The 144,179-nt window shown below is 41.3% G+C and overlaps 2 protein-coding genes across 3 annotated transcripts in view; one reads left to right on the forward strand and one right to left on the reverse strand.

The window, feature by feature from the left end:
- The first annotated feature begins 11,481 nt into the window (after positions 1 to 11,481).
- C7 (complement C7) lies at positions 11,482 to 112,615 on the forward strand. Its single transcript, XM_075588656.1, has 18 exons — positions 11,482 to 11,593; positions 29,422 to 29,483; positions 41,212 to 41,287; positions 41,441 to 41,582; positions 44,537 to 44,678; positions 60,990 to 61,128; positions 65,349 to 65,483; positions 65,995 to 66,238; positions 69,848 to 69,961; positions 71,052 to 71,218; positions 81,125 to 81,353; positions 84,844 to 85,024; positions 88,548 to 88,635; positions 89,115 to 89,247; positions 89,611 to 89,802; positions 106,735 to 106,831; positions 109,682 to 109,866; positions 111,620 to 112,615. Exons 1-18 carry the CDS (start codon positions 11,588 to 11,590, stop codon positions 111,796 to 111,798), a joined length of 2,511 nt encoding a protein of 836 aa, XP_075444771.1. The 5' UTR covers positions 11,482 to 11,587; the 3' UTR covers positions 111,799 to 112,615.
- A 28,912-nt stretch (positions 112,616 to 141,527) lies between these two features.
- C6 (complement C6) overlaps positions 141,528 to 144,179 on the reverse strand; it is a 97,783-nt gene continuing 95,131 nt past the window's right edge. For both annotated transcript variants that reach the window (XM_075588671.1, XM_075588663.1), the window contains exon 18: positions 141,528 to 142,104. In XM_075588671.1, coding sequence (XP_075444786.1) covers positions 141,929 to 142,104 — 176 coding nt within the window. In that variant the 3' untranslated portion in view covers positions 141,528 to 141,928. The remainder of the gene's footprint in view (positions 142,105 to 144,179) is intronic.

Below are 144,179 nucleotides of genomic sequence, written 5' to 3' on the forward strand. Positions count from 1 at the left end.
CAACCCTTTGAGGCTTTGTTTACGGTAACACTTTTGAAAATCCCTTCTCGAATTTGATATGTAAATCTGATTTGCATAGCACTGTGAAATTGAGAGTTAAAAAAAACATTATCTGATTCATGTTGTTGATGCAGTAAATTACCACTTTTTGTCATTCTTTCTTTTTCTTTGGTGTAGGTGGGGGGGGGGGTTGTCAATGATTATGATTATCATGAATGTAAAAAATATTTATTTTATTTTATCAGGAACTAAAAAAACAAATATAAAAATAATCATGAATAATACAAAATTGTGACGCGTGTGCTCTCCAGACAAGCGCAGGGAAAGGGAATGGACCGTTAGTGAGGTGGGGAGCCCGCAGGGGAGACGAAGGGAGTGAGTTGCCGCGCAGCTGTGGATCAGCGCACGTAGTCACGTAACCGCGCCACGCGCAGGAGAATGCGCGATGCGTCCGGAGGTGCGGTGCCTGGCTCAGAGACACGAGTGATCCAGCTGCATGTACGCGCATACTCTGACAGCAGAGCGGGAGTGCGCGCGTTCTCAGGCACCAACGCGGGGGTTGTGGGAAGCCACAAGTGAGAAGCAGGGGATGTAGAATCCAAAGCACAAGGTCACTATAGTGGAGTGCATCCTGGAGGACGTCCAGCCTCCTTAAGGACAGAGTGCCAGTAGATCACAATAGTGGAGAGCATCCTGGAGGACGTCCAGCCTCCTTAAAAGCATAATGCCAATAACTGAAGAGTGCAGCAAAACTAAACATAACATAAGGGTTCTTAGTCTAATCCATTGGCCAATGAATTAGAAGCCTGCTACCACGTCAAGGTGAACCCTACTAAGCAGGTACCTACACTACCCGACGGTAAACTAACCTCAGTAGTAATTGAGTGACTGTCCCAGTCTTCCGGAATCCAAAGGAGATGAGTAAAGATCCCAAGGAGATCCAGGCAGGAACAGCATACAATGGTAGGACTTGCAGGAACCCAGACAGGTAGCCACTGAGTGCTAATTAAAGGAAGCAGCAACTGTAAGCAATGAGAAAGTCAGAGAGAGGCTTACTTCCTGTCAGGAGGAGGAGGGCAGGATTTGCCAGGAAGCAAGATGGCGTTGTTTGCTTCGGAATCCTTAAAGACACAGGATCTTGACTCGCAGCTAGAGGGCGGCGATCAGAAGTAAACAGGTAAGGAAGGAACATGCCGCAAGGGGCGTGTTCCGCACATCGTTACAAAAATGCAGTCTTTATTCAGTTCTTCTGTCAGATGGAAATTGAGGGCCGGTGGATAATCATGAATAATGCACATTGATAATAATATTAATTAATAATATATAATATATAATAATATATATATATAGTGATATCATTTTTTCCATCTTTATCTTCTTCCTCATTCTGTGTACAGTGCAGTAGTTAATTGAGAGAGGAGAGGTTTTGTGTACATCATGACTGCAGTTTAGATACTGTACACTTAACTGATCAAACAGTTCACAAACTTTACACGATACCCCCGTTCTCCCCCAGTCCATCCTTTTTTCTGAAAAGACAAGAAAACAAAAAATTAGGGCAGTTATATGAATACTGTATTATGGCATTGTGTGCTGTATAGCTACTCCATATTGGACTACAGTATGCAGTTAGTACTGTCAAACTAGTCTATACTGGAACTACTGTATACTGTGGCTACTGTTAAATACTTTGTAACCAGATGGCTGGTGCTGCTCTCTCTGGAAAGAAAAAAATTGAGCAGTTAGGTGCATACTGTATTATGGCATTGTGTACTGTATAGCTACTCCATATTGGACTACAGTATGCAGTTAGTACTGTCAAACTAGTCTATACTGGAACTACTGTATACTGTGACTACTAGGAAAGAAAAAATCTGTGCCATACTTACCTGTATCATACTGTACTTACAATACTACAGTACAGTACTATACCATACTACCTTCCTGATGCTTTCCCATTACGCGCGATCACAATGGGCAACACAGTCGCAATATGGTCAATATATTGATTGCATCGTTCCACGGTGAGTATATCGTTCCAAAAACTCAGAATGCCTTGCGCCAACTCATCCTTTTTGGAGGGTTTCACGACTTTTTGGATATGGTCCTTCAGCTGATGCCAGACCATTTCGATAGGATTGAAGTCTGGCGATCTGTCATTGGAGGGGGAAAAAAAGGACAATTAGTTTAAGAGATACAGTACACAGTAAAAACAGTGGGAAAAAATGAGACACGGTTACTGCACTTACTTCGCTGGCGTCTTCACCCAGTTGATACCACGCTCAAGGATATGCCCTGTTGACGCGGTGTGCTTCGGATCGTTGTCCTGGTAGAAACGGTGATCATCCGGGCACTCACGTGTGATGTATTCCACAATCTCAGGCACAATTTTCTCTTGGAAGAAAGCTTTATTCATGATTCCTATAACAAGAAAAGAAAAGTGCTCAAAAAACTGCACACTAGTACAGTGCATAAGGCAAAAGCTTGTGACATACATTTTACTGTACCTTCAAAGATGACTATGCATCCTGGTCCACGCCTAGAGATGGCACCCCACACATGCATCTTCACTGGGTGTTTTGGACGCGGCTTCATAGATATGCGACTTTTTTTGTGGAATGCAAAGGTGGCAAATCTATCCAGCGATACAGTAGACTCATCAGTGAAGATGCAATCCTGGAAAGTTTCTCCACTGTCGATCCATGCCTGGGCCTGGACCACTCTCTTGATTTTGTTAACGTCCCTTATCATAGGGTACGCTCTGTAATGACAAGGAATAAATAATTTTAGAGGTACAGTACAGTTTCTTAAACAACACTTTTACCTCCTGTACTGTCCAGTACTAACCTCACACGTCCATATTTCCATCCAATTCTGCGTCTCATCTTTTTTATGCTGGTCTCGGATACAGTGAGATTGTGATTTTGCTGCAGAGTATATTTGACCCTTAATGCAATCTTCTCATCACTCTCATCATTCTCTTCACTTATTTTGTCGACCAGAAGAGTTGTCTCCCTACAATGTACAGAAAAACAACAATCCGGTAAGTTACAGTGCAGTAGGCCACAAGCACAGCACATCATTTGCAGTACAAATAGTATACAATGAGATAGATCTACACAATATATAGTTCTATTAATATGCAGCAATATACTGTACACAATACAGTAGATATACTGTAGTTATATAAATATACAAAATAACTATAAAATTAGATAGATATACACAATATATAGTTCTATTAATATGCAGCAATATAAACAATTTATATACTGTAGTTATATAAATATACCGAAATAACTATAAAATTAGATAGATCTACACAATATATAGTTCTATTAATATGCAGCAATATACACAATAGATATACTGTAGTTATATAAATATACCAAAATAACTATAAAATTAGATAGATCTACACAATATATACAAACCAAAAAATAGTACCAGCACTCTCTGTCTCACAGCTACAGATATAAGCGAATACCAGTGTAGGGAATATGAATAATTTAATGACACTAATAATAAACTGAAAATATAGCAACAATAGCCAATACGCCAATGCAAGAATAAATATCACCATAGAGGAAATCAAAAATAAAGTGGGTAGAGGGGAAAGAAGGAGAAGGGGAAAAAAACACAAAAGAAAAGTAAAAAATCACAAAAATGGAAAAAGGAAAGCAAACTAGGGTGGCGACGTTTCGAGGGGTGACCTCTTCATCTGGCCCATTCCCCCTGGTCCCAAAGGGTCCCAGAGGTACTTCCCTAAGCCTTCCCTCCCCACTGTCAAATAATCCCACACTCAGCAAGGCACCAGGAAGAGGGTTTGCTTATACTTGTTCACTGATTGACATCTGATATCTGCATATGTTCTGTGTCTTTTACAATATTCTTGTATCTACATTCATTGTTTGATATTTGATATCTGCTTATGTGATTTGCCCTCTTTAGACTTTAGATTTATATCATTAGCTGAGTGTGGGATTATTTGACAGTGTGGAGGGAAGGCTTAGGGAAGTACCTCTGGGACCCTTTGGGACCAGGGGGAATGGGCCAGATGAAGAGGTCACCCCTCGAAACGTTGCCCCCCTAGTTTGCTTTCCTTTTTCCATTTTTGTGATTTTTTGCTTTTCTTTTGTGTTTTTTTCCCCTTCTCCTTCTTTCCCCTCTACCCCCTTTATTTTTGATTTCCTCTATGGTGATATTTATTCTTGCATTGGCGTATTGGCTATTGTTGCTATATTTTCAGTTTATTATTAGTGTCATTAAATTATTCATATTCCCTACACTGGTATTCGCTTATATCTGTAGCTGTGAGACAGAGAGTGCTGGTACTATTTTTTGGTTTGTTAGTACTTCTGAAGGGAATTAGGGTCCCTTCCTGTTCCATGCACCCTGCAACCTTACTGAGTCAGTGTGTCAGAGTGCTGTCTATCACCCCCCCCTTTCTACACAATATATAGTTCTATTAATATGCAGCAATATAAACAATATATATACTGTAGTTATATAAATATACCGAAATAACTATAAAATTAGATAGATCTACACAATATATAGTGCTATTAATATGCAGCAATATAAACAATATATATACTGTAGTTATATAAATATACCGAAATAACTATAAAATTAGATAGATCTACACAATATATAGTTCTATTAATATGCAGCAATATACACAATAGATATACTATAGTTATATAAATATACCGAAATAACTATAAAATTAGATAGATCTACACAATATATAGTTCTATTAATATGCAGCAATATAAACAATATATATACTGTAGTTATATACCGAAATAACTATAAAATTAGATAGATCTACGCAATATATAGTTCTATTAATATGCAGCAATATACACAATAGATATACTGTAGTTATATAAATATACCGAAATAACTATAAAATTAGATAGATCTACACAATATATAGTTCTATTAATATGCAGCAATATACACAATAGATATACTGTAGTTATATAAATATACCGAAATAATTATAAAATTAGATAGATCTACACAATATATAGTTCTATTAATATGCAGCAATATTAACAATATATATACTGTAGTTATATAAATATACCGAAATAACTATAAAATTAGATAGATCTACACAATATATAGTTCTATTAATATGCAGCAATATACGCAACAGATATACTGTAGTTATATAAATATACTGAAATAACTATAAAATTAGACAGATCAACACAATATATAGTTCTATTAATATGCAGCAATATAAACAATATATATACTGTAGTTATATAAATATACCGAAATAACTATAAAATTAGATAGATCTACACAATATATAGTTCTATTAATATGCAGCAATATACACAATAGATATACTGTAGTTATATAAATATACCAAAATAACTATAAAATTAGATAGATCTACACAATATATACAAACCAAAAAATAGTACCAGCACTCTCTGTCTCACAGCTACAGATATAAGCGAATACCAGTGTAGGGAATATGAATAATTTAATGACACTAATAATAAACTGAAAATATAGCAACAATAGCCAATACGCCAATGCAAGAATAAATATCACCATAGAGGAAATCAAAAATAAAGTGGGTAGAGGGGAAAGAAGGAGAAGGGGAAAAAAACACAAAAGAAAAGTAAAAAATCACAAAAATGGAAAAAGGAAAGCAAACTAGGGTGGCGACGTTTCGAGGGGTGACCTCTTCATCTGGCCCATTCCCCCTGGTCCCAAAGGGTCCCAGAGGTACTTCCCTAAGCCTTCCCTCCCCACTGTCAAATAATCCCACACTCAGCAAGGCACCAGGAAGAGGGTTTGCTTATACTTGTTCACTGATTGACATCTGATATCTGCATATGTTCTGTGTCTTTTACAATATTCTTGTATCTACATTCATTGTTTGATATTTGATATCTGCTTATGTGATTTGCCCTCTTTAGACTTTAGATTTATATCATTAGCTGAGTGTGAGATTATTTGACAGTGTGGAGGGAAGGCTTAGGGAAGTACCTCTGGGACCCTTTGGGACCAGGGGGAATGGGCCAGATGAAGAGGTCACCCCTCGAAACGTCGCCCCCCTAGTTTGCTTTCCTTTTTCCATTTTTGTGATTTTTTGCTTTTCTTTTGTGTTTTTTTCCCCTTCTCCTTCTTTCCTCTCTACCCCCTTTATTTTTGATTTCCTCTATGGTGATATTTATTCTTGCATTGGCGTATTGGCTATTGTTGCTATATTTTCAGTTTATTATTAGTGTCATTAAATTATTCATATTCCCTACACTGGTATTCGCTTATATCTGTAGCTGTGAGACAGAGAGTGCTGGTACTATTTTTTGGTTTGTTAGTACTTCTGAAGGGAATTAGGGTCCCTTCCTGTTCCATGCACCCTGCAACCTTGCTGAGTCAGTGTGTCAGAGTGCTGTCTATCACCCCCCCCTTTCTACACAATATATAGTTCTATTAATATGCAGCAATATAAACAATATATATACTGTAGTTATATAAATATACCGAAATAACTATAAAATTAGATAGATCTACACAATATATAGTGCTATTAATATGCAGCAATATAAACAATATATATACTGTAGTTATATAAATATACCAAAATAACTATAAAATTAGATAGATCTACACAATATATAGTTCTATTAATATGCAGCAATATTAACAATATATATACTGTAGTGATATAAATATACCGAAATAACTATAAAATTAGATAGATCTACACAATATATAGCTCTATTAATATGCAGCAATATACACAATAGGTATACTGTAGTTATATAAATATACCGAAATAACTATAAAATTAGATAGATCTACACAATATATAGTTCTATTAATATGCAGCAATATAAACAATAATAGATATACTGTATTATATAGTTATATAAATATACTTACGCGTTAGTTACCGTTGGTGTCCTCGTGCGTTGTCTGTTTTTTCCGTGTGCATGATAGCACACGGTGGTTGATGGCACAACAAGGCCAGAAGCAGCTAACCAGCGTTGGATATCTGCAATTCGTTGTCTGCTCGTTTACATCTCCTTAATTCTCATGCTGAGATCCTTTGAAATCTTTTTAACAGGCATTGCTGCGAGTAGAAAGAAATACAAACACAAGAATGTATATTCGATGTTTAGTCAATGTGTATTCAATGTGCAGTGAATCCACAAAATGGATGGTGTATTTATACATTAATGACTCACATTAGAGTACGCCCACTTTCAACACGTGTACCTCGTCGCCATGCATAAAAGGTTACACACTTTGCATAGCCCACCACTCGATGATCTTTATCTGAACTTGCCCTTGTCCAGATACTGCATTATGCCATCTGATCCATGGATCAACCCCGATTCTACGGACGCAAGAAGCCACTCGCCTCTGTTGTACCTATCACACAGAAAAAGCGAAAGGCGGCAGCCGTTTCCAAGCCAAGGCCAAAGCAACAGGCTAAGGCTAATAAAGAAAATCTTCTGCTGACCCCAATGGGTAAGGGTTTTAATACACGTAAGCCTTATTATGTCAAGAAGAAATACGGTGATGTACACTCAACGCAAAACAAATGGCAGCAACCCATCGAACCCGCAGGCCACTTCCTCGTTTATGCTTTGACGACTATGCCGCCGCTCTTGCGGAAATCTACAGCCCATCTTCTCCACTACTCGTCCACGACGCTGCCACCGCTCTCCCGGAAACCCACAGGCCATCTTCGCCATTGCTCTTCGACGCCGCTGCCGCTGGTGCCCCTGAAATCCACGGGTCACTTTCTCCATTACGCTTAGACGACTCTGCCGCTTCTCGCACGGAAATCCACAGGCCACCTCCTCCATCCTTCTTTGATGATGCTGCCGCTTCTCTCCATGGAACCCCCATCTCATCCTCCGTAGCACCCATCCACCCAGATGTCCACAGCACGTCATGCACAAGAACCAGCTCGTTAGACCGCATGCTGAATGGGTTAAGTGTGGATATCCCCGGGAACTCTACTGTGCTGGTAAAGATAGATCTGCTTCTGGAGACCATGCTAAATATGGATCAACGGATGCAGAAGATGGATCAACGGATGGAGAAGATGGATTGACGGATGGAGAAGATAGAGACTGACATAGCGGGGATACATAATTTGCTTGGTGTTCATGCCCCTGTATCCCCGACGCCAGAGCAGGAGGGTGGCATAGATGTAATGAATGGGACCTTTGACCGCTTTCCAACACCAAGCGCACCCCCTCCACCAGAAGAATTTGTGTACATGTATGCCGTTGAGGAGGAGGATAACATGACAACTCCGTCAAGACCACGCCAGGAGACAACACAGCGACCAAGACAGGAGGAAAGCTTCCTCCCAGACAACCTACCCTCGCCCGCCGCCACAAGCACACCCACTCACAGAAGAACACCCGCTCCCAGAACCCAACCTACATACGCTTGCATTGATGTGGTGCCCGACATCATCCTGCGCGAGCTGCAACCGGCACTAAGGGAGAAGTATAGGGTGATGAGTGCTGGTTTACCCCAGAAGTATGCCATGTTAATTTTTAAGCACCACGTGTCCTACTTGGTGTACTGCAGGTGGGTCTACAAAGTGAACTACGAAGGAAATCGCGAAAAAAGTGCGCTTCCTGAAAATTTAAGAAGGACTATTGTGGAGGAATTGCGGCGCTATTTTTCAATAACAGATCCTTTAATGAAAATCGTTCGAGACTCCATTAATGGCATTTTGTGCCATACAAGGCATCGGCCCTGGAAGGACAATCTGGTGGGGATCGCATTTGCGTGACTGTTCAACTGTTGTTTATTTTTTGTAAATGTTTTTGTAAATTTTTTGACTTTCTGTACTTTAATAAAGGAGATGTTGCGTGTTTAAACTTGTAGAAATAAAGAAATGTTTTTACCTCCTGTACACAGGACCTGCACAATTCCAGTCCCCGAGGGCCGCAAACAGGCCCGGTTTTCAAGGTTATCCTGAAAACTGGGCCTGTTTGCGGCCCTTGAGAACTGGAGTTGTGCAGGCCTGACTGACTGTTCTGTACACCATCCTACTGTAAATGTTTTGATTTTCTGTGCTTTAATAAAGGAGATGTTGCGTTTTTTAAATGTTATGAATAAAGAATTTTTTTAATAACACCATACTGTTGTGCTGACTGTAAACCATACTAACATAATACATGTAGAATAAATGCATACTTTTTATTTTTTCGGGTTTATTATACAGTATATATAAAAAAAAGTATTGTATACGGTCTGAAAACATCAGCATACTGTTTCAGGTATTCTATCCTAATCAATAACAACGGCCACTAAACTGTAGACTCCGGTACGTGTTTTTTTTTACTCAGATTCAGCAATGTGCAGGCATTTTAACACAAACCGATATTATCCATCGAAATCCCTCCATTTGCCGTTTTCCGCATGAGATGACAAAGTTTTCTTTTCTGAGGAATAAAAAAAAAGTAAAAGTTTTACCGTAATGGTTAGTCAGTAAGTCCCCTAAAGAAGTTCCCACAGTCAGTCCCACCAATAATTTTCTCGTGGGCGTCTCCTGTTCACATGTGCATACGCCTACCGTCGATGTGATGACACGCATATGCGTTTCAAGAAGGTTCCAATGCGCATGCGCCTAGCTTTTCACCAATTGTGCTGTATCTACTGTAGAAGCCGCTCAGCCAATGATATTGCTTACAGGAGAATCGCTTGACTTTTGAATCGCATTGATTTTGATATTTTCAAAATAAAAAAAACAGAATAAAATACGGCAACATTACTCACCATAGACTTTCCCAATCACGCCGAGCCACTGCCAGTCCCGTATTCTTGATCATGCACGTCGTTGACAGGTGACAGCGGGACTACTGCACCTGTCGTCAGCTGATGAGGCTGGAAATCGCTTAGGTACATGCAAGCTTGCTCGAAACTGTAGGCGAAATCCGGCTCAGGCGGCAGGTATCCGGGCGGGGACAGACAGCAAGGGTTGCCGGTCACCAGGTTTTCACTGACAGTCGGACCGTTATTGGAAGCTGTCGCTGTCGCATTGCTTGTCAGCGACTGACGTTTCTTAGTTTGTTTTAACACGACATTTCGCCTTTTGCCGTCTCCATGATCATAGATACGGGAAAAACCCGGTGATACACACCAATACCCTCCAATAAAATCAGGATCATTACGAAAAAAACATGGATCGCTACATAACTTTTTCCTTATTGCACGCTTCCACACAATTGAGCATCTGGCGAAAAATTTGTAAAAGTCATAGTTTTCGATAAAATACTGATAAATTTAAACAACTGTTGCCATCTTATCATCTGTTGCATTAATCGCGGCCCATATTAAATAAGCGTACGTTCTGTCAGGTTTTTGGAACACGGACTGCAGTTGTGCACTCATCTTGGAACTCTCAGAACAATAGAACACAAGACATTGCGCATTTAGGGGCTCATGCAGAGAGCATAGATAAGGAAATAGCGCCATCTTCTGGTGAAAAAAACTAGCCAGAAATCCTTAAACTCGGGAGAAAATGGCGCGATTTTTAGAAGTGCTCTGAAAATTTTCAGAGCTGTGAAACTCGCCAAACTCGTGGCGAGAACCTGAAACTCGCCATGCTAATATAGCGTTGTATTCCAGAAGCTCCGAATCGCTGGAACACGCCAATATGTGCATTAGTATGGCGAGTTTCAAATAGCCAGGAAAAGTTGGCAATTTGCAGTTTTTTGCCGAAATGAGTTAACGACGTTCCCTGCATAACACCTTCACTAACGGCAAATCTGTGGCTATTTTACAGCCATTTTAAACTTTTTTAACGTTCCTCTCTGCGTAAGCCCCTTAGTTTTAATATGAAAAGCCTAAATTGATACATTATTGTAACTTCTTCCTTCAGTCCCAAGGCCAATTTACAATGGACCACTGTGGTATTTTTTTTAAACACTTGCAAATCGACACATTACTGAAGCGCATGCGCATTACAATTCATGAATATCTGCCATCTGGCGGATACGCGAAGAATTGCAACCAATTAAATCCGAACCATTATCAATAAACACATCAACCGCGCATCAACCGCGGGTATGAATGCGGTATAAATGCGGTCAGAATGCGGCATGAACGTGGTGAAGTGCGGTGAAGTGCGTGGCATTCGGAAAAAAATCCCGGAAAAATTCGGAGATGTTGGAGAATAAAAGGGGGCGCGGCTGTATATCAGCTAGAGCTCTCTACAGCAAACTCTTGTGTGCAAGGTTTGGTGTGCCTAGATATGGCTGTAACCATAGTTCTTGGGGGTTACATTATGCTGCTGTTATTCTCCCATTGCTAGATTAATTTCTCCTCTGTTAGCCAAAGAGTTAGAAGGGGTTAAAAAACAGAAGCCAAAGTGTCTGAGAGAAGAAAACAGAGAGAAGGAGTGGGGGGTGGGGGGAGGGGGGGTAATTTCAACAAACAGGATGAAGAACTCAAGAAAAAGACTCCTGCTGATTGGAGTGAAATAGGACACTTGGATGCTGCCATAAATCATAACCTCTTCTGGAAAGTGGCTCATTTGGTTACTGAAACTCAACTAGAAATAGCCGCTTCTTCAAACATGAGGGTAAGAAAATATACCAATTGTGTTCTCAAATTATATGTAATTGTCAAAACATTGCTACATTTGCAGAAATAGTAGCAGATGTAGTTAAAAAAAATGACAGCACTTTCTGTTTCTTGAAAAAGTTTAATATCCATTTTCGAGAAATATTGCTGTAAATTTGTTTTGTGAGAGCTCTCTAATCACCACTGCGCGTTTCTAAAAGCATGATCACTGCAATGCCATTTTGGCCACATTACTTGTGCAAGTTAAGTACTGTGTGAGCTCTTCAGTTATTCTTGACAAATGCAATGTAAAAAGCATAATGTGTTTTTTTTTATTTTACTTTACGTGGTTAGATTTCTATTCTAATTTTTCATTGAGCCATTAAGAGCATCTTTCATAATGCACATGTAAAAATAGTTACATGGCATGGCTGACCTTTATTGCAAGTCTGTACTACACGGAAAACTGAAATTGCAGCTTTCTATGTTTAAATGTACCTGTGCCATTGCATGTTTACCCTTAATCTTGTACAGCTATTTCTGTGGCATATAAACTGTAATTGCATTTTTTCACATGACATGACTAGCTATGAATATTTTATTTCTTTTTAAGGGATATTGTGTTGTATTGTATGTATTTATTTTTATAGCGCTCTTAATGTACATAGCGCTTCACAGCAGTAATTCATGTGACAATCGTATAAATAACAAATAATACAAATAACAGATCATGGGAATAATTGCTTCAGACATAACAGTAACATTTAGGAAACGGAGTCCCTGCTCCGAAGTGCTGGTAGGTCGGAAGAACGTATTATCTACAGTATACACACGAATCAAAAATTACTTCCATTGAGTATATTACAGGTAATAAAAAAAATCTGTCCAAACGCTTTTTGAACACTCATCTGCATACTGTCAGAATATAATTCAAGATTTCCAATTACTTTTTTCGCTGGGCTCCTGCGGTCTTCCATGTTGTTTATTGCCTGGAGGAGTGCGGCTTCTGCTAGAAGCAGCAAGGTTAAAGCTAGCAAAGGACAAGTTTAACACTCTGGGCATGAGTCCACTCCACAAACATGTAATTTAGTGTGTGAAAAGAAATGTAGAATAAAAACAGGCGAAATGTACAGATTCATGTAAATATTATTATTATTTACCTTTATATTGCACCAACCATTTATGTAGTGCCCTTATGTATTGTAAACTAATGTAATGGGTTATTTATTTGCCGCTTTATACAGGGACTTAGTTCCCCCAGATATTGCTACAGATTGTTACGTGGCTTACTAGGAAGCAAAATCTGAATTTAAGTAACCATTGTTTTTAGCCATTGGATTACTTACAAAAATAATCTGTGATTGTTTACTATCTAGTACCATGAGATGATGTTATTTGTTGGCAGCAGAATACAGCCTTCTCTGTCTATAGAAAGGTAGACACTGTAATGAGTATCTTTCATCCATCTCAGTTTGCTATCTGTATTTCCCTTCGCCATGTAGTAAGGCTGCAGAAAGGGGTTCCTTGCAAATTCTTAAAATGACTTTCCCCAGGGAGCCCTAAGGGGCTTATTCTTTATCAGCTGAAGCAACTGACTTCAATGGAAAATTTTGGCGGAAAATACTGTAGCACGGTCGGCTGCTATGGTTGATATAGAATAAGCCCCTAAATCAGTGGGTTTCAACCGGGTTTCCACGAGCACCCCTCAGGGGTTCCACGGCCATCAGGGGGGGGGGGGGGAGAGCTGGGACAATGTCTGACGGTGAGTTGCGGCGGCACCTCCACATTACAGTGACAGGTGGCTCCCGAGCTAAGAAGAGACTATTCTTCCTCGCTCTGCCTGTTCTGGTCAGCGCCGTCTGACAAGAGGGGAGAGAGGATTGGGCAGGCGGGCGCGTGCTCTCGCAATGGGGGAGACACACACGTCTCCTGCAAATGCCCCTTTTGTAACACTGTGAGTGTGTGTATGTAAGTGGGAGAGTGTGTGTGTGTGTAAGTGTGTGTGTGTGTGTGTGTAAGTGGGAGAGTTTGTGTATGTGTAAGTGTGTGTGTGTGTGTGTGTGTGTGTAAGTGGGAAAAAGAGAGTGAGAGAGTGTGTATGTGTAAGTGGGAGAGAGAGTTTGTGTATGTGTGTGTGTTAGTGGGAGAGTGTATGTGTAAGTGGGAGAGTGTGGGTGTGTGTAAGTGGGAGTCTGTGTTTAAGTGGGAGAGAGTGTGTACAGTATGTGTAAGTGAGAGTGTGTGTGTATGTGTGTGTGTAAGTGGGAGAGTGTGTGTAAGTGGAAGAGAGAGCGTGTGTGTGTAAGTGGGAGTGTGTGTATAAGTGGGAGAGTGTGTGAGTGTGTGTGTGTGTGTGTCTGTGTAAGTGTGTATGTAAGTGGAAGAGAGAGTGTGTAAGTGGGAGTGTGTGTGTAAGTGGGAGTGTGTGTGTGTAAGTGGGAGTGTGTGTGGGAGAATGTGTGGGTGTGTTTGTAAATGGGAGAGTGTGTGTGTAAGTAGGAGAGTGTGAGGGGAAAAGAGATGGAGCGATGGGGTGGGGACCGAGAGACGGAGCGGGAGGGTTGGGGTTCCCCAGAATTTCAAAATCGAATTCTGGGGTTCCCCAACCAAAAAAAAGGTTGAAAACCATTGCCCTAAATTAAACAAAAAAGGCTTCAGAGGGCTATGGTATATACAGTATGAAGCCTGAATTTACAGCAAAATGTAAGCTAAGAGACACATTTGGGACATTCAGGTCTTAACATCGACGGAACAAGCTATTTTGTTCCTCTTCTTGTACTAGTTTGCAATTTTGGGAGTGGCTGTATGGACATAGAAAAAGTTAGTTAGGCGCTGCTGGCTTACATATTCTAACAGATACAATGCTGCCACCAGGAAAATCCCATCCCTTTCATTTTTACCCAGGGAAAGGAATCTCTGCCACATTGAGTTGGTTTAAATGTCCAAACGAAATAGATCAGATACTGTCGTTGTTATAAACATGGTTAATAAGTGTGTTACACTTAATGCTACTTTTTTCAGGAAATTGACCCCAAAATTCTTGAAGTGAGATGCCATTTCTAGAAATGTCACATTTAATACATTACTTTCTCTTAGTTCTGCATGAGAGGTGTTTCATTGCCCCGCACTTCCCTTATTCTTTCCTCCGCACTCCTCTCTTCGTGGTTTTTGCTGCTTCAGTAGCTATTCCCACATACTCTTCTGCTTTTTCATGGGAGGTGAAAAACTTGATGCATGATTCGGTAAAGATCTGCAGGGTAGCAGGGTATGTTAGGGCAAATGTTCTTTTTTTGGTTATGCAGCGCTGTGCATACTGGGCTGAAATCTCTTCTTTTTTGGTATATTATGACTGAGAAGTCTTGGAATATTAATATTTTATTCCCTTCATACTGTAGCTGTTCGGTTTCTTTGAAAGCCTCGATGATATTGTTTTTTATCATTAAAATCCAGGAAGTGGGCTATGATGGGTCATGGCTTAGAATTCTGTTCTCTGAGTTGCCCTATTCTGTGGGCTCTCTTCACTTCGCCTTTTCTTATTATTCCCAGTTTTTCCGGCAGCCATCTTTGAGAAAAGTTTAGCAGTTTGTTTTGTTTAAGGGACTCTAGGACCACTATCATTCGAATGTTATTTCTCCTGGAGCGGTTCTCTAGGTCATCCATTTTCTCTTCTAAAGCTTTGTTTTTTTTTGCAAGTCTGATATTTTTTCCTGCATTGAGCTCAGAGCATCTTCCACTGCATTTACTCTCATTTTCTGTTTCTTCAACTCTGTATGCATGTGACGTGAGTTCCCCCCCGAGCTCATTAATAGCTTGTTGTATTTTCTCATAGTTTAGGTTTTGCTTGGGCATTACTTCTTTAGCCATTGCTTTTGCTATTATATTGTAGCCATGCATAACAATGTCTACAGTCATCTCTCCTGCTGGCAGCAAAACCTGAAAAGTTACAGGAATGCCAGCAGTAATTATGGAGGTTTGCCCTCACACCCTGGTGAGGTGCCCTATGCATGATGGGAGTGGGTACATGCTCTGAGTCCCTAGTTAGTGACATCAGAGATGTGCCTGCTTCCTGAGGTATATAAGGCACTACACTGCCTAAAGTTAGTGCGCGGTTGCTGCGGGTTGATGTTACAAGGTGAAGGTGAAGCAGCAAGTTCAAAGGTGCCCACTAGTGCAGTAACTAGTGGCACCATTCAATATCCAGCCAGAGAAGACCAACTGTGTCCAGGGACCTGGCACAGGGGTGATCTCCCTGCGAGGGAGAGGGGATCCCACTCCATTGGGAGGGCGTACCTTTCAAAAGGGAGCGCGGAGCAATGTGCGGCTGAAGAAATGACTGTGAGGGGCAGCTGGCCCTTATCACCACGCACAATAAAGATGGCTTGTTCAACGAGAACCCCATGGTGTGAGTCTGCAATTCCTCTACAGGGGCCCTCACCACCAAGAAGGAGTTCCTCATCAGGACCATCTGCCTGCGGATGCATAGATCCTGATGAGGTGGAGGCGCTGCACATGATATAGGTAGGACTCGCCCACACTACCTCAGCTGCCTGTCTGGCTTGACATCCCCTAATAGCTTGTCCGGGATGGGAAGGGAGCGAAGATAGCAGGGATACACCATGAAAAATAAAAAATAAATGCATACAATAGTGTAATAAGTTCTTTTCAATCTGGATAAAACATGTATGTCTTGGCTCTATAGCAATGCCTACTTACAGCAGGTCAAAAGGTAAAAAGCATTGATCTACACAGCAGGTAGAAAGGTGTCAGGATCTTCAGGAACAACAGCCCAGGTTTACAGCATAAGAAATCAGCACCTCAGCTCAGACGTCAGTAGATGTGAGTGGATCAGAGACATGCAAAAGAAAGGCAGACCATAGTGTCGATCGTGCATAAAATTTATATAAACAAACAACAAATTTTAGGAATTGTACTCACATTGTGTACATAATCATAGTTCACATAAGGCTTTACTTGAGGCAAATGGAGTGCTGGTTCAGTGTGGAGCAGCTCACCGGGGATCTTCTCCTTAGACTCACAACAGACCGGGTGGGAGATGGCGTCTGACGTCACATCCGCTGTTGGGGTGACGGCATCCGGTCTTGGAGGCAAACGGTGGGGGAACTCAGCAACTCTGAAGCCTTCAGTAGAAAGAGCAGCTGCAGCAATGAAAGTGGCTCTACGCGTTTCGTCGTACTAGACAACTTCCTCAGGAGCAATGAATAATTCTCAAATGAGTTGTGGGTTTATATATACTAAACAATTGAACAAATAAGCAATTAACCAATTTAATATAACAATTATATAATTGAAAATTTAAAAGATACACTGGTTCTCCAATAAATAGGTACATAACTCAGTGTTCAAAAACGGCGCAGTGTTAATACAAATAGGCATTTAAAACAACATCTAAGTAAATGAAATATCTAAGTAAATAAAATTCAGGATCTAATCATGATGATATTCTAGGTATTTATAGGGAGCCATAACTAATTGGTTCTTATGTACTCACAGAGCAAAAACGAGGGAGAGAGAGGGGAGAAGAATATAAGAGTGAATTAGTAACATATTAGTAACATATTAAGATTGATTAAAATATACACTTATATGTATCAAAAGTAATAAAAAGTAATAAAAATATAAATATACATAAAATATATATAAATATAAAAAAACCTTTGTTCATTTAGTAAGTGACCCAATATTGATAATAAAAGGCACCTGACATATAGCTAATGTCAGTGGGAGAGGTCGCAGAAAGGATATACAGAGATAAGGGGCCCGAGCAGACCGTGCATTAGATAAGAAATGGGATAATCTCAAATTCTGCATTAAGCCCATTTGGCATTAATGTTTTTAATTTGTGTATCCAATACATCTCACGTCTGCTCAGATCTACATCTCTGCTGCGTCCCCTCCAGTGTTGTCGCACATGCTCAATGGCAGTGAATTTTAGTCCTTTAGTATTGGAATTGTGGTACTTAGCAAAATGTTTGGACACACTATGCGTTAGTATGCTTCTCCTAATATTGCTGAGGTGTTCTACAATACGTGTTCTGATGGCTCTTTTAGTTTTTCCCACGTATTGTAGTCCACAGGGGCATTCTAATAGGTATATGACATAGTCACTATAACAATTCATATATTGCTTTATTTTAAAGTGTTCTTTGGTTACATTACACATAAAGTTCTTTTTGTCTGTCTGTTTATGTTCACATGCCTTGCACATTGTGCAACCAAAGAAGCCCTCCAGATTCTGAAGCCATCCTTTATTTGTTGTTTCTATCTTTTTTAGGGCACTTGGAGCGACAATACTCTTCAGATTTTGTGCTTTTTTAAAAATTATTCTTGGGTTCTCTGGGAGTGTGCTATTTAAAATTGGGTCACTCTTTAAAACATGCCAATGTTTTCGAATAATTTTACCAATATTGCTGGCATCTTTATTGTAAGTTGTCAGAAAAGCTGTGTCAAATACATTGTTTTTTACTAATGGTGTTGTTTCTTCTTTAGGTTCTAATAAATCTTTTCTATCCAGGTTTTTCGCTTTATTGAACGCAGTGTCTAAAATTTCTTTCTTATAGTTCTTTTGTTTAAAGCGTGACTCCAAAGTTTTGCATTGTTCTTCAAATACAGTTTCTTCCGTGCAATTCCTACGCATTCTTCTAAATTGGCTATAGGGGACATTATCCATCCACTGGTGATGATGGCAACTTGAACGCAAAATATAATTGTTGCTGTCTACATTTTTAAAAAACGATTTGGTTTTAAGAAGACCCTCTTCAATATATATCACCAGATCTAAATAATTGATCGAAGACTTACTTGAAGTCGAGGTGAATTGTAAATTCATGGTATTGTTATTCAGACCTGCTATATAGTCGTCTAGGTCTGTTTGGTCACCCTGCCAAATTAATATAATATCGTCAATGTAGCGCCGCCATAGGACAACACCCTCCCCCAGCATGCCATTGGGCCAGATGTTTTGGTCCTCCCAAAAACCCATGAATAGGTTTGCATAGCTGGGGGCAAATTTCGTTCCCATGGCGGTGCCACATTTCTGTAAATAAAAGGTGTCTTCAAACAGAAAAAAGTTTTTTTCCAAAATAAAAGCTATAGTTTCCAGAATAAAGTCTGTCTGAGATATATGCAATTCTGGATCTTTTTCTAGGAAGTATTTTACAGCTTCACAGCCCAAAGAGTGTCTAATGGATGTGTATAACGAAGACACATCTATAGTGGCTAGGATGTAGTCCTCTTTCCAAACTATTTTGTCTAATATCTGTAATATTTCTGTTGTGTCTTTTAAATAAGATTTAAGATGTTTGACATAATCTTGCAAAAATGAGTCTATGTAGGCAGATAGATTTGAGGTGAGGGAGTTTATTCCGGAGATGATTGGTCTTCCCGGGGGATTTATAAGACTCTTGTGAATTTTAGGAAGTAAATAAAAGATGGGAATCTGTGATGTTTCATTAAATAAAAATTTGAACTCCGGGTCTGATAGAATCCCTGAGTCTTTCCCCTTATCTAACAGTAATTTCAATTCAGTAGTGAATGTTTTTAATGGATTTCTCTTCAGAATTTCATAAGTTAGAGGGTCTCCCAACAGACGATGAGCTTCTTTCAGATAATCTTCCCTATTCATAATAACAACTCCCCCACCTTTATCAGCTTGTTTTATAATAATATCTGGGTTTTCTGTTATCTCATCTAGTGCTATTTTTTCTTCTTTTGTTATATTACTCCTAATTTTGGATTTGGTGTTTTTTGTCAAATTTTCAAAATCTTTAGTAATTAGGTTATAGAAGACTTCTAAATAATTCCCCTTATAATAAGTTGGATAAAATGTAGACTTATTTCTTAGGTTGGAGTGCTTAAATTTTTCTGGTTCTTTAATAACTGGCGGATTTAAATTTGATTGTCTTGAGACAGCATCTTTACTTAAAAAGAACCTTTTCACAGTTAGCTTTCTGAGGTATTTGTTGGCGTCTAAAAAGAGCTCAAAATTATTTGGCCCTGTGGTCGGCGCAAAGGATAATCCTTTTGAAATTAAATTTTTTTTTTTTTTTTTTTTTTGTGGTACAGAAAGTGTAATTGAACTTAAGTTAAAAATGCTACTATTTTCTTTAGAGTTACTACATTTCACTCTTTCTTTTTTCTTTCTTCTCCCCCGTTTGCCTCTTTGTTTATTTCCCCTTTGGGCTGAGAGAGTCTGTCTTCGATCTCCTGAAGTGGGGCAAAGGAGTTTGGTATTTCCCAAACTTTGAGAGGATCTTCTAATTCTAAAAAATCACTTGATCCTGCTGCTTCAATGGGGGAACGTGATCTACTAGTTTGGTGCTTTCTTCTAGATTGACTTCTATCTCTCTCTTTTCTCCTTTCCTCTCTTTCTCTTCTTAGTTCTCTTTCTCTTTTTAATTCTTTTTCTTTGAGATATTCTCTATCCCTTGTCTCTCTATCTCTTAGTTCTCTCTCTTTAAGTTCACTCTTAATATCTTTTGATCTTTGATGTTCTCTTTCTCTTTGAGTTTCTCTCTCTCTATATGATTTCTCTCTTTGTTCTTTTTCTCTTAGTATTTCTCTCTCTCTATTTCTCTCCCTCTCTCTCAAACGTTCTCTCTCTCTATCTCTCTCCCTCTCTATTCTCTGTTCCCTCTCTCTCTCATGGGCTCTGTTTCTCTGATATTCCTGTTCTCTGTAATAATCCTTATCATTAGAACTTTTTGTATCTGCATTAGATGCATATGGTCTAAGTGAAGTATTTGATATAGGATATGTATTATCAGGTCTAGAGTCTCTATTTCCTTTCCATTGTGGATTAGGTCTATGATGAATATTAGTATTGGTATTATCCCTTTTATTAGCAGTATTGGTAGAATAAAGTTTATTTTGATCAGAAACTCTAAAATAATGGTCTCTTTTATAATTGTCTGGTAGGTAATTCCCTTTCTTTTTTTTCCATTCTCTTTGTTCTCCTTTCTGGTAATCTATTTCATCTCTTGTAAATTTAGTAGATTTATTAGTATAAAGATCATTTTCTAATTTGTCTATTTTCTTCTTCAGCTCACGATCTTTTATCTTAAATTCTGCCGTGTCTTCTAAGTGTGCTAATTTTTCTTCTATGATAGTGACTTCTTGATCAATTATTTTTAGCTTTTTCTTATGTTGATTGATTAAGGATTCCATTAGCTCAAACGAGCATTTGTCTATAATGGCATACCAGTTTTTGACAAACTCTTCATCATCTAAATTAGAAGATGGATTTTTTGAAATTCTCAAGCCTCTAGGAATCCTATTGCAGTCAACATACTTATTAAGAAAACTTAAATCAAGCCATCTTCTGGTATCTTTAATTAACAGTTTATCCAGTTTGTAGAATTCTTCTTCTAACAAGCTATGAGTGATAGGTGATTGTGTAGTGGTGTTATCATTAAAATTAAAAATTAAGTGAAAAGGTTCTTTTTAAGTAAAGATGCTGTCTCAAGACAATCAAATTTAAATCCGCCAGTTATTAAAGAACCAGAAAAAAAAAAAAAAAATTTAAGCACTCCAACCTAAGAAATAAGTCTACATTTTATCCAACTTATTATAAGGGGAATTATTTAGAAGTCTTCTATAACCTAATTACTAAAGATTTTGAAAATTTGACAAAAAACACCAAATCCAAAATTAGGAGTAATATAACAAAAGAAGAAAAAATAGCACTAGATGAGATAACAGAAAACCCAGATATTATTATAAAACAAGCTGATAAAGGTGGGGGAGTTGTTATTATGAATAGGGAAGATTATCTGAAAGAAGCTCATCGTCTGTTGGGAGACCCTCTAACTTATGAAATTCTGAAGAGAAATCCATTAAAAACATTCACTACTGAATTGAAATTACTGTTAGATAAGGGGAAAGACTCAGGGATTCTATCAGACCCGGAGTTCAAATTTTTATTTAATGAAACATCACAGATTCCCATCTTTTATTTACTTCCTAAAATTCACAAGAGTCTTATAAATCCCCCGGGAAGACCAATCATCTCCGGAATAAACTCCCTCACCTCAAATCTATCTGCCTACATAGACTCATTTTTGCAAGATTATGTCAAACATCTTAAATCTTATTTAAAAGACACAACAGAAATATTACAGATATTAGACAAAATAGTTTGGAAAGAGGACTACATCCTAGCCACTATAGATGTGTCTTCGTTATACACATCCATTAGACACTCTTTGGGCTGTGAAGCTGTAAAATACTTCCTAGAAAAAGATCCAGAATTGCATATATCTCAGACAGACTTTATTCTGGAAACTATAGCTTTTATTTTGGAAAAAAACTTTTTTCTGTTTGAAGACACCTTTTATTTACAGAAATGTGGCACCGCCATGGGAACGAAATTTGCCCCCAGCTATGCAAACCTATTCATGGGTTTTTGGGAGGACCAAAACATCTGGCCCAATGGCATGCTGGGGGAGGGTGTTGTCCTATGGCGGCGCTACATTGACGATATTATATTAATTTGGCAGGGTGACCAAACAGACCTAGACGACTATATAGCAGGTCTGAATAACAATACCATGAATTTACAATTCACCTCGACTTCAAGTAAGTCTTCGATCAATTATTTAGATCTGGTGATATATATTGAAGAGGGTCTTCTTAAAACCAAATCGTTTTTTAAAAATGTAGACAGCAACAATTATATTTTGCGTTCAAGTTGCCATCATCACCAGTGGATGGATAATGTCCCCTATAGCCAATTTAGAAGAATGCGTAGGAATTGCACGGAAGAAACTGTATTTGAAGAACAATGCAAAACTTTGGAGTCACGCTTTAAACAAAAGAACTATAAGAAAGAAATTTTAGACACTGCGTTCAATAAAGCGAAAAACCTGGATAGAAAAGATTTATTAGAACCTAAAGAAGAAACAACACCATTAGTAAAAAACAATGTATTTGACACAGCTTTTCTGACAACTTACAATAAAGATGCCAGCAATATTGGTAAAATTATTCGAAAACATTGGCATGTTTTAAAGAGTGACCCAATTTTAAATAGCACACTCCCAGAGAACCCAAGAATAATTTTTAAAAAAGCACAAAATCTGAAGAGTATTGTCGCTCCAAGTGCCCTAAAAAAGATAGAAACAACAAATAAAGGATGGCTTCAGAATCTGGAGGGCTTCTTTGGTTGCACAATGTGCAAGGCATGTGAACATAAACAGACAGACAAAAAGAACTTTATGTGTAATGTAACCAAAGAACACTTTAAAATAAAGCAATATATGAATTGTTATAGTGACTATGTCATATACCTATTAGAATGCCCCTGTGGACTACAATACGTGGGAAAAACTAAAAGAGCCATCAGAACACGTATTGTAGAACACCTCAGCAATATTAGGAGAAGCATACTAACGCATAGTGTGTCCAAACATTTTGCTAAGTACCACAATTCCAATACTAAAGGACTAAAATTCACTGCCATTGAGCATGTGCGACAACACTGGAGGGGTCGCAGCAGAGATGTAGATCTGAGCAGACGTGAGATGTATTGGATACACAAATTAAAAACATTAATGCCAAATGGGCTTAATGCAGAATTTGAGATTATCCCATTTCTTATCTAATGCACGGTCTGCTCGGGCCCCTTATCTCTGTATATCCTTTCTGCGACCTCTCCCACTGACATTAGCTATATGTCAGGTGCCTTTTATTATCAATATTGGGTCACTTACTAAATGAACAAAGGTTTTTTTATATTTATATATATTTTATGTATATTTATATTTTTATTACTTTTTATTACTTTTGATACATATAAGTGTATATTTTAATCAATCTTAATATGTTACTAATATGTTACTAATTCACTCTTATATTCTTCTCCCCTCTCTCTCCCTCGTTTTTGCTCTGTGAGTACATAAGAACCAATTAGTTATGGCTCCCTATAAATACCTAGAATATCATCATGATTAGATCCTGAATTTTATTTACTTAGATATTTCATTTACTTAGATGTTGTTTTAAATGCCTATTTGTATTAACACTGCGCCGTTTTTGAACACTGAGTTATGTACCTATTTATTGGAGAACCAGTGTATCTTTTAAATTTTCAATTATATAATTGTTATATTAAATTGGTTAATTGCTTATTTGTTCAATTGTTTAGTATATATAAACCCACAACTCATTTGAGAATTATTCATTGCTCCTGAGGAAGTTGTCTAGTACGACGAAACGCGTAGAGCCACTTTCATTGCTGCAGCTGCTCTTTCTACTGAAGGCTTCAGAGTTGCTGAGTTCCCCCACCGTTTGCCTCCAAGACCGGATGCCGTCACCCCAACAGCGGATGTGACGTCAGACGCCATCTCCCACCCGGTCTGTTGTGAGTCTAAGGAGAAGATCCCCGGTGAGCTGCTCCACACTGAACCAGCACTCCATTTGCCTCAAGTAAAGCCTTATGTGAACTATGATTATGTACACAATGTGAGTACAATTCCTAAAATTTGTTGTTTGTTTATATAAATTTTATGCACGATCGACACTATGGTCTGCCTTTCTTTTGCATGTCTCTGATCCACTCACATCTACTGACGTCTGAGCTGAGGTGCTGATTTCTTATGCTGTAAACCTGGGCTGTTGTTCCTGAAGATCCTGACACCTTTCTACCTGCTGTGTAGATCAATGCTTTTTACCTTTTGACCTGCTGTAAGTAGGCATTGCTATAGAGCCAAGACATACATGTTTTATCCAGATTGAAAAGAACTTATTACACTATTGTATGCATTTATTTTTTATTTTTCATGGTGTATCCCTGCTATCTTCGCTCCCTTCCCATCCCGGACAAGCTACTATTGAAAGGAATCTGTACACATTCCTGGAAGGTTGAGAATTTGATCAGTGATCACCTTCACACATTTTATTTTGAATTTTAATTTTGTGCACTATTTTATCACAGATTGGGTGTGGTTAGCGCCGGTAACAAATCACTTTAAGTTCACTTAGTTGACATCCCCTAATACCATCATGCGGGAGACTCAGGAGTCCTGTTGCCTACAAGTGCACCACCAGACACGAACATGTAATGAGGGCTGGATAGACCACAGGGGCCAATGTGAGATTGGGTGGGTCAGACCAGCGGGAACACCCGTTACAATATCATAATCCAAGCTTTGTTGTGTGCATGGAGGGTTGCTATCTTCAGAGGATTCTTCCCTCAGATTTGATTCTTCTCCCTCATGGCCAACGGCCATTTTGTGAGGATCCTTTCTCTTATCTGTTTTCTCTAATCTCTTGACTTTTTGTTGGCATTGCTCTGTTTTTAACAAGATATTTCTCCATGGACTGGAGGTCGGAAGTCTCCCTCTGAGGTGGTTGTCTTTTTAGGTAATTTTTTTCCCATTTTTTTTTGCTGATATTTCGAATTTCCCTTGGGAGCCAGCAGGAGCTTCACTTCAGTGTGTCTTACTCCTTTAGTGCCATACTGGAAGTCCGCACTCCCCTCTTCTAAAAGAATCGATACACAGTTTAAAAAAAATTATTGCATTTACAATAATGGCGTTTAAAAGTTAATTGAAATGTTATGACTTTTACACAATAATTTAAATGTTTTTTTTCATTTTATCATTTTATTTGTGCCTTCCTAAAATTTTACATACAATGCTATACAGATGCTTTCCCCACGGTTTGTGAAGATCAAGTTATATGTTTGCAAACGTTGCAAATATATATGCCAAGATCCCTCAGCCAGTCACAAACATAGAACAGTCAATGTGAAAGGAACATTTTGCGGCACATCAAGGAATGTGGTATATATGATTCAATGCAGCAAATGTGACCAAGGACGATACATTGGTGAAACCAGTCAAAAACGTCAAACCAGAACGAACCTTCACAGACCCAAAATAACATACCATGAAGAAGGAAGATATTGCACTCTAGTGGGACACAACTTCTCACAGCCGGATCACTCCATAAACTACTTAAAAAATCCTTAATAGAAAGTTTAAAAGTACTCAAGAACGGAAAACATTTGAACTCAATAATACACTTTGACAATAAAACAAGAGGGCTTAATGCTGATATGGGGTTTTTAACCCACTACCGTAAGTTTTTGCAATGTTTCTCCCTGCCTCTCTGTGAATTTTACAATTAACCCCCTCCCCCCCTGCATCCCCAATCCCCTGCACACTGCTGATTAATGTATGGTCCTGTGTCTCAAATCAAATCAAATCAGCTTTATTGGCATGACGAAAGAACATTTCAGTATTGCCAAAGTGTGAATAATAGGGTGTGGGGTACAATGATTACACAGTACCTGAATAATAGAGGTAGGGTATAATGATTACACAGTACATGAATTATAAGGGGTAGGTTATAATGATTGCCCGGTACATGGGTAACAGTTACACACAGGGATTTGGGGATTAGTGGTCAGGTGCTGATATAGTGTGCAGCCAGTTCTGCTGTGGTTTCATCTTCTCCCAGGAGGATAACTATTTTTTGGTTCTCTTCTATATTATTAAAGTTCTGGATAAGAGCTGTGAGTTTATCCAGGTGGGCGCTCCTCACTTCAGAGTATTTTGTCTCCCTGTCCCTTTCATCCATTTATTGCTCTGTGTCTCTTTAATCCTTCTCTGCATCATCTGCCTTAGATGGCTATCTTGTTTTCCTTTTTTTACATCTGTGTTAAGCTCATGGAATCTTTGTAAATCAGTATTGCTGACCTGAGGAAGAGAGGAGAACTCTCGAAAGCTTGTCCTATAATATCTATTGTTAGTCCAAATAAAAAAGGTACCACCTAATATTGAAGTACTAATTTACTCTGAAGATGAAAGGATATTGACTGTTAGAGGTGTGCAAACTTTTCACTTATGTTCAGGAACATGGAGAAATTTACCCTTATTGTCGAACTTCGAAAAATTGAACTTTTTGAAAATGTTGCTAAGTAAAAATTTTTACAACCGGAAATATAGGTTTTGCTGGAGAGAAAGATAGAGTATAATACAAGGAGACATATCTGTGTAGACACCTAAGATACCTGGGTGACCTGCTAATTTGAATATACTTTGCATGCTCAAATTAACATATTTTGCAGGTATAGAGGTCTATTCTAGTAGCTTCGATAAAATTGCTGCCATCTGGAACGGTTTGACATTTGTGTTATCACGGTATTTAAAAAAAATCTGAAACCATTTCCACAAGTCTCAAACCGTGAGGTAGGAAATGCCAATACCACTCGGGATAGCAGCGATGGTATCTCAGCCTCTTTCTCAGTTCTCCCCCGTGCGATCTTGCCGCAGTCTGTAAGAGCTGCATAGAGAGAGCCGCATTTCCCGTCACAACTCTTACAGGTGATAGCACTATTGTTATGACTATTCGTGACGTGGGAGATTTAAAACATTGTAGGGGCATACCGGCACCCTATACTGGGGCCTGTATCTCCTGAAGCAGGGGGTTCTGGACCTGAAGTATGCCTACGGAGTGGGTAGCGGGAGGGGTTAACCCTTTCATTACCTTAGCGTTAGTAAGGTAATGAAACCCTCCCGTAAGGCCTAAATACCCACCATGGGCCAAATGCCACCTTCCCCCAACCCTGCTACCCACAATAAACCGGGTACTGGTATATAACCCCTTCATTGCCGTAGCGGTTAGCTGCTACGGTAATGAAGCTGCCTGTAAATGTATTTTTATTGCATTGGATTGAAGCAGGGGGTCTCCTAAGCTGGTATTAATACGTATCAGCTCTGGAGACTCCCGGCTTCAACCCAATGCAGGAAAAATACATCTTTTTTTCAAGTCCTACCTTAAATCCCATCCTGCCACCCTTTGGGTGGCGAGATGAAATTGGCAAGTAGCTCGCTGGGGTGAAAGCCTTGATGATGTCATCGGAGTGACTAGAATAGGGTGATTGTATCAGAAATGCTAGTTGGAGCTGATTTTCAGCTTCCGCTCGGTGTGTTTGTGCAGGAGCACTAGCGTTTGGGGAGATACACTTCCCGTACGAGTTTGGCAGGTTATCGGAGCTTTCTGAATAGCTACCTTGCCAAATCATATGGGAACTGCTCAAAAAGCTTGATGAGTTGGTTATCAAAGCTACTAGAGTGTTATGGGAGTTATATGTTGATGGGTACTCTACAAAATTTGTCTAGCTCTTTTAAGTTTGCACCTCTCTATTTATTATAATTTCAATGCCCTTTTTCTTTGAGTCAAATGCAAGATATACTGTAAAAAAATACAAAACATCCAATTCATTGATATATTTACAAAATGCCTATTAAAATGCTGTACTTCGGTGTAAATTTGCAAAACTCTACCAGATTGTGTTCAATTGTGATAGTGAGTGACATCTAATTTAGGAAATAATTTAGCAGAGCCGACCCAAGTGTTCATAGTGTTCAGATTGACAGCACACGTCAACTACATTTCCTCAACCTGAAAATGCTGACCAAGTGTAAGTGATCTCATGTTAAAAGCACGTGTTTTGTATTCTTTGAAGAAAAAAAGCAATTTAAAAGCAATTAAACTGCCTGGGTATAAATATGGCCTTAGACAAACAATGTGCATGAAAAAATGTATGTATTAAAATCAAAAGATTACATAGTTTCCTCATTTTACAGGCTATATTCAGCGGCTTAATAACCAGGAGTGTATGTCTTTGGTGATCACTGCTTTGTGAAGGTGAAAAAAACGGCGCTAGCTCTATTAGTGTTTCACTAAAAAACTATACAGTGAATGTTGTTAACAAAATCAATTGATTATAGCAGGTATTCAAAACGTGCTCAAATAACGTGCAAATAGTGATATTTAAAAGGTTCAAACCCCCTGCTCAAACCCAGCTGGTAGGGACTGGTTTCGCTAGTCCCGCAAATCGTCACTCCTGTTGTATTCCAGGGGGAGCATGGAGGAAAATAGAACAGAAAAAAACAATCTAAGTGTAAACAGTATTTAAAGTGCAAAATTCAATATCTTGTCTTGGCTCGTATGTTGTGCCTACTTACTGTACAAGATGACTATTGGAGACCGCTTCATTAAGTGGAGAACAACATCCATAGCAGAGACCATTGTGTGTCTAAAACGCTTGAAAACAACTTACATCTTGTAAGTAGGCACAACATACGAGCCAAGACAAGATATTGAATTTTGCACTTTAAATACTGTTTACACTTAGATTGTTTTTTTCTGTTCTATTTTCCTCCATGCTCCCCCTGGAATACAACAGGTTTGGTGATCACTTACATAAGTAAAGGTAGTTACTTTTGTAAGTGATCACCAAAGAGCTACATTCCTGGTTATTAAGCCAATCTGAACACTTGGGTCGGCTCTGCTAAATTATTTGTTAAATTAGATGTCACTCACTATCAAAATTGAACACAATCTGGTAGAGTTTTGTCAATCTTTAGCCAAACAGTATCATTCTGCTTTTTGTGACATACTTCTGATTAATCTATTTGTCAAAAATGGTCATGTGACACATTTTTGAATTTGCTTGAGATAAATGTGCTTAAGAAAGAATGAAACCCTCCCAGATGTGAAGATATGACCGGATTTGATTATCTGAACCTATATTTTGCAGACAATGTAGGATAACAAAAAATGTTTTAGAAATGAGCAAGTATAGATGAGGGGCTTTAATATTTATTTATTTATTTATCAAATGTTTTACCAGGAAGTAATACATTGAGAGTTACCTCTCGTTTTCATGTATGTCCTGGACACAGTTATGATGACTTGGTTACAAGTACGTAGTTACATTAAGTGAGCAGGGCTATACATTATATACAAGACGTTGCATGCACAGTAATAAGCAGGATGTGTTCTGGAGAGTGAAATGCAAATGTCATTTTTTCATTCTAGGTGCTGATGGTAATCGTACTCCTGCTGTTAGAGATTTCACAAATTGTTCCTGTCTTTTCAAGGTAAGTGCTGTGCTGTGTAGAATCATGCACAGTTTTGTGCAAGAATGTAATTTCACAGGCTGGATCCTATGGAAGCAGAGTTGTATGATTGCTAACAACCAGGGCTACCAACAGGGATCTTGGGGCCAATGACAAATGAAAGAAATAGGGTCCCCCTGTTAACCTCCTTCCTCCATTAACCCTCCGGCATGCTGGGGAGACACTGGAAGGGGGAGGGGGAGAAGATTTGGGCCTGGATGTGGGGTGAAGGGGGAGAAGAAAGGTAATGGGGAGAGGAAGGTATTGAGGGGAGAAGGATTTATAGGGGGAGGAAAAGGAGCTATGGGGTGAGAAGGAGCTATGGGGGAGAAGGAGCTATGGGAGAGAAGGAGCTATGGGAGAGAAGGAGCTATGGGAGAGAAGGAGCTATGGGAGAGAAGGAGCTATAGGGGAGAAGGAGCTATGGGGGAGAAGAATCTATGGGGGAGAAAGAGTTATGGGGGAGAAGGAGCTATGGGGGAGAAAGAGTTATGGGGGGAGAAGGAGCTATGGGAGAGAAGGAGCTATGGGAGAGAAGGAGCTATGGGGTGAGAAGGAGCTATGGGGGAGAAGGAGCTATGGGGGAGAAGGAGCTATGGGGGAGAAGGAGCTATGGGGGAGAAGGAGCTATGGGGGAGAAGGAGCTATGGGAGAGAAGGAGTTATGGGAGAGAAGGAGCTATGGGAGAGAAGGAGCTATGGGAGAGAAGGAGCTATAGGGGAGAAGGAGCTATGGTGGAGAAGAAGCTATGGGGGAGAAAGAGTTATGGGGGAGAAGGAGCTATGGGGGAGAAAGAGTTATGGGGGGAGAAGGAGCTATGTGAGGAGCGAGAAGGAGCTATGGAAGTAATGGATGGATAGTATGGGTATGCATCTGGGAGGAGGGAGTAGGCATCAGCCAGGGGGGGGGGGGGTATGGGCCAATGGGAGGGGCGAAGAGTATATAGTAAAATACTTATCTGTTTGTCTTCTCATAAGTGAGGGTCACTTAGTTAAAGTCTTTATCCAAAGCATTATAAGCCTACAGCCGCACCATGGCATGACCACTTTGCTGGTCCTAACACTATCTATCAGTATTCTCCTTTTCCTCTGTAATGGAGGGAGACATGTCGCAATAGACCAGTATTTTACAGGTGCACGAAGTTACCCTGGAGTTTCTTACCTTCACTGCAGAACAGATTAATTTTGTCACATTTTTATCCCACCAAAATCTGGCTGATTTTAAAATGATTCAAAATGTTAAATATGTAACCAAGCTCAAACCAACCAGTCCAGAAAGAAGACATATATGTTACTAAATGGGGTTTCTGAATCTGCACTCCATTTACACAGGGTTTGCTGTACAAGCTTTACCTGGGTAAAACAGCAAGTAAAAACACCCGGGTATTATTTATTTTCAAAATACATACAGTAGGTTGTTAAAAAGTAAAACAGTTAGTTTGTTCCTTTTGGGTGTCATTGTCCAGATGATTGTACAGTATGAGAGGCACCGTCTGAAGCGTGATGAAGCCGGCTGTAGAGGTTGACCACCAATGGCCTCCAGACCCACTGGCATCCTCTTGCTGGTAAGTTGAATATTGTTCCGTCCAGCAAAGTTTTGATCGATGAAATTGCCTGCTGAACCGGAGTCCACGAATGCCAGTACTTGAGTATGAAACCCCTCTACAGACAGCGTCACTGGCAGCAGGATCCTGGTGGGAAGAACGTCCTTGATGATGGGGGAGAGAGGCAATGTTCCCAACGAGACTCTCCGGGATCTCATTGGGATTTGGCATTTCCCGGCTTGTGGGGACACTGGAGCACTAAGTGACCGGAATTGCCACAGTACATACAGAGACCTGCACTGCGCCGGCATTGTTTCTCGGCAGAGGACAGCTTATTCCCTCCCAATTGCATTGGTTCCGGTACGTCCAAAGATGGGGGTGTTGGAGACACGAACGATGGAGCGAGAGACCTTGAAACCCGTTGACGGTAACGAGAACGTTCTGTCCTCCGCTCCTGCAGACGCTGGTCCTGCAGACCTTCCACCCGAATGCACAGGGTGATCAAATCCTCTAGGTTAGTAGGACGTTCCCGTGCCGCAAGCTCATCCTTTAGGGATTCTGACAGGCCCTGCCAAAACGCTGAAGATAGTGCTTCATTGTTCCATCCCGTCTCAGCAGCAAGGGTGCGGAACTCCACCGCGTACCGGGCGACGGAACGATCTGCCTGGGTTATGTGGTGGAGAGAGGAAGCTGCCGTTAATTGCTGCGCAGGTGTGTCGAAGACCCTTCGGAACTCATGGGCGAAGAGGTCGATGTCCTGTGTGATGGGCGCTTGTTGTTCCCAAATGGGAGAGGCCCAGGCCAGCGCCTCGTCGGAGAGAAGAGCCACGATATAGCCGACCTTAGAAATGGAAGAAACAAAACGAGAGGGTGAGAGTTGGAATTGGATGAAACATTGATTAAGGAAACCCCTACATCCTTGGGGATCTTCAGCATAGCGGTTAGGGGCAGGAATACGGGGTTCCATAGCAGACGGAGGAGATGCAAAGACTGTTGCGGAGGCTGTAGAGGCCATGGGTGAAGGTCCTAGACTGGAAGCTCGGGCTTGAACGATAAGGGAATGAAGGCTCTGCTGAAGCAAATCCATCCGCCTATCATTTTGTTCCAAATAAGTCTCTAGCCTGGTGAAGAGATTCGTGTGAGAATTTAAAGTACGCTCCACCTCAGCGGGGTCCATGTTTGTTGGGCTGAGCATAATGTCAGGACGAGCTCACCACAAACGAGGCGGGACCGCGGTGCTGAGGTGGGATAGGATATAACGCCACCCACAGCCACGAGGGCACGTCTTGAGAGTAGAATGGTCTGGGAGTCTGAGTCGGGGCAGGAGAGGTACGGATGGTGGAGGGTGCTGTTAGCCAAGTCCGGGGTTAGAGAGAGAGACGTAATCGTTACCGTTTGCTGGGTTCGGGGTGCCAGAGGTGCGGAGAGTCATATTGCCGTAAGCCAAGTTCGGGATGCCAGAGGAGCGGAGAGTCGTATAGGAAGCCGGTTCGGTACATGAGGAAGACTGTAAAACAAGACAGGACAGGACAGGACTAGGGAGGCAGAGAGTGAGGAGAACAACTGGTTCTATGCTCAGCCGACGAGCCAGTGACACTGCAGGGTATGTATAGGTGAGAGGATCCAATGGCAGCGTAGCCAGGTGGGGGTGTGTGGATGGGCCAGGCTGTGACAGGGATAGGTCCAGAAGAGCTCCTGGAGGAGGAGCTATAGAGCCCAGTAGTAAGGCTGCATTTGATTGCGGCATTGGAAAAGGGCAATGTGCCTTTAAGAGGCTGGTGCGCCTCCGTGTGGCCGCGCCTCCGTGTGGCTGCGTCTGCGGGCGCGTGACCGGGCACGCGCCCAGACCCGATAGCAGAAGAGGGGAACTGACGTGCACGCGCGCGTGCAGAGGAGACGGGGATCGGCGTCCTGGAGGAGGGATCCGTGTGAGGCGCGGGAGGCCCTAGCAGAGCTGCGGGTAAGTGAGGAGCACGCCGAGAGCGGCGTGACTCCCTGTTCATTACAAAATCTACATGGCAGATTGTTAAAAATCCGCACTCCGATTAAATCCGAGGACGGAGAGACAAAAATAGCAGATTTGTAACTATCTGAGGTCGGATTTTTAACAATCCGCCATGTAGATAGAAAAAACCCCTGAAAAAGGCAGACTGCCCATAATTCAGCCAAATCCGCGGACCAAAGGAACCGATCGATCCGTGTCGGATCACAGATTCAATGTGAACTCCGCGTACGGATTTTAACAAACCCACCTGGATTGTATCCAAATGGCGGATTTGGATGACTCTGTTCGGAATTTTTATTGAGGAAAATTTAAACTAAAAGCATGTGATCAGCGCTCAAACCTATAAAACTATACCTGAATATTAGCTAAAATAACCAAGTGCTTACAAAAATAAAATAAATATTTAAGGTGTCCCATATAAGAAAAAACCTAATGTGAATTCTTCACAGCCTGTTGTGGCAGGTTGGGGAATGGCTGCCTTGGGAATATAACAACCCTATCCACAAGGGCTGTATGACATATACAGAGAGATAACAAATGACACAAATATAACACAGACAATAATTCCCTGGCGCACTATCAGATAATAAACCTGACGAATCGGAGTAGTCCCATGAATCAAAAGATGGTATAAAGAAGATCCACAGTCCACAATGTCCCGTTCTTTTACACAGAATGCTGGTCTGAAAATACAAATAAAACAACCATTGCGCAGTACCCTATGGTCAGTATTCCAAGACCCCACCGTTGCTATCTACTTACATAAAAATAGATAAGAATGGGCCTCAAAAGGTTTCTTTAAGTCCCCCCACGATTGGCTCCGACTGATTCCTGCTGCTGGTATCACGCTTTACACTTCCAGCATCAGCATCACCATACCGATTGGGAACAGAAAGGGGCACCAATAGTATAGCACTATAACATTTATTGTTAAAAAATGACAAGCATAAAAACATGCACTCACATGCGAGAATGCCCTATGTGTGTCCTACAACGTGCCGTCCGCTTCACATGGGAGGATGTCGAGGGATTGCAGGGGGAGGCTGGAGCCGGCGTGGGTCCCCGCTTCGTGGCCGCAACTCGGAGCGCCTAGTCCCTCCTCCGATGACGTTCCCCGTCAATCAACCTCCTTTCCTTCCACAGGGCCTGCACGTTGCAGCACGTACAACAAGCTCCACCCTACGCGCGTTTCGTGACTCTGACGTCACTTCTTCAGGGGTAATGGAGCTGTGGGGGCACTTGAGGTATTTTATACCCTTGTGCAACGCTGACAGGGAGTTCCCATTAGTTGAATGTCTGATTGGGAACTCCTATTAATTGTCCACTTGTTGGCTGATACCTGGCAATTCGTGTGTTTAGCAGGTTTAACCACTTCATGCCTGGATAGACAATTGCACTAGATGATTACATTCTAGCATGCTGTAAAACACTTTACAAAAAATTATTTTATACATCAGTATCATAAAAACCATAATAAATTGTAGAAATAAAAAGTAATTAGCAACCTTGTGGCTTATTATTCAATGTGCGAGATAGCTATTTGTATTAATCCCTGTTGCTAACAGCATAAAGGACCCAGAGGTGGAAAGAGATTATTTGCATAGCAAAAAAACAAAAACAGATAACCTGGTTATGCAATATTCAACATCAGCAGTTACAGACCTAACTGTCCCTCAAAAATGCTGCCAGGTCGAATTCGATGTTTAGTCCTCTCGGCGTTAAGGTTTTGAGGGTATATATCCAGTAGCTTTCGCGTCTGGATATAAGATTGATTTTATCACCCCCCCTCCAATTCTGCTTAGGGCAGTCAATCCCTTTACAGATTAACCCTTCCGGATTTTGTCCATGTTTATTTTTAAAGTGACTGGAGACACTATGTGTCTCCAGACCCCTTTTTATATTATAAACATGTTCTGCAAGACGTCGTTTCAATGGTCTACCTGTTCGCCCTACATATTGTAGTCCACAAGGGCACTCTAACAGGTAGACCACAAAAGGAGTCTTGCAGGAAATGAATGATTTGATAGGAAATCTGACACCTGTAACATTGGATTGAAAATGTTTGCATTTACTGCTGTACCTACAGCCAATACATTTGTCACATATAAAGAATCCGTCCAATTCCTTAAGCCATGTTGTACTTTGTGTTTTTACGGAATTGAACGGACAGCTCGGGGACAGTTGAAGCTTTAAATTATTGGCCCTTTTAAACACTATCTGGGGGTGTTTAGGTAGTATTGTTTTAAGTATAGCATCCCCCTGGAGAATACTCCAATGTTTCCTAATTATTTGTGTTATTTTGTTTGACATCCCATTAAACTTGGTTATAAAGGGGATGAACTCTACACCCTCTATTTGTTTTGATTTCTTATTGTCCATACTGATAAGGTCATTTCTATCTATGTCCTTTACACTTTCTAAGGCCTTCTCAACCATTTTGGGATTATATTCCCTCTGGATAAATTTATCCTTAAGATCATTGGCCTGCATCTCAAATATTTCTGGTTGAGAGCAATTTCTTTTAGTTCTTAAGAACTGGCCCTTGGGAATATTGTTAATCCATCTATGGTTGTGATGGCTAGACGCCAAAAGGTATGTATTGGCATCTACTTTTTTATAAAAGGTCTTAGTTTGAATAGACCCTCGCTCTATGAACAATGTAAGATCTAAAAAGTCTATACTTGTGGGGCTGATGTTAAAGGTGAATTTTAAGTTCATATTGTTGTTATTTAAGTATTTTTAGAAATCCCCAAGTTTCTCAACACCTCCACCCCAGATACATAGCACGTCGTCTATATAGCGTTTCCATAGTACAAGGCCCGCCCCAAGTGGGCCGCCGGAATGGATGTATTCATCCTCCCACATGCCCATAAAGATGTTAGCATAACTAGGGGCGAACCTTGTACCCATGGCAGTGCCACATATCTGGAGGTAGTGGCTGTTGTCATAGCTGAAGAAATTATGTGTAAGTATATAACGTATCCCTTCTATTATAAAATCTCGAAATCCCTGTTCTAAACTATCATCTTGATTTAACACCCTACTGATTGCTCTGATACCCAGGTCATGATTTATGACGGTATACAGAGACGTCACGTCACACGTGACCCAAATATAATGATCTTCCCATTTTAGGTCCCTAACTAGATTTAATACGTGTGTGGTATTAAAGATCTTTGGAATCCCCCTGGACGCCCCATAATATCGGGGATCAAATCATTGACATCCAATTTATCGCAGTTTATTGACTCCACTCTGCAGAAATATGTCCCTAAAATCCCGTCTTTTCTAAGAGACACCACACACGTATTAAATCTAGTTAGGGACCTAAAATGGGAAGATCATTATATTTGGGTCACGTGTGACGTGACGTCTCTGTATACCGTCATAAATCATGACCTGGGTATCAGAGCAATCAGTAGGGTGTTAAATCAAGATGATAGTTTAGAACAGGGATTTCGAGATTTTATAATAGAAGGGATACGTTATATACTTACACATAATTTCTTCAGCTATGACAACAGCCACTACCTCCAGATATGTGGCACTGCCATGGGTACAAGGTTCGCCCCTAGTTATGCTAACATCTTTATGGGCATGTGGGAGGATGAATACATCCATTCCGGCGGCCCACTTGGGGCGGGCCTTGTACTATGGAAACGCTATATAGACGACGTGCTATGTATCTGGGGTGGAGGTGTTGAGAAACTTGGGGAGTTCCAAAAATACTTAAATAACAACAATATGAACTTAAAATTCACCTTTAACATCAGCCCCACAAGTATAGACTTTTTAGATCTTACATTGTTCATAGAGCGAGGGTCTATTCAAACTAAGACCTTTTATAAAAAAGTAGATGCCAATACATACCTTTTGGCGTCTAGCCATCACAACCATAGATGGATTAACAATATTCCCAAGGGCCAGTTCTTAAGAACTAAAAGAAATTGCTCTCAACCAGAAATATTTGAGATGCAGGCCAATGATCTTAAGGATAAATTTATCCAGAGGGAATATAATCCCAAAATGGTTGAGAAGGCCTTAGAAAGTGTAAAGGACATAGATAGAAATGACCTTATCAGTATGGACAATAAGAAATCAAAACAAATAGAGGGTGTAGAGTTCATCCCCTTTATAACCAAGTTTAATGGGATGTCAAACAAAATAACACAAATAATTAGGAAACATTGGAGTATTCTCCAGGGGGATGCTATACTTAAAACAATACTACCTAAACACCCCCAGATAGTGTTTAAAAGGGCCAATAATTTAAAGCTTCAACTGTCCCCGAGCTGTCCGTTCAATTCCGTAAAAACACAAAGTACAACATGGCTTAAGGAATTGGACGGATTCTTTACATGTGACAAATGTATTGGCTGTAGGTACAGCAGTAAATGCAAACATTTTCAATCCAATGTTACAGGTGTCAGATTTCCTATCAAATCGTTCATTTCCTGCAAGACTCCTTTTGTGGTCTACCTGTTAGAGTGCCCTTGTGGACTACAATATGTAGGGCGAACAGGTAGACCATTGAAACGACGTCTTGCAGAACATGTTTATAATATAAAAAGGGGTCTGGAGACACATAGTGTCTCCAGTCACTTTAAAAATAAACATGGACAAAATCCGGAAGGGTTAATCTGTAAAGGGATTGACTGCCCTAAGCAGAATTGGAGGGGGGGTGATAAAATCAATCTTATATCCAGACGCGAAAGCTACTGGATATATACCCTCAAAACCTTAACGCCGAGAGGACTAAACATCGAATTCGACCTGGCAGCATTTTTGAGGGACAGTTAGGTCTGTAACTGCTGATGTTGAATATTGCATAACCAGGTTATCTGTTTTTGTTTTTTTGCTATGCAAATAATCTCTTTCCACCTCTGGGTCCTTTATGCTGTTAGCAACAGGGATTAATACAAATAGCTATCTCGCACATTGAATAATAAGCCACAAGGTTGCTAATTACTTTTTATTTCTACAATTTATTATGGTTTTTATGATACTGATGTATAAAATAATTTTTTGTAAAGTGTTTTACAGCATGCTAGAATGTAATCATCTAGTGCAATTGTCTATCCAGGCATGAAGTGGTTAAACCTGCTAAACACACGAATTGCCAGGTATCAGCCAACAAGTGGACAATTAATAGGAGTTCCCAATCAGACATTCAACTAATGGGAACTCCCTGTCAGCTTTGCACAAGGGTATAAAATACCTCAAGTGCCCCCACAGCTCCATTACCCCTGAAGAAGTGACGTCAGAGTCACGAAACGCGCGTAGGGTGGAGCTTGTTGTACGTGCTGCAACGTGCAGGCCCTGTGGAAGGAAAGGAGGTTGATTGACGGGGAACGTCATCGGAGGAGGGACTAGGCGCTCCGAGTCGCGGCCACGAAGCGGGAACCCACGCCGGCTCCAGCCTCCCCCTGCAATCCCTCGACATCCTCCCATGTGAAGCGGACGGCACGTTGTAGGACACACATAGGGCATTCTCGCATGTGAGTGCATGTTTTTATGCTTGTCATTTTTTAACAATAAATGTTATAGTGCTATACTATTGGTGCCCCTTTCTGTTCCCAATCGGTATGGTGATGCTGATGCTGGAAGTGTAAAGCGTGATACCAGCAGCAGGAATCAGTCGGAGCCAATCGTGGGGGGACTTAAAGAAACCTTTTGAGGCCCATTCTTATCTATTTTTATGTAAGTAGATAGCAACGGTGGGGTCTTGGAAAACTGACCATAGGGTACTGCGCAATGGTTGTTTTATTTGTATTTTCAGACCAGCATTCTGTGTAAAAGAACGGGACATTGTGGACTGTGGATCTTCTTTATACCATCTTTTGATTAATGGGACTACTCCGATTCGTCAGGTTTATTATCTGATAGTGCGCCAGGGAATTATTGTCTGTGTTATATTTGTGTCATTTGTTATCTCTCGGAATTTTTATTACCCAATCGGCAGAGGGATTTTGGTGGAGTGAACGGATTTTGTCAAAACAATCCGTGGAATTCAGGGGGCCGGATTTGGACTGGTTTGTCCATCTCTAGTTTGGGGATCAATGGAAGACATGGAAATGCACACACTATCTTCTTTCCTTTGCTTTCAGTAATAACAACAGACCCCATTCAATATATAGGGAGGCTGTCTTCCTTGAAGATTGCCTGCTCCATTCATTTGAGTGGGGCCCAAATCTTCCAGAGCATGGGGAAGATGGCTAAACAGCATATTGATTAGGGGGCTACAGAAAACATAGGGTTTTTCTTATCCACATTCACTCTGGACACCTCATTTAAAAGAAATCTGTCCCGCTGTGTTGCTGTAAGGTCTAGCATTGTAACACAGAAAACGAATGTTTAGGAACAGAAATAAGATAAAGTTCATATAGATCATGTTGTCCAACTGAATGCAGAGCCTGGGGAATTGGAAGACAATTTACTGGTTATTCATGGCTCCAGCACAAGAAGATGTGTTTGAACTATCAGTGCTCTTTGATTGCACTTAATTATTTCTATGTGGACTGCATTGATTATACGTTTAATGGCATTGTAGGACATTTATCGTTTAATTATGACATTTCCTGAAACGGAAAAAAATGGAACTATTGCTAATTGCATATTCTTTGTCCTAATTAAAGAGCACAATGCTCTTGTGTTTGTTAAATCACTAGCTACTGTATTGAAATGTTTGTGGGCTATGGGAGAGAAGTGACCCAAGTGAGTAAATGGTGCAATTTGTATACATTTGTCACTGCATGAATTAATATAACATTAAAGTAACATCACTCTTTTAGATTATGAATAATTTGCACTCTGCACCCACATGCTGAATTCATTGATAAAGGATACTGTATGTGTCATTTATCCGCAATTCTGTTATGGAAGCACTTGCTGGGGTTATTTCTCAAATGGACAGTAATTCCAATAATGATACAATGATATACTTTGCATCATTTTGCTGCGAAGATATTTATGGAGCACACGTTCAGTAGATTAAAGGCATTTATTTAATGCAGCAATTGCAGCCAAATAATATCAAACAATAAAGAGTACTCCAATGCACACTAGTAACGGGCATTATTTCCCCTCAGTTTAACGCAGATTCACAAAGGTAATTAGATGCAAAAACAACAACCATTGTGATTTATTATCATAGGATTAACATCAGGTTAAATTAGCACTACATTGTGTTAAGTACATTAGCACATGTGGCGCAATGAATGTTTTACCTAAAGGAAACCTACTGTATGTATTGGGGTCTGAATGGGGGTAGTGCCACATTTAGGAATGTTAATTCCCTGCGTTACCCTGAATGGCCTTTAGTGAAGATGCAATGTTGGGGGTTAGGGCCCTTTTGCTTGTCATTAGCACTAATGGATATAAAGTTTCTAACCGTACGATATTTTAAGAAGTAATACTGGGTGAAAGTATTGTTGTTCTTTTTTAGTGGATTGGTGCTACGGGCATCCTAACGTTCATTTATGTTAATGTTAGGTTCAACAGAGCTTGGTGCATCTGAGCCAAAGGCTATAGCAATCCTAAACATCAAATGACAAACCCATAAATAGTAACACAAAAAGGAAATCAAAATATTTTTAGAAGCAATTTAATAAAAATAAGTGCCAAAGAATGTCACAAGTTTTTTTTTGCTATGGCAGAAAAGTGGTTTAAATGTTATTAAATGTGGGTTAAAAGTTATTTATGGCGGGAACTGTATTATTAAGAGTAAGGTAGTCTGTTTTGCTGTAAATTCAAATGTGGAGTTTACAACTAAAAGATGTATTCAACGTCTAATGTGTCCACAATAACCAAATGCTTTTATTAAATGGTGACATTTTCTGCAGGTTTTGCAGTTGCTTTTGTTCTTGCTTAGAATAATGTCTAGCTGACCCTACAGTGGTGTGAAAAAGAAAGTGCACCCTCTTTGAATTCTATGGTTTTAAATATCAGGACATAATAACAATCATCTGTTCCTTAGCAGGTCTTAAAATTAGGTAAATACAACCTCAGATGAACAACTAATCCCTCTCCCTCCTTTGCTACTACCTCTAATTAGTTGGCATTGAATAATGTAATTTGCCTTGATAGCTCTTTCAGATAGGAAAACTCTTTCAAAATAGCCAATAAAAAAAGCACATGTTATTTTTCCTGATATATTTTCACAGCGCGGTGACCCCAGTGAATTGCCAGTGGAAGGTATTTGGTGCATGGTCAGAATGTGATGGTTGTTCCAAAACACAGGTATGAAATTTTTCTTTTGGGTATACTGCTAGTGGTCCATACATGATCTTTTCAACACAAAACGTGAAAAATCAGAAATGTGTCAATATATTGTTGGTGGTTCAGTTCATTTAATTAACATATTTAATGACATTTCTTCACTGATGCATTTAGACTCGTACACGGACCCCAGAGATTTATGCCCAGTTTGGGGGGTTGGCATGTACAGGAAATGCATTTGAAAAGCGCTCATGTGTTCCTACAAAGGGATGTCCCATAGAGGATGGATGTGGAGATCGTTTCAGGTGCTTTTCAGGTAATATTTTCCCAGTGTTATAGCTGCAAGTTCAGGGAAAAAAAAAAACATTTTGTGATTTTATGTATTCAATTTATGTAAAATCAAAACAACAAAAGTATTCACTGCATTTACGTCATTCTTTTTGCTGCCTGAAGGTTTCCAGCATCAGAGGGCCATAAACAGCCTGATGACCATGGTAATGCTTCTATAGCAATCACTTGGTCACAATCATAGAGAGCTTTGAATGTAATTTCCCCTGGAAACAAGCAAAAGTGCCAAGTGCCAAAAGTAATGTTCTCAGGACATCAGCACATGGCACCCGGAGAACAGCACTCAAAAATCAGTGACAATTTATTACACGGCACAATGAGTTGAACAACTCATCACTATTATCCTATTACATATTGCATTATTTGTGTGCTGACCAGAACACGATTATGTACTTCTTTACACTTCATGATTATTAGTACCTGTGTAGGGTGACCAGATTTTGAAAATGAAAAACCGGGACATTTTTTTTTTTTTACATAACAGTTTATTTATTGTAGTACACTTATACTTACTACCATTAGTCCTTGTTACATACTCATACTCACACACTGGTACACACACACACACACACACTGGTACACACACACACACACACACACCCTGGTACACACACACACACACACACACACCCTGGTACACACACACACCCTGGTACACACACACACCCTGGTACACACACACAGACCCTGGTACACACACACACACACACACACACACACACACACACACACACACACACACACACACACACACACACACACACACACACACACACACCCTGGTACACACACACACACCCTGGTACACACACACACACCCTGGTACACACACACACACCCTGGTACACACACACCCTGGTACACACACGCACCCTGGTACACACACACACCCTGGTACACACACACACACACACCCTGGTACATACACACACACACACACACACACACACACACACACACCTTGGTACACACACACACACACACACCCTGGTACACACACACACACACTGGTACACACACACACACACTGGTACACACAGACACACTGGTACACACACACACACACACTGGTACACACACACACACACACACACACACACACACACACACACACACACACACACACACACACACACACACACACACACACACACACACACACACACACACACACACACACACAAACACACACACACACACACACACACACACACACACACACACGTACACACACACACACACACACACAGGTACACACACACACACACACACACACACACACACACACACACACACACACACACACACACACACACACACACACACACACACACACACACACACACACACACACACGTACACACACACACACACACACACACACACTGGAGTACAGACAGAGGCAGCCACGAGCAGGCGGCTCCCCGCCTCCCCCTGCACCCACCCCCGCACCCATCTCCCGCACCAAGGGGGGGGGGGGTGGATAGGAGCACCAGGACGCAAAGGTACAAACTGCCGAACCCCCTCCCCCGGCGGGCAGCCACGGGTTCCCGGGGCAGAATGGGGGGGACACACGCAGCCACCACTGCCAGCCGCCGCGCCCATCTCGCGAACCAAGGGGACCATAGGGGAAGAGAGCGCCAGGACAGGAGGCAACGGATCAAAAACCCACCTCATATCACCCCGGGTGGGCAGAGGGGGGGAGACACCGTGAAAGAAGAGCCAGGAGCGGGCAGACACACACCACGTGTGCTCTGCCGCAGGAAGCGGAAGCCCCGCCCCAGTCACCCTGGTCCTGCCCCCCGCCCCCAGGCACCGTGGCCCTGCCCCCCGCACCCAGGCACCCTGGCCCTGCCCCCGCCCCCAGGCACCCTGGCCCTACCCCCCCCCCACGGCACCCTTCCTTCCATCCATTCCCACATGCCGGGCCTTGGTGAAGGATGATGCCGGGGGGCGGGGCTTAATGCCGGGACGCAGGGGATTGGCCAACAAGGTAGGAAACTGCCGGGGGAATGGGCCATTAAAAAAAAAAATACTTACCAGCCGGGCTGCTGCAGTCTACTCCTCCGCGCCGCCGCAGATTCGTGCACAGCGCACCGCAGCTAATTACTCACGCACCGCCGGCAATGCTAAAAAAAAAAAAACGGAAACACATGGAGGAAAAACCGGGACATTTCCGGGACACACAGGGAACTGGGACAGCTCTCGAAAAACCGGGACTGTCCTGGCAAAAGGGGGACGGGTGGTCACCCTATACCTGTGTACTACACCTGATTTGGTGATTCTAAATGAAAATACGGATCATGTTATCTCAATTATATGTATGTCATAGGTCAGGTACTGCTGGTTATTAGTAGTATGTGCTGCTACTTGGTGCTGATGGTTTTTTTTTACTGTTTTTAATCTTTATGGCTGTATTTTTTTATTGTGCAATGAAATAAATATTCACTGATTTTTGAGATACACCCTGTGTGCTTTGCATTTATAAGGTTTTCGGTTCTGGCTTTTGGGGACCATTCTCTCCTGTTAACTTCCCATATGATTAAAATTGTAAATACAGAGTTATGGTCTCCACAACTCTATTATTTTTCTATTATTTATAATTACAAATAGTTGTTTTGCGTGTTCCAAAGTTACTACAATGAAATAAACCAGCAAATATGTGCAACGTTCAATAGATTTGCAATTGGTCTTAGTTTCCATGAATTAAAGACACACATTTATAATCATCAGAGGTAGATAATATTCAGTATGGAGGGTTGAAGAGCATTAAACCTTTGCATAGTTATACAATCTTATTTACTTTTAATATCACCAGTGACTTTTTCCCCCTTAAGATTTAGGCGATTATACATTTAAAACCTTCACCAAGGTTGTTTATCCATATTGTCTATATTTCAACCACGTGTTCTATTGGTTCAGGTCAGTGTATCAGCAGTTCCCTTGTATGTAATGGAGACCACGATTGTGAAGAAGACAGTGCTGATGAGACTCAATGTGAAGATAAAAAGAAAGTGTGTGACATTGATAAGTACCCTCCCAATACAGAACTTACTGGAGTAGGGTAAGAAAATGTGCTTTTGATTGTGATACATTTTTCTTTTCTTTTCCTATCTTTTTTATTTTACTATTTCCATTTTTTTTCCTGAATCATGACAATAACGGTACATGATCAGTCCCACATTTTAATCTAAAAAAATCATAAAGAGGACAAAGCAAATGGATCTACACACTTATGGGGAAAAATAAACATAGGATAAAAAGTATAGTTTGAATTTCTTAGTTTTCCCCTATTTCTTTGAAGAATTTTAATGCAGCCAGACTGAAGTAAAGAACAGCATTGTACATTCTGGAATAAAAATCCATGCTGCAGAACAATGGGATAGAACAGGGATGGGCATGTCCATTCCTCAAGGGCCACCAACAGGTCAAGTTTTCAGGATATCCCTGCTTCAGCATAGGAGGCTCAATCAGTTGCTCAGTCAGACATTTAACCCTATTCACATTGACACTGAGCTCTTTAGTATAATTATGTTATCTCAGCACATTGTTCTCCTATATGCCAGGTTTTGTAAATGCTTGTAAAATGCAATCATTTTTTTTTTGTTACTTAAATTTTTATTGAGCATTTTTTTATACATACAAAATAAGGTAAACAAAACGAACAACACAAGAAGGGGGGATACAATAATGCAAATAAACTGGTTATGAAACAATAAAGGAGAGAGAGATCAGGGAAGGGGTAGCATTTGTAACAATATAGCACTGTAAACAACAATTTAAATACCACATGTATCACTCTGTTCCAAGTTTTCTAATCTATATATGGGGATATACCTGCATGGAGGAACCAAGGAGCCCAAATCTCAGAGAATTGCGATGTAGAGCTGTTCAAGTAGGCTGAGAGTTTTTCCATATAGACTATATGCCAAATGTTGTTATTTATTTGGTTTAAGGATGGGGGAGCAGGTTGTTTCCAATTTTTGGCAATTGTACACCTTGTAGCATTTAAAATTTGGGATATCACTTTAGCTTTTTTTTTTGAGTGATTGGTCATTGGTTTTCCTAACAATATATATACTGGGTCATGTGGAACAGTGATTTCCAAAATATTGTGTATTAGGGCGAACACTTCCGACCATGTTTGTTGAATTTTGGGACATGACCAAAATATATGTAATACATTCCCCACTTCACCACAACAGCGCAAACACAGAGGAGAAACACCTGGGAGAAAAGAGTGTATCCTGGCAGGAGTCATGTACCATCTGAATATTAACTTATAAATGTTCTCCTTAATCACGACGCACGATGAGTTTTTGGAGGCGGCTTCCCAGATATCTTTCCAGATATCGAGATCTATACAGACGTTAAGATCCTTTTCCCAGGATTCCATATAGTTATCGGGGGTTTGGTTGCTCTTGATAGAGGATAAACTCTTATATATTCTGGAGATAATGCCCTTTGTTTGGGGCTGGTGTAGACACCAGTCCTCATACGAAGTTAAAGCATGGGGTTGATTTGGTTTGTAGACTGATTGAATATAATGCCTAACCTGGAGAAATCGGAAGAATTCGGAAGAGGGGATATCATGGTTTGTTTGGATCGAAGCGAATAGGGGGACTTTCCCTTGAGTGAGAATATCCTTAACTCTTGTGAGTCCTTTTTGAACCCAGGTATTGGAATGCGGGTTTCCTGTGTAAAAAGGAAGGGAGGGGTCCGAGAATAGGGGTTGCATAAGGGAAGGGGTACCGGTTAGTTGGAACCTGGATTTAAGGGAATCCCAGAGATTACAGGCAAAGGATATCACCGGGTTCTTGTAAATCTCTGTTGGTCTAGACTTTTTATTGAGCCAGAGAAGATTCTTTATTTTACACTAGCTGAGAGACCCGGCGTTGCCCGGGATATAATTTTGGGGGGGCGTACGACAGGGTTAGGCTTCCCCCCCCCCCTTGACAGCTAGGTGGGTGACTGAGTTGACTGAGTGTGTGGGTGACTGGGTGGGTGTGTGACACTTGACTGAGTGGGTGGGTGACTGAGTGGGTGGGTGACTTTGGGTGGGTTTGACTTTGGGTCGGTGGGTGGGTGACTTTGGGTCGGTGGGTGGGTGACTTTGGGTCGGTTTGACTTTGGGTCGGTGGGTGTGTGACTTTGGGTCGGTGGGTGTGTGACTTTGGGTCGGTGGGTGGGTGACTTTGGGTCGGTTTGACTTTGGGTCAGTGGGTGGGTGACTTTGGGTCAGTGGGTGACTTTGGGTCGGTGGTTGGGTGGGTGAGTTGGGTCGGTGGGTGGGTGAGTGGGAGACTGACTGGGTGGGTGAGTGGGAGACTGACTGGGTGGGTGAGTGGGAGACTGACTGGGTGGGTGAATGGGTGACTGGGTGGGTGGGTGACTGACTGGGTGGGTGAGTGACTGACTGGGTGGGTGAGTGGGTGACTGGGTGGGTGAGTGGGTGACTGACTGGGTGGGTGAGTGGGTGACTGACTGGGTGGGTGAGTGGGTGACTGACTGGGTGGGTGAGTGGGTGACTGACTGGGTGGGTGAGTGGGTGACTGACTGGGTGGGTGAGTGGGTGACTGGGTGGGTGAGTGGGTGACTGACTGACTGAATGGGTGGGTGACTGGGTGACTGACTGAATGGGTGACTGACTGAATGGGTGACTGGGTGACTGAATGGGTGGGTAACTGAGTGGGTGACTGAGTGGGTGGGTGACTGAGTGGGTGGGTGACTGGGTGAAAGTGGGTGACTGGGTGAAAGTGACTGGGTGGGTGACTGGGTGGGTGTGTGGGTGGGTGACTGAGTGGGTGACTGAGTGAGTGGGTGACTGAGTGAGTGGGTGACTGAGTGGGTGGGTGACTGAGTGGGTGGGTGGGTGACTGGGTGAAAGTGGGTGACTGGGTGAAAGTGACTGGGTGGGTGACTGGGTGGGTGTGTGGGTGACTGAGTGGGTGACTGGGTGGGTGTGTGGGTGGGTGACTGAGTGGGTGACTGAGTGAGTGGGTGGGTGACTGAGTGGGTGGGTGACTGAGTGGGTGGGTGACTGAGTGAGTGGGTGGGTGACTAAGTGATTTTTTGGGTGACTAAGTGAGTGGGTGGGTGGGTTACTGAGTGGGTGGGTGACTGAGTGGGTGGGTGACTGAGTGGGTGGGTGACTGAGTGAGTGACTGAGTGGGTGACTGAGTGAGTGACTGAGTGGGTGACTGAGTGGGTGAAAGTGACTGGGTGGGTGTGTGGGTGACTGGGTGACAGTGCGTGGGTGGGAGACGGTGTGTGACTTACCTTGACCCCGTGGCATCTGGCTGGGGCAGGAGGTGAGTTCGGGAAGCTGGGGGGGGGCAAGAGTGGCAGGTGTCCCGCGCCGCGCTTCCCCTCTCCGGTAGCGTCACACGTGATGGGGAGTCCCGCGCCGCGCTTCCCCTCTCCGGTAGCGGCGCACGTGAGGGGGAGTCCCGCGCCGCGCTTCCCCTCTCCGGTAGCGGCGCACGTGAGGGGGAGTCCCGCGCCGCGCTTCCCCTCTCCGGTAGCGGCGCACGTGATGGGGAGTCCCGCGCCGCTTCCCCTCTCCAGTAGCGGCGCACGTGATGGGGAGTCCCGCGACGCTTCCCCTCTCCGGTATCGGCGCACGTGATGGGGAGTCCCGCGCCGCTTCCCCTCTCCAGTAGCGGCGCACGTGATGGGGAGTCCCGCGACGCTTCCCCTCTCCGGTATCGGCGCACGTGATGGGGAGTCCCGCGCCGCTTCCCCTCTCCGGTAGCGGCGCACGTGAGGGGGAGAGCAGGAGGGCCGCGCCGTGAGGGGGGAAGAGCCTGGAGTTTGCTGCTGAGCACCAGGGCCGCGCTTCCTCCGCGGCGCACGGTGAGGGTGATGGTGCGGCTGGGGATGTTGCGGAGCGTGGGGATTTGGGTGAGGTGGGGAGGGGGGAGAGAGTGAGGGGCACCGGGAGAGTGAGGGGCACCGGGAGAGGAGGGGCACCGGGAGAGGAGGGGGGGGGGTGGAAGGTGAGCTGCGGTCCAACTGACGGGGGAGAGTGTGTGTCCCTGTGTATGTGTGTCCCTGTGTGTGTGTGTCCCTGTGTGTCCTTTGGCCCGTCACTCCGCCTCAGGCCAATGAGAGGTGTGCGGGGGCGGACCAAGGGACCAATGAGATTTCCCCTAGGGACACCGGACATCCAGGCAGGCAGGCTGGCATGCATGCATGCAGGCAGGCAGGCAAACATACAGTGCTTTCACTAATATAGTATAAGATGGGGAACAAATCAAATCCTCTATTTCGACCCACCTTTTTTCGGTTGGGTTTGAATGCCAGCTAATAAGTTGCCCTAGTTGTGCAGCTCTATAGTAGTTTTGTAAGTTCGGGAGAGCTAAGCCTCCTGATTTGGATTTATAAAGAATATCTCTGCGACCTCTGCGTCGCCTATTTTGCCAGACAAACTTCAAAATTTTCTTCTGAATATTATTTAGATCTTTCTGACAGATTTTAACCGGTAGAGTTTGGAAGAGATAGAGGAGTCTAGGTAAAATATTCATTTTAAAAGTGGCTATCCTCCCAAACCAGGATATTATATACGGATTCCAAGTGGTTAAATCCTTGGCTATTTGGTCGAAGAAGGGTTTAAAATTTGTGCTGTATAAGGTTGAATAATCTTTTGTTAATTGAACCCCTAGATATTTAATGTGGTTCGGATTCCATTTAAAATCGAAATTTAGCTGTAGCAATTTTACCATATCTTTGGGGAGGTTTAGACTGAGGGCCATAGATTTGGAATGATTAATTTTATAGCCTGAAAGGGAACCAAATTCCGATACAACGTGAAAAAGGTTAGGGAGGGAGGTGAGAGGTTTTGAGAGCGTCAATAGTATATCATCCGCAAAAAGAGCTATTTTGAATTCTTCCTAGCCAACAGAAATACCCGCAATCCTCCTTATCCGGCATGCTAATGGTTCTATGGCCAAGGCAAACAATAAACGTGACAGCGGACATCCTTGTCTAGTTCCATTTAATATTGAAAAGGGATCAGACAAAGAGTTGTTCGTTCTCACAATAGCCGTTGGTGTGGAGTATAGTGTGTTTATGCTGTTTAAAATTTGGGATGTGAATCCCATCTGCGAGAGCGTAGCTGACATAAACTGCCAGTCTAATCGATCGAACGCTTTTTCTGCGTCCAGAGTGAGTAATAGAGATTAGCACTTTGTGTGTTTTGCTACATGTATTAGATTCACCGTCCTCCTTGTGTTATCGAGGGCTTGTCTGCCCAGGACAAACCCCACCTGGTCCGGATGAACCAATTTAGGGAGAATACTGTTTAATCTGTTGGCTAAGATTTTTGCATATAGTTTTAGATCTGTATTTAACAGTGAAATAGGTCTGTAGCTAGAGCACAACAGAGGATCTTTCCCCTCTTTTGGGATTACCACTATTGTAGCACAAAGCATATCTCTAGGAGGGGGAAGGCCTTAATATCATTAAATATTTTGGTGAGAAATGGGAGGAGCGTTGTGGAATATTTCTTATAATAAAGATTAAAAAATCCATCCGGACCAGGGGCCTTCCCAGATTTCAGGGATTTTATTGCTTCCGTAATTTCCAGGGGCTCTATAGTTTTTTCAAGGTTTATGATATCATTCGGATCTAGAGTGGGGAGCCGGCATTCTGCTAGATAATTTCGAATCTTTATTGCTTTTTTATTTTTAACCGAGTCTCCCACTGGGCCTGGCAAATTATTGAGTGATGTATAGTAGTCTTTAAATGCGTCACTTATAATTTTGGGGTTGTGGGATACCAAGCCATTTTTAGTGTAGATGTTATGAATTTTAACATTCTATCTGCTTTATTACTTTTTTCATAGTATTTCTGTTGAGTCCATCTTATAGCTCTTTCTGCGTTTGACACCAACAAAATATTTAGTTCGCCCCTCACTGAGATTATCTGCCTGTAATTTTTCCGGGAGGGGTTTGACTTGTGAATATATTCTAGTTCTGATAATTTTTGTGTTAGTATTTCAATTGGTTTTGTTTTTTCTTTTTTTTCCGAGAGGCCAGGGCAATCAATTTGCCTCTTATCACTGATTTGTGGGCCTCCCAGAGGGTAAAAGAGGAAACCTCTGGGGTATTGTTTATTTCAAAATATTGGGCCAGTTCTTCTTCTATTAATTGGAGATGCTGTGGGTTCAATAGTAGGGATTCATTTAAGGACCACAACCTTGTTTTATTTTTGGTAGTGAGGCCTACCAATCTGGTTATAAGTGTAGAGTGGTCTGACCAAGCCGAGGGGGCAATTACTGCTGAGGAAATATTATCACTAATTTGTTGGTCTATTAGGATATAGTCAATTCGAGAATAACTATTTTGGGGGTGGGAAAAAAGGAGAAATTCTTTACCTTGTTAGTTACTAATCTCCAGGAGTCTACCAACAACAGCTCCTTGGTCATAGATACAAGTCCCCGAGTAGAGGGAACTATTTTTTGTGGCGGTGGAAGACTGTGGGATTTATCTAAATTTGGATTCATAATTGCATTTAAATCTCCTGCTAAAATTAAAAGGCCTTTCTGGACCGAGTGAATTAAATTTGTTAGTTCCTGGAAAAAAGATTCTTGATTTTCGTTAGGGGCATTGTAACAGGGGAGTTATCCCTGTTCAGGCAATGTGCCTCTAATCCAGCAGTGTGGTGGTTAACTGCTGGTAGTCAATTAACAAACACCACCTGCCTGATTAGATTGCTTAGAAAAGCATGTCTTTTGAGACAGGAAGAGAGACTCCTTAGCTCACACCAGAGCTGAACTTGGAGACAGAGCAGAGATTGTCCTTGACTCTCACAACTTGTCTTGAGCCCTGCCAGAAGAAACAGCAGAGCTGCCTCCAAGACAAAGGGGACAAGATTCTAACCTGGAGCCTGATATTTCCTGTGCACACAAGGGTGCGGTTCCAAGAGAGCAGAGAAGTTTCCTCTACAGCAGCCCAGCTAACAGATAAGACTTTCATTTACAAGACTTTTTATATCTGTTCATTTCATGTTATATGTTTGGGGCTGGGAGACATGCTTATCTAAAGGGAGTGGTGGATTGCATAGTATTTCACTAGAAATACTCCCAAGTGAATAGAAGCTTTGTTTATCCCTTGTTTGGATGGTTTTCTGATGCTAAGGAAACAGGCGCAATAAAAGCCTTATTTAATTTCACTATAACCAGACTCCCTTGCATACCTCTGTGAGCGTCCGCCTACAGGCATAAGTGTTGACTATTGTTATATCAGTAGAGTCCAGTGACCCTGTAATAATTAGAATTCTCCCAGCGAGATCACTTTTAATTTTGTCCACTTTGAAATTTACATTTTTATGGAGAAGTGTAGCTACGCCATTCTTTTTCGTGGGAGCTGATGAGTGGTAGATTAGAGGGTAATCACTGCTGAATAGCAGTGATTGATCCTCCTTTTTCAGATGGGTTCCTTATAATCAGAAACCTTAGAAATAATTCCTGTCAGTTGCGTCCACACTGCGCATGCGCAGGGACTTAGGAAACATTTCCATTGTTGCCCGTGCTATACTGTATCTAGCAGGAAGCAGGATATTCAATCCTTTGGCCACTTATTCGTGTACATCTATACACTATTCAATAGCTGGTCTCACCGTTGCTCCAGAGGGGTTAATACCCTACTCATAGCATTCCTTGTCTTCTACATCCCACCATATTCACTGGTTTACTGGGATAGTATGAATAATTAATGACACGGTTGCTTGATAGCGATGATTTAATACATTTTTAATTCACATCACACATTACTTTGGTAATATATGTTTTAAGGAATTTATTAAAAGTTAATTTTTACATTTTGCTGGTGTGCATTTAAGTGAATTCTTTTAGGGGGCACATCCATTTTGTGTTTCCCCTTCCCTTTTTTCTGATTCACTTTTCAGTTCACAGTTTGCACCCACCATTTGATTACCTCACTTATGTACTTAATCACTTTATTCAATTAGTATGGTCCTGTGATCACTCCCTACTCTTTGTTGTCTCTTCGGGTTCCTTATAATAAAATTATATCTCCTGCCAGTCTTTTGGCTTCCGAGAGAGCAATACGTCTCTTTCGGGGGGTGTTTAAGCCCTTGGTATTTTGGGATATTATGTTAATCGGCATGGTGGTGGTTCAGGGTTATACAATACAAATGAACAGAGTGATAACTTACATATAGTTGAAGAGTCGGTACATCTGTCTTCGGAAACAGTCTGGTGTGGGAACATATACATCGAGAGATATACATATTATTACATAATAGTGACAAATGCTTGTAAAACTTGGTGGAGGGGAGGGGTAGAGAAGGTAGGAAGGGGTAAACCGAGGACCCCGGCTTCCAAACATTGTTTGGGGGGACCAGCCATAGTGGGACCTGTGGTGCGAGTCTCTCGCACTCACAGGTTAAATGAACATGAGGGGTGCGGGCAGTGGCCCAGCAGCTCAACGCCGCAGTGCTCCTTTGTTTAGGAGCTAAGCATTCGAAAAGGAAAAACAAAATCAACCCAAAGAGTACGGGGTGGGTTGTGCGTGTGTGAACTTACACATCAGGGGAATAAAAACAAGAATGGGGGGCATTGAACGTTATAACTGTTTACATCAACATATCCTTTCTCAATTTTAAAAGCATTAAGTTGGTCTGGCTGGCAGCCATAGTTTGGCAGACTCTGCACTTATATTTAGTCTATAGGGGGGGAGGGACAAAAAACATGGAAAAAATGACCTTAAACGTAACCTTTAATATTTTAGTCTCTAATAAAGATTTAGTAGCTGAACTTTGGGAGACAAATTCTAGTATAGACAACATATCGGTCTAAAACCTATAGTCAAAATACACCTCTATCTAGAAAACAGTTCCAAAATAGACCATTGTATATCAACCCCTCTAAGTGTTCAGATTAGTTCAAACTGACTGTCAAACTTTAAATGTCTCAAACTTGTGGGTAACTTGGGAGAACAGTTCCACAGTGAACAAAGAAATAACCTGAGTCTTGGAACTTGCACGCTTCACAGACTTAGAAGCTAAACTCGGTAGCTTCTTGATGTGCAGGTTGTCTTGGTCGTTGCGGCTAGATCAAATTGGTCGATGTGCTCCAGATATCGCGACCGTTGTTTAGTTTTTAGATAGATTGCTGGAGTGAACCACGTATCCACTTGTACTTGTCCAGACCACATTTTGGCTTGCCTGCCATCTTAAATGGGTGTTAGGTAAGTATCCAGCTCTAGTTTTTCAAGTGGGTTGGTTCTTTGCTCGCCTAGAGGTTGGAGTTTTCACCCATGCCTGGCGTTGTGCTTTAGGTGAATGACGAGGCCTTTGAAAGGCCTCCGGATTCTCTGGTTCGAGTAGTCCCAATGATCGTAGTTTCTCCTCACCTTCTTCTGGTGAGAGTAGGATGTACATCGTTTCTTGATAAGTGAACAATAGTTTGCACGGGAAACCCCAGCGATAGCGGATTTTATTGTTCCGCAGTGAGTTGGAGATCTGCGCGAACATTCTCCACTTATTCTGCGTGATTTGAGCCAAGTCCGGAAAGATGAGGAGTGGAACATTATCTTGCTCTATCTTTGGGGTGGTTCTAGCGGCTCTCAATATTTCCTCTTTAATACGGAAATAATGTAGGCGTGTGATCACGTCCCGTGGCTTCGCTAGGTCTAGGCCTTTTCGGTCTGGGAAGCCTATGTGCTCTGTCCATCTGAAATTTCTCATCCGATGTTTCGGGTAAAAGGGACATGAAAAGCCGAGTGAGATATGCGTCCAATTGGGCGTTGTTCACTTCTTCCGGGACGCCTCTGATCCACAGGTTATTGCGTCGTGACCGGTTCTCCGTGTCTTCCAGTTTTTCTAAAATTGTTTTGACTTGGGTTTTTAATTCCTAGATTTCTTACGCTTGGTTCTCTTGTGCAAGGGCGGTGTTATCCACCTTCTCCTCCAAGTCCACGATGTGGTCTCCTATAGACGCAATCTCCACTCTGATGCTGTGGCGAAAGCTCTGCATCTCAGTAAAGAGCTTTTTATTTCTTGTACAAACACCATCATTTCTTTGCGGGTAAGTGGAGCGTCCGTCTCTTCTCCAGAGTCTGGATCTGAATCTGCGTCTCCGCCTGCGGTGGACGCTGCTTGGTCTTTTGAGCTTCGTTTTTTGAAGAAGAGGGATGCCTTGCGTTGGACCGCTGTTTTTTTGTTGTTGTTTAGTGGACAGTATATTTGTTGTTAGTTAGTCAATTTTAGCTGAAAGTAGAGCTAGGTTTGTTTGAGTGATGTAAACAGACGGATTTTAAATTTAGATGAGCTCCCCTCATTCTTAAAATGTCCCGATCACACACACATTGTTTACATTTCTTTATTTGATTTTGGTTAAGCCTTTATTCCTTGATAATTTGGTCCCTTCTTTCTCATCTGGGCTGACCCTGCACTGGGCCCAGTGGTCAATTTAAAGGAGGAAATGGGGCTCAAGGTAGGATTTAATTGGAGGGGAGGGAGAGGGAAATATCTTTATTTGCACTTCTTTTTTTCCAGATCTTTATTGGCAGCCTGTGTCTATTTCCCTTCAGCACTGCTGAAGTGAGCAGATAGGGTGGACCTAAATGGCCGCCAGCCTCCTCTTAGCAGGGCGTCACCGACTGGCAGCCTCCTTCCCCTGGGAGGTGTCTCCCCTTCCACTTCGGATCTCGTGGGTCCCGTGCCACAAGAGGAATCACCTGCACTGGCTCCGCTGCGGCCGCACGTTTGTGTGTCCTTCCCAGCACCTCACACACTGGCTGGCGCCATCTTGGGACTCTGGCTCGGTTCGGGCGTGCTGTATCTGTCGGGAGAGGGGCGGGTGATCACCGCTTCTTTATGGTGTGCCTCTGCACTGCTTTGCAATGTGGGGTTCCCCCTTACCTCCATCCGCCTTGAGGGGTTCAGGGATCGGTAGTTATCCTCGCCGCGCGGTCCCGGCGGCCATCTTAGATTTCCTCAAAATGCAATCATTTTAGTGTAATCAAGTTATTTAATGGATCAAAAAATCAGTGTGCTTTGTTACTGATTTTTTGATCCATTAAATAGCTTTATTTTGGGAACGCATACCCTGTGGTTTATTGGCTGTTTTTTACAGCACTGGAGATAGTGCTCCGTTCTTTTCCCTCTCCCTTTCTGTGAAGATTTCCACAACGGAGGCACATTCAACCTGGAGGTGCTGGATATCTACAAGGACTTTCTGTTCATCGTGGAATCTGCTTTCCCAAGTGAGTCCATTCCAGCTTTGCCTCAATCAATATCCAGGGATCATCAATTGGTAACTATCCTTACCTCATTGCCTTGTGGGATAGCTCATTACCTGATCCAATAGGACATATATATATGAACAGGTTGTCTTCCTATTTATTGCACATCTTTATAAACTACACATTTGTCTTGAGAGCATCACACATTTTTTCTTCTAGTGTAATCAAGTGTTTAAATGTGCCTAAATGACATTCCAATACTATTGTTGCTCTTCTACTCCTTTCTTTTTTGATTCGGCCCCTTTGGAGAACTAGTTGAAGTCATTCTCTATGCTGTCTCATAAAGGGAAAACAGCTGGATCTAAATACACTGATATCCAAAGTAAAACAAAACCACAGTCAAAAATATTCTTGTCACCTGGGAATAATTACGATTTGTAAAAATTTTTTACTTCTTATTTATACATTTTTTGCCGTGTGATATGGGAGCCCAGTGAACCCAAAAGTGCTGCCATGTTCATTATCCTAAAATGATTACACTTCAAAAAATTTTAAGCATTTATAGCACCAGTACCATATATTGTACTATATATATTTACATTACCGTAACGTACCGTACAAGTGAATTTTAGTGTGAGAAAATTCACGGCAATTAGCAGGAGCGAAGGCCACTCCAAGGCCCCTGCTGAAGAGACCTGGCGTATAGGAAAACAACGTGTCAATGTGAATAGGTAAAGGTAAGTACAGAAAAGTTAGTCATATCTGGAAGCAAGATTATACATGAGAAAGTCAAAGCTGTAATAAGCAATAGGAGTTCCGAGAAACATCAGTAACAAGTAGATATGGACTAAACAATTTATTATTCCCCTTCTATGACTTAGGAGAGAATTCAAGTACTTGACCTACATTTCTCCATGAAATCTAACTGAAAGTTCTATTACTGCTATGTTGGTCATGGAGAAATGCATTTTTGTTGCCTTTTGTGATACCTTTTAGGGCAGGGGTGCGCAAAGTGTTCCCCATACGCCCCCCTGCCTGCTCTCCTCCCCTGCTCGGGCCCCTGCCTGCTCAGCTCTGGCGTCAAATGATGCAGCGGGATCATGTGACGTCACCTTGCCATGGCAACGTGACTTCATGTGACCCACAGTGTCATTTGATGCCGGGTTACCATGGCGATGCGTCGCCGAAGACAAGGTAGGAGAAAGTTACAGAGGCCTCAAGCAGTCCCCCAGGATTTAATTTAAATTTCGTCCCCCCCAGTTTGCGCCCCCCTGTTTTAGGGACCAACATAGGAGCTGAGTACATTAAAGTGGAGAGAACCTTCGAAAACCATTTAGGTTTCTTCTTAAAGTGTATTGCTTCATGAAATACTTAAAGAAGCATGGAATCTACAAGGAGCAGAACAAACATTGAAAAATCAAGAATACTTTGGGAGAATCAATAGGAACACTATTGACATAAAGAATCTTTTTATTTGACTTGACAATCAAACAGGATTAAGCACCTTGGTGATGAGAAGCTTTGCATATTAGTCTTCATATCCAATGTTTTATAATGCTTTTCACATACAGAGGATTGTCACGCTGGAATTGTAATATAACAAATTATATTCAGAGCCTTTCATTACCCACATGCTGATTTGAGAAGCGTGTGGGTGATGCAAAAGCACAAATCATATTTATTTTTGGAATAACACTAAAATACACTAAGACAAAAGGCTATTACCAAAATGTAAGGAGTTTGTTTGTATCTGCAGTACCACCAAACAGCAGACTAAACAACGTTATCCACATCTCAGCAAACTGACCCCCAAGTTTATAGATACAAATGTAGCCGGGGGATCCATGCTGCTGGATCTGACCCACAGCAGGTTGCCTTGGTGCCAGAGACAATAAATCCTGCAACATCTGTAAATATTCCTACATTTTGTGGGTGATCAAGATGTGTCCTATAGATATATGTTTCAAGAGCAGCCCAATAAAATGATATATTGAAGCAGCAACCCGCTCAATTTACCCAAGTGATGCTGTATAGAATCAAAATCGTAGGAACGTCCAGATCTGAACTCTGCTATTATTAGAACCCTGGGTCCCGTGATAATTACCTTTTCATTGTGCTGACGCTCTTCTTCACCTTCCTTCCAATAGGAAGCCACAACGTCACACCTACGATGATTTTGAAGCATCCTATTGGCCTGCAGGAGAGAGGCTGATTTTATTCCAAAAGGGAATCAAAACTCTGCCACAGAAAAAGATAACCATCTTCAGATCTGCTAAAAATAATGTGATTTCAATTTGGATTTGGACTCCCCCCCCGCTCTTCTAGTTCCGAGTCTGTAACAAAATTTGTATAAAAACTAAAATGACTGGTGGGTGGGTTGGGGACTTTGCTGTTTTAAGGGATTTTTAAAAAATCTCTCTTCCCTGCAAGTTTTAATAGAACTTATTTTTAAGGTAGGTGAGTATTGTTCCCTCTTCTTGAATATGTTACATTGTAAACTTGATGTGCTTTCCTGGTCCCTGTATTGGCATTTTTCTTTAGATTTTAGATCCCCCCGCCCTCCCCCCCCATATGTTTTGAAAAGTATATGACTATTATCCCTTCCACTAGTGCTTTTGTGCTAGTGGTAATGATTACCCATATTGAAAGATCATCCAGATATAGCAGATATTATTGTTCGCTCTGGTACATATTCTGCTTCATCCCTACCGTTGAATCCCATTGAGTCTCTGTGAGATTCTGTGTTAAAATGGGATATATTGTGTTATCACTAGGAACAAGGAGGCTGGCCACATCTGTATATGTGAACAAAGAATCACCCGGTGCTCTAGTGGGAGGGATTAGTGAAATAAGAATGCCAAATGGCATTTTATAACACATATATAGTGCAATATCGTGACAGATGATCGCGATAGGAATAATACAACTGTGATAAAATAATAAATAAATATATATGTAGCCCTCTTTCCCCCATGACTAGGAAAGACTACCAGCGCTGCCGTACCTTAGTGGCTAACAGGAGGCTGAGGTAACCTTGATCTCTAACACACAGCACCTCCACCTGGGAAGGATCCTCACATAGTAGGATAGCCCCTCCCAAGACAATACAATAGTAAATATACACACGTGGTATGATAAAAGAATATTTGCTGAACACATCAATATATATATATATATGTATATATATATGCAGTGGTTGACAAATCACCAAAAAATCTACTCGCCACACAAAAAAATCTACTCGCCACCTAGTACCAAACGTGTGCTGCTTGGGCCAATATTTACTCGCCCGGGGGTTAAATCCACTCGCCCGGGGCGAGCAAATGTATAGGTTTGTCGAACACTGTATATATGTATATATATATATATATATATATATATAATCTCACAACATACAACCCCGGGGAGCTTCCCCACAGTACTCGGGGTGTGGTGGCACCAGTGTCCATCCCCCCAATGTCAATTCCCACCCAAAGTGTAGGGAGTAGCGCTACCCCTGAAGACTGTTGGTGCACTTAGATTAGGTAATTTCCTGGTCTGTCCAGACCAGGCCACGTGGCTGAGCATTCGCTGGGCCGCAACGAGTCCCATGCTGCTTGGATCCTCAGGTGTCCACCTCTGGATGGGTCTCCCATTGGAGGGTGCCCCCATAAGAGTGTCTCTGATAGTAGGGGTCTTGGTCTGGTCCCAGACCACAGGTCAAGCACACCGCGTGGTGTCCATCACGGCATACTGACACTCTAGACGGCTACTGGGGAAGTGTCCCTATCTATGGGCCTTCCCTGCAGCAGCCACAACCTGTGACGAATCGGGGCCTAGCTGGGACCTAGCGTTGATCTGGCCTAGTCCAGCGAAGCACAGCTCCCTGGACACTACCTTCTCTTCTTGCATCCCTGCTCCGACTGTCGCGTGGTGCTCCTACAGGTGCGCCAATGAGTATTCTAAAACTTGCCTTGGAAAATCTGGGGCAATCACCAACAAGACGCAGGTACATGCTGGGTACATGCTGCAACATTTCAGTGACATTTCTGCAGACAGACTAATGGCCCATCGGATTAACACAGCGGAGGTACCTGGCAGTCCCATTCAAACTGAATCGGACTGCCAGGGACCCTGCTGTGTTAATCCAGGGAGCTCCGATCGCCGCCGCAGCCATTCCACCCTCTTCCCTGTCTGGCACGGAGGTAAGGGGGCTCGGCTACATATATGTAACCAATAAACTGCTGCTCAACCCACGATGAACCTTTCTCTTTGGTTCTTAGTAGTAATGAGGAGGAAGAGTGCGGGGAGCACAGGGGACCGGTAGGGGCATAAAACAAGAGAAAAACACAAAAATAGTGCAATTCTGTGTAGAATAGGCAATGACTTAAAAAATGTAGTACCACAAAAATGTACACTCACATTTTCAATAAAGGGAAACAAGCATTGTATCACAAAAGGAAATCCATTGCTGTTGTGTTCTTAATGGTGTAACTTGAGTGTAAGGTATCAGGCAGGATGGCAGGTACTCAAACGTGGATGCAAGAAACACAGAGAAACGAAATTGTGCAGAAGGTCACAGTGTATTAACACAGTATCACACTAGCAAGTACAAATGGCAACTCACATGTGGACCAAGGGTACAGACATTGTACGATAGCAGCTAGATGGGTCTCCAGCTACCAAGACTCTACGCGTTTCGCAAGTCAGCTGCATCAGGAGTTGGTAGTTGACTACTGACTCCTGATGAAGCTGACTCGCAAAACGCGTAAAGTCTTGGTAGCCAGCTTATTGGGACCCGGAAGGTAACGTCATCACATGTAGACGCCGACCTCGAGCGTTTGGAACGCAGTAGGGGAACGTGGAAGTGGAAGGACCACAGGGAGCTGTATGTGCACCACCCGCCGTGCGGAAACCTCAATTTGACCGCCATACTCCTGACTCCAATTGCCAGAGACCCATCTAGCTGCAATATGTGCATTTATGTTAGATATATGTTGCCTATACGCTACATTATTTCAGAGCTAATCCAATATTTAAACGCCATATAAAATGTCTTTAGCATATTGAATATCCTGGTATATGGGGCTGTGCCAGTGCAGTTATTAGGGCGTCTCTGCATGGTTCATCTGCTCCCCAGAATGTGATTACCGTTTCTGACCATTTATTCACACCTTTTGTTACAGGTTTGATGCCATTACTGAGGAATTAAAGAAAAATGTGATTCATACAAAAAGTTTTGGTGGAAAGTGCCGGAAAGTATTCAGCGGCGACAGCAAAGAATTCTATAGACTAAGTGAAAATGTCCTGACGTATACATTTCAGGTATGTTACTTGTATCTGTGTAATACAGTAGCTCAGTATGCAGTAATTGTATGTGATTCTAGTGTTCATTGTATCTATAGCACTAAACTAGTCAGACTAAAAAGCTCAATTCCCTCTTACGGCTTAAGCATAAAAGAAAAGGTATTGTTGTATCTGTTTATCCTATAACTACAGTATATAACATATTGTAATCATTGCATAACTACTTCCACCCAGATAAACCAGACACAGCTGACACACAAGCATTTTTGTAGTGTGAGACTACAACTGTTTGTGAGGCTTTGGGTTCTGATTGGGAGACCATGGAAGCCATATAACTGACCCCAAATAGTGCCATGGAAATTCTCGTCACTGTTCTCTTCCCACGTATTCTCCAGATGAATTTCCTCTATGTTGGCTGAAGGAACCCCAAAAGTATAAAAATAGCAGGAGTATGTGCAGTGTTACTAGTCTGGAGTGGGTTATGACACCTTGATTTGAAAGGTTTAGTCCCACTTAGAAAAATGTATTATAATTGAAGTGAAAGCACTCAGCAATCTTCTCTGTGTCTGTCAGCATGTCTCAAACATAAAAATATTGAAGGATTTTACAATGAGTTATGTAATTGGGATACAAAATGGGAAATAATGGAGGTACTGAACAACTAAAAACGTAATTGTTTTGCCAATTTGACTGGTGAAAATATTTTGCCCTCTATAAAATGCGCCGTCACTGCCGCTGCTGCTCTCAGAAGTGCATCTTATAGAGGGCAAAATGGAAATCTGTGTGCAAATATGTGTGCAAATATGCAAGAAGCAAACCCCATAACTACTTACACCTGCAAAACGGTTATTGAAAAAAACATTTGAACCACTTTATTATATTATATCTGATATAATCTTATATTAGAGACGCACCTCTAACAGGGGCAAACGCACAGTTTCCCAGGTGGTTGAGCATTCAGCCAAGATAGTGGGATATTGTTTACCACAGAATGCAGGTGTTTAGCTGGTTCCATTAGTGGCAGAATATCATGTATACTGTATACATTTATAGACCCATTTAGATGTATGTGCATGTAGTACATCGATCTATATCTACATATACACGCAAGCAGGTGAGCACTCCCGAAAACACAGATTGTTACATTATGGGAATGTATGTATGTTACTGAGTTTGTATATACAGAAAACCCCCACCCAATACATAGTTCCTGCAGTCTTACATACATGCCCAAATACTCGCTCTCGCATGCCTTTATGAATTCAGATACTGTACATCCTCACATAAACTCACACATCATGCCCTACATGAATTCACATGAACTCACACATGCTTATATGTGATGCACCTACAGTATTAATACAAATATACATTCAGAAACCTTGTAACAAGGGTAATACTGCAGGCTTGGCTGTTCATCTTCTGCAGCTCACCAGTTGAGGGGTATCATCATTTCACTCGTTGATATGATTCTTGTATGGGGTTGAAAGGGTGGAAGGGCTGCTGGAGGAGAGAATGAACAGGCTGCTGTATCTCCTCCTGTGGTTAGATGCATCTGTGCAGAAAAAGATGTTGAAGCTTTTAGTTTCTGTTTATGAAAGACTTGCTATGTGGAAAAATAGGAAGGTGGGCCTGATTATCTTAAACCAGCGTTGCGCAAACTGGGGGCACGATATTTTTCTGGGGGGGGGGGCGCGGGCGGTAGCAGATGCACCGCGCTTTTCCCAAAGGCATTAAAATTAAATGCTGGGGGATCGCATGAGGCCTCTGGAACCTCAATTTACCTTGCTTCAGCCGGCGTCTAGAGGCGTCTCCATGGCAACGCGGCATAAAATGACGCCACGGGGTAATGTGGCGTGACGTCACTTCGCGCGTTGCCATAGCATGTGACCTCACATGACGTGGCATCACATGACCCAGCGTGTCATTTGACGCTGCACTGAGCGAAGGAGGGGGGGTGTGAGCACCCGGGGACCAGAGGCAGGAGGTGTAGGAGCAAAAGTTTGCGCACCCCTGTCTTAAACAGACCTTGTCCAATAAGATATTATTCTAGCTATGTCCCTAATGATGAGCATGATAATAAATACAACTAGGTAAAACTTCTTCTATCTGTAGGAAAGAGACCCACAAATATTTATATATATTTATATATATATTTATATATTTGTCTATTCCAATCTATAATTGGAGTAGACAATCTATACTTATCCAAATTCCTCCTACCCTCATAGAAACCCCCCAAACTACCCTATAGCCAATGGTGACTGATAACAAATATGAGATTATTTCATTTGATGGGGGTATCCTTCTGAATATTTGTAGGTAACTTTACGCTCTGCCATGTTACCTTTCAGAATAAATGTGTTGCATATCTTTCGCATACGCCCAAACTGCTTCATTCACCCCATTATCATATCATATACAGCGGTTAAGTTGTGGATGAGGATTCTGGGTTGTGACATGTAAGTAAAATTCACCAGCATATTTCTCCCAGTCAGTGTGAGGGTTTCTGATTTAGACAGCATAGGGCTTCTGACAGCTTTCCCGGGGCCCAGGACTAGAGTTTTCAAAAGCAGTTGGTAGGGTTGTTAAAGCAGCAGAATATGGTGACATTGAAAAAAAAATGAAATCTAGGTTTGAAGCAGGGAGTCTCCAGAGCTGAACCGCATTAATTTGAGCTCTCTGAAAGGGGTGCCGGTAGCAGCTCGGCTAGGGCTAGTTGGGGCTATCGCGTCACGAGGGCCAGTAGGAAGCCGTGATATCATCCTATTGACCTGCATGACAGGGACACTTAAACCAGCAGATAGATACCAGCAGCACCTAATGGAGGTAAGAATCTCAGGAAGCAGGGGTTCACCGGAGCTCCGTAGACCCCTGCTTCAAACCTAGGGGGTGGGGAGGGGAACATTTAAAAAATTTTTTTTTTTAAAGAGCACTTTTTTCTTTTTTCCCCCTTTCTCTCCCTCTCCCTCTCTCTCCCTGCCCTCTTCTCACTCCCTATCTTTCACTCATCCCTCTCTTACTCTCCCTTTTCTCTCTCACTTTCACCCCCTCTCTCGCTCACACCACCCTGCCTTTCACTCTCCCCCTCTTTTACTCTCCCTTTTTATCTCTCACTTTCACCCCCTCTCTCTTGCTCATACCACCCTGCCTTTCACTCTCCCCCTCTTTTACTCTCCCTGTCTCTCTCACTTTGCCCCTCTCTCCTCCCTTCATTTATCAGACTGCCACCTCTCTTTCTCTTTATCCCCTATTCTCTCTCTCACTCTCCTCCCCTCTTTTTCTCACTCTCCCCCCTTTCTATCACTCTGACCCACCTCTTAATCACTTTTACTCACCCCTCCCTTTCTATCTCAATCTCTCCCTCTCTCTTTCCCCACTTTCTTTCACTCACCCTCCTCTATCTCTGTCTCCACCTCTCTGTCTCTCACTCACTCACTCTCTCTCTCTTCCCATCGCTCTCTCACTCTCTCACCACTCTCTGTCTCTCTCTGTCTCACTCTTCCTCTCTCTCATTCTGCCCCCCCTCTCACTCTACCCCACCTCTCCTCTCCTCTCTCACTTTGTCTGAACCTCGAGCTCTACCAGTGGAAAGTGGGATTCAGGGTCTGTCTGTCCATACCAATCGGTGGCCCTGTATCATGCGATTGACTGAATTCGGTTCAGATGAAATAATAAAAAATGACAGTACATTTTTACAATGATACCAAATTCTCCATAATAAACTATGTACCTTACTCACATTTCCCCTGATCCTCCCACCCTGTAGCTTCAGTGCATGATCTAGCATGTCTCTTCTCTCTTGGTGTACCAGCAGAAAGGACTGGAAGAAGTAAGATGAAGTTACACATTTCTCCATACTGTGCCGATATGTTTTCTGCAATAAGGATAAAAGGTGGGACTTCTTAGGCCCAAATCCACAAAAGGGGGCTAAACTTCAGCCTCTATTCATATGAATGGGATTAAAGGTGTCCTAAAGCTTAGCACCCTTATGTGGATCTGAGCCTTAATGTCAGTTTTTAGCTTCTGACTTGACGATCCACTCATTTACTGTCTATCATCTGAAATAATGGTACTGTATGCCTCTCTTCCCAGAAGTAAGGAGAAAGCTGGTAGTGGATACAGAATATAAACAGATTACATAGATTTTGGTTGCAAGGTTCTTTTTTTTGTAGGAAGAAAAAAGGGTATAATTTTGTGCATATTTGCTACCTTTTTCTAAAGACACATTCTTCTAGGTTTCGGTCAAGAATGATTTTAACTACGACTTTTACAACAGCAGCTGGTCTTATGTAACACATAGTGAAACCCATGTGAGAGTCAAGGGAGAAAAACTTGATATATATAGTTCATCAAAACAAGAAAAGGAAAAGGTAAGAGACTGTATAAAAGTACTTTAAGGAGAATATGACCATGCGCTTTAATGTACATTCCGAGGTACTTTACCAGTGGGATTGATGTAACTGATCTATTGCAAATGCGATTCATGTATATCTATATCCTCTAGAAAAAATGGAAGGTTAAAGCAGTAACCTCACCTACTTGTTTTACAGAATAAAACTGGGGGGGTCCTCTGGAAATTAACCTCACTATTTTTTGTTTTGTGGACTCCGGTTCCCAATAATCTCCCTGTTTTATTTCTCATTGTTAGAGCTCTAATTCAGGAAATCAAAGTGGCCACTAAATCCCGCAGGTCCCGCATGATAGTAGGAAGGCACAATGGATGACGTTGTGGCTTCCTGTTGGATGATTGTGGGTGCCATCTTGCCAATCTAAATGGTATGAATCTTGAGAATCGGGTGGGAATCAGAACTAAAATGAGCTCAGTTCAGCTCCGGAGTGGGCTGATGTGCTGTATTATGGTGTAATTCATTTCTTCTTCAGAGCCACCAGCTTATGGTTATCCAGAATGAAGTAGAAGTGGCTCAGTTCATAAATAACCATCCTGAGTTTTTAACTCTTGCTGAACAATTCTGGAAAGAGCTTTTCAATCTCCCATCAGTTTATGTATACAGTGACTACCGAAAACTTATTGAAAATTATGGAACCCATTTCCTGCAATCTGGATCTTTGGGAGGACAGTATAAGGTTCTGTTTTATATGGATACCGAAAAAATGAATCAAGAAGGTATAGTTTACATTTTTTTAAATATCTATTTGATATGATGTAAATATATATAATTAAATATCTCTAATAAGCGAAATTGTTATTCAGTGCTCTGTATTTTATGTCTGTCTGTGAACAGTAAATGTTATCTAACAAAGCTGAACATGCCTCAGATACCTGGGAAATAGGCAGTGCTAACTGGGATATGCAAAGTATATGAAAAATTATTTAAATTAGCATATTTCTCAGGTATCTCAGGTGACACAAACTCCTCACAAACTTTTGTATGTTTGAAAAGTCTAAGGAGCTTATTTTAGTAGCTTCGAAACGGGACTTTATGCATCTAAAGTGCATTTTACTAGTGGTTTTGCTATTCTGCAAACCGTTATCGCATGTCCACATTGCCTGCAAATGAATTTCTAACATACGTTATCATTCATGCTCTGACAATCCAACCGTAAGGTCAAAAAAGGGTGAAAGACACTTTTTTTTTTGCCAATAACTGCTATTCAGGTAGCTCTGTAATGCAAATCTCGGCTGAAATGCTCACTTTTTTTGCGCCACCTAGAGGGTGGTGAGATGGGAATGATGATTTCCTGGAGGAGATGGGGGGTAGAGGAGGTGGAGGAGGACTTTGACTCCCTAACCTAATAGTATCTTAAGTTGTGTATATGTCCCCACAAACCAACCTCCAAATAAATTAGGGAGAGATGCCTGTGCTGAAAAATGAACATACCTGTGGTCCCATGGGAGATATGCTAATGTCTATACAAAGTATATTTAAATGTGTCCCACATCTTTTTTCATCTACATCAATCATCATTTATTTGTTTAAGTAAAAATGCCTCCACTTAAGGGGACATCGCAATACTTTACAGTTAAACAAATTAAAATGATGTACAATTGTTTTGTTAGACAGGGAAATCCAGAAGGAAGAGGTAAGTCTTACACCGAGCCCAAGACAGTGGTAAAGTAGATATACACATGAGCTGTGGTGGTAGAAGCTGCACATGAGAAGGCCCGCGCACCTAGTGTAGGGTGTAGTACCTTTGACCCGTAGAGGTGGCCCCCCTGAGGACCTGCGATCATAGCAAGTATCGCTCAGCGGCTTCAAACGAGACTTGCAAGGTTTTAAAGGCCATTACGGCTAACTGAACCAGGAAGATCACTGGAAGCCAATGCAGATCACGTAAGATGGGAGTGATATGCTGAAATTGAGAAACACATCTCAGCATCTGAGCTGAAGCATTCTGCAAGAGCTGGAGCCTCCGCATCAGGCATACCGGAAGGTTTGCTTAGAAGGTATTCCTGTAGTCCATCCGCTTTGGCGCAAAGGCATGGACCAGTGACTCAAGGTCCATGGATGACAGGACTGGACGCAAGCTCCGAAGCAGACTAAGAGAAAAAAAAACAGACTTAACAACTGAGGCCACATGGGCGTACATAGTTACATAGTAGGTTACGTAGTTACATAGTAAGTTACATATTACATAATAGATGAGGCTGAAAAAAGACATGCTCCATCAAGTTCAACCTAAGCTAAATTTAGACAACAGATACTGTATCCTATATCTATACTTACTTATTGATCCAGGGGAAGGCAAACAAAAAAAACAAGTGACATATCATCCACTGATATCTCATAAGGGGAAAATACATTCCTTCCTGACTCCAAAAATTGGCAATAAGATTACTCCCTGGATCATCATCCTTCCCATGTTTACTTATTTGGTATATCCCTGTATACCTTTCCTTTCTAAAAAGATGTCCAACCTTTTTTTAACAAATCTATTGTATCTGCCATCACAGTCCCAGTGGGTAATGAATTCCACATTTTAACTGCCCTTACTGTAAAGAACCCTTTCCTTTGTTGCTAGTGAAATCTCCTTTCATCCAACCATAAGGGATGATCCCGAGTCCTTTGTATTGTCCTTGGTATTGAATTTTGAAACTCTGGTCAAAGAGGATGATGATGTTACAAACCTGGCACATGGGCAGTGGCTGTACACCATGGATTCACCATGGATTAGGGGATGCTTGAAACTCCCCTGCCCCATTCTCAGGCATTTTACCGAGCCCATAATCATTAGTTCAGTCTTGTTAGGATTGAGCTTCAGCCAATTCATCTCCATCCATGCCGCTACCCTGTCTAGACATGCCGTCAGTGTGGCGACAGCGGTTCCTGGGTATCATCAGCAGACTGGAGGCACTTCAGAAGCGGCGCAAGTGAACGGTGAACGGTGAAGGCACTTAAACACACATAAAAATATATAAAGTGATTCAAAGTTAAAATAAACCTTGAATATACAGTGTGACAATGAGTCCTGTATATACGGTACTAAAAAGGTGCAAAGAGTGTTAAATAAACTTATTAGTGTGACTAACAGTGAAGTGAAAGCAATAGTAAAATAATACAAATGTTTTCAGCAAGTAATCTTGTGATTGTTGAAATTTCAAAACCTCCAGTGAGAATTTGTTCCGAATTCTCCTGCGCAAATCCACTTCTCCAGAGTCCAGAGGGAGCTTGTCTCCAAGTCACTCAAAAAGAGAAGAAATTAGATATAGTGTACACCGGTATAGAACTGTTGCAAAGGGGGAGGGTGTCTTGGTTCCTTCAATCAGTCTACTTACAGTGTATAAAAATAAAGATCGCAAAATCGCCAGTGGTTATCTCAAAATGAGAGAAAACAAACATATAGTGCAGACCAGTATGGTTCTTTATCTTGGAATATAGCAGCAATATACAGTATGGGAGGGGGGTGAGAGAGGATGAGGGGGTGAGAGAGGATGAGGGGAGGGGTGAGAGGATGAAGGAAGAGGGGTTGGAGGGGAGGGGATGAGCGGGGTGAGAGGATAAGGAGGGGTGCAACAATCTTGGAATTTGTGGGAGAGGAGCATTAAGATCAGTATTGATCACCATGGGCCTGTATGAATGTAGGTATGTTATTTATAAATGATCTGACCATTACGTCATTTGTTCTGAATTTCACTCCAAGCATGCACCAATTTGCACCATTCTATTTCCTAAAAAAATCCAACAGAGGTCACTCCCTCCCAAGACTCCTCCCCAGACTTTTTAAGAAAGAGAATATAAATGCGCGCAAATTGGTGTATACATGGAGTGAACTTAAGAAAAAATTACGTAACAGTCGGGTCATTTATAAATGACAATCTTCCCCACCAACGATTCTCGCGCGCGTCGCACCATTCACCATTGTGTCCAGTATATTTGGTTAAGCCACCTGGCAACCCTAGACATGACAGATAGTTGTTGTGTTGGTTTGTCATGTGACATGACAGATTCAACTGCTGTATTTAGTCATCTGTAATATGAGTCATTACAGGTTTAGCTGTTAGCACAGGAAAATGGCGGCTTGATTAATAAATGCTACAGACAGTTATCCAGATTTCCTGCGTTTGTTTTCCCCTTTACGCAGAATGTTAGTGGAAGGGTCTGTGCATTTTAAACCCATCCTATATATAGCATTCTTATGTTGTATTCAATTGGGTAAAAAGTTACATTTCATATCAGTACAGATTCACAGCATTTTCATGTAAGACTTCTCCCAGCAGTGACCTCGTATGTCTTTCTGTGCACTTTCACCACAAATACTGTATACATTTTTACAGGTGTGACCAGGACAGATTTCGAGAAATGTACTACAACAACTAAAAGATTTCTGTTCTTTAAGAGAACAAAAACAGAATGCAAAAAGCTGGCAGATGTATTACAATCGTCATCGGGTAAGTAATACCACGCCATTTTTATCTTTAGTGTTAATAAAACCATGGAAATATTAAGCTACCTGCTGCTGATTGACTGATTGATGATGATGATGATGATGATGATGAGGACTTGTTCTTATACAGTATAGCGCCGCTAGTTTTACGTAGCGCTTTACAGAGACATATTGCAGACACAGGTCCCTGCACCGTAGAGCTTACAAATGATGTTTTTGGTGCCTGAGGCACAGGGAGATATGGTGACTTGTCCAAGGTCACAAGGAACTGACACCGGAAATTGAACCTCTGAGCCACTCGTTCTTCTCTAGATTCGTATTTACCAGTGGATGGATGCTACTCCAAAAGGCTCTTAACACCTATAAGATATTCACCTTACGGGACCTGAGGTGTCTTATGACTAGCTTTGCTTAGAAAATATGAGCGCTGGAATGAATATTGCCATAATATTTTATGGAGTAGCATTACTTAGTACAGGGGTGGCCAACTCCAGTCTTCAAGGGCCACCAACAGGTCAGTTTTTCAGGATATCCCTGCTTCAGCAAAGGTAGCTCAGTCATAACAGCCATTGATTGAGCCACCTGTGCTGGAGCAGGGATGTCCTGAAAACCTGAGCTGTTCGTGGTCTTGAGGACTGGAGTTGGCCACCCTAAGTTTAGTAAAAAAAGACTGTGAATAAGCAATGTGGTAGGTGCTAAAATCGGAATAACATGAGGCGTACACCAGTATGTTGTGCTGGAGACGGCCAGTCACAGTATTTTGTAACTGACCAATAATTATCCTGAATATTGTCTCTCAATTGTTTTTAATACAATGTGGTAAACAAAGGCCTTTTAACTGTTTCTGTATGTAAAATAATTCATTTCTTTTTTTTGACTGATGGATGTAGATGTTAACAATATTTTTTTCCTGAGCCATAATCTCTAGTAATTCTTAATATGTATTATATTTTGTATCTAACTAGGGCTACAATTAATACTGGTGCAAGCTTAAAAAACTGCATATAGAAATGGAATAATATTGCATTAGTGTTACGGTTTGCATCCAGGATAATCCGCACCTAACATTGTCTATCTTTGTAAATCACATGAAGGATCCAACAGCCAAGAGATTCGTGGTAGCCCCTATGTGATAGGAGGAGAACCTAAATTTGTTTCTGGCCTCAGCTATTTCAATCTAAATAATCCAGCTGGAAATGAAGCTCAATATACCTCCTGGGCTGGGTCTGTAACCAAACTACCAAGTATAATAAAACAAAAGGTTAGTATTCCTTTGTTAAAACCTCTTGTCTAGTTAATGTGCTCAAACCCTTGGGAGAGTCATAGGTCCTTATTTAACATGTTGTGCTGCGGATGAGTTTAGTTACATTTATTTGAATGGAGCTGAATTCTTCTCTAGCACTGGGAAAGCAGCTGCAAGGAATATTAAAAGGGGACTATAGTCATAAAGCCCAATAATATACACTATAACTCTACCTTTGGTTTAAGAAGTAACATGTTGACAATATCGGATTATATGAACTAAGATCTGGCATTGTATTACTGTGGGGATCTTTAGAACAAAAATGACCACAGTACTTTAATTTTATTATTGGTCCAACAAACAGGTTATTGTATTGTATGTCTTTATTTATATAGCACCAAAAGTGTACTCAGCACTTCACAAAGAATACAGTACAGGGAATTATAATAATACATTAAGCGCAGCAAAATCAGACAGTAGGAAAGGAAATTCCTGCCCCGAAGAGCTTACAATCTAAGTGGTATGATGGGAAACTTACAGAGAAAGCAGGTGAGGGAATAAGTGCTGTAGATGGCCGTGCTTGGTCACAACGGTTGGTAGGAGTGACTGTGGGTGTGGGACAATAGCCAAGAGTGCAGGCTGTTGGGATTTAAAACCAGAGACAGAACATGAAACACAGACAGTGCCCAGTGCTACATCCATTGACACAAATACACGGTACAGTGCCTATATATCTATATAGATATATAGATATCGTATGAATAAAATGGTCTTTTAGTTTAACTCTTTGGCCAAAGTGTCATGAGCCCTTGAGCCCCTCCAAGGCAGACCACGTCTCAAGGGTCCTAACACTAATATAAATTCTTAATAACCTGTACATTACCAGAAAGAATGATTTATAATAAATCTGTCAAAATTAGTTGCATAGTTCTAAGTCTGATTGAAGCTCTTATTAACTGTACAATACCAGGAAAAGCACTCTGTATTAGATTTGTTGCAATCAAACTGCATGCAAGTTCCCATGAGTGTGGAAGGTGAAATGGAGTGAGTTTTCACCATTTAAAAGTGGGAGGGGGTGAGCTTCAAACCTGGGAAGGAGGAGCCACCCTCCAAATCAGCTGGGAACAGCTGAACAGAATTGCAAAACATACAGAACCCCTATAAGCTCATATTGAACCCCCAAAATAACCACAACATATATATATATATATCTATATATGCGTATAAGTGTAAAAGAGGAGTGCTACTGAGCATGGCAATATATATTTAAAACCAGAGACAGAATATGAAACACAGACAGAGCCCAGTGCTATATCTATTGACACAAATACACGGTACAGTGCCTATATAGATATAGATATCTTATTAATAAAATGGTCTTTTAGTTTAACTCTTTGGCCAAAGTGTCGTAAGCCCTTGAACCCCTCCAAGGCAGACCACGTCTCAAAGGTCCTAACACTAATATAAATTCTTAATAACCTGTACATTACCAGGAGACTTACAGAGACAGCAGGTGAGGGAATAAGTGCTGTAGATGGCAGTCCTTGGTCACAATGGTTGGTAGGAGTGACTGTGGGTGTGGGACAATAGCCAAGAGTGCAGGCTGTTGGGATGCTTGATTGGTGGGGCACGTTTTAAGGTTGGTCAGTATTAAATCAGAAGGTTAACACCATTTGCATGGGAGGAGATGGCAGGGAGGCATGGGTGAGAGCAGGTTATTCCTTTGTGCCATGTTATCATTTAATTAATTGTGTTTATCTAAAATGACATCACCCTCTTCAAGATTGGTTTTCCTTGCGCTTCTCTTTTTTGTTTGTGTTTGAATTGGCCCTGGTGGATCACGGGAGAGAGTGGGAGCAGCAGGATATACATACCTTGGATTCACTGGGGATTCCCAGCCAGCGCGGTCTTATTTGTATTCCTACCCTCTTCAACATACAGGCGCCCCAAAATACATTTAACCATCAGAAAAGTGATACATGACCTTTGGCAGAGGTTTTATTGTCAGATTTATTGACATACTTTGGCCCAGATCCACAAAGCTTCATCAGGTTGCTTAACGGGACACTAACCTAATGTAACGTCACGTTAACTCCCACAATAACTTCAAAGGCCTATAAGGTAATATTAAGTCATGTTTTCTTCCACAAAGAGCGGGTGGTATTGTATTGCTGGAGTTTCAGATCCAGAAAAAGGAATTCCAAATATATTTGAATGATACAAAATCATTCAGTTCTTTATTTCACCAACTGGTTTATGACAGCGCCATTCATCAAGGCTTACATTGATGGACATTTCCACACCTGCATTTGGGAATCCTGGGCACAAAACGTAATTAGGAATCTGACAGGGAGAGTGATGACCTTTCTGTATGATAAATGGTTTCACCTGAAATACGTTTATCAGTGTTGTGATCATTCAGTTCACTTTCTTTTCTTACTGTGTCAAAAATGCATGCCAAGCGTAACAACATTGTGTTTGTGAGTTCTATGGTGCTGAAGGGATTCAATAATAACAAATGTAGCCCTTGTACCCCCACCCTAAGTGATATTGGGATGTCTGCTTCTTATCTGACTACTTTCTAGGTGTTGGGCTGTACCTGTTTGTAAACTGGAGAGCTGAGTGCTCCACGATGGTGTGGGGAGAACGAGGACAGAGGTACCGATTACCTTGATCTTTCTTGGTGCAGCGCCTCCAGACAGTATGGATCCTCTGAGTTGAGCAGGGGATGGCCCATACTGACACCTTTGTAATTCTTTCAGCAGCAAGACAGTGAATCACACTTGTTCTGGTACAACTGGCTCTTTATTGCATGCAGATGATATAAACGGCACAGAGGTATCCTTTTTTTATCTTCCCATTCTGTCAGTGCCCTGACTCTAACTTTAGGCCCATCAGGCTTGGTGGTCCTCTCCTCCATCTCATTATGAGGTGGAGGTTGATGCTCCTCACTCCACAGGGGAGGAGAAAGAATGGCAATCAGTCCCTGAATTTAGGAGTGCCCATATTTATAACCTGAGATTAGTGGCTGTAACCCTGCCCCTTAACAGAGCAGGTTGAATACTGATTGGTGATCACTCACTTTAATTGAACCAATCAGTATCAACCCTCAGGCTCACACTCTCTGGTAGTTGCTAAGGCCCACCCTTGGATACTGATGACACAATCCAAGGATGCAAAACACACACAGACCTTATTGGAGGAATTTACCCCTCCACTGCCTGGACCTAACAGGACTTACACTGGAAAGGTCCAGGCAGAGAAGTAGCGGCCGGGAGGCTAGGCTACACAGAGTATCCAGCATCCAATGGGAAGGAGTGGCTCAGTGATATAACGCACTGTTTTTAGCTCTAGGAAACACCCCGGTTTCAGGAATACTTTAGTTGCTGGTGTTTTCCTCCCCTTTAAGGAAATAAAAATGACCGCCAAATCTTTTAGCATCTTGCGTGCCAATAGGAAGCCGCAATGTAATTGGGGGGGGGGGAAGACATTGTGGTTTCCATTGGACGACCATTCAAGGAGCTGATTTTAGAGTTGGCTAATTACAGTAGGGTCGTAACGCTAATTTATTGCATGGGTCAACTTGGGATGTTTGCAACTCATAATAAGAAGATAATTTAGAGTTGCCGAAAAGCAAAAATGCAAATGGCACTTTGTACAAAGGTCACCAAAATAATAATTGGACAAGCGAAGTGTAGTTGTGTTTACTAATAATGTATTTAAACGAATGGGGTGGATGGAGTGGCTCAGTGAGTAAAGGCACTGACTCTGATAAGCTGGTTCAAATCCAGTGTCCACTCTTTGTAACCTTACGCTACGGCCCCGCTGCCTGCGCTGCACGCGCGCCTGCGAGGCTGGCGGCACGTGCAGCTGAGTCCCCCAGTCTGCAGTGAGCTACAGGGGGGCGTGACGGGGGCGCAGCCATGACGTCACCCGACAGGTTCGCCCTCATTGGCTGAACCACCGGGGGGCGTGGTCTAGTGCTCCGTCGCGAGTCCTGTTCTCAATTTTCTTGAGAGCAGGAAAAACTGTGGGCGCAGCGTGGTGGCCCCCCCATCGCATCGGGCCCGACCCCATTGTGGGGCGGCTCTTGTCCCTGCAGTGTCCGCCACAGCGGGCGCTGCAGTAGCCAGCAGGGACCTGGCCTTAGGCAAGTCACTTTATCTCCCTGTGCATCAGGTGTACAAAGACATAGATTGTAAGCTCATCTGCGTACTGTGTCTGTTGAAGTTCTATGTACTGTAATACTTCTTACCGCACACTATACTGTAATTGTGAGGAACTTTGAGTCCCATTGGGAGAAAAGTGGTATATGGGGGGGAAAAAAGTTATTATTGGTTTCCACCCATTTTAAAGCACCTCTCTTCAAGTGTTGTTAAATTTAGAGACATTTTAATGGTTGTTCTTAACTGAAGATGGATTCTTAATTGTGTACATAGGTGCACCAGGTGCAAATCAGTCTAAACTATTAGAACGTTTACATTTCACTATGGATTTTGATGAAACATGACTGCTTTTGCTGCTCTATTGATGCACAGACACTACCTGGCACAGAATGATTTACAGAACAATAGACCAAGAGGCAAGAGAACCACTGAAAGAATGTACAGTATAGCTCTATTGTAGTTGCAAAGGTCACACCCCAAATAGTTTTGTTGTTAAAGATGTCTGATGATATGCACAAACGTTACATACACGTAATTGTTATGCGCAGTACAATCTGCACATTCTGTGCTAATCGCATTAGCATTTTAGAGCAGATGCTAACAGCTCTAGTGAATAAATCTAAATCGCATCGTAAACACAGAAATGACACTGGCACAGCTCTGTTTACACCAGTGCTTTTGCGTTTCTGCCAAATATCGTAATCAGGCCCTAATTATCCAGTAACAAACCCCAGCAACTCAATCGTTAAGTATCTCTGGAACCAGGGAATCCTTGGAGCTAAAAATAGCACAGTTTAGCTACAAAGGGCCCTCGGGTTAGAATTATGTAAACAATCAAAATTGATTTTTGCTTTAGGAAATAAAAGCTAGAACTAATTGTAACCCCCTTTTCCTATGTTTAATGGAACCGCGGGCGATTACGCATGCTGCTTGTACCTCTACGCTCACAGAAGGCCTGAGCCTCCGCTTCTGGGAGCCTGGGGTGAGCTCTCACTCATTCTCTTAGTGCAGCGCCTCCACCTATGAGGGATCCCAGCATTGGCGGGATGACTCATCATAGGACCCAATACAATCAGTAAAAACAATATCACACCAGATGTATAGATATAACTCGGTTTTACTGTAACATTATATAGCATATATCACACCAATACAATACACCAATAACACAACACCATAAGTGGTTCCCCAAAAGTACTGAGGATACCCATGGCACCTATAACCTTGGTGTCCGCAAAAGCAATCCCACCCAAGAGTGAAATAGCGATACCCCCCTGTGATATGTTTGTACCTTCCTGGTCACAGGCCCGACCTGGGAATAATGAGAGGAGGATGATCCAGGGCGTGGTCTGCTGTGAAGTCTCCAGCCGGAGGATTCCTCTTATTTGCTGTAACGTGCAGCTCTGGTCCCAGGCTGTGTGGACATCCGTCCACCGGCGCAGCAGTGCTGCTGCAGCTCTAATGGGAGAATCCCTATCTAGGGCCTTCTCTACAATACTCCGCTCATGGTGCAGTGGCTATCTGGGGCCTAAGGGGCAAGGTCTGGCCTAGTCAAGGAAGCTGACTGCTCCCTGGACACTACGTTCCACCTTGCTGCCTCTCTCAGGACTGTAGGTCACCCTCAATCCTCGCGGGGGATATCATGGGTTCCTCCCTGCTTCCTGCCTTTTCTAGCGGTGCCACATCCAAGATGGCTACCGCGATCTCCATTTCCCATTGCATTGTGGTGCCACATCCAAGATGGCTGCCTCTCCGGCCGATTCTTCGTATGCGTGCCAATTCCAATATAGCCACCGCCACAACCACACATCTCATTGGAGCAGCGGTGTTCAAGAGGCTGGTAATAAAGCTGCAAATAAGAAAAAAAGAAAACACTTGATTGTTTTCTGGGGTGGTGGGAGTGGGGGTGGGACGGAGAAAAAATTATATTTTGTATGGCAAATAGTGTGAATCTCTTAACATGCATCTTTAAGAGGAAACATTTTAATCTGTGTGAATCTGGTAACATTTGAAATTACTCAGTTAGCCATGTCTGGTTTTGGCTACTAATCTACCCTGCCTGACATGGAAGTCCTGATATCAGTGCAGGCAGTTTTAGGCCCAATCCAGGGTTTTCCCCAACAGTAAGCAGCTCCCTGTGTTCTGCCCTATCATGGGCTCAGATCTTGGAACCTCCCCCTCGGTACTTATGGGGCTGCACACCCAAATTTTGCCAGTCTGTCTCTCCCCTTAGGCCTCGGCCATGTTACTTGTTTGTTGGCGGAGGCGTGCTGAGGTGCGCTCCCGCTCAGCACTGAGCCCCTACAGCCGCAATTAGAGCGGCTTTAGTAGGGGCTCGCCTACGCTTCCGCAAGCGCGCGGAAGCGTAGGTCTTAGGGAAATTAAAAATGTCCCCGCTTGTCGGCGCGCAGGGCTGGTCACGTGAGCGGTTCGCCCAATGAGGGCGAACCAGCTCCGTGACATCACTGGCCCACCCCCTGACGGCGCGCAGGGCAAGCAACCGGAAGGCCAGGGAAAGCACCCGCTTTCCCTGAGCCTCAGCGCGCCTCAGCACGCCAGCGGGGAGCCTGGCCGAGGCCTAAGAGAGACATGTCCCTGGCCACCTTCCATCCCCTCCCCTAGGGGAGTGGGGCGATACCCCTTACTCCACCAGGGAGAATAGGGAAGAGCTAGGTCGACCTAATGGGCCTCAAGCCCTGAGGATTGAGCCCAGGGACCGTCCTAAGGCTGGAGGCCGATTGCATTGTATGCTGTGATATATGTGTTGAAGAATAAAGAGCTACTGTTAGAAAATATACTTCTGCCTCTGAGTGCAATCTATTAGGGGGAGTGTCAGTGAGTTCTCCTGCATGGATTGCCTCCATGTCCCTGGAGCCTTCAAGAGATGGAGGCGCTGCACCACGAGTGCATCTACCCCAAAAGCCTGTCCTGTCTTCCCCATTAATAGTGGAACCTCAGATCTTCTGTAAGCCATCAGGTGAGTAGCACTACAGCGCTCGTAGTAGCGTGATCTCCCAGAGGGTGGGGGAAGCAGCATTACACTCATGTTTGTTATTCCCATGACTTTTAATATCACAAGTTGCCCTCACTGAAAAGAAAATGTCCTTGCATTTCCTGGCATCTGCTATGACACGGGTACGTTTGTCTGCTGATATTGCAGGTATAACGCAGATATTGTAAACTTCTTCTTTAGCACATGAATATACAAAAGTCAAAATATACAGTGATGTCATGGGGACTTTTTTTTAAAGGCTGATGTAGCCAAATACCCTCCGGTCTCCCCATGCTCCCGGTTTCCCCCCCCCCCCTCTCCTTACCATCAGAGATGTGCGGCATTGTGACGGAGTCGCTGGCGGTTCCCTCCGCAGGGCGTCGCCATGTTGGTGTATGCGTGCGCACGCGTGGTGAGAGGTTGCGCATGAGCAGGGCAACTCCGCGGCGGCCATTTCAGGGGGTGCACGAGTGAACGCTGCAGAGCGGCAGCCATTAGAGGGAGAGCATGAGGCTCCCTATGTTAAAGGCTGCAGATAGAACTACAAGCCCCATGATGCTCAGGGGCAGTGACACCACCTGACACCAGGGAGCCAGTAGGGCTGCAGGATTCTGCTGGAATAGCAGGAAAGACTACTGCATTCTGGAAGAGGAAGCAGTCAGTAAAAGACCAGGAGCCTGAAGTTGCAGGTTAGGTCCACGGAGCATTGCTCCTGGGACTAGGGCAGAGGTCAAAACCCCAGGACTCAGTTAGTTCCCTGAGTCACTGTAGAGGTGCTGAGAGTGCTGTATAGAGAAAGCTTTATTGCAGGGACCTTTTCACATAGCTTGAGAGAGGTTATGCTGCAGGACATTGCCTGATTGCCAGTGCAGCCTGAGGCTGGCAGAGTATCTGACTCCATAGCAGAGACAGTGTGCAGAGGATCATCCAGCTGGGGATCCCTCCCCTGTGGAGTCAGCGTGTGCATCCATTTCTGCAGAGAGCAGCGCAATGCGGAGTGGGATCACGTGGCGGTGTTGCAGAGTCAGGAAGGATTCTCCTGGTTAGGATCTTAACCAGGAAGGTATTATATTTAAGTGCACCAACGGGCCCCAACACAGGGAACGCTGTCCCTCACACTTACACTGACTTTCTAGCTGGTGGACACTAAGAGGTTAAGTGCCCTGACACAGTGGTACACAAGGGACTAAGGTGATACAGGACTGTGTATAAGCACATACCCAATTCCATATGGTGATGATATATATGCTGTGTCTGCAGAGTGATGCTATGTTGGTTATGTACTAAGGGTTATTATTATTCTCATCAGTAAATACTGTTTATCCAATCACGTGTGGTATTGTATATGTGGGTTCTGATAAGGGATCCCAACGTGGTGGGAGTGCTCCCTTTTCAGTGGAGGCGCTGCACCGAGTGTAAGTACACCCCAGGCTCCCAGTGGCGGAGGCTCAGGACTCAGTTTAGCCTCACAGGTGAACGCAGCATCAGTAGTACCGTACCCCAGGGGTACACCCGCTACACTTATGGTACAAAAAGGCAACACCAGATATATCAAGAAAAAAAATTGATTTGGTTTCAATGTAGTTTGCAATACCGGTAAAAAGACCAACGAGGCAGCTTACTTCCCATGCAAGTCTTATGCACCATTCATCTCTGTGATTAGACTTGTGAGCTTTTAAGAAGCCGACACCAACATCTTATCTCTAATGTTGGTCCATGAACAGGTAGCTACAGAAGTAGCCAAAGTTGCGCGGGTGAAATAGTGAGTTAGCTTCTCCTCTTTCTCGTGCAAAGCTGATTCAAAACAATAGCTGCTTCTTTCGCTGATACATTGTGTATGCCCCTCTGCAACGCGTCAGCGGAAGTAATAACGTTGTCAGCATCTGTACAATAAAAATATACTTCTCTAGGACATATATGGCCACTACATTACATCTTCAAACGATGGGGTCTCTGTTGCGATAGCATAGATTTTGCACAAAGAATTACCCAGATTTTTACGGTGATCATACTCTCCCCCTTTTAAAGCACAATGTCATTACTTTTTTAGTCCACTCTTTGACTAACCCAAGACAGGTAGGTAGTACTTATATGCTATTAATCTATTTAGGTCACATCCTTGACATAGCATGGTAAAAGTTAATGATATTATTATCCGAAGAATTAAGGAACTGACAGATTAAATATTTAACCACCTTTATATTCCGCGTATATAGTATGTCAATAACAAAATCATGTTTCTTAATCTGAAGACCACAACCACCCTGTGCAGTTGGGGCTTTCCTTCCACGGTAATATTTATTAACCCTTTTATACTATATACCGTATTAGAAATCCCATATCCAATATGCACTGAACGGGTAAAAACAATTTACACAGAAAAAAATAAATATGTGGGACAATGGGAAAAAAAAGGCAAGAGCTGACATCATAAAAATGGCTCTCAGTGCCTGAAGGGCCTTGTAGAGTGATTCAAATGTTATCCTTTTGTGTCTCATATATTAGTTTCTGCAACATAACTATTACTACTACAGTTGTCAAATGCATGATGTGGTTTTGAAACTGAAGTGAATGGCCCTGACCTGGGGCTGTTTCTGGGTCGTTGGGTAGTTCCTGCTAAATGTGATATTATGCAGAAGGCAACATGCATACCATTTTCAAGGCTATTCCCTATAATTTCAGTATGTATTGTGCAAAAACCTATACATATATATTCTTTGAATTTTTTGGAAAATTGTATCATTCTCTTTTTTCAATTGCCTTTAGCTTACTCCTTTGTATGAACTCGTAAAGGAAGTGCCATGTTCTTCAGTGAAAAGGTATTTCCTGAAACAAGCAATTGAAGAGTATATGAATGAAAATAATGCATGTAAATGCAAACCATGTACGAACAAAGGCCAACCGACCGTTGTGGGGACAGAATGCATATGCCTCTGTAAGCCGTATACCTTTGGATCTGCGTGTCAACTTGGATTTCTAGCACAGGAGGACCCAGGTATGTTTATCCACTTTGTTCTTAACTGTAGTGCATATTAGGTATTTCTATTTCTAGATGTGCAATGCTATGTTTGCACTCATGCAGGGTATGGAATTCCAGGACTTGGGCGAACCACCTGTTTTTTCTAAAGATAAATAAGCAGCATGCAGTAAATAGTTACGTTCTTTACAGATATATTTTTCTGTTACATAGAAACATAGGATTTTACAGTAGATAAGTACCACTTGCCCCATTTTGTCTGCCCGTATTCCTATCTGCTGTAAACCTCAGAACCTACCTGATCCGTGGTGTATGTCTATAAAAAAATTAAATTATTTCCTTACTGTGTTACCCTCTAGAACGTCTGTTGGGGGCTATTCCACCACCCTTTCCATGAAAAAGCACTTCCTCACATTTCCTTTGAACATGCGACTATCCAACATCAAGGCAGGACATCTCATTCTAGCACTTCTCTCTCTCTGAAGTATGCTGCCCTCCGGTACTTTGATGAAACACTTGATGTATTTAAAAGTTGTAATCATACCCCCCTCCCCCCTCTCCTTTATTCCTTCATACTATACGTATTAAGGTTCTTTCCTGATACATTTTATGGTAGCCGTTCTTTGCACAAAGTCCAATTTTTTTTAAAGTTCCCCTGGAAATATGGTCCCTAGACCTGATCACAGTACTATGGGTGAGGTCTCACCAATGATCTATAAAGGGGCATCGCTATCTCTATTTCTGAAGCTAATACATCTGCCTATCTAGTCAGCATCCTGCTGGCTTTCCCAATTGACTTGTTACATTGCTTGCCGAGTCAGCTAAAGTAATTGCTCCTACCGTAGGTCTCTTAGTTTATTAGCAGTTTTTATTATAGTAACATCATTTTGTATTCTGCTTGTGGACTTTTGTGACCCAAGTGCTTTATTTTGCACTTTTGGCTTTAAATTGAAGTTGACACATTCGTGACCATTCCTCTATTCTAGCTAGATTACTCATCATTAATTAATCATAAACATAAACAATGGACAGGTAGATGGTATAGCATACTATTTATTTATAAAATGTTTTACCAGGAAGTAATACATTGAGAGTTACCTCTCATTTTCAAGTCTGTCCTGGGCATAGAGTTAAGATGACAATTAATACATGGTTACAAATACATATGTAGCCATTTTACCCCCACCCTAAGTGAGATTTGCTCTGCAACTCCATATTTACTGCGGTGTGGTGCATACCTGTGAGGTAACAAGAGGGCTGAGCACTTCCGTGGTGATGTGGGGAGAACAGGACAGGGTTTACAGGGTACCTTATTCGTGGTTGCAGCGCCTCCAGTCAGCATGGATCCTCTGGACAGTAGGATGGCCCAGACTGACACCTTTCTTTAGCCCAAGACAGTGAATCACTATGATGTTTCCATGGTATTTATTGCATGTTCAGGATCTTACAGCAGGTACATCACTTTCCTTGCTTCCCGTAGTGACGGTATTACTGATAGGGCTTGAGGCCCATACCAGGCCTTCTGCATGGTGCTCCTACTGAGGCCTCCTAATGAGACCCACATTAGCTGGTACCCACTCCACAGGGGGAGGAAAGAGACACACCCACTTTTGGGAAAGTGCCAGTATTTATACCCTTGGGTTGTGCTTCTAACCCTGCCCTATAAAGAGCAGGTCTGGATACAGACAGGCCATCACATCCAGCATGTGACCCAAACAGTATCCATCCCTCACGCTGACACTTTCTGGCTGTTGCTAGGCCCGCCATTGGATACATCAAATGTATTAAAGGCTGCAATAGCACACAAGGCCTTTCTTAAGGAATTAACCCATCCACTGCCTGCACCTAACAGGACTTACACTGATAGGGCCCAGGAAAATAAGTAGCGGCCAGAGGCTAGGCTACACATAGTTACATAAGTGAACAGGGTATTCATTATATATAAGGCATTGCATGCACTGTTAGAGATAATATATATTATAGGCATATGTAACAGTTACAGACCAGATTAAAATGTGAGACCGCTTTAGTTTTGAAAGAACTTAGACTCGTGGTGGCTGTGAGAGTCTCCGGTAGGATGTTCCAGTTTTGGGGTGCACGGTAAGAGGAGGAGCGGCCGGATACTTTGCTGAACCTTGGTACCATGAACAGTCTTTTGGAGTCAGATCTTAGATGATAAGTGCTGCATGTGGTAGAGATGAGGAGCTTGTTCAGATATACTAGTATGGTACCCTCCCAATCTGTGAATGTGAAGGTACTTAATATAAGCAATCTACAGCCACACCCCGAGAACACTCAAAGCCAATTAGGTCGATGTTTGTTTAGCAACTCCCATGCGATGTCAGCAATATTTCTTGTAGTGTTGGCAGATAAACAAACTCCCTTAGATGTCACTGTTGACCATGAACTTGTAACCCCACCTACTGCCTGAATTATTATTCTGTTCCATTAGCAAATCAATTCAGATCAGTAGGGGTCACTCTTGCTTCATAATCTCTGGTCCGTGCATGTATTTTCCTGTGCTTGTCTACAAGATGCATACTATATATCCAGTAGCTGACCTTTCTCCTTTGTCTTTACAGACAATTAGTGGAAATAGCAGTAAGTGAGAATACACAAGATAAAAATTCTATTACATGACTTTACATTGCCTATTCAGGGAAGCAAAACTAACAGACTAACAGGAACACACACATACAAATCATGAAGCATATATTCTCTGTCTTTTTCAGAGTCATCAGGAATACATTAACATCAGAAAAAGCAATAGATATTTCATCAGAAAATTGTAATAAATAGATATTTAAAAAAAACAAACATTTTTGTTTCAGGGAATATGGCAAATAAGAGACTAGTAAGGGAAACCAATCCCTAATTGGGTGCTCTAAAATGACATCCGTGAAGGCTTATAAGCAAACAATATACAATTGGTGGGTCCAGGATATATAATATCTATGAGCAGGAGTTAGAGAATTGTTTCTCATGTTTTTTAATCAGGCTTTTATGCCATAATAAAGTTTTTTCACCGCACGTTGCCTCCAGCCTGATATCATCAAGCAGTGCTCAGAGCCCCCTTACCTACCTCTAATATGGCAAATAAATATATCACCTGTGAGCACAATCACCTCAGACGGGTCTATAACCCTCTTTTTCTCCATTATCTCCTAGCATACAGTTCTTCCACTACAGCCAGGGATTCTGGGATACTGTATGACATGCAAATGAGCACACAGTTTTTTTAACTTTTACAGTGAATATGGCAAAACGTAGCAACAGTTTTTTGCACACCAAGGTTTTTTAATTTTGAATGCTATTAATGCCAGTTTTACTCACCCTATGTGAATATGGTCACGTGAACTTATCTCTCAGCTGAGATGTGCAATAGTACAATCTGGATCCGATTTACATTCTGAATGTGAATTTTTGTAGTTATTGGAGGATGGATGTCGTGGAAAACGATGTCTGACTCATCCTGTACAGTTTTACAACGGTGTCCTTGCAATTGTAGGAGTCATTGATGGTAGCTGGAGCTGCTGGTCCACATGGAGCACCTGTCTGAAAGGCTCAGGAGGGAGGAGAATGAGGAGCCGCAGTTGTAATAACCCTCAACCAAGTGGGGGAGGTAAATCCTGTATAGGTGATTCTGTAGAAAACCAGCAATGTGAAGATGACGAGCTGGAACATTTTCGGTATGTCTTCAGAATACTATATTCCCGGTCTCCCTCCTTCCTAATGGTAACTAACAAAGTAAAGGTCTGGGATCAACTTACAAGACTTACTTGATTTCTTATTAACCCTCCAAGAACTTCTTTCTTACCGTAAAAATTGCGGAACTACCACCTATACCTTGTTATTTATTGCTGGTGTTACCCATCTGTATTTTCTCTTTTATCATTACGGAGTCTTCAGACCAGTAAAGTTGGGAGGGGTCAATAGCACTGTTTCGGTCTTGCTTAATATGTAAAGACATTTTATCTTAGTCACATTGTCCATGAGTGGCCACTGTGTACTAAAATGAAATCTTCCTCTACACTGAAGTTCTGCTTCTCTATCTATCTCAGAACTTATGTTACCATGATTGTGCAGACCTTCTGATGGAATTGCCATATTCTGTGATGTTTTACATGGACAAGCTACAGTATAATGTTTTTTAATAAGTGGGCTGTCTTGATGGCAGTGCTATCGGTGCCACTGCACCAAGCCCCGCTGCTAGAGGCACCGCACTCTTCCCCACAATAATTAAACTGATTGCCGGGAGAGAGTGTGGGGGCCTCTGTAAGTCTCTTACTTTCTCCTGTGTGATCTCTTGCTGTCGGGATCCCTACTCATGGCACCGCGGTGTCAAATGGTTTTACGTTGCCATGGCAATGGGATGCCACATGACGTTGCAATGTCATGCAGTGTCCCGTTATCATAGCAACACAACACCATTTGACGTCGCAGTGCCTTGAGGAGGGATTCTGACAGCAAGAGATTGCGCAGGAGAAGGTAACCCGCACCACTGCCCTACACTTAGTCCCGCAATTTTCCCAGCTGGCTCTTAACTAATGTTATGTTGTACAGCATGTGGATGTCAGTGTTCTCTTCCCGGTTTTTATATGATCCCACCATAATGCTTAGGGCCATGTTTACTAAGAAGTGCTGCTATAAACAGTAAACACTTTCCATGCTAGAAGACACTTTACAGCCCATTAAAGTTAATAGCCCATAAAGTGCGATAGTTTATTAAACGGTTTTACTTTACACAACACCTTAGAACCCAGAAGACTATGATCAGCCCATTACTTTGAGTGGGCTGTAAGGGACAATATTTTCTAAGCCATACTTGCCGCTGATTTATGGAGTAGCACTATTTAATCAATATGGTCCTAGATTTAAAGTCTATACAGGAATCTGCATGAAAAGCTGCAAAGATTTCTTCCATTGATAAAAAGTTAGTAAGAAAAATGGTACGGTCTGTCCAAGTTACCTGAATTAAATTGGCTAATATTTAGCAAGTCAGATCAAAAGGACGGGAGGGAGCACAGACTGCTGAAGTTTAGATGTGAAAAAATGATAGTTTGTCGGTGTATCATGCCCTATCCTTCGGTTTTTGTGCCATGTGCCTCAGACTATGATTTATGAAGTGTTAATAGGGGGTATTAAGGAAGAGTAACATGACACACAGATTATAATGAGATGTATCAAATCACTGCGTCTCTATGCATCACTAAAAATGTGCATCACATGTAGAGTATGTAGAGTAAATGCTTGTTTGTACAGCTATCCCTGGAAATCTACAGCCCTTGGACTTTAAAAAGCAACAGTAACATATATTGAAATATGACAAATGTCTTCCTCACCTAATGGAGGCTTATAAAAGTATTCAAAAAGGTCCAGGTCCATAATACTCTTTAATATACCAGCCCATATTTACTAAGCCGTGCTATGCCATAAGATACCTTCCAATGCTGGAAGTCATCCACTAGTCCATTCAAGTGAGTTGACTGCAAGATGTCTTATGGCACACCACCCCATACTCAATATCTTTGTTATAAAAAAGCAGCTACTTCATAGGAACATTTTGTGTCTCCCTAAAACATGCCAACGTTTGAAAACGCCTTTGTGGTTCTCCACTTGTTTGTCATAGCATTACAAATCATATAATAAACATTATTTTGCACATCTACGATGTAGCTTACAATACATATATTTCAACATGTCAATCCTCTGAATTAGACATAACATTTTATTTTATCAACCATTTGTGATATGATTGTGCATCTCTTAAGTCATAAGGCTGATTCATAACCCTTTCCTAAGGACATGCAGTAGCTTTTTATATGCAATTTGTTGCGAGAGATACAAGGTTAGAAAGCCCAGGATGAAGCCGGAGACGGACGGAGTTACATTTGTGCTCCAAGAAAGGTGTAAAATAAATATATATTAAGCAGAGTATTAAAGTAACTTGATTCTACGTTGGGTGAGTTCATATCTATGTTTGAGCAACTGTGTGGACATAATTATCATATCTTTCCAACCTTGTAACACAATACACTATTTTGATCATAATTTATTAGGTGTAATAAACCATTTATTATATGCAAAATATATTATGCATTAACTGGATATCACCAGGGTAAAGTACTTGATAGTAGAATACAATAATATACCTGGTTTGGACAAAACCAATAGAATAGAACACGAATCCCAAAATAAAACAAAAAGATTGACAACAGCAACATTTGTTTAATCTGCTAAGATTATTTGGACATAGTACAGCCTGCTTCTGTAATGTACAAATATTTATTGTTCCCAAATGTCATTCATCTTAAGTGATTCTCACCTCTCTGACAAGCTGTCACTGTCACTTTATACTACTGACTGACTTTCATAAGTAGGCAATGCAAAATAAGGCTCCTAGTTTATTACAAATGCATATTAGGTTTAAATTATACAAAGGTCACTTGTTTTGTCCCAAGGACATTGGTAGCTGTGCTTAGCAATTCATTTTAGAAATCTGCTACATTAGCATTTATTCATTTTCATTTAGTGTTACATGTATTTTCCTAATGCCAAATATATTGTATAACCTGGCTGTGTTATTAGCTGAAGGAAAATGAAAACATCACTTTTATTTTAATTTGGTTTGCTTTAAGGAGTTAAAGAAACTTAAATGTTACTGTTCCTGAAATATATTCCTTTGTATGAGTTTTTTTTAGTCTGGTACCATATGGGGAATAGCACCTTCTTAGAAACATATCAATTGATGGCAGATAAGAAACATAAGACCCATGTATAGTAGTTTCCCTTTATTTTCTTCCTGCTGTGTATATTTGGGATAACCTTGTCAATTCCAGGGGTGGGCAATTATTTTGGCTGGGTGGCCACATACTTGATGTAGATTGTGTGCGGACCCATATGCTCCCTCCTCACCAGTTTCTCCCCCACATACAGAACTCTTCTTCTCACCTGCACCTCCCTTACATGCCCCCCCCATTTCTCTTACTACCTTCACTCTACCCCTTCCTCTTTCAATCTCCCCCTCCTTCTCTCACTCTTCTTTGCTCCCCCTTCTCCCCCTCCCCTTCTCTCACTCCTCTCTCCTCCCCCCTCTTATGATATGATTTGCGATTTAACAAATCCATACCAGTTACAGTTTTATTGGTACTGTAGAATTGTTTTTAATAATTAATTGGATCTTTTAAAAATGTTAATTGTTTTTATCTGTAGTACAGTAGAGCCACATTGCTTTGATGTCTCCATAATACCCAGCGAGTTCTGTCCATCTCCTCCTCTCCTTGATAATGGATTTGTTCAGGTATAGTACCAATTTACACAGTATTCCATTTGCCCATAGTCTTATCTCATAGAATCGGACTCCTGTATTTTAAAGTGTCAGACTTAGGTGCATGGATATTCATTATGTGTGTTGATGTTGCTGCAATAGTAATGTAATTTATAACGGTGACAGAATTGAAAGAAATAAGGACAATTTGGATTGTTGGGACACAAAGATAATACAGATTATGTATCAGTGGTATGCTCAGACAGAAACTGATTATAACATTCCACTGTTGGAATCCCTGTAGTGTGTCATGATATGGAACATAATGAGAAGCCCTTCAGCACAGTTCCCTCAGCAATAAAGGAATGAAAAGTAGAAGAGAAAAGAACTGACGTGTGAATTGCATCCCTATACCACGACTAGCACAATAATTAGATGTTGTAGTTTTGAAACAGATGTCCATTATACCTATTTTTTTTCTCCATGGAAATAAGTATTGTTTTACTTTTCAGGATGCTAGCACATCATACCCTGTTGGTAGAAGTATTGTTTACACCTGTAAAGATGGATATACTCTTATTGGTGATCCTGTTGCAAAATGTAAGGAAGACTTCAAATGGCACATTGATGCTATGAAATGTCAAAGTAAGTACAATGTGCTGAGAATGCTTGGTATTATATTTACATTGCTGCTTCACCTTGAGAAAGAAAGCCCTTCTTTCAAAGTGTGCCCTACAGATATATTGTTAGTCCTTACTCATTTTTGCACAATTAAACTAGTTATAACACCGCTTCCACAGTCTACAGTTGTTCCTTAGTTTAACATACCTGTTATCTCGTAGGCATTCATGCAATTCAATGTTTATCCTTTAAAATGTAAATGTGTAGCTAATTTACTAGCATCCAGACTAATATATGCAATATTGTTACGCACAATTTTGTTTTGGTTTACACAGACACAGTGTATGAGAAAAGTTGTTTATTTGATGTTGTATTACATTTTCACAGGAATTGTGTGTGCTCGTCCTGTTCTTCCTGGGGATATAAAAAGTGTTCCAGAGCAGGATTTTTACCATATTGGAGAGAAAATACGCATTTCTTGTCCAGCAGAATTGAATTTAGACGGCCCAGCTACCATTCTGTGCACATCTAGCCTCAATTGGTATCCTAACATACAAAGTATCCAGTGCACAAGAAAAGGCAAGCATATTTAAGCAATTCAGTTCTAGAGCATTTATTGTGTCAGCTGTAATAACCATGGTTAAGTTAATGCCAGGAAGGATGCAATAACTGTACCGACACGTGATAAATGTGCCACTTTCTGTAGAGTGTTTTGATATGCTTTTATTGATTAGGGCAGCTTTGGCCTTTCTCCTATCCACAATAGAATATATTGGGCAGAGTATAAGAGCCTATAAGACCCTCTAACTTATCAACAGTGTGTACAGCAGCACGCACAACAGGAAACAACCTAAAGGATTAACTGTGAGGAACCAAGGCTGCTGTTCTGCCTTTCTCCAGGCATACTAAAGGAAGTAACACTATTAAAGGATCTCCAAGTGACTGCCCCTGTACAGAAATGTATTCATGCAGGAGTGGACAGGCTGAGGAAAGTGGTGGAGAAATTAGGACACCAGGAGGAACAAACGTGAGGGGCTGGAGATTCCTGGGAGGGGAGGAGTGAGGGTGAAGTGCTTCTTGGTGCTAAGGTGTGGTTTGTTGGGTGCCCTTGCGCTATAGCCCTACCTCTTTAATGATTATATTTTACAGTAGGGAAGACAATAAAGCCCAATGCAGAAACCCTACTCCCCCACGCAATAAATAGATAACAGCATTCCACTTATTGCCTTAGGCAAATTAATTTAGTTGGAAATTAATAGTAATCATTTGGCTATTCGAATGTTTTAAGCAGAAATCAGCTCTGCTCACAATGTATTGAAGTTTTTAAATTTCAGAGGTCCCACGGAGCTGATCTGTGGTTCCCCGACTGCAGGGGACCCCTCCAATTTTCAATTGAACAGGTTTAGACCCCACAAAATGGTGTGGGGTCAGGGCTCGCTTTGGCATTCAATAGAAGGTTTCAGCTTACTGGGAGAGGACTTAGCAACTTTCTATTCGTGATCCCACAGCCATACTTTTAGTGTCAATTGGGAACAAAAAAACTGCAAATACCCTCTCGGGAACAAGAGGAGAAAAAGTAATCAGATCTGATTCCAGTAAGGCAAAAACAAAAAGAAACAAATCATTTTTGGGGGAGATTCCTATTTTAAATAAGGACTCTCACATAAGCAGACAATTGGAGAGATAAACAAATCACAATGAAAGGAAAGAAGAGTGGACAACAACATATTAATCTATGGGGCCAATATAATTTGTTGAAGAATTCAGTATTTGAATTAATTAGTGCTTTTCCTGTTGCCTGCCTTATCTTAGCATTTGCACATATTTAAAGGGCACCATCAGGATGGGGATACAGTACATAAGGTATTTTGGCAACAGGAATGAGAAAACTACCTCTAGTAAATGGCACATTATAATATGCAGGCACTGTATACCAGTATGAAAAATAGCAGACAGTTTTAATAATGTGAATATGAATCACCTGCAAACAAGGGTCATTAATCATTGCACATTTGATATTGGATATTGCATGTTTTGCATTACATATCAGTTGGACACTAAAGGAATATAACTATATCCTACTCCTAAAATGTTTTCAATCCATAAAAAGGTAATGAGCTACTGTAAACATTTTGTAATTTAGGTTTTATTTCGTTTCAGTCAGTCTTCCATGGTCATTTAGTGAATTCAATTAATATACTGTTGATTCTCTCTCAGAAGAGAATTAAACAGTTAAATATATATTAAAATGCTGACATTGATACATACTCATCCATAGCATCTGTCACATATGAAGAATAGAATGCTTAGTGTTATAGAGAGCAGATGAAGTAAAATTGGACTCCTAATCTTGGTTTATTGTGTTTTTTAATCATACCCTAATGGTCCAGAATAACTGTTCTATTAATATTTGGAAAATGTGCGGCGTCTGATTAGGGTATAAAGGTCCACGAAGTAAACAGATAATAGTACCCCAAAGTAGGGCCTCGGCAGAAAAAAAAAGATCTAACAGGGTTTCCACTCATGCATACACGGGGTAAGACGAGCATACTTACTGTACTCATTCATGCTGCACTCTACTGTACATACAGATGTAGCAGATATTCTACCTGCACTGTGGTAAGCAAAATGATACAATAATGGATGCTACATCTGTACACTCTTACAGGCAAAAACTTGTGCAGACATACATAAAAACATATAGTGGCAACACGGACAGCAGGACACACACGAGCAGATGGACTCCCACACCAGCAAGCCTGGAGCAACCCCTAACCCCTTCCGATAACAAACAAGGAGGTTACCAGCTGCACCCAGGGGCCGTGGTGACAACTTAAAGGAAGTAACTGTACCAGAAGAAAGAGGGTTTCGGAGTGAGGAGGAGTCCAGAAGTGAAGAGGGGTGCAAAGGCAGGCACAGTTCCAGGCAGGCGGCAGGCAAACGGGAGTCAGGCAGACAAAGGTCATTAACCGGAAATCCAGCAGGGAGAGAACGGTCCAAATGGCAAAGGGGAAAGGTTCAGCAAGGAACAAGTGTACAAGGCAAGCAGTAACAAATAACCTGTTGCAGAAGTGAGGTAGAAAGGAAGTGCAGGGTTTAAATAGGCCCAACCATGAAGTGAGTCTGCAGGTCAACAGAGGTAAACCCTGTAAAACCGGAGGAATTAATCCTGGGAAAATGGATGAGCGAGGCCCCGAACGTCGTACACACAGTTGATACATGACATATAGTACATATAAGTATTGATGCAGAATAAACTAACTTAGATATAATCATACACCCACTTATAGACAGAGTACACTAACCTTCCCTGCAGACACACTCCTATACAGACAACCATGGGTGATTCATTCAGTCTCCATAGTCAACCCTAGATTTTGAGAGTTGTCTGGCCTGTGACACTTAGGGCCTTTTTCTATATCTGCCAAAGCTGCCAAACTGGTAATTTTAAGTTGAAATTCCCATTTGAAGTCAAGGGGTAATTTCCTCTGAAAATGACCTGATTGGCTACTTCAGTAGCTATAGAATAAGCCCCTTAGCCTGTCTGGAGCTGCAGGCCCACCTGATTCTAGAACCCATAACGTTTTTTTGCCAGTTACTCAGTTGGCGAGTTAAAGCCTGAACATGTGATAAGGCAAGGTAAAGAAAATAACTGGCCAGATATAGACCATGTTGACATTTTTTTTCTGGTCATCTGATTTCAAGCAAAATTGGACATGGGGCACAGTCTATGTGCCAAAATAAAGCCAATTAAACCAGTCTCAGATATATTGCTCTATTGATGATAAGAATAGACATAATAACAGCTAATTGTAATTAGATGTAGCTATAACGTTTAAACGTTTACTTACAAAAATACCTATTTTTATACTGATAACCGAAACCAGTAATAAACCAATCACTATATATTGTAATAAGCTGTGCAATACTGTATGTCTATCAGAGGTTCCGAATGTCTATTCCAGTCCATCAACTGTCATACACTATATAATACCCTGGTTTTGGATATTCAACTTTTTGTTCTGAGTAAAATTAGGGAGCACATTTTTTAATCCGAATAAAAGACAAACTAAAACCTGAGAGAGGCTCATACTCAGATATGTTTTGTTGTTTTTAGTAAATTTGGCAAACGTTTTAGCAAAAGATAAACATAACTTATTCTTTTTTAGAACCAAAACACAATTTTGTTTATTACCAAAACACCAGTTGAAGTGCCCAACCTTTAGTATTCTTATCATATAATTATGCGAATAATGTTGTAGTTTTGTGTGCCTTCCAAAGGAAGGACAGAGAGGGTATGCTCCCCATATTGGTTTGAAAATATGCTATCAGTTCTTGATCGACTTCATGAAGTCCACCTGTATTTGTTCTTTTCCTGGTGCATTGAAGTCACCACCTCCAGGTTGGGCTAGGGTAAATCAAGAGAGATCTGCGAAGACCTGCAGGGCATAGTTTTCATAGGTTAGATTTGCAGAACCTCTCACTGTTGCAAGGAAGGCCTCTTCAGTCTTGTAATGGTGAAACCGGATCACTACGTCTTGATGCCAGTCCGCAGCTGGGCGCTTAGGTTGTAGCATCAATCCAACATGAGATATGCTTCTAGTTGGGAAAAGTCAGGGAGCGCGATTCACCGGTGGAAACATGAAAAATAAAATATAACAAACAAAAAATAGTGCAACTCTGTGTGGAAAAGCGGATCAGCAGGACCCCGTGGCTCACTTAGATATAGATATATAACACAAAGCAATCACAAAATCAAAGGTTACTCCAAGGCAAATCTGCCCATATAAAGCGACAGAAACAGTTCTAAGATTCAAACAGATGGTGTATGGGGTATACAAGAACCGCAGCAGCGGTAGGCAGTAAAAACTTACAAGAAAGCCTTGTAAAAAAAGGCATGTACAGGACAGGCAGTATTCTGGCAGAGGGGATGCACCAAAGTGTGATGTCGCGATACCGTGGTGAACGCTGCGCTCAGCGAATCCTCCGGTCAGCGCGTCAGAGTACTTCCGGGTTCAGTCCCTCCAGACAAGAGTTACACGTGACCGCTCTTGTCCTCAGATGCTGCAACAGTCAATATGGCAGGGTGGTCTTCTCTCTACGCGTGGCAACTTCCGCGTTTCACACAAAGCTTCATCAGGAGAGCAAGATCACCTGGTATTGGCTGTCAGTCTCAAATAGCCCCAACCGTCCAATCCGCGGGCTTTTCTTATAATGCACTCAGGCTAATTAATCCAGTGACCCAATAAAATACATCGTTACAAACCATAAATAGAAAGGTACATATAATAATAGAAAAATACATATAACTTTAATCATACATCAAAAAACTCCTCCTACTATGTGTAATACCTAGAAAAAATGAAAAATAAATAAATATATAAAACACTCAATAGATACATCTAATACTAGCAGTGAGTGGGGCAAAAGATACTTCCCATACAGGGAAAAGGCCAGGAGGAGGGGCAACAGTACAGAAAACCATATGCCATTAGATAAAAATCTGTCCATATTAGGCGGTTTAAAAGATGAATAAATAAACTAAGTGACATATACTTTGTTTCAAATGTGTGAATACACCTTAAAAAAAACCTTAAAAAGTATAAAAATACAGCATGACAAGGTCTTGCATACAGAATGAGGTGGAAATAAAAAATCATAAAAAGGCAGCAATATCTATATCAATATTTAGGCCGTGAGGCTCGAGGGTCTTCAATTTGAAAATCCCAAAACTTTCTCTTTGGATGAGTTTTCTGTCTCTATTCCCCCCCCCCCCCCCTCCAATGTGGATCAACGCTTTCAATGGCCCTATATTTTAATCCTGCTGGATTCGCATCGTGTACTTTTAAGAAGTGTTTTGGTACACTATGTGTTGCTAATTTTTTCCTAATGTTCCCCCGATGCTCTAGGATACGAACTTTTAGGGGCCTTGGGCACTCCAATAGATAAACAACAAAACTAGTTGTACATGTTGCGAATGTATTCATTTTAAAACATTCCCCAGTTGAGTGAGATTTAAAATCTATTTTCTCTAAAAGGGCTGAATTGCAGGCCTTGCACGAAGTGCACTTAAAAAAACCTTTAGGTTTTTTCAGCCATCCCTCCTGTGTCTTTTTCTTAAAGGCACTAGGGGCTAGTTTGTTTTTAAGGGTGGGTGCCTTTTTAAAAATTACTTTAGGCCTATCACTAAGTGTTGCTCCTAGGATAGGATCTTCTTTCAGAATATGCCAATTTTAACCAATAATGTTTCTAATCTCTATTGCCTTTCTATTGCATCTGGTAATAAATGCAGTCTGATAATCAGTGGTGCAAGGAAAGTGAGCGCAAACCTTAAATACACATATATAGATAAAGAAAAACAAATGAATATCACCAAGAGGAGATGCAGCTGGTGTGAGAGATTTCGCAATCTCTCAAAGAAACTTCTGGGGGGAGGACACAAAGCGCAAAGAACTTCCTCTCCAAGGTGGAAATAACACAAGGAATCTCAAATGGGCAGCATATGTAAAGACAAAAGGAAAAGAAAATAGTGCAACACAATTTAATTATAACATATAAGCGAGCAAGGAGGCTACAACACACTCACATGCTCCAAGGTAAATAAAAGCAATTTAACCACTCTGGGTTCAGACGCTGTGTACAGGACTCCAAACAGCTGTTCCTCGCTCTTCACTTCCGTATTCGATCGGCGTCTGACGTCACGAACCAGTTCTCTCACTCTCCAACAGCAAGGGGAGGACCCTCTTGCTCCGTGAAGATCAGCACAGCGGAAGATATCCAAACACAGGAGCACTGAGGTAAGGTAGCTGGCAGCACAGCAAAGAGTCCGTCACAAGCACTGACTGCTAACACAAGGTCCTAGCGCATATAGAACCCTACGCGTTTCACCCAAGGTATGGAACCCCCTGAAGAAGTCCATACCTTGGATGAAACGCGTAGGGTTCGTGACGTCAGACGCCGATCAAATACGGAAGTGGAGAGCGAAGAACAGCTGTTTGGAGTCCTGTACACAGCGTCTGAACCCAGAGTGGTTAAATTGCTTTTATTTACCTTGGAGCATGTGAGTGTGTTGGAGCCTCCTTGCTCGCTTATATGTTATAATTAAATTGTGTTGCACTATTTTCTTTTCCTTTTGTCTTTACATATGCTGCCCATTTGAGATTCCTTGTGTTATTTCCACCTTGGAGAGGAAGTTCTTTGCGCTTTGTGTCCTCCCCCCTGATAATCAGTGGTACCTGTCCTTTTTGTTTTTGGTCGTAACAGAGATTCTCGATCAATGAGATTCGTTCTCTCTACTGCTTGAGTTACCACCTTAGGGTCATAGTTCCTCTCATAAAATTTCTTCTCCAGGATCTGTGCTTGAATTTGATAGTCACTGTTTTTACTACAATTCCTTTTTATCCTTTTCAATTGACCAAACGGGATATTACGAACCCACTGTGGATGATGGCAGCTAGATTTTAAAATATAATTGTTGGCATCAACTGTTTTAAAAAAGGTCCAAAGTATTAATCCTGTTATTCTCAATGAAAAGGACCAAGTCTAAAAATTCCACCTCCCTCTCGCTGAACTTACTCGTAAAGCGGAGGTTTAAGGTGTTGGCATTCAAAAAGTCTAAAAATAATAAAAGGTCTGTCTCAGTGCCCTTCCAGATAAAAAAGATATCATCTATATATCTCCGCCAGAGGAAAAGGGTCGCACCAAACGGGTTCTGGGACCAAACACATTGTGACTCCCAGACACCCATAAACAAATTTGCATAGCTTGGTGCGAACCTGGTCCCCATGGCGGTACAGCACTTCTGTAAATAAAAATCTCCATTAAAAGAAAAATAGTTATGCTTGAGAATAAAAGCTATGCTGGCTAATAAAAATTCAACTTGTTCTGTTTTTAATAGAGGATCATCCAATAAAACATCCCGTATTGCAGCCATCCCATCGGTGTGGTTAATGGATGTATATAATGATGTTACATCTGATGTCACCAGGACATAACCTTTCTCCCATTCGATAGTGCTTAGAATATCGAGGATCTGCATCATGTCTTTCAAATATGATCTAATCCCAATTACATATTTACCAAGAAATGCATCTATGTATTCAGATAAATTTTCGGTGATAGACCCAATCCCCGAAATAATGGGTCTCCCAGGGGGTTCTTTTAGGTCTTTATGGATTTTCGGGAGAAAATAAAAAACAGGTAATATGGGTTTTGGCCTATTTAAATATCCATATTCATCTTCATTAGGGCCATTGAAAGCGTTGATCCACATTGGAGGGGGGGAATAGAGACAGAAAACCCATCCAAAGAGAAAGTTTTGGGATTTTCAAATTGAAGATCCTCGAGCCTCACGGCCTAAATATTGATATAGATATTGCTGCCTTTTTATGATTTTTTATTTCCACCTCATTCTGTATGCAAGACCTTGTATTTTTATACTTTTTAAGGTGTTTTTAAGGTGTATTCACACATTTGAAACAAAGTATATGTCACTTAGTTTATTTCTTCATCTTTTAAACCGCCTAATATGGACAGATTTTTATCTAATGGCATATGGTTTTCTGTACTGTTGCCCCTCCTCCTGGCCTTTTCCCTGTATGGGAAGTATCTTTTGCCCCACTCACTGCTAGTATTAGATGTATCTATTGAGTTTTTATATATTTATTTTTCATTTTTTCTAGGTATTACACATAGTAGGAGGAGTTTTTTGATGTATGATTAAAGTTATATGTATTTTTCTATTATTATTTGTACCTTTCTATTTATGGTTTGTAACGATGTATTTAATTGGATCACTGGATTAATTAGCCTGAGTGCATTATAAGAAAAGCCCGCGGATTGGACGGTTGGGGCTATTTGAGACTTACAGCCAATACCAGGTGATCTTGCGCTCCTGATGAAGCTTTGTGTGAAACGCGGAAGTTGCCACGCGTAGAGAGAAGACCACCCTGCCGTATTGACTGTCGCAGCATCTGAGGACAAGAGCGGTCACGTGTAACTCTTGTCTGGAGGGACTGAACCCGGAAGTACTCTGATGCGCTGACCGGAGGATTCACTGAGCGCAGCGTTCACCACGGTATCGCGACATCACACTTTGGTGGATCCCCTCTGCCAGAATACTGCCTGTCCTGTACATGCCTTTTTTAACAAGGCTTTCTTGTAAGTTTTTACTGCCTACCGCTGCTGCGGTTCTTGTATACCCCAATACACCATCTGTTTGAATCTTTGAACTGTTTCTGTCGCTTTATATGGGCAGATTTGCCTTGGAGTAACCTTTGATTTTGTGATTGCTTTGTGTTATATATCTATATCTAAGTGAGCCACGGGTCCTGCTGATCCGCTTTTCCACACAGAGTTGCACTATTTTTTGTTTGTTATATTTTATTTTTCATGTTTCCACCGGTGAATCGCGCTCCCTGACTTTTCCCAACTATCAGCATACCCCAAGGATCTACTAGAAGGATCCGGTGAAGGTTGAGCTGCAATTCATTCACCATTTGTATAAAGCCTTATTCATTTATTTATTTATTTATTTATTTTGAGTTTATTATTGCATTAGAGTGTTTTGATTCGTATACCTGCGGGAGCGCCTGGTGAATTTTTGTTTCTATATGAGGTATGCTTCTGTCTGACCTGAGAGGGCTGATGTGAGCCATTTAGATACATAGGAGATGAGGTTGAAAAAGACGTACGTCCATCAAGTTCAACCTATGCTAAATTTAGACAACAGATACTTTATTCTATATCTATACTTACTTATTGATCCAGAGTAAGGCAAACAAAAAAACCCCATTAAGGGGAAAAATTAATTCCTTCCTGACTCCAAGAATTGGCAATCGGATTAATCCCTGGATCAATATCCTTCCCAGGTATACTTTTTTGGTATATCCCTGTATACCTTTCCCATCTAAAAAGATGTCCAACCTTTTTTTGAACAAATCTATTGTATCTGCCATCACAGTCTCCATGGGTAATGAATTCCACATTTTAACTGCCCTTACTGTAAAGAACCCTTTCCTTTGTTGCTGGTGAAATTTCCTTTCCTCCAACCTTAAGGGATGACCCCGAGTCCTTTGTACTGCCCGTGGGATGAATAGTTCTTTTGAAAGCTCCTTGTATTGTCCCTGAATATATTTGTATATAGATATCATATCCCCTCTTAGACGCCTCAATTCTAATGTAAATAAATCTAATTTAGCTAGCCTCTCCTCATAAGTTAGAATGTCCATCCCCTTAATTAATTTGGTGGCTCTTCTCTGCACTCTCTCTAGTTCCATAATGTCTTTTCTTAGGATTGGTGCCCAAAATTGTACTCCATATTCAAGGTGTGGTCTTACTAATGCTTTGTAAAGGGGCATAATTATGTTTACTTCCCTTCCATCCATTGCCCGTTTGATACAAGATAAGATCTTGTTTGTCTTTGCAGCTACAGCATGACATTGGGCACTATTGTTAAGCCTGCTGTCTACAAGCACTCCTTAATCCTTCTCCATCAAGGATTCCCGCAATATATCTCCATTTAATTTATAAGTCGCCTTTTTATTCTTGCATCCCAAATGCATAACCTTACATTTATCTGTATTTAACCTCATTTGCCATTTACCTGCTACGTTTCCAGTCTCTCCAAGTCCTTCTGAAGAGAAATTACATCCTACTCTGATTCTATTACCTTACACAATTTAGTATCATCAGCAAAGATGGAGACTTTGCTCTTGATCCCAACCTCAAGGTCATTAATAAACAAGTTAAAAAGCAGGGGTCCCAGTACCGATCCTTGAGGTACTCCCTTCACGACTTTAGCCCAACCTGAAAAAGTTCCATTTATGACAACCCTCTGTTGTCTGTCCTTTAACCAGTTTTCAATCCAGGTGCATATATTATTACTGAGTCCAATTTTCTTTATTTTGTACACCAACCTCTTGTGTGAAACCGTATCAAAAGCCTTTGCAAAATCTAAGTAGACCACATCAACAGCATTACCCTGGTCTAAATTCCTACTTACCTCCTCAAAGAAACAAATAAGGTTAGTTTGGCAAGATCTATCCTTCATAAATCCATGCTGACTATTACTAATAATTTTATTTTCCATTAGGTATTCCTGAATATTATCCCATATTAAACCTTCAAGTAGTTTACTTACTATTGAATTCAGGCTTACAGGTCTGTAATTCCCTGGGTGTGATCTAGCTCCCTTTTTAAATATAGGCACCACATCTGCTTTACGCCAATCTTGTGGTACTGAGCCTGTGGAAATGGAGTCCTTGAATATTAAATATAATGGTTTTGCTATTACTAAGCTTAACTCCTAGAGAACTCTTGGATGTATGCCATCGGGGCCAGGTGCCTTATTTACTTCAATTTTTTCAAGTCGCTTATGAACTTCTTCCTCAGTTAACCAATTGTTCATTAATATGGAGGTTGTGGCTTCCTCCTGTGGCGCTACTATTGAACTTGATTCTTCCCTGGTAAACACAGAGGCAAAGAATTTGTTTAATACCTCTGCTTTTTCCTTATCTCCAACAATCTGCCTACCCATCTCACACTGAAAGGGTCCTATATTTTCTTTTCTCTTTTTTTGTTATTAAGGTACTTAAATAACTTTTTAGGGTTGATCTTACTTTCTATTGCAATCCTTTTTTCATTATCCATTTTTGCTAATTTAATTGCCCTTTTGCTATTATTGTTACATTCCTTATAATTCTGAAAAGATGTCTCTGTCACCTCTGATTTAAAGAAACTAAACGCCTTCCTCTTCTTGTCCATTTCCTCCCCTACCTGTTTATTTAGCCACATTGGTTTTGACTTATTTCTTTTATACTTATTACCCAAGGGTTTACACTGATAAGTGTGCATTTCTAACAATGTTTTAAAGACTGCCCATTTATCTCCTACATTTTTCCCTGCAAAAACATCATCCCATTGTATTACTACTAGATTAGACCTAAATTTATTAAAATCTGCCTTTCTAAAGTTTAAATTCTTTGTTAAACCCAAGTAATCTGTTTTTTGATAATTTATTTCAAATGAGACCATGTTATGATCACTGTTACCCAAATGTTCCAGGACTTGAATATTTGTTATTACTTCTACATTGTTTGATATGACCAAATCCAGTTCCTCAATAATTTGGGTCATATAATTATCTTTAAGCACCCCCAAAAACCTGTTTCCTTTTGTTGTAACGCTAATCTCATTGCCCCAGTCTATGTCTGGATAATTAAAATCCCCCATTATGCAAACATGACCCAGTTTTGATGCCTTCTCCATTTGCAAAAGTATTTTAGCTTCCTCAATCTCACAGATATTTGATGGTTTATAGCATATTCCCACAAACATTTTCTTTATACTTTTACCTCTACTGCTAATTTCTATCCACAAGGTCTCTACATTTTCATCATTCCTTTCATAGACATCATCCCTTATAATAGGTTTTAGATCTGGTTTAACATATAGACATACTCCACCTCCCCTTCTATTTGTTCGATCCTTCCGAAAAAGAGAATAACCCTCTAAATTAACTGTCCAGTCATGAGTTTCATCCCACCATGTTTCAGTAATGCCTATGATATTATACTGCTCCCTTGTAGCTATTAATTCAAGCTCTCCATTTTATCTGTGAGGCTTCTTGCATTAGCAAGCATGCATTTAAGTTTTTTTTCAGCCTGTACTATTATCTTATCTGCTCCTTCTTTTCTGCTCCCACTTGGTTTAGTCTTTAGAAGTATTCTAGAATTATCTCTATTTACTATGGGTTTCTCACTACTTGTCAAACTTGCACTTGCCCCCATTCTACCTCCATACCACCGTGTATCCTCATCTATTCCATTTAGTTAATTATCTGTTTCATTCCCCTCCCCCCCTCCATCCTAGTTTAAAATCTCCTCCAACCTTTTTAGCATTCTCTCCCCTAGCACAGAAGATCCCTCTTCATTGAGGTGCAAACCGTCCCTAGAATATAGATGGCACCTCTCAGAAAAGGAGTCCCAGTGCTCTAAAAACCCAAACCCCTCCTTCGTACACCACTTTCTTAGCCATGCATGAACCTCCCTGATCTCTGACTGTCTCCCTGCAGTAGCGCATGGCACTGGTAGTATTTTAGAAAATACTACCTTGGAGGTCCTTGCCTTAAGCTTTTGGCCTAGATCCCTGTAATCATTTTTTAGGACCCTCCATCTTTCTCTAACTTTGTCATTGGTGCCAACATGTGAAGAAAAAAAATGTGAACTAGCGCTAAAGTGTAATACACAGTGTGATATTAAAAAACTTATAATAAAGGATGGCTGCCCGGTGATACTGCCAGTACTAACAGAATAAACCAAAATAAAGAAAAACCTGGCGCCAAATAGTCAGTGGAATGTCCTGTACTCCTCAAGGGATCCGCACACTTGCTCGACAGACCATGCAAAGAAAAGAACACAAACAAACAAAAATCATAGCGCAACACTGTAGGGTAAGCAGTACTGCACTAATACACACAAACAGTTAAGAATCCTAGCGATTATTAAAATAATTATTTATTAAAAAGAACTATGCCAAGACCGACAATGGCAAATACAAGGAACCGCAGGTCATCCGGAGCACAAAAATTGGAGCCCTACTTACATACAGCAAGGTTTAAGCTCGCATGGTAGGAACAAGTCCTAGGTAGAGATGATCTACCTGGCAGGTGATGCCTCTGCTCCACTGCGGCTCAGACACCAGTCAGTCCTTACGATGGTAACCGGAACAGCTCCGGCCGTGGGGGCTGGTGTGCGGGGTCCACAGCTCTGCACCGCGTGTAGACACACGCCTCACTTCCTCCTACGGAGCAACAGGAAGTCTCTGCGCGCCCGCGCGCGATAGTGCCCGTTGCCTTAAAGGAACAGCTGGCAGGCTGAAGGGAAAGTTGGGCTCCAAGGCCAAATGTCCTTAAACGTCCAAAGTCAGTCAAATAGTGGCTGTGCCACTAGCCCTACGCGTTTCGTAGATGTCACTCTACTTCCTCAGGGGCTCTGTAGTTTAAAAAGCGCTCTGAGAGTCCTTCTATGACTCTCAGAGCGCTTTTTAAACTACAGAGCCCCTGAGGAAGTAGAGTGACATCTACGAAACGCGTAGGGCTAGTGGCACAGCCACTATTTGACTGACTTTGGACGTTTAAGGACATTTGGCCTTGGAGCCCAACTTTCCCTTCAGCCTGCCAGCTGTTCCTTTAAGGCAACGGGCACTATCGCGCGCGGGCGCGCAGAGACTTCCTGTTGCTCCGTAGGAGGAAGTGAGGCGTGTGTCTACACGCGGTGCAGAGCTGTGGACCCCGCACACCAGCCCCCACGGCCGGAGCTGTTCCGGTTACCATCGTAAGGACTGACTGGTGTCTGAGCCGCAGTGGAGCAGAGGCATCACCTGCCAGGGAGATCATCTCTACCTAGGACTTGTTCCTACCATGCGAGCTTAAACCTTGCTGTATGTAAGTAGGGCTCCAATTTTTGTGCTCCGGATGACCTGCGGTTCCTTGTATTTGCCATTGTCGGTCTTGGCATAGTTCTTTTTAATAAATAATTATTTTAATAATCGCTAAGATTCTTAACTGTTTGTGTGTATTAGTGCAGTACTGCTTACCCTACAGTGTTGCGCTATGATTTTTGTTTGTTTGTGTTCTTTTCTTTGCATGGTCTGTCGAGCAAGTGTGCGGATCCCTTGAGGAGTACAGGACATTCCACTGACTATTTGGCGCCAGGTTTTTCTTTATTTTGGTGCCAACATGTACCAAGACCGCTGGGTCAATCCCAGCCCCCCCCCCAACAATCTGTCTACCCGATCCGCAATGTGCCAAACCCGAGCACCCGGGAGACAACAAACTGTTCGGTTCATGCGGTCCCGGCAACAGATTGCCCTATCTACCTTCCTAATAATGGAGTCCCCTACCACCACAATCTTTCTTTGCATCTGAGCATCCTGAGTCCCCACTGTGCTGGAGGAACTATTCCCCTGGCTGCTAGAGGAATTAGTCTCCCAAAGCCTTGCCATTTCTGCCCCAACATTCCCAATATCTTCTCTCAACATGGCAAATCTATTGGGATATGTCAGCTCAGAAACGACCTACCTCTCCATATTGCCCCTGCTTCCCCTTTTAACTGTCACGCAGCTACCTACCTGCTCCTCACTAACAGCGCCACCATCTGCACCACTAGTCGAAGCAAGGGCCTGCTCAGTGAGCTCTAATTCCCTTTCAAGATTGCCAATGTCCTTCAACATTGCAAGTTGCCTCTTCAGATCAGCATCTCTAATTCTAAAGAGACCACCTGCTCACACTTCTCACAGCGGTATGCTCCTTGGAACAGCTGCTCCAAGTGCACATACATGTGGCAAGATGTGCATTGAGTGGCATTTTCAATCCTGCTCATTCTAGCAACTATAAAGTTTAGAAGTACTAACAGTAAACTGTACTTCAATAAACTATACCTTGTTTAACCGCTTCCTTGTTCAAACTGCTTCTGGTTCTAACTGCACACACTTTAACCAACCAGCACTTCAATCAACCACACAGATCAATCAGTACACGCAAGCTCAGGATTCGTTAGAGCCTCTGTTTAAATAGGGACACCCACCAGGTTTGTTAGGTTATCAATTAACTAACCCCACCCACTGCAGGTGTGTTAGGCCAGCCAATTAACCAACCACACCCACTCTGCCTCAGGCAGGAGAAAGGGGAAAAAAAAGTTACAGGCTTCAAATTACAGCACACTTTAAAATTAGATTAACCCACTGCACACTCCCCCAAAACAGCCACCCTGCTAGTATGCCCAGTACTTCCCTTTCCTTCTGGTTCTAACTGCACACACTTTAACCAACCAGCACTTCAATCAACCACACAGATCAATCAGTACACGCAGAAATGTCTGTGACCGCTTCAGGGATTCCTCGAATCCTAAGATTGTTGCTTATGTCCCTGTTCTCTGTGTTCTCCTGTCGTTCCAGTATGTCATGACTTCAGGTGCAGTTAGGACCTCATTGGCCAGAACAGCAGGGGGCAGGCAAGGTATATTCTGGTTTACAGGCAATGGTCCAGGGTCCAGCAGATGGCAAGAATCATAGTCGGGGTCAGAAGCAGGGGTCCAAGGCAGGTTGTAAGAATCGTAGTCGGGGTCAAAGGCAGGAGTCCAAGACAGGCGACAAGAATCATAGTCGTGTTACAGGCAAGGTCAGCAGCAGGGAATCTACAGGGACAGAGACTATGGCAGGGGCAGGGCAAGGAACAGAATGGGACAAGCCTTGTGCAGGCAAGGGCCTTTATTGAAACAGCAGCACATCCGGTGGACAGACAAAGGAACTGTGGCAGGAAGCAGGACGTCCAGGAAGACCCTGACACAGTACATTAGTGGCTTGGGCCTTCACTGTGTTGAGTCCCGGGCTGTCCTCTTTTTCAGCGATCGTCTTGCCTAGGGTCATCTCCAACGAGTCGGTCCTTTCTCCAAGATAGGATCGCTCTTGTTTTAAGGCTTGCTCAATTTCATCATGGAGCAGCAGTTTGATGTTGCCGAGGAGATTCTCAATGTCTCGTTTTGTAGAGTGTTGACTCCTGGGTTTGATTTCCTATTCAAAGTCTGAGGGCGCACGGTGGTGGGGGCCCTGCAGGGGTGAAACGGCGGAAGAACTCATATTTCTTGAAAAACTCTGCTAATTCATCTTGGGATTTTATTTTTTATTTTTGGTGCCATTGAGATGACAGGTATTGGGTAGGTCATGCACTTTTGGCCAGAGGCCACTTCAGATAGGGCATAATGCTTATATTATTGCCCGAGTAACCACTGAGTTCATCTCCTAGGCTGCCATCTTCTCACGCATGGCGCATGTGCCTCCCTGCATTTATTTTTAACATCTAATAACATGAACTGTAATGGATGCATGTGCTCAATTTTGAGTTACCTAATTAAAGCAGATGCATGTCAACCTGAAATTTATTGTCAAGAGAAAAATAAAAATCATACATGTAAACCTAATAATTAGTGTTAGACTCTTTCACTGGTATTTGGGTTTTGGTTGTAATATTATTTTGTCTTTTAGTTCTAAATATTTTTTGCGTGTTTGGTTTTGCTGGAACTCGGTTTGTGTTATAAATAATTATAAAGAAAAAAAAATCAAAATAACAAACTTCGAATGATTGGGCAAAAATTCACGTGTTTTTCATTTGTGAATTCAAAAGTTTGCCCAGTTTATTTATTTAAAATAACAAATAAATGCACAAAGAAAAATTAGAAGATGAGGCTCTCTCATGTTTTTGCTCGTATTGTGTTTGCATTTGAAAATGTGTTCCCAAGCATGACTCGGGCATCCGAACGAACTTTGAGGGTCAAATTTCTAACTTGCTAACCTGCCAATTTTTAATGTATACATTATGTTAAGTATACATTTGAGGAGTACAATTCATCTGCTTTATCTTTTGCATACATTTAAATGGCAGATTAGCAATAGAATTTTTTCTACAATAGTTTTTTGTTGTTGATTTTAACAGTAATATTTTCTGGTTAATTGCAGCACCTGCAGTGACGCCAAAACCAGCTGAACGTAAATGCCAACCATGGGAAAAACTCCAGAATTCTATATGTTCCTGTAAAATGCCTCCTGAGTGCGGGTAATGTAATGTTTGCTTTACTATGACTGATGGGTGTTTTTAATGTGGGTTCCATTAAGTGGAGATGCAGATTTTCAGTGAAGGGACCCAGGAGAGAACATCACATTATTTTACATATGCAATTAAGGTATTAGTAAAATGTATTTATTAGCTACCAACAGTTAAACAATAGTTCTTACCAAATATACAGTAGACTGTGTATTAATGTGCTGAAATAGGTGGCAAAGATGTAATATCTGGCCACTGATATCTCTGCACATCCAGCTTGGGCTAGGGTTGCTAGTAGTCCAGTCTATTTGTGGAAGAAATCTACTCACATTTATATACTACACACAATCGTGTGCAAATGTGTTTATTATGTGAACACTTCAATAACTTTTCTTAATTGAGCATACAAAGATAAAGCTAGAATTTTCCAGGTAGATACAGTCTGCAGATATGTCCCCAATGCATAAATTCCTATGGAACATATTGCATCACATTTAACCCTGGAAGGGCGAATGTGCCTGTTCCATTTATTTGTGCGATAACATTTTTTTCCACATATTCAGAATATGCACAAGCCCTCGAAAGCGACTCCAATTGACTTGGCCACCGGAGCTTTTCTTTTTTGCCACAAAAAATCCATCTCTTTCTAATGCTAACTTGTGTCCAAAAGAAAATAAATACAGATCTATTACTAGGCAGTGTATGTAGAAATATGAATGTTTTAAGAGGTCTTCTGGATATGCCAATGCAGTGTTTTTCAACCCTTTCTTTGGGACACTCCAGCCTGACTACATTTTAGTAATGATCAATATATTACCAATCACACATTTGCACCTGCCAGTTCCTCTGGTCCGCGGATCAGTCTGAAAGGCCAGTCCGCCATTTTGGAGTTGTATTTTTCTTAGAGACAGAAATCCGAAATCCGGTGCAGGATTGTTACAAATTGGGAACGGGGGAGAGACTTTCAATTTAGTAGTATCTCCAGATATCTATCTACATACATATATATATATCCCCCAGACCTCCCTCCAAATTAGGAAGACATGCATCTGCTGTAAAAGATGCACACCTGAGGTACCCGGCTGAGAGATAAGCAAAGTATATTTAAATGATAGGTTATGAAAACTATATTTAAATGAGTCCCATCCTACACTTCCTAAAATTATTTGCTTACCAACTATATAGAGTTGACAAGCCTAAGACACCTAGTGACTGGAATGGTGTACTGGTGTCAGAGCCAACAGGACTAGAACCCACAATTTGTGCTTTCCTAGGTCACAGCTATGGAAAGCTGTGTGAGCAAACCAGCTAATGTCTAGCATTGTACCACTGTCTAGTATTAGCATACCTCCAAGGGATATATATTTTGTTGATTGTAAACTTGTAAAGACTTCAAGCACAAAATAATATGTACTGAAGGCTGAGTTACTGAGACCAGGTGAGATTAAATAAAACACAGGTTTACTGCCACGCACAAGTAAAAAGAGGTAAAGCACAGCACATAAAGCAGATGCAGAGAGAAAGTAATATAACAAAGGGACCTGGTGACAGAGTGGGCCCTATCTGCTAAGTAGTGTTCTTCCATAAGGCCTTTGGTCCTGGAATGCATTACAGCCTATTCAAATAAATGGATTGTAAGGTGTCTTCCCACACCAGAAGGTGTCCAATGGCAGACAACTGCTTATTAGATATGCTTCTCTATCCCAGAATAGGGTAAAGTGCTTTGTACAGGTATGAGCACTCAACGGGAAGTAGAGCTCAAAACTAAGTATACTGTGACAGTGGTGTTAGCCATCAGCTGTTTAGCTCACACTACTAGAGCTGTTGTCTTGAATAATAGAGGTTGTGTGGGTTCAACTTCTAATCCAGTTGTCTGACACCATAGCCAATTCCTCATATATGGCTTAAACTTGTCAATCCAATAACACTTTGTGCACTTTGGGAAGCCAGCAGAATAACTTCCTGCAGTTGTAGAGTTTTTTTTAAATTTATTTTAAAATAAAATATTTCACTTCAGCATGTGTCTGACACACTGGCATTTGGCACAGTGGATATCTTTGTCCCTGTTTTGTTATACCGTAGACACTGTGCATAACCGACATGTAGCACCAAAATGAGTGCATATACAGTACATGTAGTATCTCCCTTCCCCTGGCTTCCTTTAAATCAGACCACTTGCAGGATGACAGTTTAATGATCTTTCTGGAGGACACCTGAGACACCTGTGAGATATGCTAATAGTTCGATTAGTGGTTGTGGGTTCTAGTACTGTTGGGTCTGACACCAATACATCATTCTAATCATTAGATCGCTGCCTTACGCTTATTATCTCTATGTAGTTGGGATGGGACTCATTTAAATACACTTTGCATAGTGATTAGCATATCACCCAGCCATGTACCACAGGTGTGCTCCTTTTTCAGCACAGGCAAATCTCCCTAAGTTATTTGGAGGGAGGTTTGAGGGGATATACTGTATATACAACTGGTGACACTACTAAATTGAAAGTCTCTCGCTTCCCCTTTCCCCCATGTTTGCGTGATTTTGCATTGCCTTATGTGTCTATAATGTTTTCTGTTCAGTTGAACAATGATCTTGGAATGTAATGGTTACCTAAACAACACAGCATTTAGTTGCATACCAAGTACAATTAGAAGCTTTGTGAGATATATAGAAATAAAACTACACCAAAAGCAAATACTAGACAAAGACATCTTTACACAGCTCACCTAGACATTCTATGTTGGGTAGAGATCACAGACCTTACAAATACCCCTCAGAATTCATATGCAGGTATCTGAGTCTACTTGATGGAAGCACTGGTTTCCGAAGTATAATAATGATGCTTTCTTTAATATGTAGGTCCTCGTTTGCGGTTTGTGCCATCGATGGAAGAAATAACAAAAATGTTCTTCTTACTGTCTGTAAGATGCATGCTCTTGCATGTCTAGGAAGAAAATATACTCTGACACAAGATGCAAACTGTGAATTTCCTGCAGCCACAGAAAGATCATGTGGCTTATGCCATTTGTGGGAAGTTTGTGCAGGTAATTAATCCCCAAGTATCTAAAGATAAACAATGTTTGCCTTGGTTATTGTTTAAATAATAGATCTTTGTTCCAGTTGTGAGGTGTACAGTAAGAAAAGTTAAAGAAAAAGACTATCTTCCGGAGACTCTCACAGCCACCATCAGTCTAAGTTGTTCCAAAACTAAAGCTGTCTCGCATTTTAATCTTGTCTGTAATTATTACATACGATCATAACATATTGTCTTTAACTGTTCCTGAAATGTCTTTAAATATAATGTACAACCCTGTTCATTTAATGTTACCATGTATTGTTATCATAACTCTGTGCCCAGGACATACTTGAAATCTAGTGGTAACTCTCAGTGTATTACTTCCTGGTAAAACATTTTATAAATAAATAGTATATTAATATGTTGCCATATTTATATTTGTAATTTTAAATGTCATCAAGAATAAATGAGTACATAATGAAATGGCAAGAATATCCCATAAATACATTAGAAGATGAGTAAGAAATACAATTTCAAAACAGTCTGTTAAAAAATGTTTTTTTTTATTATCACTTTTCTAAGGAACTATAATTCTATAGTTAATATTATTTTGTCCTAAGAAAAAATATTAAGAAAATGCTCCCATTACTGAGTCTATGCTGTTCCATTAGTCTAGTCAAAGATAACAATTAATTACCCTCCTTTCCCCTCCTGAATATACCATAACCCTCTTCTGAAGCTCTTTCTTCTATACAAGTATTGTTATAATTACCACTGAGACTAATTTGCTGCAACACCCCCTCTTTAAGAATGTAAGCGCTGTCATAGTCTATAGACATACAGGTACACCTTTTATTAATGCAGCTTATACCGTGCCTGTGATGTTTTAATTCGGACATCCCTCACCTTGAGGGGAGAGTTCCCTTTTGACAAGATATCTGGCATTAAGTAGCATTGAGCCCAGCATGGCCCAGATTGTAAATCTCATTGTCTGGTGACATATAAATCCTCGCTAGACGTCCTTCTGTTATACAGTACACAGGGTGGGGACTTGATGTTGGTGCGATAAATGAGTGGGAAAACCAAGAAATATAATGATGTGTATGGATCCTAATACTGAAGCTAGCCAATGGCATAACTTTAAGTATTGAGGGGGAGATTCACTAAAAGATATCGCATCTCAATCCAGTGGTTACGGCAGTTCATATCAATTACAGTATTCATGGGATCACACTGCGATATAACAGGGTTTATTGAATCTTAGCCCATGTCTTTTCTTTAGATGTGTTGATCCCACACTATCTGACATTCATGTCAATAGCAGATAATGCAAGATCAAGCTCCAATACCACTAATCAGAGCCTATATTCTTTTGCAGGTGACTCCTTTGAACAGACATGGGCACATTGTAAAAAGTGACGCAGAAATAAACATGCAATCACTATCAAGACTTGAAAATAAAATGTTTTTATATTTTTGCCTTAAATAAAAACAAGAGGAGAGTTGCATAATAAATGATACTGTCATGTTGAAATGAATAACACAAAGTGCAACGTAATGACAACTTGCACAAGTAGCAAACAATCCGGTAAAGATTTTGGTTAATAAAAAAAGACATTTGGTTAAATGCCCATTAAAGCTCCTTTAATTTGAACTCAATTCCCACAACAGAAAAAAAAAATCAAAGCTATTGATTTATATTATTCAATTTGTCTTCCACTAGTATTTACTGTTTATGGTTTTGTCCATTATGCTAACACATCGTTTTCCTCTCTATATAGAGAAAACGAATACATGTGCCTGCAGGGAAGCGAAAGCTTGTGGAGATGGAGGAATCAGCATTTGTGTCCAAGTGAATGGCAACATTAGAAAGCAAACCATGACTGAATGTGAAGCTGGTATCCTCAAGTGCCAAAGGGAGAATGTCACAATCGTCAGCATAAGTCCTTGTGAAGTATAGAGGAAATGCAGTATTTTATGCTTCAGTTATCCTACTGCTATAGAACACGTCAAAGAAACTCAACATTTCTGCAGTTCAGATATTCCTTCATGCTTACAAATGTCTTTGATTTATTACATTTTTGTGTACAAATTTGTTTTTAAGATTCAATTCGTAAAAGTCATGTTTTTTAGTATTTTGTAAGTAAGTTAGCATTAGCATTACGTTAAAAAAAAAAACCTGTCCAGGAATTTTCACTGCGTCTTGATCCATCAAAAAGAGCAAGAAAAACATAACGTGCTTTGATTAGGTCTGATAAAGTACATGCATGAGTCCTAATTAAAAAAGAGTGAACCTTTAATGTGATGGAGTGGAATTATACCCTTTAACATGGTAATTTAATTCCAGCTTTATGTTATTAAAGGAAGCATACAGTATGTGAAGTACTAAGCTTGTCAACAAGCTTTAAGCATTTAAAGGTCAAAGCAGCAAGGAGCTGGGAACAATTATGCTGATGGTAGAAAATGATAAGATTCAAGTCTTTCCCACCTCTTAACAACAAGCCTGCTTTGTTCTGAGCTTAAGCATTCAAATTAACCCTCAACTCTGCTCTTTGGGTTCTATTTATACTTGGTTGCAATTGAAGGTTATGTCGAGCAAAAATAATCGAAATTAATCCTTGGCTGTTTCAAGAGATTTGCAGAATTTGTATTTTGAAAAGACAGGTGTTTACCGTAATAAGCTTCATAATAAACATTATTTGTAAGTTATATACATGGATATTTAACCTGACACCGCTTTTCCTGAGTCACATAAATGAACAACTTACTTTTCTTTATTCTTATATGATAACTAATTTTTGGAAGCTATTCTTGTCTCTGTTATTGGTTCTTTGTCAATATACCTACAGTCCCTTCCTCATTTTAAAATGTAAGACCACTTAAGAGTTTCGTGCTTTATATGCTTTGTTCATTTAGCATCCTAAATGTGCGTTTAGGAAAGGCACATTTTTGATCTTCCTTGCAAATATGAGTTTTGGGCAGTAAATCTTAAATTGTTTATTCACATGCTTATACTAAAGCACCTCCAGATGCAACAATCTGTGATTTTATACATCCTAATAAGAATTGTGACTCAATGACATGAGATTTCGTGCTTGTATATGGGACAGTCAATTTCCGTTAGCCTCACGTTGTAGGGCCCTATAAAAAAATACTCAGAAAATGTAGCTATGCTTTGCAAACATTTTTTTTTGTCTAAAAGACATTTGATTCACATAGAGAAACTAGCCAAAATTAATTTTAAAAAAATGCAGTCACAGGTAAATGCCCCAGTATGGACCCACACTACCCCACCACAACACACCTAGCCCCTCACCATCTAACAAGGGCTACTGATTTACTAGCCAAACATAGCAAATAGCTCTGTACAATATGCCATGGTAAGAAACACAACTGCTTAAAAAACATATATTTACTTATATATTGAAGCGACAGACAGGATACAGCTGGGGTTCTCACGAGGTGCTTTGAGACATATAGATGAACAGGAGTCAGAACACTCAATATTGAATAAATGTCATAATTTATTTAAATGGATCCCTTTCAATTAATTATTTTGACATTTATTCAATATTGAGTGTGTGTGTGTGTGATCCATATACTGTATAGTCATCATCATCATCTTCAGCCCTTGTCGACCTATATACATATATCGATCAGCAGATGACGGACTCCTAGCAGCTTCCAGAATCTCCTGGACTTTCTTTGGGGCCGTAGCTTTAAGCCACACTGCTCCCACTCTCTGGAACAATCTGCCACGTATAGTTTGAGAGGCCCCCTCTCTGGAAATCTATAAAAACATGCTCAAGACCTACCTGTTTATCCAGGCATTTCATTCGTGAATCACAACCATGCCCGGCATTTAATAGCCACAGTGCCGTCCCATCCTGTATTGTATCTTTCCTTGTGTTTGGTCTCTTTTAGAATCTTAAATATTTTCTTCTTTTTTCCTTTTGGTAACTGTGAAGTGCTTTGAGTCCCATTGGGTGAAAAGCGCTATATAAAATTTGGGTCCACCCAGAAGTTATGCCTAACTTCTGCTTATGCCTGTGGGTCCCCAACTCACCTCTGCCACGGAGCCCTTCAGGTAAAGTTATTATGGGAAGGGTGAGTCAGAGAGAGGGGTGAGTGAGAGAGCAGAGGTGAGGCAGGGGCATAATCACTGTCTCACTAAACCCCACAACTTCCCCCTGACGGAGGTCGCTGGAAGTTGGGCCCAGCTGTTACAGAGGTCAGGCCCAAGTTTTGCGTTGGCTGCTGCTGGAGCCTCTGTTTGATGCTTGGACGGGACAGTCACTCCACAGCTAATCCTCCTGTTTCACCAAGTAGCCTGTTTCCCTGACTAGCCTTGAAGTCGGTTGAGCACTCACTAAAGTAGCTCACGCAGGAAGGACTGGAGAAGTCCTATGCCTCGCCCCACCCCCAGTAACAGGAGTGTGATGTGCTTGTTTATAAGCGTGTGTAGAGGTGTGTGTATGTACTGTATGTGTGTTTTGTGGAGGGAGAGAGAAATAGTTGGGGGGGAGGGTGAGGATGATAAGGGGTGTGTGAGAGGGGGGGTGTGAGGACGGGTACTTGCATGGCTGCTGACACAGGGACCCCAGTGGAAACTATATTTATTTATTGAGTGAGAAAGATGAGTGAGTGATTGGTGAAAGAAAGGGGTAAAAGAGTGGTGCAAGGGGGCTGAGGGAGAGTGGGTGGGAGAGTGATGGGTGAGTAAGGGGTGTGAGAGGGGTGAGAGAGGGGGGACAAAAAGAGAAAGTGATGGAGAGAGAAAGAGAGGGGGGAGAGGGGGAAAGTTGGCCCTCTCATGGATAGTTATGATGAGTTAAGGTATCCGTATTATTAATGCTTGATGCCTTCATTACCACTATAGTTACTACCTTTGTTTGTTTTTCACCTAGTCCAGGCCGTCCAATTAGGTTTTCTGTATTGTGAATACCACATATATTTCCCAATTGGTTGGTTTGCCACCCTGGACTAGTTAAAAGAAAATTGTTTTTTTTTAACAGCTCTTTATTAAATCTAATGTGAATGAGTAACTCTGGGAAACCGATTAATTTGCATACTAATTTACACCTGGACAAAGACAGCACTGAATATTTTATGGATCTATTTCGGAGGCCTCTTCTCCCTTTATTGAATCAGGTGAATAAGGCTTTGGCTCTTTTTCACAATATTTAGGGGGAGAAAACAATCGAAGGCCACATTTAAGCGTAAACTGAATAGGGCCCTAAGAGATGAGCAAGATCATATTAAAATGCCCCACATTTACACTGTATCTTTCCATAATAGGAGCTAGAAACAGATGGAAACTATTACCTGTTTAATATTTCAGGAACGTAAGCTCCAAATCATTATGACAAAGGTGATGTGACAGACTTATGGTGTGTATTTTATACGGTATGGTCTGTATTTGAATATTTCTGCAATTACTTATGGTGAATGTATGCTTACTATTCATTAAATGAAGGCATGAAGTTATATATAAATGTGAAATTCATTCAATTATTATGCAAATGAATCAATATGCAGATAATACAATGCACACCATTTATATGTAGAGCACTGAAAAGAACAAAAGACAAAAGCTCTAGTGCTACATCCAACTTGACAAAGGATATAGTTAAATACTTATCTGTATATCTTCACAAAAGCAAGGATCATTTAGTTCAATTCTTTGGCCAAAGTATTTTAATCCTACAACCACGTCACGGTATGGCCCCTTCTGTAGGTCTTAACACTTCTGTACCTGCACAAAGCTCTCATAACCTCTCTAATAGAGGGAGAGCTGTCTTTAATAGACAGGTCATTTACAGGTGCTTAACAAGAACTGCAATTAAATTACTGTGAGGTGGGTGTAGGCTTAAAATACTTTGGCCAAAGAATGTAACTAAATGACCCTTGCTTCTGAAAAGAGTTAACGTATTTACCTATATAATATGCCTAGTTAAATGTAGCACTAGGTCTTTTTGTCTTTTGTTCTATACATGAGGTCACAATACTAGTAGCACTCGTTTTGACACAATATATATGATGTGGATTTGGGTTGTGAGCTTACATGGGCTGTGTGCGTTTGTTAATTTCATTTGGTAAAACAACCTGGAGGTTTGTGACCCCTCCTGCCTGTTTCCCAGATCACTCATTCCCCCGTTTAATTGCAGTTATCTCCAATGTGTTACACGCCTCTTGGGCTTTAGCAGTACAATTAAAAACGCAACGTGAAAATTAATCAAAGATACTAAGATTTAGAAAAAGTCAACATATCAAGATACTGTTTCACAAAATATCAAAGTTGTACCACTTTACTGTCCTACTAAACACATTTCCCAAAATAGTGTTCCAAATATACAAACACTAGCAATACTGTAACAAATATAATCTAACCTGATTCATTTAGTTTTTTTTGTGTTGGAACACCACTTATATGGTCTTATTCCTTTATGGTTTAACATGCACTAATAACTTTAAATTGCATGCTAAGTCCTAAATATAAAGGAAAAAAAATAACAGTGCGCAGCTAATAACTAGTAAACAGTAAATAACCAGTGAACAGTGCACCGTGACTTAAACAAACAATATTGTGGACCTTAAAAGTGGATCTTGTATTAATCGTGAGTCTGCAGCCTTTCTTGGGGGTGGCTCGACACCCCAGGAACTAGACAAAAAACAAAAAGACAAGGCGCACAACGCACATAGTGTAATACGGTAAAATAGTGACTTTATGGTTAAAAGTAAATATATCTGCGTACATCAAGTAAGAATCAACAAGCAGTTGGTATATTGGTTTACCACACCAGAAGATGACACTGTGCAGCACCCTCGGATGGATCTCAGCATGCAGAGGATCAGGAAGCGTCTTATCTGTCCCTTTGCAGCATCCTCCGTTTGGGGGTAGTGTGGGTGAGTCTCTTGTGAAGAAAGCCCCACAGCACACAGCTCTCTGGATGGTAGTGGAGCCGCAAGATTCAGCGTCCGTAGATCTCTGTACCGTTTGCCGCCACTTCCTCACTGTGCGCTCGGCGATGACGTCACGAGTCGCTCCGCAGCTTCCGCGATGCTTCTCGTGGAACGCACAGCGTGCGTGTCAGTTCAGCAGTGCTTGGCAGCGGGAAGGGATACTTAGCAGGCGGCTAATAAACAGTGTCCACGATCACTCAGAATGGGGGGAGAAGAGCATAGACACCTCTCTTCCAACGCGTGTCGTAACACTAGGTTACTTCTTCAGGGTATTGTATGCATAATGAGGGGGCAGGTACACATATATATACCCCACTTCACCCAATCAAAAAATGCTGTGTCTAATTGCCACATCATCAGTTACACGTGTAGCAAATTGCTCTTGGTTCAAGATACCTTGTCTCACAGAACATATTATCAATCAAGTTAATACAACATGTTAAAATTATTTATCTAAAACAGATTTAATTCAAAAAACATTTTCGGCGCATGAAAGGCAGAACTTCTGGAAAAGAAAAGCCATAGTTAGATACAAAGCAATGACATATAAAAAAAATTTCTTGTAAAAATTATTATAAAATAGGAGGGAGAAATAATGTAATCACAGACACATGACATTTCAGAAACTTAAAGCTAGTACAATGACCAGATATCAATGTCTTCATTTAACCCCTTAGGGCTCAATGAATTCATTTGATAAATCCAAAATGTCTCCTGTTGTGAGAGACTTTTAATCCTGTCACCTCCCCTTCTTTCTTTAGGGACCACTTTTATCCCCTTGAATTGCAATTTAGAGGGGTTTTTATTGTAATAAAGTGCATAGTGACGGGAGAGACTGTGCTTTTCATAACCTATTTTAATGTTTCTAATGTGCTCCTGGATTCTAGTTTTCAGGCATCGTTTTGTGCGGCCAATATATTGCAGGCCGCACTCACAATTTATCATATATACCACAAATGTGGAATTACAGTTAATGAAAGTATCAATCACGAAACTCTCACCGGTGGCAAATGACCTAAATGTTTTCCTCTCTGGATGAATAAATTTGCATATGGAACACTTCCCACACTGATAGTTCCCTATAGGTTTATCTCCAAGCCATGTTAAGGGCTTGGCGTGGGTGTGACCCACATCACTAGGGGCTAATATATTTTTTAGGTTTTTGGCCCTTCTGTATATAAACTTGGGAACTTTGGTGATTTGGTCATTTAAAATTGGGTCAGTGCATAAAATTGCCCAGTGCCGTTGTACAATCTTTTCAATTTTTTTATTCATTGAATTGTAGGTGGTAATAAAGGGCACTTCAATTAGATTATTCTGGGAATTATTTTCTTCTTTTTTGACTTTTGATATTAACATTAGTTGCCTATCCATATTTCGAACTATATTTAGGTCTCTGGTCAAATTTGCATTAGAGTATCCCCTCTCAAGGAACTTGTCAAAAAGTATTTTAGACTGTGTCTCAAAGTCATCATCTCCACTACAGTTTCGTTTGATACGAATGAATTGGCCTTTGGGAATATTCGCAATCCACGATTTTTTGTGGTTGCTGCTTGCCATTAATAAATTATTGGCATCTATTTCTTTAAAGAATACTTTGGTGGAAACATTCCCATTGTCCAATGCAGTCAAATTCAAATCCAAAAAATTAATACTGAGTGGGTTAGACACTAGTGTAAAGATCAAGTTCCTATCGTTGGAATTTAAATATTCCAGGAAGGTACAAATGGAAGAATCATCTCCCTCCCATACACACAGTATATCGTCGATATAGCGACGCCAGATGATTACTTGTGTGCTGAAGGGGTTGTTGTTCCAGATGTTTTGGTCCTCCCACTGACCCATATACAGGTTTGCGAAGCTGGGTGCGAATCTTGTTCCCATTGCAGTTCCGCAAACCTGTAAGAAAAATTCAGATAAAAACAAAAAATAATTATGGGTCAGTATAAACTCAATTGATTTTAAAATGAATTCAGTGTTGAGATGGTGCAATGTGGTATCTGACTGTAAATAATATTGAATTGCTTGTAGACCTTTATCATGTGGAATGTGAGTGTATAATGCTTGCACATCACATGAAATCCACTTGTAAGTACTTTTCCATTCAAAATCCTGAAAAGCCAGGAGAACAGAAGATGTATCTTTCAAATAGGATGGCAGTTGACTTACATATGTTTGCAAGAAGAAATCAACATATTGTGAAAGATTCGCAGTGAGGGAATCTATTCCCGAGATTATGGGACGACCAGGTGGGTTAGTTTGATTTTTATGAACTTTGGGCAAATGATAAAAAATTGGGATTTTAGGTGAATCTCTAAATAAAAACTCATATTCAGCTTTCGTAATAACAGTATCATTATAGGCTTCATTCAATAACCCCTTTAAGAGGATGATGTAATCATTTGTTGGATCTTTATCCAATACCTTATAGAAAGATGGATCATAAAGGAGGCGGTGGGCCTCCTCTTCGTAGTCAATACGATTTTGGAGAACCACTCCGCCCCCCTTATCAGCCTGTCTGATAATTAAATCTTTGTTATTTTGTAAACATTTTAAAGCTAAATTTTCTTTAAAATTCAAATTGTGTCTGAGATCCCTTTTACTAAAATCTTTTACCAATTCTGAAAAATCATTGTGCACCATATTGAAAAAAGTGTCAATGTGGTGCCCTTTAGATTGTGCAGGATAAAATTTTGACCTTGTTTTAAAGGGGGTGTGCTTACAAACCAGATTGTCATTATCTAAATCATTTAGAACTGGCGTACAGTCAATTACACTTGCCACTTGTGGAGTTTCGCTCTTGTTTTTAATAAAATGCCGTTTCAGGGTCATATTTCTCACAAATTTATGTAGGTCTGTGTAAAGTTGGAAACCATTAGGACCACTTGACCTTGAGAAATTAAGACCCTTATTCAGCACACTTTTTTGATCTTTTGTCAAAATTACTGTAGACAAATTGAAGATGCCTTTATCTAAGGAGATTCCAGGTCTACACTTGAGTCCCTTCTCTTTGACCTTGGATCCTGCTCTCGTTCCTCGTCTGGTAATGCTCTTTTTATTTTGTTTTTTTTCTCTGGACTGTTTAACTGTTCCTGTCTCTTCTCCTTCTTTTTCTCTTTCATCGGGGAGAATCTGCTTTTCAGTAATTCTAAAAAACGAGAGCCTGAGGGGGACTCATTGGAATTTTTATTAGATCTAGAGAACAGAATCCCACACCCATCTCCCCAAGAGATAGATCAGACTCTAAAAAACATGCCAATAACTATAAAGAAACATCTAATAAAAATTCCAATGAGTCCCCCTCAGGGACATATGTAAGGTTCGCATCCTTGAACACTTAAGGTTGATTATAAAAAAAGATATTAACCATCCTGTATCCCTACATTTTAGTAATTGTAGCATGGGCGATTCTAGCAACATGTCCTTCATGGGCATTGAGCATGTGCCGAACCCAATTAGAGGGGGCAACAGATTAAGTATTTTGAATAGAAGAGAGCTTTACTGGATATTTACCCTTCAAACCCGTATCCCGCATGGTCTAAATTCAGACTGGGATATAGGTTCTCTTCTATTCGATACTTAAGTTCTGTTTGCCCACTGGAGGAGTACCCCTCTTTCTAACATATTGTGTGTTTGAATATTTGTTAGCAGCACGTGCACAGATTATGAAGTTCATCTAGTTGCAAACCATGGATATCGTAATTACATATACAATATAGAATATATAGCCGTAAAAGATTTCATCTCTATATGTGTATTTAAATAATCATTCGTTATGTAACTGGTTTGCAATCCTAAATTCAGTCTCATTCTCTCATAGGTTCAGAACTTACATTATGGTAATGTTAAGCTGCTTATGCCAAGACATACTATTAACCACAAAAGTTTCTGACACCTACACTACAAACATTACACAAATTCATTAAGATCGAATTGAAATTATTTTCTCCAAGGTTGTCACTCAGTCATGGATTGATCATATATGGATCAATTGCCTTCATGATATGTTGTTTTTTTAAAAATTATCATTATGTTTTAATCATTTTTTATTGTCTTTTCTTGTTTTTATTTTCACTGTAGATTGGAGAGTGTTATTGTCTATGTTAATAAAGTTGTTTCTATTGTATTGTGCCTCCCCAGAGCCGAAGGGACCTAGTTGCCTAGCAATGGGATGCATTGTGACGTGTTTACGTCACGCGCGCGGCGTGGTGACGTCACGCGCACCGTAACATCTAGGCGGAGGGAGGAGGAGCATTGGCAGTTCTTGTGGACAGTTACACAGACGCCATGCTCCCCCCACACGAGCCTATGCGTAGTGACGTCGCGCGCCTGATGCGGCTATGCACCCCCACTGCAGCAACCGACGGGATGACGTCGCAGGTCGCGGGGCTAGCACCCGAGACACGTGACGCACCCGGAAGTCTTCGCGACTGGTCCGCGCGGCTTTGGGGTAAGTATAAATCACACTCTCTTTAGAAATTGTGTATTCACCTTGATAAAGGACCACTAAGGTCTGAAACGCGTTGGTGTGTTTTGTAACTGATTCTTGAGCCATTAAATAGCTTTATTTTGGGAACGCATACCCTGTGGTTTATTGGCTGTTTTTTACAGCATTGGAGATAGTGCTCCGTTTTTTTCCCTCTCCCTGTCTGTGAAGATTTCCACAACGGAGGCACATTCAACCTGGAGGTGCTGGACATCTATAAGGACTTTCTTTTCATCGTGGAATCTGCTTTCCCAAGTGAGTCCGTTCCAGCTTTGCCTCAATCAAATTTCCAGGGATCATCAACCGGTAACTATCCTTACCTCATTGCCTTGTGGGATAGCTGTTTACCTGATCCAATAGGACATATATATATCAACAGGTTGTCTTCCATTTCATTATAACAATTTTCAAACTACATAATTGTCTTGAGAGCATCACACATTTTTTTCTTCTATTGCACTGCATTTGTGAGATAGCTCAGACACACCGTAGTTTTATTTCTACCACACCACTAAGGGTATGTTTGGTTTCCCATAAGCTTTTTGTAGATTTTGTTTTTCTAACAATTTTTGGATATCAACTACAAAATGGATCTCAATATCACGGAGAGCGAATATGAGACTGATACTGATAATCCTGTGCAATTTGCTTTCAATTGCTCTGATAATTCCCACAGAGCCAAAAAAGCTCAACAAGTGTTTGAAAACACACTTGAATTAGATTGTGAAGATGCGTCTGATTTGAAGATACATTTTGCAAGACTAGAAAAGATATTGTCAACAAAAATCAGACTTTGGTGGGATATTATTTCACTGCAAAACTATATCACTACACAAAGAATCCCAAGGGGCTTACATATAAAAAAGTCACCTACATTTGGGTTTATAAATCAAGAGTTCGAGACCAAATGGAAGGAGGCACTAAACCTATGCTCCTTTACTCTAATTGATTTAATTGTCAAAGCCAAAACAAAAGAAAAATCTACCATAGATGAAGAAATTATATCCCTCCAAAAAAATCTGCGTCAATATAAAGACATGGAGGGGTTTGATGAGTTAGATCGTGTCCTATCAAATAATACAAAAGCTATGGAAAAAGAACTTATGGCCAAAAAACAATCAAAATTTGAAAGAGACAAGCAGGATTATGCCCGAAACCAGGTGTACGTGTGGCAAAGGGTTCCCAACTTTAAGAACTTTAACTCCTCTACTCCCCATAAAAGTAATAAACCTAAGGGCCAGCAAAAGAAATCAATATTAAAAAAGAACATTTCTTTCTCTCAGTCAGCAAGTGCAGAATCTGAGGGGTCAGAAACAGAATTATTCCCAAGATCAATTGCATCCAATAACAAAGAAAGCACTGGTTATTACAATGGGGCTGATAGACAAAGAGATAGAGGTGAATCATCCCAACAGACGAACCAAAGGGAGTCCGAATACGAATCTAGAACCTTTTTCGGGTCAAAAAACAGGGTCACTACAGACGAACAAGGAGGAGCCAAAAAAGGAAACATAAAAAACCCTCAGAAGAGGAAAAAGAACTTCTGATTGAAAACACAGGAATAATCAACCTTTCAGACTTTACCTTAACACAAGATGAGTTATCAGTTCTTGACAAAGGTCTGAAGTTTGCTCCCTGTAATGACTTTAAACTGTTTGATACTATTATCGACCTTCATAAGTACATCCGCAAATTAACATTGAAAAGATTTTACCATCACAAGGATTCTGCTGTTGTTATTGACAATATGGTTCCACAAATTATTGATGAATACATTGCTAAGAATAAGTCTTTAAGTTTCTATGAGAACTGTTGTGTACAGGATATGAAAGACCTAATTGTTGAAAATATGGATGACTCTGATGATCCATCCACCTTTTTAGGTAGACGGCCTTCAGGGTTAAAGAAAAAATCTGTGTTTTATCCTCTACATATGAAGGGCAATTGCCTAAATACATTTGAGCAACTCATTGAACGTGACTTAACTCTTTTAGCCAAGGGTTATTCTTTTTCAATCATGCCACTTTATCACCAGTTAGACAATCTCTCCCAGGGTGAAAGATTGGCTATTAAGGCACTGAGGGCTAACAACTCCTTGGTCATCAAGGGGGCAGATAAAGGAGGGGCAATTGTTGTGTTAAATAAGTCAGATTATAGGACAGAGGCACTTCGCCAATTAAATGATAATACCTCCTATATTCAGCTACGAGGAGATCCTACAACAATGTTCATTAAAGAACTTAGGAACCTCCTCGATGAAGGTTCCATTCTCGGCGCCCTCGATGCCAACGAGTTGGAATTCTTATTCCGTCCGTATCCTATCATCCCCATCTTTCACCATCTCCCAAAGATCCACAAGACATTGGTCTCCCCTCCTGGGAGGCCAATTGTCTCCAGTATTGGATCTTTGGGAGATGGTGTTTCTAAATATGTTGATCATTTTTTGCAGGTAATCGTGCAACAGTTACCGTCATACATTAAAGACAGTGGGGACCTCATGGTTCAACTCAACTCCATCAGATGGGAAACAAATTTCATCTGGGTAAGTTTGGACATTACGTCCCTTTACACAGTTATAGCACACGATCATGGGTTGGCAGCTGTCAGGTTTTATTTACAGCAATCAGATCTTTCACCAGCACAGAGCACATTTATTCTTAATGCTATTCAATTTTTACTCACTCATAATTATTTTATGTTTGATGGGGATTTCTATCTCCAAACACGTGGTACCGCTATGGGTACAAGTTTTGCCCCCTCCTACGCGAATCTATTTTTAGGTTGGTGGGAGGCGATCCATGTGTTTGGAGATAGAAATCCCTTTAGACACTTTATCACTTTTTACAGGCGTTATATTGATGACCTGATTTTCATTTGGAATGGGGATGAGCACTCTCTCACTTTATTCATTGATTATCTCAACAAAAATGAATTTAATTTAAATTTCACCTCCAATCACAATCTTTATCACATTCACTTTTTAGATTTATTACTTTCTGTTGATATGCACAAAAATATTATCACTACGGTTTATCGCAAATTAAATTCACGTAACACATTTTTGCGTGCTGACAGCTGCCACCCAAAATCGTTGATCAAAAGCATACCAAAAAGTCAACTCATTAGACTGAGAAGAATTTGTACCAATCACGATGATTTTATCAAACAATCCCAGGATCTGATGCAGAGGTTTGAAGCCAGGGGCTACCAGTTAAAGGATTTAAACAAAGCCTTTATAGAGGTTGTTAACATGGAAAGGTCCAATTTATTGGACAGGGTCCCCAAGAAATCAAAAATATATCCAAACTCCCCGTTTCTTGTACTACAACACAATAACCAAGCCAATAATATCAAAGCTATAGTTAAGAAACATTGGGGGGTCTTAGCAGCAGATCCAATGTTACAATCCATCTACGAGGAAGGACCACGAATAGTCTTCAGGAAGGCCAAAACTATTGCCAACCATGTCTCTAGAAGCCTATTTGAATCCACCAAGAATCCAACGGTTAAATTACCTAAGGGCAGTTATGTTTGCTCTAAATGTAAGATATGTAAACATATGAATAGCAAGACAGATTTTTGTTCTAAACAAACAGGTAAAAGATATCATATAAATTCATTCATTAATTGCGATACCACTTATGTAGTGTATTTGTTAAGCTGCGGGTGCGGCAAACAATATATAGGAAGGACTATAAGAAATCTCAAGGTTCGCATCCTTGAACACTTAAGGTTGATTATAAAAAAAGATATTAACCATCCTGTATCCCTACATTTTAGTAATTGTAGCATGGGCGATTCTAGCAACATGTCCTTCATGGGCATTGAGCATGTGCCGAACCCAATTAGAGGGGGCAACAGATTAAGTATTTTGAATAGAAGAGAGCTTTACTGGATATTTACCCTTCAAACCCGTATCCCGCATGGTCTAAATTCAGACTGGGATATAGGTTCTCTTCTATTCGATACTTAAGTTCTGTTTGCCCACTGGAGGAGTACCCCTCTTTCTAACATATTGTGTGTTTGAATATTTGTTAGCAGCACGTGCACAGATTATGAAGTTCATCTAGTTGCAAACCATGGATATCGTAATTACATATACAATATAGAATATTTAGCCGTAAAAGATTTCATCTCTATATGTGTATTTAAATAATCATTCGTTATGTAACTGGTTTGCAATCCTAAATTCAGTCTCATTCTCTCATAGGTTCAGAACTTACATTATGGTAATGTTAAGCTGCTTATGCCAAGACATACTATTAACCACAAAAGTTTCTGACACCTACACTACAAACATTACACAAATTCATTAAGATCGAATTGAAATTATTTTCTCCAAGGTTGTCACTCAGTCATGGATTGATCATATATGGATCAATTGCCTTCATGATATGTTGTTTTTTTAAAAATTATCATTATGTTTTAATCATTTTTTATTGTCTTTTCTTGTTTTTATTTTCACTGTAGATTGGAGAGTGTTATTGTCTATGTTAATAAAGTTGTTTCTATTGTATTGTGCCTCCCCAGAGCCGAAGGGACCTAGTTGCCTAGCAATGGGATGCATTGTGACGTGTTTACGTCACGCGCGCGGCGTGGTGACGTCACGCGCACCGTAACATCTAGGCGGAGGGAGGAGGAGCATTGGCAGTTCTTGTGGACAGTTACACAGACGCCATGCTCCCCCCACATGAGCCTATGCGTAGTGACGTCGCGCGTCTGATGCGGCTATGCACCCCCACTGCAGCAACCGACGGGATGACGTCGCAGGTCGCGGGGCTAGCACCCGAGACACGTGACGCACCCGGAAGTCTTCGCGACTGGTCCGCGCGGCTTTGGGGTAAGTATAAATCACACTCTCTTTAGAAATTGTGTATTCACCTTGATAAAGGACCACTAAGGTCTGAAACGCGTTGGTGTGTTTTGTAACTGATTCTTGAGCCATTAAATAGCTTTATTTTGGGAACGCATACCCTGTGGTTTATTGGCTGTTTTTTACAGCATTGGAGATAGTGCTCCGTTTTTTTCCCTCTCCCTGTCTGTAAACATATGTAAGTCAACTGCCATCCTATTTGAAAGATACATCTTCTGTTCTCCTGGCTTTTCAGGATTTTGAATGGAAAAGTACTTACAAGTGGATTTCATGTGATGTGCAAGCATTATACACTCACATTCCACATGATAAAGGTCTACAAGCAATTCAATATTATTTACAGTCAGATACCACATTGCACCATCTCAACACTGAATTCATTTTAAAATCAATTGAGTTTATACTGACCCATAATTATTTTTTGTTTTTATCTGAATTTTTCTTACAGGTTTGCGGAACTGCAATGGGAACAAGATTCGCACCCAGCTTCGCAAACCTGTATATGGGTCAGTGGGAGGACCAAAACATCTGGAACAACAACCCCTTCAGCACACAAGTAATCATCTGGCGTCGCTATATCGACGATATACTGTGTGTATGGGAGGGAGATGATTCTTCCATTTGTACTTTCCTGGAATATTTAAATTCCAACGATAGGAACTTGATCTTTACACTAGTGTCTAACCCACTCAGTATTCATTTTTTGGATTTGAATTTGACTGCATTGGACAATGGGAATGTTTCCACCAAAGTATTCTTTAAAGAAATAGATGCCAATAATTTATTAATGGCAAGCAGCAACCACAAAAAATCGTGGATTGCGAATATTCCCAAAGGCCAATTCATTCGTATCAAACGAAACTGTAGTGGAGATGATGACTTTGAGACACAGTCTAAAATACTTTTTGACAAGTTCCTTGAGAGGGGATACTCTAATGCAAATTTGACCAGAGACCTAAATATAGTTCGAAATATGGATAGGCAACTAATGTTAATATCAAAAGTCAAAAAAGAAGAAAATAATTCCCAGAATAATCTAATTGAAGTGCCCTTTATTACCACCTACAATTCAATGAATAAAAAAATTGAAAAGATTGTACAACGGCACTGGGCAATTTTATGCACTGACCCAATTTTAAATGACCAAATCACCAAAGTTCCCAAGTTTATATACAGAAGGGCCAAAAACCTAAAAAATATATTAGCCCCTAGTGATGTGGGTCACACCCACGCCAAGCCCTTAACATGGCTTGGAGATAAACCTATAGGGAACTATCAGTGTGGGAAGTGTTCCATATGCAAATTTATTCATCCAGAGAGGAAAACATTTAGGTCATTTGCCACCGGTGAGAGTTTCGTGATTGATACTTTCATTAACTGTAATTCCACATTTGTGGTATATATGATAAATTGTGAGTGCGGCCTGCAATATATTGGCCGCACAAAACGATGCCTGAAAACTAGAATCCAGGAGCACATTAGAAACATTAAAATAGGTTATGAAAAGCACAGTCTCTCCCGTCACTATGCACTTTATCACAATAAAAACCCCTCTAAATTGCAATTCAAGGGGATAAAAGTGGTCCCTAAAGAAAGAAGGGGAGGTGACAGGATTAAAAGTCTCTCACAACAGGAGACATTTTGGATTTATCAAATGAATTCATTGAGCCCTAAGGGGTTAAATGAAGACATTGATATCTGGTCATTGTACTAGCTTTAAGTTTCTGAAATGTCATGTGTCTGTGATTACATTATTTCTCCCTCCTATTTTATAATAATTTTTACAAGAATTTTTTTTTATATGTCATTGCTTTGTATCTAACTATGGCTTTTCTTTTCCAGAAGTTCTGCCTTTCATGCGCCGAAAATGTTTTTTGAATTAAATCTGTTTTAGATAAATAATTTTAACATGTTGTATTAACTTGATTGATAATATGTTCTGTGAGACAAGGTTTCTTGAACCAAGAGCAATTTGCTACACGTGTAACTGATGATGTGGCAATTAGACACAGCATTTTTTGATTGGGTGAAGTGGGGTATATATATGTGTACCTGCCCCCTCATTATGCATACAATACCCTGAAGAAGTAACCTAGTGTTACGACACGCGTTGGAAGAGAGGTGTCTATGCTCTTCTCCCCCCATTCTGAGTGATCGTGGACACTGTTTATTAGCCACCTGCTAAGTATCCCTTCCCGCTGCCAAGCACTGCTGAACTGACACGCACGCTGTGCGTTCCACGAGAAGCATCGCGGAAGCTGCGGAGCGACTCGTGACGTCATCGCCGAGCGCACAGTGAGGAAGTGGCGGCAAACGGTACAGAGATCTACGGACGCTGAATCTTGCGGCTCCACTACCATCCAGAGAGCTGTGTGCTGTGGGGCTTTCTTCACAAGAGACTCACCCACACTACCCCCAAACGGAGGATGCTGCAAAGGGACAGATAAGACGCTTCCTGATCCTCTGCATGCTGAGATCCATCCGAGGGTGCTGCACAGTGTCATCTTCTGGTGTGGTAAACCAATATACCAACTGCTTGTTGATTCTCACTTGATGTACGCAGATATATTTACTTTTAACCATAAAGTCACTATTTTACCGTATTACACTATGTGCGTTGTGCGCCTTGTCTTTTTGTTTTTTGTCTAAGTCCTAAATATACCTCGTTCATTATTATCGATAGTTTATATCTTGGTGCTTCAATTTGGCTCATGTGCCAAACCAAGCCTCAATAGGGCCCTTACACCATCTGCTTCTACTAATTTCATTAGAACTGTTCAAGCACCTTAGTGCAGGGGTGCACAATCTTTTGGCACTGCGCCCCCTGCCAGCACTGCTTCCATGTTCGCGCCCCCCTACCTTCCTACAACATCAAATGATGCCGTGGGGGTCATGTTGGGATCACTATAGCAATGCATCGTCTGAGTCAAGGTAAGGGATACTTACAGAGGCCTTGCGCATCCCGGCATTTAATTTAAATGCCTTCGGGAAGAGCGTGGGGCCTCTGTAAGTGCGGCGCCCGCCCCCCCAAAAAAAATCTTGCGCTCCCCAGTTTGCGCACCCCTGCCTTAGAGCAATATTTTCAGTGAAATAACTATAGCACCCCTTTCCCAGGTAGTCCCACGGTTCCATAGGCATCATTCAGGACATCCACTGGTGCCCAAGCAGTAGCTTCTGGATTCCCATCCCTATACATTCTCACTATACTGTTTCTTCTGCCGGCTGTCGCAGACATTCCACAATACGCTGCCTTTGCATCTGAACATGACCATTCGTCCAGAACCTGGAGGGTGTGATCTTTCCACTGTCCGAAATCCTCTTCACCCACCAGGGTAGGCATTGTGACAGTAGGGGGTAGTCGGCCTTCATAAATAAAGCCTGGCTGCCCCTAAAACTGTGTGTCTAGGGCTGAAGTGTCAGCTCTTGGGTCTAGTAAGGCACTCTATGTTTCTCTGTATTTCTGTTCCCATTTTACTGTCCCCTGGAAGCTCCATAGCTAAACATGCCATGTGTAGTTAGGTCCCCTGGAAGGAGATAGCTACAGAACCGGGACTTGGGGAACGGGAGGTTAAGGGTGGATATTGGGGGGCAACTAGACTTAAAAAGTATTTAAAATGTTGCTAACCGGAGTAGCCGGTAGTACTGGTATTTTACCCACAAATCCCATATGATTTGCGGGGACCCGTCTGTAGATGAAGACGGGTATGTGTATGGAAGTCCCATGCAAAATATAAGGAAAACCTGACCTGTTTTGGACTTTACCTGTTCTCCTTGTCCCAGAAACATAAAACTTTGGGAGTGTAAGTTTTAGGTGGGATATTTTCGGTGGGAGTTCAGGGGACAAAGTTACCGGTAGTCCCGTAATTCTCCCCGACGTGCAGGCATGAGTTGCGGGTTCGCAAGGTAAATTACGCTGGGGCTACACAGTGTGTCCCCCAGAATCCTGGTCCCTAGTCCCAGACCCATTTCCCTTACAGGTATAAGGTTCCCTAAGACATATACTTTATTAAAACATGTTTTATAATGTTTTGCTTCAAAAATCCAGGGGGAGCAAGGGAGAAATGCAAACGACAAAAGGAAAAAACACAGTGCAGATGTTTTTCTAATTAGTGACTAGATATTTGTATCTTGGCTCCTGTGTAATTCTTACTCACAATGTAGTAGTATAGTTAGGGCATATACCAAACGTGGCAGTCTTTTCTCTGGAGTATCAGGAACTTGGTACCTCAGTAAAAAGAGAGGGAACAGGGACCATTGTGCAGATCGAAAGAAAATATTTTTTAAAACAGATACATGCACTTACATGGTGTGCATAGTATTGTATAAAAGTGTGTAACACAATCTGTGTAAAAAATGCTCAGCGTCACGATAATCTCTCCGCTCCGTCGTGAGTTGTTGGTACTGGTGCTGGGTCCCCAGCTGTGCCGGTCGTTCTCCTCAGGATCCCTGGAGTCTCTATAGGCGTCTCGTCCGTGCCTCTCCGGTTTGCCTTGCTGTTATCTGGCTGCACCGGCATCTCCCTGGGTTCCGACCCATCACTTCCGGAAATGGCAACGTCATATCCGGTTGCGGACTTCTGGCTGGATAACGTGTCTTGCAAACTCACCAGACCCTTTATCCCTTGAACCCAATTTTTCAACTTTATCTGTCCATGAAATGCCTGTGATTTGACAGCATAACCTCTGTTCTTTTAATATAACCATGTATTTTTAAAACTCTGTGCCATGACATACTTGAAAACGAGAGGGAACTCTCAATGTATTTCTTCCTGGTAAAACATTTTTATAAATAAATAAAAAATCTACGAGTGTCTGAGAGGTTCCCATCTACAGGTTTCGCTCTTGCAAGCTTTGTCAGGAGTGTGCCTACCCTTCGACTGACCGGTTTATATAGAAGCACCAATTATATAATTAAAGCGTAATCGGCAGAAATACACTACAATAAACTCATATGTTGACAACATAGGCACATAGACAGGAACCTATTGGATAAATTATTTTGTGTATAGACACTTTGTTTCACAAAAAATCCTATTAACATGGACTTATCTCTGCAAAAATTACTATTAATGGCAATTTAGTTATCAATTTGGCTTATATAACTGTTGTGCTTATTAACCTTTTTGGTGCAGGAATGCTTCCTTACAAGAAAACTCAATACCTTAATCATTTGGAAGAACAATCTCAGCTAACAATTCCATACTTATAACTACATAGGGTACTTAATTTCCGTGAATATAAGTACTAGTTTACAAATTGTGGGGACAAGGAAAGGGATATGAATGTACAATTTTGAAAGTGTCTAGATTCAATTTATACCATAGATGTTACCAATGTAGCACAAAAATGCAACAACATTTGACATATTAAATTATGGCACACAGTACTGAAAAGACAAAAAGAGAAAGATGTGAAAATATGGTCAAACATGTCATACAATAATGATCTCCCTGTTTAATATTGGAACGTTGTCAAACAGATACTGTATTCAACATACCTAAATATCAGTATTATTTGAATGTTGAATCTGACTCATTTATGAGTTGAAGGCTCCAAGGTCAATTTCCAGATTGAGACCCTCTGGAGCTAAAGTTTTTAACCTGTGGATCCAGAGGTCTCTCTCCTACAGTACTTAGCTCTCTACTCCTATCCCCTCCTCTCCAGTGTTGTTTCACATGCTCTATCGCTGTAATCTTGAGCCCTTTACAGTCTCCCTGGTGGCATAGTGAGAAATGGTTTGACACGCTATGTGTGACCACTCTACTCTTAATGTTGCTTTAGTGTTCAATGACCCTTGTTCTAATGGGCCTTCTGGTCTTGCTCATGTATTGCCCAAACGTAAACCTCCCCCAAGCAGGTCTTGACTTAGTATGGGAAAGGGTAGAGGAGTGATATGGTAGCCCAGAGGTAATCAAAGATGCACTTTTCAAGAGAGTTGACAAGATCCCCAGAATCATGGTCAAAGTCTATTCGAAGTTACGAGAGCTCGGAAATCTGCTGCAGGAATTGGAGTCTTCAAGAGCAGACCAATCTCTATCAGGTCTCAACGTCTTATACTCCGCTCGTGGGGTGAAACCCATCTTGGAGAAACTACCTCACAATCTCCAAGAAAGATGGTCTTCGCAAGGTTCAAAATACAAAAGGGAGAATGGGACGGTGAAGGGGTAACAGGCCATCAATAAAGGTATTATGCCCTGCTAGTTCCCTCTGAAGCATATTTGTGGGTTTAGAGTGTCAGCTCTTGGACCTATTGCTTGTACAAGAAATGCGTGTGATTGTGCAACAATAAAGAATTCATGTGTGTTTTACCTTTCCAGGAGTGCTAACCAGTGGAGATCATGGGCTATGAGTTTCAAGGGAGGTTTCGCGGTAAAAGTGTTGTCATATTGTGTCTAGGTAGACAGGGTCCAACCCTAAAAATGTATCTGGGAATCAAGTCAGATTCCCGGGGACATATAGGCACAGACCTCTGGTCAAAATCCTCCCTTGGAAACAGTTACGCGACCCTCAGCCAAGTTCCCTGATTCAGCATAGACCAGAAAGGTAAAGGGGGCATAGGGATTGGAGGTGTCCCTGACACAGTGAAGAAGTCCATAGGTTAAGGGGGATACTAATTTAATGGCCAGGTCACCCAGAAGCTGTATAGGGCATGGCTCACCACTAAGTTCCCTGCTTCAGCACAGACCAGAAAGCTAAATGGGGCATAGGGATGGGAGGTGTCCCTGACAAAGTCAAGAGGTCCATAGGTTATTGGGGATACCCAGTAAATGCCCATGTCACCCAGAACTGGTATAGGGGTTCTGGGGGGTACTCCAATCTGCTACAAGATTGTGAGGGGACTTTTAAAAGTCCAGTCCCAAGTATTGTTTAGAGTGTGGGGAATATGGCTAGTAAGGAATAACGTGCTACTTCTTATTCTATTTCCCATAACTCACAGACTTAGGTATCCAGGCCTAAGTATGCTATGTGTTGTAGGAGGGGTTACTCATCTTTCTTTGTGAAGATCAGAAAATTGTAGTTTTGAGAGTAACCCCAAGGATTAAAAGGAGGGAATCCCCACACGTTATCTGTGGGCTCTGTGTGGTGCTACTCTTTGTTAGCACACACACAACATTTGAAAATTTAATATTTATACATTGGTTTTAGAGTGGGGAGAGGGGACTCAGTGACAAGGGCTCCCAAACACAATTGAAATCCTATGAATATATGGGTACCATTGTTTAAGAGAGGGCAGAGTCTCTGTAAATCATTGGTACAGTACTTCTAAATGTGCAGGAGTACAGTTGTTCCTGAGGTGTCTTGAGTAAAACAACTCCAAAACACGACACATTAGCATATGCAATGTATTTCAACACTGACATTTTATGAGACTGCACCACAGGCACATTTTTATTTCTGCAAATATGGAGTCAATCTTGATTGACTTTGGTAGTATGATGTGTCATTTAACGATACCCCATATTTGTACGAATAAAACTGTGCTTAACCGGTGGTACCAAACGGCATTAGACCCTGGCAGAGAAGCATCCCTCAAAATTTCCAATTGATCTGTTGTATAAAAAGACAATAAACATTGTCCCCACTATAAGACACTTTAAAGTAACTCATTCCAGGATTTCTGCTTCATACTCCCTGAAAATATATTTTTAAAGTGTATATTTGATTACACTGTGTGTTTTAAAACACATGCTTGTGCATAGAAATGAGCTGGGACTTTCAGAACTAATGCTCTAACAGACCTCTGGGCTACCATGTGGTGCCAGGAGGTCTGGCAGGACTTCAGGGGATGAAAGTCCAGAGGATGTCCAAGGTGTGAAGACCATTTGGACAGGATGGCAGGATTCAATTATCCACATCCTCAGATCAATGGACACCCTTTGATTTCCAATTGAACCCACCCCCACACCCCACCCCCCCCAGACTGGCCAGGGCCTGTCACCGTGGATGGCATTGAGGGATTTCCCATGTCCCTTGGTTCATTCAGATTTCCAGGTAACCTCGTGCGTCCTACCAGTCCTGCTCTGATTAGCTGCTGAGAAATTTCTCAGTCTTTTGATTGGGCAATAGTAATTTGGGAATGAAACACCAGAGGTATTATAAATCGCTGCGTAACTCAGATTTTTCAGTTCTAAGGTTCTCAAGGTTTTCTAAGATTCTAAGTAGCAAGTGAATTCCAGCCCTTAGGAGAGAGAGGGGAGCTGTCGCATTTGGAACTGCAGGGTGATTTCAGTTCCAAGACTTTTTAGGGTAAGCTTTGGATTGATAAGCCTCTACACCTAGGAAATTATAGATTTTTCAACCCCAATTCCCAAGTAAGTGTATTTTCTCTTGTTTATTGTAATCCACTGAAAACATATACGTCCATTTCAATGGAATAAATTACAATTTGTTTTACTTCTTGGTTTTGCTCAGTGATATGATCCCGGTATAAAGGTGTAATTGTCTGGTCTTCCGTGACAGAGAAGCAAGTCACCTTCCCTCCCTTCTCATTCTTCTTGAGCTTTATTCGAGAAGCAGCTAAAACTAAAAATTATCCCAGGTTCGCCATGGGTACACTAACTGCACCCAGTGAAGGCATCTTAAAGAATGAAGGACCAGTGACAATATACGGTGGCACCAGAACGCCTATCTTGGTCCACAGGATAGACTGTCTTCTAAAACATCTACACGTCACAATCATTCTATCTCTCCAAGCACAGAGACAGGGGACCCAAATAGGCAATGCTCCATACACAAGAAGCCACACCCTCTAACAGGTGCATTGAGTTTAGGATGAAGCCCATAGAGGAATGCAAGAACCTACTCAGAGAATTTGGAGTTTGCTTCAGGTGTTGTGCTTCCATTAGTCATCTATTCAAAGACTGTAAAGAAGCAATGTATGCATTGGCAAGGGGCACAAACACATTAGCATATGCAATGTATTTCAACACTGACATTTTATGAGACTGCACCACAGGCACATTTTTATTTCTGCAAATATGGAGTCAATCTTGATTGACTTTGGTAGTATGATGTGTCATTTAACGATACCGCATATTTGTACGAATAAAACTGTGCTTAACCGGTGGTACCAAACGGCATTAGACCCTGGCAGAGAAGCATCCCTCAAAATTTCCAATTGATCTGTTGTATAAAAAGACAATCAACATTGTCCCCTGTATAAGACAGTTTAAAGTAACTCATTCCAGGATTTATGCTTCATACTCCCTGAAAATATAAGTTGTGTCTGGGTGTATTACTGTTTAGTTACTGTAATTACATGAGAAAATAGTGTGTCAAAATATAATGTTACTTTGGGACCAACCACCTTTTTTTTCATGCAGATACATTAACTAAGCAAAACACAAAGTGTTAAATGTTAATGCTGCTTTTTATAATGTGTCATATGGCTCATCAAGATAAAATTTGGATAGCCAAATGACATACTCCATTGCAAAGTTTGACAAATTGTTCCTTATTTTTTGCATACTAGTTAGCTTGATTAGGTCTTATGACCAAATATGAACATGTTACTAACAACAATTTAAAATTCAACTTTTAATATGCTGAATATAACAGTCTGCTAGGGTACACCTCAACACTGACACAAATATCCTGGTCTAAAAATTGTATTGCACTAATGTGATAATTGCACTGTACTGTAGGTAACATTACTCTCAGCATTGAAAAGGTGATTCTTAGAAAGATATTTTTGCGGGAATACACAAAAATCTTGTCTCTACTTCATTGAGTGTGTAGTTTTGGAAATCATATATACGTTAGTAGGTTTATTTATGGTACACCAATCAATACTATTGGATGTGTCATCAACAGTGAGAAATCATTCTGAGGCCACATGGTACATCATCCAATAGGATGTGTAACTGGCCATCTGTGATGTCACTGGCCCTATCTAGGGCCAGGATTTTCTCAGAAGACCGGAAATAGCTGTAAAGGCCTTACCTGTGACTGGAGAATGAAGAGAGAAGAGAACAGTTTAAAACTAAAGAAGAAAAGAAGCAAAGAAAATAAGAAAATCTCATCGGAGACTGCTCTTCTAGCAATGAAGGATCCAGGGATTTGGGTCAAGTGGATAATCCAACTTTCTACAGTCAGGACGGACATGGATAAGAATTTTTTTGCCCATCGGCTTACATTTTATTTTTATTGCTTTTCTGCTTTGGTTTATTTTGGTGCCATTGGGCTTGGATTAATTGAAAACATTTTTTTAAAGTATTTTTATTTGCCATCGGGCTTGGATTGTGTTTTTATTTTTTTGGTGGTTGTACATCAGTCCTTTATTGGATTTTTCTATGGGTGTTCATGAAGATAGAGGACGGCCTTCCTTCCGTCTGGGGTAAGTAATTTATTACTAACTTTTGTATCTGGCTTCGCCCTGGGAGCAGCCGGCACATCTCCCCGCGCTGCCGCCGCATCTCCCCTCGCTGCTGGCACATCTTCCCGCCCCCCCTCCCCCCGCTGCTGCACATCTCCCCGCGCTGCTGCCGCATCTCCCCTCGCTGCCGACACATCTCCCCCTCCTCCCCACTCCGCTGCCAGCACATCTCCCCGCCCCCTTCCCCCCGCTGATGGCACATCTCCCCGCGGTGCTGCCGCATCTCCCCTCGCTCCCAACACATCTCCCCCCTCCCCCCCGTTGCCAGCACATCTCCCCAACCCCCCTCTTCCCCCTGCCGATGGCACATCTCCCCGCACTGCTGCCGCATCTCCCCTCGCTTCCGGCACATCTCCCCGCCCCCCTCCCCCCGCGCTGTTGCCGCATCTCCCCTCGCTGCCGACACATTTCCCCCCTCCCCCCCGCTGCCAGCACATCTCCCCAACCCCCCTGTTCCCCCCACTGATGGCACATCTCCCCGCACTGCTGCCGCATCTCCCCTTGCTTCTGGCACATCTCCCTGCCCCCCTCCCACCGCTGCCGCCACATCTCCCTGCCCCCCCTCACCCCTGCTGCTGGAACATCTCCCTGCGCTGCTGCCGCATCTCCCCTTGTTGCCGACACATCTCCCCATCCCCCCCATGGGTACACCTCCCCCCGCTGCTGGCACATCTCCCTGCACTGCTGCCGTATCTCCCCTTGCTGCCAGCACATCTCCCCCCGCTGGTACATCTCCCCCCGCTAGCTGGCACATCTCCCCCCGCTGGCACATCTCACATCACACACACACAGAGAAACACACACACACACACAGCCCTGATCCAGCCAAGGACACGCCCCCTCCTTAGTAGCCATGCCCCCCTGTTCCTGCTGTAACATTTTTGCAGGACACCCGATGGAAACGTAGAATGTCCATAATTTTGGAAGTGAGTCATATTGGAAGCTCAAAATAATTGCACTGACCTACAAATTCGCAGCACAATGTCCAGTAAAAGTTTTGTTGTGCTACGTCAAGCCGTTTGTGAGATTTCGATGCTTCGGACATACAAACAAACAAACAAATGGAATAACAAACTTAGAAATATAGTATAGATTTAGGATCAACATTGATTGTAAATCGGCCTATAGTATTTAGGCCCCCATTGAGGGCTTAGGTAGTCACAACTTTTTTTTTATTATGTTATTCTTTATTGTAATGTATATTTAGTATAATGTATTTTGTTTCTATGCTTTTCAATGGGCAAAAGCCATATTCGCTACATTTGGCTAATAGGGCTATTCCCCATTACTGTAGGGGTCGTAGTTTTGTTGGGGGCAGGGAGGTGGGTAATTGGGGTAGTTGCCCCAGGATGCGTGATTAGGCCACCCGGGGAGGTGGGGTGGTGGGAGGGGTTAAACCCTTCATTACCTTAGCGGTTAGAAAAGCATTGCTTACCAATTGACGTTACAAATAAGTGGAGATGCCTGCAATCTGATGTCACCACGTTCCCGAGGTACGTTTCGATGAGCCTGACAAAAGACTACAGTCCGGAACGTCACCCATTTTTTAATTTTAGATTGCTGATGGAATAAATTGTTTTTCTGCTATCACTGAGCGAGTGCTGCGGACGTTGTTTCTATAGATATTCTCTGGAGCCGGATGGTGATCCTGGCTCTTCCATGTGAACCCTAAGTATTGCTGATATACTTGTATATTATTTAGATTGCTGCTGATATCTCCACATTTTTTGTACACACACACACACACACACACACACACACACACACACACACACACACACACACACACACACACACACACACACACACACACACACACACATACATATATACATATATACACGTGCTAAACAAACATAATGCCATTGGCCCACTCTCAACAGGAACACTACTAGCAACCATGGATGTTAAATCACTTTACACAAACATCCCACACGAAGATGGGATTTCAGCTTTCTGGGACAACAGGATCCACTCACAGAAACAGTGACTAAATGCATTGAATTTATTATGACCCATAACTACTACACATTTGGAAATCACACATGCCTCCAGACAACTAGGACTGCTATGGGCACTCGGATGGCTCCACAGTATGCCAATCTGTGCTGAGCAAAACTGGAAAGTGACTCTTTCCACCTGTCACTTGAGGCCTCTTACATACCTTCGGTACATCGATGACATCCTCCTGATTTGGACCTCTGGTGGATAGGACCTCATACAGTTCCATGAGAACTTCAATACGTTCCACTCAACCATCAGCCTTAAACTCACCCATTCCCTGGACAAAGTATATTTCCTAGACACCACCATTACTATAAAGAACAACAAACTACAGACTTCTGTTTACCTCAAACCTACAGACAGAGCCAGCTATTTGATGTACAACAGCTCCCACACACACTAAGCATGCAACTATCTACAGTCAAGCCATACGATACAACCGGATATGCTCCGACACAGCAGACAGAGGCCAGCGGATTACAGCCTTGAGATCAGATTTCATAAACCACGGATATAACCACAGAATTGTAGACCAGCAAATCCACAGAGTCACCAGAACACCAAGAAGTGATCTCCTTGAATACAGACAGAAAGAGACATGCGACAGGGTACCTTTGGTGGTTACATATAACCCACACCTAGAAGTCCTACGCAAGGTCGCAATGGAACTACAACCCATTCTCCAGGAAGATACAAGACTGCAACAGGTCTTCCCTGAAACACCCTTATTATCATACAGACCATGTGACTGCGTAATGACAACCTCATAATCTCAAGACAACCTCATAATCTCAAGAAAATGATGGTGAGGAGTAAAGTATTCAACAGTACAACTGAATGCGGGACAAGACCATGCCAAGACGGAAGATGCAAAACATGCAAAATGCTCCACACAGCGGACACAATACAAATACCACACAGGAATCTGGAGTACAAAATCAGAGGAAGGTTCACCTGTTCCTCCAGCAATGTTGTGTACCTCATCATGTGCATCAAATGCCCAAAGGGCTGCAACTACATAGGTGAGGCATGGCAAGGGCTAAACAAGAGAATGAATCTGCATCACCACAGCATTACACGCGGAACAAGAGACAGTCCTGTCGGCGAACATTTCTCTGACTCTGGCCATAAGATCTGAAGATGGTCATACACAAAGGTGAAACTGTCCGGGACACTGACCAGTGGCCTAAACCGAAGCTGCAGTTTCATGAGCCACTACACAAGATAACTCTTTTCCTATGAGGGCTAAATCCCATGTCTATAAATACTGCGCTATATGAATCCACACACACCTGTCTCTTATACATACAAATGTACAATGTAATTCTATCCCTGTATACCAATAGGAACTACATAGTATCCACACACATTTATAGTAATGCAATACCGTTTTACATTTCAACACCCACCAACACCATTCGTATACACTCCCCCTCCACACACACCTTTTGTAAAGTGCTGTATACACTGTGGGCGCTTTATAAATTTATATTTGCACACATACACACATACACATAAACACACACACACTCACACTTCACAAACATTCAAGGACTATTTAACACCTAATGTCATAAATCACACACTGCACGGGGGAGGGATAGGTTTCATCCACAAATAACATTCCAGGCTGTTTTAAAGTAAAACTTGTCTTGCTTTATCCATTGTAATGAATGAAGAAGAGATCAATGTATCTCGAAAGCTCACATCTTTTTGCTTTACTTTGAGCCTTGGGTTTGGGTAACGTATTCCTCTCTATATATACATATATGTGTGTGACATCACAATGGTGGTTGGTATATAAGAATGAGAGGCAGGAGGGCTTATACGGACCACTGACAAAGCCGATTTGGGCTAAAGACATTGGGCAGTCAGTATACCAACTCCTGGAGATAAGCCACTCTTGCCAAGCCCCAAAACCGAAGTAGACACATTTCCAGAAGTGACAAGGATTATGGACTGTGAGACTGGAAGAGGATACGTGGAGGTACCTGGCAAGCATGACTAAACTGACTTTTCGTTTTTTTTCTCTGGTTTTTTGTGCATTTATTCTTTTTAGTTTATACTCTGTTCATTGAAAGTGCTACACTATACTGCTGATTTTTTCCCTCGTATACTGTACATGGAGTTTCAGGAGGATGATTGATGACCTGTATTCCATTTGATCCACGTGAGTGCATCAGAGATAACATACATTTTCGCATGAATCCTGAACCAATTGATCAAATATATATTTTTGCTTTCCCTTTCTAAACACTTGAAAAACAATCTGAATCCCCGTAAGGGGTCACAAAAAGAGATCCCTATGAGTTGCACTCACACAGCAGTGTTAATATGAATGAAGGGTAATTAAAACCAGTTGATTATATGCTGGGTATGCATAAGAGCCAGACATTGCTCACAGAGAATCCAATACAATGAAACAAGAAAATGTTATTAACATATATTCAGGTGGAACAAGTGTGAATTACTACATACAAAATGTGAATAAAATCCCCACGGTAAGGATATGGGGCGTGTGGACATATTTGTGTCTGATATAATGTGCACAATAAACATATTAAGGTGTTTAATGAGTGTTTCCTAACAGTGACTATTTGGAAGACCACAGCTATAGTTGCTATGTCTCATAATTGTATCTATAAGGATGACCACAACTATATTGACTGGAATGTGTCAATTAGGATGTATGGAAACACAGAAATGGCACAATGTCATGTGAGTTTGTGTGCACTCACTGTGCTACACAAGTATCAAAATCCCTAGCTATGTATAAAATAGTGCACAGGAATGTGGGACGCAGCAGGCTTTCTTTGTTATTGTGCCTTTCTAAACCCTTCCTGGTTGTGCCGTCTGATGGAGGAGATCTGTACAAAAATGTATCCATCTGTTATTCACTAAACATAGGTATGTGAGCACCACAAGGCTTTAATACCTAGTCGGTGTATCAATGCCAGACCAGTCTCGGAGAGCCACAGCAAAGACTCAGTGACAGTGTGCAAGATCTTTATTTAGCATCTATTGCATTCATTTGAAAGAAACTTGATAATCAAATATCTTACACTTTGGGCTGTATAGCTTTTGTCACCATCTCAGACATTCATGCATTAATACACTTACAGAAATGTGTTGACTGCAGATGCAGTATATGATAGTTGCAACTCTACCCCGCTCACTTTCACCCAAATAAACCAGGAAAGCAAAAATGGGCAGAAAACAGAGCAAAAAAAACAAAACAAAAAATTGTCAGAATGAAATGAAAAACAAAGCAAGCAGATTCTGATGCAAAGCAGCAATTTCATTATTCTGGCTCGTTGCCTGGTAGTAAGAGGATTCACACGTGTTTTGATAAATGTTTCAGGTGGGCTATAGTTCTCGGTTCATTCCCTTTCATTCAGTACATTCACTATTATACAGTATTTCTGCCTTCATCTTTGCGCATTTCATGGCTCCCAGGGAGCAGATGTTAACTGTTCTCTGTCTCCCAGCAGATCCTATCTTGATGCAGTATAGCTGTGCTTTGTTATCAGGGCACTGGTATGGAAGAAGGCAGAAACATTGAGACTCTGTCAACAATAAAAAAAAAAGAACGTTAATGAGATTACTTCCATCTGTATTTGGTAAATAAAATTGTTGGGGCGTAGCAAATACAAGAACAGGAAGAAACACGCACGCACACACACGCACGCACGCACGCACGCACGCACACACACACACACACACACACACACACACACGAAAGCCAAGAAATGTAGAAGAAGATGCTGACAGAGGATAGAGTCAGCATGGGGAAAACACATACTTTATGTTGAATGAGTTGTGAATGTTGTAGGGTGTCAATGCTTTCAACGGAATATGTACTGCTCATGGCGCTTGTTTCGCTCACATAAGTAAGCAGCAGTACTACAGTATTACCTTCTTATTGTGTTCGGTTCTTAATAAACAAAATCTTCCTTGAATAACTTTTCCTCATCAGACTCCCCTTCTTTCATTAAGAAATTCATTACAGTACCCCAAAATATTGTTCTTCATATTACCCTGTTACATTATGGTATAGTTGCTACAAATAGAGATGTATAACCAAATGATTAATAATATCCGTGCAAAAAATAAAGTAGATGTGCAACTTGACCTCGTGTTTTGGTGCTAAAAAGAATTCAGAATTCGTCGATTGGTTTTGGATGATGGGGAAAATGGGAATTTAACGAAGAAAAATCATTACATCATGTAATCCGGAGCTGTTGTTTTGCTTCCTACATAAGTATTAGATTTGTGCCATATATCAAAAATAATCTATAATAATTAAAGAGAGTCTGTCTGTCTGTGTGTCTGTCAGGTCCATATCCCCAAGGCCATTAAACCTAAACACCTGAAACTTTGCATGCATACTAAGGGGATACTGTCTTCCCCCGCAACGTTCTTTTTAAATTTTTATTTAAATGCATTAATTCTATGGAGTTATTAACATATCTCTGACAAGCAAGTCAGCCAGTGGGTATTGTACCTGGCAGGCTGTGTATCTGGCACTGGACATCTTAATGCACATAGACTGGTGACAGATAAGGAGAGTCAGATAGCTATAAAGGTTGAGAGACAAAAGGTCTACTACTACATGTAACTTGATATATTATATAGTTAAATACTTATCTGTATATCTTCTCATATGTAGGGGTAATTTTGTTCAATTCTTTGGCAAAGTATTTTTAGCCTTAAAATACGTTGACCAAAGAATTTAACCAAATGACCCTTGCTTATGAAAAGATACACAGATAAGTTTTTAACTATATAAGGGTCAAGTTAGATGTGATGCAGCACTAGGCATTTTTTGTCTTATGTTCTATATATGAGGTCACAATCCTTGTGGCACTCCTTTTGACATAATATATATGTGGTGGGTTTGGGTTCTGTGCTAAAGGGCTGTGTGCATTAGCTTTAAAGGTTAGGCAGAAAGCAGACGAAGAAAGAAATAGGAAGTTAGTTGACACGTGAGTTGAAAGCAACAATGCTGGGGAAGGAGAGAGGCGAAAATAATTGGGGACATCATAAAGGTATTAAAGGAAAATGATGGGAGGTAGAGAGATGAGGGGAGGAGAAAGAAAAGAGGGGTGTAGAGAGAAAGGGGCTGGGGAATAGGGGGAGAGAGAAGGGGAGTAGGGGGGAAGGGGGTGATAGGAGGAGGGGGGAAAGCAAGAAGGAGGGAAAGATAGGAGGGGGGAAGAGAGAAGGGGAGATGGGGAGGGGGGTAGGGTAAAGGTGGGGAAGAGAAAGAAGACGGGGAAAGAGAAAAGTCACAGAGGTAATTGATACTGAAGTTTATAATTAAAAAAAACTAAAACCTGTCATTTTGACGGGCATTAGTACGTTTTGTTACTGCAACCTGGGCAAAGCCGGACACTTTAGCTAGTGATAGTAAATACTAATGTGGTTTATGTCTGTTTCCAAGTCCAGCAAAGAACAGGATAAGGTAAAACAGACAGGATAAGACTAGCTAGAAGGAGGAGACTTTTTTTTAAAGACTATTCAAATAATCAACTATGTTATGTTGGAGATAAAGTGCAAATGCAACTGATTGACCGATATACTAAACTGGTGCAGGCTTTGAGACTAGTAGACCATAAGATAGGTCAGATGGTGGTCTCTA

Source organism: Ascaphus truei, chromosome 1, assembly GCF_040206685.1.
Source record: "Ascaphus truei isolate aAscTru1 chromosome 1, aAscTru1.hap1, whole genome shotgun sequence".
NCBI lineage: Eukaryota > Metazoa > Chordata > Amphibia > Anura > Ascaphidae > Ascaphus > Ascaphus truei.

Coding starts and splice junctions, on each gene's coding strand:
- C7 (XM_075588656.1), top strand. Junction 41,583..44,536: donor TCGTTTCAGGTGCTTTTCAG/GTAATATTTTCC, acceptor CTATTGGTTCAG/GTCAGTGTATCAGCAGTTCC. Junction 89,248..89,610: donor TGATGCTATGAAATGTCAAA/GTAAGTACAATG, acceptor ACATTTTCACAG/GAATTGTGTGTGCTCGTCCT.